This window comes from Nicotiana tabacum, chromosome 2 (genome assembly GCF_000715075.1).
Source record: "Nicotiana tabacum cultivar K326 chromosome 2, ASM71507v2, whole genome shotgun sequence".
Taxonomy (NCBI): domain Eukaryota; kingdom Viridiplantae; phylum Streptophyta; class Magnoliopsida; order Solanales; family Solanaceae; genus Nicotiana; species Nicotiana tabacum.
In genome coordinates, this window is record NC_134081.1 from 13,221,901 (window position 1) to 13,366,079 (window position 144,179).

The window sequence follows — 144,179 nt, forward strand, 5'->3', positions numbered from 1 at the left end:
CTGACAGGGAGAAGTGTCAACTTGACGGTAATTCATAAGAAACTCGGAGAAAATAGGACGACTGAGTAGTAGGCTAGACCAGTATGGTATGATCGGTTCTATGGGTACCTATGAAGTGGTGAGGATTTACGGATATTTTAGAGGAAATATTCTTGGGTTGTTGACCTACGTGGCTTGATCGAGTTAGAGGAATTCAGTTCTGATAGATTGGTTATGTGCAAATGGATTTCAAAGTGTTCTTGATGGTTTCTATCATGGTTCGAACCAGATATTTTCTACCGGTGTGGGGAACATGTTGTGTATTGTGATTTCCTCCTAGATGAGAGAAAATAGAAGGTTTCTAACTAATTGGGTATGTAATTTACTGATGATTCAGAGTTGATAATGAGATTCTCGTGCTTTTCACATGATTGCATGATAGATGCGGTGTGTTGTGCGGGATTAAAAATTTGCATGTATAAGGTGGTAGTTCCGTCTTGGAGGGAAGGTCCCGAACTTTGGACAACATGATCAGTTTCAGATATTTAGATGAAGGTTATAACTGCTCGGTAATTCCGGAGAAGGATGCACATTTCAGGAGGCGCATTGTGTTTTGATTTACAGATGTTTATTGGTATTGTGGTACTCACCTAGTTGATAGACTGCTGGTATTCAAATTTATTGCTATGTGGAACGGAAGAATTTTGGGAGTATTCCTAGTGGGACGATCGTGCATGAAGGATGTGATAGTCATTCGAGTGTTGGAGTTGTGATCAGTTACGGTGGTTCATGTGTTCTATGCATTTGGGGGACCAGGTAGTTCTCAGAAGCAAATTGTTTCAGGGTTGCGACCTGGTTGAGGTGAGTATTTTATTTAAACTCAGTGGAGGCATTAATTGCGTTAATTATTTGTGATAGTTGCACTCCATGAGTGCATACTTGGGAGGTTTGAGACACGTGCGGGCATCGGGGCAAGTATTCATACTCGGAAGAATGCTTAGGCAAAGATATCCCTAGAGTTGACTGTTAAGCGTACAGTTATAACGTTTATCATATTCGTACCATTGTCGAGAACTACCTAGGCTATACTTGAGGTTTCAAAGAGGCTAATTCCCTGAATAACCTTGGTAGTTGCCATTTCTGCGTTAACTTGTTGAATTGAGTTGTGATAGCACAGTTTGCACATGCCTACTCTGTGGCGTGTTATTTATACCAGTCCAGGAGCATGAGAATATTAATTCATTTATCATATACATATGTACTTATTTAACTTTTCCTGTATGATATGCTTGGACTGGAGGCTTGTGACCATGCCAGACGGATTATATTATTGGCACGTGAGTTGTCCGTGCAGATTCACATACTGATACTATTGGCACGTGAGTTGTCCGTGCGAGTCTAGATATTGATAATGTAGCACGTGAGTTGTCTGTGCGAGTGATGTTAATGTGAGCTCTAGAAGAGCTGGTTACTGTTATTAAATTTGTGTGCCTTGGTTCTACTATATATAATGAGCTTATAGCATTGCAGTTGTGGTGGAGATTGTTGAACTCGCACTATGGTTCTCTTCTTTGAGACATTTTCCATTTTTCGGTACACGGATTGCGTAGTTGTGGCTTGAGTTATATTGGTGTGACATGTCTGTGGGATAGTTATGTTTAAAAATATAAGGTCATTGGGCCTAGAATGTGTACTATCAGATTTGATTACGGTATATTTGGTATAATGACATCGAAAGTCGGCTTAGAAAGTGATTATGGTTCGGTTGGGGCGAGAGAGCTCCATGACTTGTTGATGTCACGACCCAAAATCTCGCCGCAGGCGTCGTGATGGTACTTAGTCTCTAAAACTAGGTAAGCCAATTATAATAATAATTCAAGCTATTTTTTTTAATATAAACCAACAGCGGAAATAATTACAAATATAACAACCTCCCAAGACTGGTAATACTGAGTCGCGAACTCTAACTGAATACATGGAATGATCTCAAGGATCGAATACTCAATACAATTTGATTAATAATTAACAGTACAACAAAATAGAAAGACTCCTAGGGAATGCGAAGACCAAGCAGCTCTACCTTGAATCCTTGCGATCACACTCTAATCCCTGTCCGAATCCAATATCTCCCATACACGGCTCTGCACAAAAATGTGCAAAAGTGTAGTATGAGTACACTACAGTCGGTACTCAGTAAGTATCATGACTAACCTCAGTGGTGTAGTGACGAGGTACAATCAAGATATTCACTAGTCAAATAACATGTGCAATATAGCATACAAAAATAATAGAATAACAAATAGCAGTGATGGCAACAATAATCAACTAGTGATTTAAACAGCAAGGCAACAAGAACACCATAAATATTGCTCAAACGAATAATAAACACAGGTACAACCAATTAATCAAGTCCTTCAAAATATACATCTTTTATCTATAAGTTTTTCAATAAAAGTCTCTAGAATATAATCCTTTCCAATAAATATGTTTCGAATATAATTCTTTCAAGTAAATATCTTTCAAATATAATTCTTTCAAGTAAATATTTTTCAAATATAATTCTTTCAAGTAAATATTTTTCAAATATAATTCTTTCAAGTAAATATCTTGCAAATATAATTATTTCAAGTAAATATCTTTCAAATAAATATCTTTCAAATATGATTTTTTCATGTAAATATCTTGCAAATATAATTTTTTTCAAATAAAAGTCACCATGTGACACCTCATTTAACTTCCCTGGTGTGAGAAATATATTCAACATATCACATCAAATGGCACGGCAATACCTTCGTGCACTTGTCTCATTCTCACCCAATATATATATGTGTAGATTAAATTAATTGGCACGGTAATACCTTTCGTGTATTTATATCTTTCTCACCGTGCATATATATAACAATACCAACTAGGTGGGAGAAATGCCAATAACAGGAAAAAAAGTCAATAACAATAAAAGAAATACAGTGGGAGGTATACAGTAAGCAACAACGACTACAAGTCACATAGAAAATGTAGGTGCACAATAACATCTCAAGATAAAGGCATGAATGTATACACAACAAAGCGATATCACAATATAATTTATGTCTCTCGTCCTCGCCTGCACGAAAATACCCTTCATGCCATGAATATATGATAATATAAAAATAATGTCACGGCATCACCCTTCGTGTTTTTACACTCTCAATGGCACGATATCATCCTTCGTGCTTTACACTCTCTCATGGCACGGCTTCACTCTTCGTGCATTACACTCTCTCTTACATGATAATATAAATGAAATGGCACTGCATCACCCTTCGTGCTTTTACACTCTCAATGGCACGGCATCACCCTTCGTGCTTTACACCCTTCCTTACCAAGCACATGTATATCATTAACAAGCAAGGTAGGAAGTATAAATAACACCAGGGAGAGTGTTTAAACCATAACACAATACAATAATTCATATCATAATTTGCCACTGACCACGACCAAATTCCAAATATGAGGCAGAATCAATATTATTTCTCGACAAATAGCCCAAGGCTCTACACAACGTATATAAAACCTCAAAATAATCAACATAGGTGAAAAATACTCAGTATAGGGTAACACATTCATTAATCCAAATTCTTGATAATTATATTAACTCCTTAATTTAAACTTATTTAATAAATATTTGCAGATAAGGATTCCATCATGAATTTAATTCCAAGAAAAATATCAAATCAACAAACACATAGAATTCACATAAAATCCAAGTGACAATAACATTAAATTATTATATAAAATACAAACTCGACAAATAAGGAATGAGGCGTGATAATTCAAGGATTTACCAAATGCCAACAGTTATCCAATTTAATACATAAAGATGCATAAAACTTTAAACCAATAAAATTTGCACATATAAGCCCGAATACATACTCGTCACCTCGCGTACACGGCTTACAATCACACAATTTCCACATAAGACTCAATGCCTAAGGAGTAATTCCCCCACTCAAGGTTAGGCAAGATACTTACTTTTTTGAAGTTATGTCGATATTCCAAAATAGCCTTCTTGCTTGAATTGACCTCCGGACAGCTCAAATCTATCCAAATTAATTGTAAAACTTCATTAAAATTCATCAGAAATAATTTCGGATAAAAAAATGTCGACTTAAAATTTCACATTAAAAAGCCACCCAAAAGTCAACGCGGGACCCACCTCTCGGAACCCGATATAATTTTCACGAAATCTGAACACCCATTCCGATACGAGTTCAACCATACCAATTTTACCAAATTCCGATAACAACTCGACCTCTAAATCTTAAATTTTTATTCTTGAAAAGTTTTGCAAAAAACTTGATTTCTTCCATTTAAATCCGAAATAAATGATGAATATAACCATAGAATCATGAAGTATAATCACTTTCGGATATAGAACACTTACCCCAATCCATATGGTGAATATCACCTCAAAAATCGCTTCAATCCGAGCTCCAAAGCTCCAAATATGTTAAAAATAGCTGAAAACTCGAAATATAGCTACTGCCCAGGTATTTACTCTTCGTGTTCGCGAAGCACAACTTTTCTCAGCCCAAAATTTGCTTTTCGCGATCGCGAAGAACAAGTGCCCAGTTCTTCGAGACAAACTCTAGTGTAATAGTCAAAACCTTTTGTACAAAACTCCAAATTGTAAATGGTTTAACTTTCTGAAAACTAGACACCAAGGGCTACAACTTTTATGTTTTGCTCATCTCCTAGTTCCTTATAGATTGCTAAATATAAGCTGCCAAAATTAGCCCTCTGCAACACAAATTTCTTCTTAGCGATTTCCAAACTCTTCCCAGATAGCCTGCAGTATATCAACCATATCTTTTTGTACACAACTCCAAATGCCAAATGGTTTGATTTTCTAAATACTAGACACAAAGAGCTACAACTTTTATTTTTGGATCATCTCCAAATACATTATAGATTGCGAGATATAAGCTTCCAAGATCGGGTCAGTGCAGCAGGATTTTCCACTACGCGATCGTGAATAGGCTTCCGCGATCGCGATTCACAGTGTCCAAACAGCAAAATTGCTCTTCGCGATCACGATGCATACCTTTGTGGCCAAAAACCAGCAACTAAAAATAGCCTAGAAATGGTCCGAAACCACCCCGAAACTCATCTGAGCCACTCGGGACCCAGTCCGAATATATCAACAAGTCTCAAAACATATTACGGACTTAGTCGAAACCTCAAATCACATCAAACAATGCTAAAATCACGAATCATACCCCAATTCAAGCTTAATGAAAATAAAAAATTTCAACTTCTACATTCGACGCTGAAACCTATCAAATCAAGTCCGATTGACCTCAAATTTTGCACACAAGTCATAAATGACATAACGGACCTATGAAAATTTTCAGAACTGGATTCCTACCTCGATATCAAAAAGTCAACTCCCCGGTCAAACTTCCAATTTAAACATCATATTTTTGCTATTTCAAGCCTAATTTAACTACGGACTTCCAAATAATTTTCTAGACACACTTCTATGTCCAAAATCACCATACGAAACTATTGGAATAATCAAAACTTTATTCCGGGGTCATTTACTCAAAACTCCAACTCTGGTCAACTCTTTTCATTTAAACTTCAAAAATGAGAATTGTTCTTTCAATTTAATCCTGAATCATCCGAAAACCAAACTCGACCACACCCGCGGGTCATAATACATATTACGAAACTGCTCGAGACCTTAAGTCACTGAACGGGACGTTAATTCTTAAAACGACAAGTCGGGTCGTTACATTCTCCACCTCTTAAACACACATTCGTACTCGAACGTGCCAAGAATCTTTTTGAGGACACTAAATTACTGAGTGTATTCTTACACACATACTCGCGGGTGATTTTATTTTTCGCAATTTAACATGGGTCCAACAACACCATCTCAGTTGAGATTATTTCTTGTATCCATACTTATAAACTTTAAAACCAATTTATTACACTCCAAATATTTTCAAAAGGCTTGATTTTTACATCAACGAACGGTATTAGTCTCAACTGGTTATAGCAACTCGTGCCTATGCACACATCAACTTTCTTGATAGTGTTGAAGTACTTCAAAATATTTTCGGGGTGTTATATTCTCCCCCACTTAGGATCATTCGCCCTTGAATGAGAAGTAGAGTCCGCCCTCAAACACATAACATAACTTATCTCTTCTTTCGCACGTCTCAATCCCCCAAATTTTACGAACTCCCATATTTTTCAAACATTTCGGCAGAGTCTCCCCTGTAAATGGGGCCTATCCACCTGCCAAAATAACACCAAAATAACTCCTAACAACACATCCTCAACCCAACAAAGTGCCACAATGTATATATCAATAACACTAATCTCAGCATTACAAGCACTGCATTATCATAATGATATCAAGACATGAAGCACATCATATGTATGCCCATCACCACATCTCTAGTCTTAATAGTTGTTCATAATCGATTACAACATCGCCAATTAACCTCATATTAACCAAAATCTTGTTTCGAATTTTTACAACACTGACAGCAAAATGTGAGGCATGAAGACCTCATAACTATTTACCCGACTTAACGAGTCACATTTAACGTCGCCTGGGCACTCACCTCGTGGGCTAAAACTCAATATTTTTCTCACAATTATGGATAAATATGCACAGAAACACATAAAAGAATTATCAAATAAGCCTAACAGGCATGACTCCTTATTAATACTATAGTACAAATTTTAATTTCACAAAAGGAGAATTTAAACTCATAAGTTTTTCACCACAAGGACCTCGTCCTTATATAATTTCCACCGCGGATTATAGCCTAGTTTAATTATTTCACACCATATAAAAAAAATGCGAGGATCTCGTCCTCAACTCCGAATCACAAGTATTTTTGCACATTGTGCCAACTGAAATTTTCAATTTTCTTTCTTTCTTCTTTTCAATAAATTTTGTAAATAATTTCCACAACACATAATGAAACCGGTAGGACATATAATTTATAAAATTATAATCAATTATCTCAAAATCGCGTCAAAACCCACTGTAGTGATTAACATAAAGTCACATTTGGACTTATAGCCCTCAATAGTGTGCAAAACAACATGATAGACATGGGCTAACACTATCAAATCTCCCAACAGGGATAAACACGTGAGTGGTGTACAAATCACAAACTCACCCTATATGGAGCACAATAGGAGGTCTCACCTCGATAATCAAAACTGAATCAAAATAAGAATAATGCTCCTTTTATTATAAATTAAATCATGTATGTACGACACCATATGGTGTATTGGCCTCAGCCAAGTCATAGCAATTATATCAACGGGTTGGGCCTCCCCCTTTAGGGCGCCCTCTACCCGCATGTCCTCCAGCCGTAACTGACTGTGCATGTGGGGTAGTAACTGGAATAGAGCCTGCAGCCTAAGTATTCTGATGAAATCCGCCTCTCTCATGTCTGGGACAATCTCTCATGATGTGCCTAGTATCATCACACTGATAACAACCCCTCTGCTGGTTCGGCTTCTCATACTAAGTTAGTGCCGGATAACTGGAATAACCATTATAGGAACCACGTGCCGGTGGTGCATTAAAAGAACTTACTGTAGCACCCCGAATATTCTGAAATTATTTCTGTGACCCCGTTGGTACTGAAATGTAGAATTATTAAGGATGCGGGAATACCGCAAGCCCCAGCATCATCTCATACAAATCTCACCTCTTAGTCATATACAGGTTTTGGAGAACCTTTCAATACAACATAAATACATCTCAGGCCAAAACTGATATAACACATGACCCCGCAATCTGATCGTTGATAGTGGACTCCCCTCACTTGGCATGAAGCCATAGGACACATTCCGATGATCCACAATACTAACCTTCATCGCTCATAGGACATCGGTCATAAGACACCTCAAGCCATTTATTTGGTGCATGTCATCCTCGTTACAATTATACTCGCTTTCTTCAGTACCTTGGCCGCTAGTATGTACCCTTCGCTAAATAGAAATCCTATACGAACTACATAGTCTCTAATACTACCAACTATCTTCATATCTACATCCACCTCATGACACTACCACGGTTGTGATGATTAGGTAATTAATTAAACCTTCTTAAGATCATACTTATCAACCAGATGTCAGAACCTGTTGCACCCCCATGTGTACAGCTGAATGATCTCTAAATACTTCCGCATCCTCGATCAGGACGACACGTTGTAACAATGGTTGAGCAACCCTGGCACCCTTATAACCCCTCTATAGTATCACAAACCATTGGCGCATAGTTGATACCGAGTGTGCAATTTCATACACGAGTGGATGCAAATGAACATAAGATATATGTTTCAACCTGAATAAATGCATCACGATAAGGAATGAAAGAAGTGAATTTTTACTACTAGCTATGTAGCCTCTCGAAGATAAGTACAAACGTCTCTGTACCGATTCGCAAGACTCCACTAAACTCGTTCGTGACTCGTAGAACCTATGAACCTACTTCTCTGATACCAACTTGTCACGACTCAAAATTTCGCCATAGGCGTCGTGATGGCACTTAGTCTCTAAGTGGAACACTGGATGAACACTTGATAGACTAGGTGGCAAAGCAAGTTCATAAGCCACCTCTCCAATCTTCTTAAGTATTTCAAAAGGCCCAATATACTGAGGGCTCTACTTTCCCTTTCTCCCGAACCTCAATACACCCTTCATGGGTGAAATCTTGAGCAGAACCTTCTCCCCAACCATGTGAACAACATCATGAACCTTCCTGTCGCATAACCCTTCTGTCTAGACCATGCCGAGCGAAGTCATTCCTGAATCACTTTGACCTTCTCTAAAGCATCCTGAACCAAGTCGGTACCCAATAGCCTAGCCTCACCCAGCTTAAACCAACCAACCGGAGATCGATACCGTCTCCCATATAATGCCTTATATGAAGCCATCTGTATACTTGACTGGTAGCTGTTATTGTAAGCAAACTCCGCATGTGGCAGAAATTTATCCCAAGAATCTCCAAAATCAATGACACAAGCGCGTAGCATATCCTCCAATATCTGAATAGTGCGCTCGGACTGCCCGACTATCTGAGGTGAAATGTTGTACTCAATTGAATTTGTGTGCCCAATTCTCGTTGCACTGCTCTCCAAAACGGTGATGTAAATTGCATGCCCTGATCTGAAATGATGGACACCGGCACACCGTGTAGGCGAACAATCTCGCAGATATAAATCTCAGCCAACCACTCCGAAGAATAATTAGTACCAACTAGAATAAAATGCACGAATTTGGTCAACTGATCTACAATCACCCAAACCGCATCAAGCTTCCTCAATGTCCGTGGAAGCCCAACTACGAAGTTCATGGTAATATGCTCCCATTTCCACTCCGGAATTTCAAGTCTCTATAGTAATCCGCCTGGTCTCTGATGCTCGTACTTTACCTGTTAACAATTTAGACACCTACAAGCAGGTATGGATCATCATACTGGCGCTCTCTGATGCGATCATATAAAAAAGACCGAGAAACCACACAAGCCAAAACTCGATTCGGCTCGAAAACATCCAATCTAACAAAATGGTTGGCCAAGGCCTGAACATATAAGGCTAAATGCCTCTCTGCCACCGGTAAGTATGCTAAGCTACCCAAACTCTCCGCCTTACGACTCAAGGCATCGGCCACCATATTGGCCTTTCCGGGATGATAGAGAATGGTAATGTCATCATCCTTAAGCAACTCTAACCACCTCCGTTGCTGTAAATTAAGATCCTTCTGTTTAAACAAATATTGTAGACTCTGATGGTAGGTATATACCTCACATTGGACACCGTACAAGTAATGCCACAAAATTTTTAGGGCATGAACAATAGCGGATAACTCAAGATCGTGGACTGGATAATTCTTCTCATGTACCTTTAACTGTTTGGATGCATAGGCAATCACCCTACCGTCTTGCATCAGCACTGTGCCGAGACCAATACGCGGCGTGTCACAATACATAATATAAGACTTTGAACCTGTAGGCAACACCAAAACCGGAGTTGTAGTCAAAGCTGTTTTGAGCTTCTGAAAGCTCTCTTGACACTCATCTGACCACCTGAATGGAGCACCTTTCTGGGTCAATTTAGTCATAGGTGATGTAATAGACGAGAAACCCTCCACGAAGCAACGATAATAACTGGCCAAGCTGAGAAAACTCTGAATCTCAGTAATTGAAGATGGCCTGGGCCAACTCTGAACTGCCTCTATTTTCTTCGGATCCACCTTAATTCCTTCACTAGACACTATATGTCCCAAGAATGCCACTGAATTAAGCCAGAACTCACACTTAGAGAATTTGGCATAAAGTCTCTCCTCTCTCAGCCTCTGTAATATAATACCCAAGTGTTGTGCATGCTCCTCCTGGCTACGTGAGTACACCAGAATATCATCAATAAATACTACAACAAATAAATCAAGATATGGCTGGAATACACTATTCATCAAATGTATAAATATTGATGGGGCATTGGTTAGCCCAAGTGACATCACAAGAAATTCATAGTGGCCATAACGAGTTCTTAATGCCGTCTTTAGAATATCTGAATCCCGAATTTTCAACTAGTGATACCCCGATCTCAAATCAATTTTGGAGAACACCCTCGCTCCCTGAAGCTGGTATAATAAGTCATCAATACGCGGCAAAGGATATTTTTTCTTGATTGTAACCTTGTTCAACTGCCTATAATCAATACACATCTGCATAGTACCATCTTTCTTCTTCACAAAGAGAACCGGTGCACCCCAAAGTGACACACTAGGCCTAATAAACCCCTTTTCGAGGAGTTCCTGAAGTTGCTCTTTCAATTCTTTTAACTCAGCTGGTGCCATACAATACGGAGGAATAGAAATGGGCTGAGTGCCTTGCACCAAGTCAATACCGAAATCAATATCCATGTTCGGTGGCATACCCGGTAGGTCTGCAGAAAATACATCCGGAAAGTCTCGCATGACCGGTACTGAATCAATAATAGGAGTATCTGCATCAACATCTCTCACAAAGATGAAATATGACCAACATCCCTTTCCAACCATACGTTGGGCCTTCAAATAAGAAATTACCCTGTTAGGAACAAACTCTAGAGAACCCCTCCATTCAACCTTCGGCAACCTCAGTATCATCAACATCACGGTTTTTGCGTGAAAGTCCAGAATAGCATGACATGGAGACAACCAATCCATACCCAGGATTACATCGAAATCAACCATACCGAGTAATAAGAGATCAACCCTAGTCTCCAGTTCCCCAATAGATACCACACACGACCGATACACACGGTCCACAGTAATAATATCGCCCACCGGTATAGATACTCAAACAGGTGAAACTAAGGACTCACATGGCATATCCAGATAATGAGAAAAATGCAATGATACATATGAATAAGTGGAACCAGGGTCAAATAATATAGAAGCCTCCCTTTGGCACACTGAAACAATACTTGTGATCATTGCATCTGAAGCAACAGCATCTGGCCTGGCAGGAAAAGCATAGAATCGGGCCTGACCGCCACCAGATCGGCCTCCCCCTCTTGGGCGACCCCTAGCTGCCTGACCCCCACCCTGAGCTGGTTGGGCGGGTGGTGGAACTGCTGGTGCTGGTGCTATCAGTCGAGGACTCTACTATGGAGCCCCACTCAACAGCCTAGGACACTCTCTCTTGAGATGAACAAATTCCTCGCACTCGAAACAACCCCTCCTCTGACGGAACTACTGCTCCTGATATCTCAAGGAATTACCTATAGAAGCCTGAGCGGATGAGGCATGATGAGAACTCTGCACTGGTAGTGCACTGAAGCTGGCCTAAGTGAGCACTGTAAGAACTGTGGCTAGCTGATGCACCACGATGAGCTGGACAACCCGTCTGGGCATGTCTGTAAGAACAACCCCCCACTGCGGTTAAACTGACCCCCTGAAGGAACACCGTTGTAATCACCTGGACCACGAGGCCTCTGAGCCTCCCTCTCTCCACGTTCCTGGATACGAACCATCTCTCTTTGCTGAGCAATGTCAACTACCTCATCAAAAGTAGCACCAGACACCCTCTCCCTAGTTATAAGTAACCGTAGCTGATCTGTGAGGCCATCAATGAACCTCTTAATCCTCTCCCTATCAGTGGGAACCAACCAAAATGTGTGAAGAGACAACTCAGAAAATCTCATCTCATACTGCGTCACAGACATGCCATCCTGACATAACTGCTCAAACTATCTGCGCAGCTCCTCTCTGCGAGACTGCGGCATGAACTTCTCCAAAAAGAGAATGGAGAATTCCTGCCATGTAAGTGGTACTGTGCCAACTGGTATGCGCCTCTCAAAAGACTCCCACCATCTGAAGGCAGCCCCAGAAAACTGAAAAGTAGTGAACGAGACCCCACTGGTCTCCAAAATACCTGCTGTCTGAAGCATCCGTTGACACCTATCAAGAAAACCCTGAGCATCCTCTAACTTCGCACCGCTAAAAGATGGAGGCCGAAGCCTCTCAAATCTCTCAAGTCTCCTCTGCTCATCATCTGCCATAACAGGAACTACCGGGGCCTAAGCAGTTATAGCCGTCTGGGCTAATAGTGCCCCCGGTATCTGAAGTCCCTATACAACTTGGTCTGGAGTACGGGAAATAGGGGTATGAGTACCTCCCCCGGCCTGAGAAGTGGCAGGTGTGGCCTGAGCCGAAACCACCTGAGCCAGACTAGTGCAAGCTGCCAAAATCTGGGCCAAAGTCTCCTGAAGGCCTGGAATCTCGATGGGCACAACTGGTGCTTGAGTCGATCCTGTCGGCTTGGTTATATCTGGAATCTGCTCCTAATCTGGAGTAACTGGTGGTACTACAGGTGCTGGTCCAACTGTGGTACGAGCTATACCTCGACCTCTACCTCGGCACATGCCTCTACCACGGCCCCGATCTCTCGCAACCCTAATTGGTGGCACTGGTGGCTGACCGTCCGATCCGGTAGTACGTGTCCTCACCATCTGTGAGAGAATAGAATAACAGAAATTTAGTTTTAGGAATCAACAAATTCACACGATAGAATACAAGAAAGTGAAATTTTCCTAAGGGTTCTGCATCCTTTCGAAGATAAATACAGACGTCTCCATACCGATCCGCAAGACTCTACAAAACCTTATCATGACTCGTGAGACCTATGTAACCTAGGCTTTGATACCAACTTGTCATGACCCAAAATCCCAACCTGTCGTGATGGCGCCTATCTCAATACTAGGCAAGCCGATAATCTCCATAAACCACAATTTCTCTTTAAGTTTCAAAATGCAATATTACAAAATCCCGCAAATATTGATACGAACACTTCCCAAAACTTGGTGTCACTGAGTACATGAGCATCTAATATGAATACAAGTCTGGAAAATATGGTCTATGATAATCTGAGGCCAAATACAGTAACAATGAGATAGGGAAAGAGAGACAAGGTCTACGAAACATGGCAACTACCTCGGAATCTCTGAAAAATCAACTGTGCGAGAGAATCAACACTCGCTATGTCCGGGAACACCTGGATCTGCACACGAAGAGCAGGGTGTAGTATGTGTACAACCAACTCAGCAAGTAACAATAATAAATAAGGAACTGAAGATAATGACGAGCTACACAATTACAGTTCATTTATAGTAATTCCAACAAAGAATAGACATGCTTTCAAATCCGGCAGTTTAAGTCAAATCAATTTTATACAGTTCAAGTTCATGTAATCCGGATATAAAATCTTTCAGAGAATTTAACAACAATGACAGATAGCAACTAAGTGCAACAACAAATGAAAAGCAAGTACAGCCTCTCAGGCAACACATACTAAACTTGTCACAACAACTCAATCACTCAGCTCTCAACCCTCAACACTCACACCTAATGGGTATCCGCGCTCACTGGGGGTGTACAGACTCCGGAGGGGCTCCTACAGCCCAAGCGCTATAATCAGCAAGGCTAACTCACGTGTTGCACGGATAACTCACGTGCCATAGTATCAATATCTGGATCTGCACGGCCAACTCACGTGCTGCACGGACAACTCAGTACTATAGTATCAATATCTGGATCCGCACGACCAACTCACATGCTGAACGGACAACTCAAGTGCTATAGTATCAATATCTCATAATTAGGCCCTCGGCCTCACTCATTCATAAATCTCTCCATCTCTCGGGCTCTCAATAATCATGAAATCAGCCCAAACAATAATGATATGATGCATCAATAATGAACAATATAGACTAAGATAAAATAAATAAGTAAACTGTGACTGAGTACCAAATAATAATTTAGCAGATAATTCAACATGTATACGACCTTTGTGGGTCCCAGTAGTACCAACATATAGCCTAAACATTGTTTCTAACATGTCTTACAGTCAAATTTCCACAGCACATAAAGAGCATATAGCTAACAACAAATTATTCAACTTTACAGTTTCACGGGACGGACCAAGTCATAATCCCCTAGGTGCACGCCCATATGCCTGTCACCTAGCATGTGCGTCACCTCCAAAGTAATCACATGATACAAAAATCTGAGGTTTCATACCCTCAGGACCAGATTTAAAACTGTTACTTACCTCAAACCGCGTAATTCTTTATTTCGCTATGCCCTTGCCACGAGAATTGGTCTCCGAAAGCCTCGAATCTAGTCACAAAAAATTTGTTTCAGTAAATAAAATTTATTGGAATTAATTCCATAAGAAGATATCATTTTTCCATAAATATCTGAAATTTAGCTCAAAAATCGCCCGTGGGGCCCACGTCTCAGAACCCGACAAAAATTACAAAATCCGAAAGCCGATTTAACCACGAGTCTACCCATACCAATTTTACCAAAATTCGATCTCAACTCGACCCTCAAATGTACAAATCTTATTTTCAAATTTCTAAGTTCAAATCTCCGATTTACACCTCAAAAACATGTAATCTAGTCAGATTATTTGATGATAATTCAATATTATGGAGTAGAAATGATCACAAGGGACTTACCTCAAGTTTTCCTTGAAAAACTATCAAAAATTGCCTCTCCTCAAGATCCAATTTGCCAAAAGTGGCGAATGGGACGAAGTCCCCTGCTTTATAATTCTTCCCAGACAGCCTCGGTCCTGCCTCGATCTTGGACTTCGATCGTGGTCCTCGATCCTAGGCCTCGATTCTAGGCCTCGATTCTGACCCTCGATCATGGCCCTCGACCCTGGCCCTCGACCCTGGCCTTCGATCATGGGTTCGATCCTGGTCCTCGACCCTACCTTCGATCGTGCCCTCGACCCTGGGCTCGATCATGGCTTGATTTTGGGCTCGATATTTGGGCTCGATTTTGGGCTCGATTTCTGGCAGAAGGAATTTCCATCAGAAGGAAATTGCAGCAACTGTTGTAGTTCAATTTTTGATCCGTTAACCATCCGAAACTCACCCAGGGCCCTCGTGACCTCAACCAAATACACCAACAAGTCCTAAAACATCATACGAATTTAGTCGAGTCTTCAAATCACATCCAACAACACTAAAAACAAGAATCACACATAGATTCAAGCCTAATGAACTTTGAAACTTTCCATTTCTACAAACAACGCTGAAACCTATCAAATCACGTCCGATTGACCTCAAATTTTGCACACAAGTCATAAATGACATAACAGACCTATTTTAATTTTCAGAATCAGATTTCGACCCCGATATCAAAAAGTCAACCTCCCTTGTCAAACTTTTCAAAAATTTAACTTTTGGCATTTCAAGCCTAATTCCTCTACGGACCTCTAAAAAAAATTCCGGACATGCTCATAAGCCCAAAATCACCATACGGAGCTATTCGGATCATAAAATTTTAGATCCAAGGTCTTTTACACATAGGTTCACATTCGGTCAACTTTTCTAACTTAAAATTTTAATTATGAGACTAACTGTCTCAATTCATTCCGAATTCCTTCTGGACCCGAACCAACTAACCCGGTAAATCATAAAATAACTATAAAGTATAAATTGAGAAGTAAATGGGGGAACGGGGTTATAATACTCAAACGACCGGCTGGGTCATTACAGAATCCCTTATTATACTCTTCATGGCCCAGGATGTCATAGTTTAAGGACATCTTCCTTATCATCCAAAGACAACTCTCATGGTCCAAAGGAAATTTGCATCATGTTTAAATTTTTGCAATAATACTATATATTCACGTGCATCGTGTTTTAAGTTTTGCAGGTAACTCGGGAGGTAACCGTTCTACAAACGGGAGCAATTCTCGCTCTAGTTTCCGTTCACAATGTTCACATACTTTGATTATCTCAAACGTAACCAATGACCGACAATTGATTACTCTTTGTTCTGTAACTTCCCAAACATTTATCGCGAATATCCGTAACATCCAAATTCGCATTCATAGCTCCACCTGAAATTATCTGTTACTCACGACAATGTCATACCCAAGAGATCCTTTTTCGAAACACATGACCACTCTAATAGCAACTCCGTCTGTTTCGTTCGCTGTTGGATCCAGAACTACACGCGGCCTGATTCTAGTAATGCTATGGATATGTAGGCAACTCAAGAACCAGGGTCCGGCCCCCATTTTTTCAAATACACATCATCCTCGCTCATTTCAGACAAAATTGGTCATCATTTTCTTTACCCGACAACTCTTTCATCATTCCCGTGTAAATAGGGGCAGTTGTTGATACCTAATTTTGCCCTCATATTTTATAAAATATTTTATATGCTTTCATAATATTATTTTGCATTATTACTCAATTTACAAGAGTCATATAAGTATTTTCTATCATTTTAAAGCTTTAAAATTGATTTTCTTGCATTTAAATTATTCAAATATTTATTAATTATCCCTTCAAATTACTTTGGGATGATTTAATCATCCAAATTTATTATTTACGCCCACATATATATTTTATAATATTTACTTCATTACATATAATTACATTTGTATTTTTGAACTATTTACATAATTTTTGCAATAATAGCCTACATTCTATACATAATTATATTTATTACATTATTTATGCTAAAATAGCATTTTTTTTAAATATATTTTTACAATTTTAAGCTATTATTTTTAAGTATTTTACTGCATAAATAATATTTTTATTATTTATTAATCACTTTTTATAAATTATGTTTAACAAATTTCGTGTATTTATACTATGGCCCAATTTCTAAGTTAATTTCGAACCCAATACACCAACCCAGACCCCAAAACCTTAGCCCAATAACCCCAAAGCCCAAATCAGACGACCCACTACTCCATACCAATCCGCTAACCCGATCTGCCTCTCATTAAATCCTGGTCGTTGATCTCTCAAGATCAACGGCCCACAAGCTATCTCCTATCTTTAACTACCCAAATCCGAAAACCCTACCTCATTTCCCACGTAACAACTGCCCCCAAACCTTCTCGAATGTTCTCTCTTCTCTGAAATAAACCCTAACTGCCTACATTCAAACCCCTGGCCCTAATCGATATCGCATGGAAATCTTCCATGTTCCCTTCTCATTTTCCGCACACACGATGGTTCTTACCATTTCCTCAACGTTACAATGTTTGGTACTCAATTATTTATGGAAGTTGAGCCAGTGGGTGTTCGTTCAACTCTGATTTTGTATTATCTTCATGTTCTTGACCTGATACATTCACTACCATGATATATAGGTCTGATTCAGTGAGATTTTTGACTATTTATGTTCTCCTTCTTGAACAATGGTTTACCCAATTTTTCTCCTAAATTGATTTTGTATGCTTTTCTTTCCTTATTTGTGTTTGATTAACTATGTTTCCTTGTTTGTTCGTTCAATTATTACTATTATATAACCTCTCTCCCCCCCTCCCCCCCTCCTTCGCGTTCCCCTCCTAAGATTTAACAACTATTACTTAACTATTGTTACCATTATTGTTCTCTCAACTCTCATTCTCCTATACTTTCTGCACTTTTGGCTCTTGGCCAGCTGAAATCCAAGGCCACCGGAATCCTCTATATCGACCTCCCTAGTGCGAGCACTGCTGGGGGCTCATTTGAAGCTCCGGTGAACTCTAACACACTAGGATTTGGGTCTTTTGGTTGTTCTCTTCGTTGCTGATATTCAAGCTATTACTGGCACTTAGTCTTCTCTTCTATTTTGTTTGTTAAATCTGCAAAATGGTGAGTATATTAACTTGTGTAATTCTATCTTTTTTTGCTTGTGTTCAGTGCTCTGCATATCCATGTTGTTTGAATTTGGTGAACCAACATGACTTCAGTACTGTTTTGTTTTCATTGGCAATTTTACTTGCTTCAAAACTATTCTGCAGTTCTAATTCTCCTAGTGTCACAACATGGCTGGACTTTAAACTTCAATGTATGCTCAGTATGTTTAGCTTGAGTGATTCTGTATGTCTTTAAGTCTGCTCTACTATTCTGATCACTTATTGTTTATTGTGAGTTTTTCTTATACCCTATCTTGGATTCTCGCATTGAAATTCTCAGGGAATTATCTCCTACCCAGAATTTGCGTTAATGAACTTCTCCTGATAGTTGCCTTATGTGGACTCTACTTTTACCTGATTACATGAACCTTATTATTGTCGTAATGTTTTAACAAACCTGTTGCTTTGTTGTTGAGAGTTGTACTGTGATGTTTGTTCAATCCTGCATTCTTTGGTATTGCTTATTATTCTAATTGAATCGCAATACATTTAGTTACCATGATCATGCATAGTCGACTGGCTTAAGTTCTGAGTCTGCCTGTTCTATTTAACCATAAGATAATATGTCTTCCTGCTATGACACCTTTGGACTTGGGGATCTTTGTGTTATACTCAGCATGATTAGGCTTCTTATTGATTGATTGATTGCCTGTTTGTTATGTGCAATTGACATTCCCTAACCACCACTATGTCTGACCTTCATGACTTAGACTCCTAGGTTTGAAATCCTTTTTAGGCTAATTATGGATCATGCTCTATTTTGAACTCACTTAGAATGTGTATCTTATATGTGTCTAATATTTTTACCCTGTTAATCCCAAAGGGCATCTCTCCCTAACTCTCCTAGTGTTATGTCTATATTTAGCATGTTGTCACCTGCTTAATGATTTGACCTATGTTGCATTTACCATGTTGGAAATAAGTCTATTAACTCTCATAGTTTCCCGTTCTTTGCTTAATCAATCTTGCTTCTGAAATGCCAATGTGTTTATGAATCCTGCTAAATGTCACCCAATCATGTCTCTATGAAGTATTGCTTTAGGGTTGTTTAGTTGATTTACATATATGGTCCATTAACTTATTTGGTTAAGTGGTCAATATTGTAATTGTTGGCTTGATATGAGTCTATCTGTGGCTTTGGGTTGTGCAAATGGACATACTCTCCTGTTTTGAGATGCGTTTGGATCTGGGCCTGCTATTCGAGTGAAAGAGTCTGTTGAAGGCCCAGTCATTACTGGGTTACTTTCGTTTGGGCCTGTTCTTGGGCATGCAGTGGTTCCTTGTGTAATATTTGTACTTGTATGTGTTATATGGACCTGTAATAATTTGTAAACAAACGATTGGGGAGTTAGTGAAATTAGGGAAGCTGGTATACTTTAATTTTCACCTAAATGGGTAGAAAATCTGTCCATAAAATTTATTTGCTTCGCCTACTATTTGTTTGACGTGCTTCAACTTTTTGAACACATAGAAACCATTCTTATAGGAAATCATGCACTTCACTTAACTTGTCTAATACTTGTACACTATTCAAAGCATGTTGGTTTGAGTAATTGTTGTACTTGTTTCCATGTCTACTACTGCGCGCTATTAGACAGCTTGTCTGTAGGAATCAAACACCAATAATTACTTGTTTAGTTATTAGACAATATGCATATACGATGCTATTACATGCCTTCACTAATTCTCATCTAGATACCATGACTATAGGGCTTTAACTAATTGACTAATCGACCACTTATGTTGTTTTATTATACTGCACGCCTAGATGACATGCCTATAGGAACAAGCATGATAAAATCGAGTTCAAACACCAACTATTAGAAATTTTACCTATAGGATACTGTTACTCGCCTAGGAAACATGTCTATAAAATCAAACGCTAGTAATTCAAGTTTTACTGCTTCATTGCGCAAACAATTTAGAGATCATGCCTATAGGGTTTGTAATACCTGTAATCTGCAAATTTGTTGGTCTAAAACAGCAGCACTGCATGTACGACACTTGAAATCAGAATCACATAGAAGCCATGTCTATAGGACTTAATGACTCTAATACATCTTAATTCTGAAACTGTCTACTGCCTAATATAAGAATCTGCCCGTGTGCATTTGTTGTTTATGTGTGGAGGCTAACTTGAGCCATCTTTGTCTTTATGTGTAGTCCTGTGTGTTTTGAATGTGCGCCTAATTTTATCTTTTGAGAACCTTAAGTAAAGTCTAGAACCACCTAAATAGTAGGTCTAAAGCCTCCTGGGCCATAGGCATGGGACGGGTAGTGCACGCATAGGACACAGGTTAGAATTGAATTAGAGCGTTTTAGGTAAACAACTTTAACATAGTAATTGGATAGCAGGAGATGATAGTCTGTGCCTACTGAATAATATTAGCAACCCCTACCCTAAGAGAGTTGTGAAGTATTATTTATGTTGCACGGGGTGATCCTTTAGGCTAAAAAACTTAGGACCCCCTTCCTTTATATGTTTATTATTCGCACTGTCTCTTGAACTTAGAACAATTAAGTTGTATCTTGTAACCTCTAAAGACTTGTATACATAGTTTAATTCTTGTGAGATTTTCTTTACACTTATTTATATCATAGTAGAACTTTTAAAATTCCATGCCTTCCCTCACTTACGCGATCACATAGGATAATTATAATCCAATAATCCCACATAGCATAAATTTTGGCCGGGACCCACAGTTGTGAATCTCGAAGAGTACCTAACACCTTCTCATTGAGATAATTTGAGCCCTTACCCGATCTTTGGTGACGTAGACTAATTAAACAGAGTTATTTGCAAATAGGTGTCCTAACGCACCTCAAAATCGTTAGGTGGCGACTCTTCTCTTTTAATACCCATTTAAAAGAGTTGTCACATGTTGAAACCCACTTTCGAGAGAAAACGGGACGCGATATCCCCAAGAGATAGTTTCAAATATCTTGGGTCTATAAGACAGAGTAACATGGAGATTGACGAGGTTGTCGCACATCGTATAGGTACGGGGTGGTTAAAATAGAGGCTCGCATCTGGTGTTTTGTGTAACAAAAATATGCCACCTAGACTTAAGGACAAGTTCTACAAAGCAGTAATTAGACCGGCCATGTTATATGGAGCCGAGTGTTAGCCCATCAATAGATCTCATGCCCAGAAGATGAAAGTAGCAGAAATGAGGATGTTGAGATGGTTGTTTAGGCATACCAAGCAAGTTTAGGAATAAATACATTAGGGATAAAGTGGGTGTGGCTCCTATGAAAGATAAGTTGTGGGAATCGAGGTTGAGATGGTTCGGTAATGTGAAGAGAAGAGACTCTAATGCCCCCGTTAGAAGGTGTGAGCGGTTGCCCATGGCGAGTCAGATGAGGGGTAGAGGGAGGCCTAAGAAGAACTGGGGTGAGGTGATTAGGCAGGACATGACTCTGCTCCATCTTACCGAGGACATGACCCTCGATAGAAAGGTGTGGAGGTCGAGAATTAGGGTGGTGGGTTGATAGATAGTCTAGAGTTTCGCCTTGTGTTATTACTAGTAGTAGTAGTACTAGTCGGGTGTTTTCCTATTCCTAGTCCCTTGTTTTTAAATGGTTTGTCATTATTAGCAGTAGGATTGGCTCTATTCTTGTAGTTTAGTATCCCTAGATTTCTGTCATTACTCGTTGTTTTATTTGTTTCCATTGTCTCATTACCTAGTTGTTGCTATTGTTTCCTTATTGCTACATTTTTAATGTTTTTGAGCCAAGAGTCTTTCGGAAACAACCTCTCTACCTTCATAAGGTAGGGGTAAGGTCTGCGTATACACTACCCTCCCAGATTCTACTTTTGAGATTTCACTGTGTTTGTTGTTGTTGTATCAATTTCTTTTACAAGAAAACATGTTCGTGACTTTTTTTTTCTATTTGGTGAAATCTTTTAGCCAATGCACAATATTGTTCTTCAAAGAATTTAAAACCTCCATGGCAAATTAAGTTTGCATATAGTGTTGAATTAATTTTGTAATTGAAAAAACATTTGTTAGAGAATTATTACTGGGCAAAAGATTAGTGGGAAAAAAAAAAAAGAAATCATCGTAAAGTAAAAGTTTTATAAATTAAGATTAATTTAGCCTCGTTCGTACTAAATGTATAGTTTTGCATTCCTGCTATAACATTTCTTGTGTAGTTTAAATTGCAAATGTTGAAATAAATTCTCTAATCTCTAGTTAATTTAACAATTAACCAAAATTACAGTAGCCAATTCATGCTCAAAATTTCAAATTCACAAACGCTTCTAGAATGACATGAAATAACACTACAACAGAATAATCGGAATTACTTACTAACTAAAGAGAGAAGGCGTGGTCTCTCCAAAAGAGAACTCGGAAGTGACTCTCCTTGTCGCTTAAAAGATTGTATAAGTAAGAGATTTTGTGAGTTGAATAATTAATAACATACCTATTTCTTATCACAATTATATTTTATTGGAGTTATGTCGGATTTATTCTGTACGACCGCAACCAATTTTCTAGTAATTTATAAAATATTTTTTTAATCTTTTATGTCAGTTACCAAATGTTATAATATTTTTAATTCTTATTGTTGGGTCTTGAATTTAGATACCGGGTCGTTCTATATGGGTTGACCCAACTCATTTGGGAAGAGATAGAGTTTGTGAATAAAATAACTTCTTTGGAGAAGTTACTACACGTTTGGGTGTAATTGAGAGCAGTTTTTCCCATTGCAGTTAATTATTTCTCTATAATAACTCATTTGGTATTCCTATTAAGGAGGGCATGATCGAACAAAAAGAGGGGATTTGCTCTATACCTTTCTTATCAATATTCTTCTTCCTTAACAGAGAAGATTTCTCTTCTTCTTGCAAAACACACATAAAGAAAGATATTTAGCTTGTGAAACTAAACTTTATTTTTCAAGAGAATCAAAGTTCAACTTAGGGGCAATTTTTCTGGGTTGTGATTTTACTCCATTGCGCAATAAGTATATGATTCTAATTCATATTCCTACTGAATTTTTACTAACAATGATATCAGAGCCTACGTTGTTTACTCCTAATCGTTGCGTAACAGGCGCTGATATTTTTTTTTTGTGCGCCGCAAACTGGATAACCTAATCAAGTTTTACTTTAGAAAACAAACAAATTGATGTTAAATGCTTTCTTGAGATTGTCGACTAAAAAGGAAAACAAGAGAAGTATAGTTGTTTTGAGATGTATAGTTGTTCTATAGAAAATAGATTTGTCAGAATGATATCCTTTTATAAACAAAGTATGTCATGTAGTAGAAATTTTCTACATATCAATTTAATGATGACTGTGTCATGAGCATATTAAAAGACATACGTAGGTTCCATGAATTCACTAAACTGTCTCTTTGTTATAATATACGACACAATACTACTTTTACATTCTTTTTTTTTTTTTGAGGCGTTTGGATATGACCTATAGAATTTTGACCATAATTAATTTGGTCAGAGAAGTGTGATTGGATATAAACAATTCTTTTTTCAAATGGCCATACTTTATTTAAAGTGCTATGGAGTTCAATTACATAAGGAACTAAGGTTAACTTGAATAAGTTTCCTTAATGACCTTTTGTCACGATCCAAATTCCGGCCACAAACATTGTGATGGCACTTAGTCTTAAGACTAGATAAGCCGATTTTATAATAATTCAAGCCATTTTTTTTTTGAATTCAATACCAAAAACCAACAGCGGAAACAATTATGAAAACCTCCCAAGACTGGTAATATTGAGTCACGAACTCTAACTGAATACATGAAATGATCTCAAGGATCGAATACTCAATATTGTTTGATTAATAATTAACATTACAATAAAATAAAAAGACTTCAAGGGACTGCGACGACTAAACAGCTCTACCTTGAATCCTTGCGATCACACTTTAACTATGTCCGAGTCCGATAGCTCCAATACCTGGCTCTGCACAAAAATGTACAGAAGTGTAGTATGAGTATACCACGGTCGGTACTGTTGCGACCAAACACACTCACGCAAGTATACGCGGTCGTCAAGTAATAAAGTGACTAAAAGTCGGATGTCGAACCCACGAGGACTTATGATTAACTATTAACTAAATTAGACTATCCCAATTATCTAAACAAGAATTAAATCTAAAAATATTTTATTCTAAACTAATTAAATAAAAAATTATAAATAATAAACTTTGAACAGAGAAAGAGCAGATTTTTATGATATCAATGTAATGAAAACGATCTAGGGTTATGGGCTATCTAATAATCCTATTGTATTCTTCAATTGAATTGACCGACTAATTCATCTAGCTTATTGGTTGACAGGGTTAATGCTCATAAGAATCTGTCGAGTTCTTACTCGCCTATTCAAGCTAACCTAACGCCTATATGTCTATGGAGTTAGAATCAACAAGAACGCATTTATAATTCCTGTAAATCAACCAAGCAAGGCAATTAGGTATATGTCTATCCTAACTACGAATCCGTTCCCCGATGCCCGAGTTCAAGAACTTGCCCTACTCAATCCTATATGCAATATAGAATTCTCACTTTCGAGTTCAATTCTAGATTCGTAGATAATATTCAATTGGTGATCAAGCAATTAAATAATTAAGTGCAAGATTGAATAAATAAACTAATATGATAAATCAAGAAGTCAAAATCAATATCCGAATAACAATAGTCATGAAAGAACCACAACCCTAGAACGTGAAGTTTAGCTCCACATAGACATGGTAGCCAAACAACAAATCATATACGGAAACATAAAAATTACTAAGTTTGGTGGGAGAAAGATGGAACTTGATGAATTCCGGCCTCCACAGCTTTGTCGTGGCTTTTTCCCTCTTCTCAATATGTTAGATGACCTAAAAGAGGCATTTTTGGCTTATATATTGCGTACCAAAGTCGTGGACCAAAGTTCTCCTATTTCTAATCCAAATCAGCTTCAGGGATTGATGCTAAGGTGGATGCGACGCATCCACCTCGTCCTCCATTTCAATTTTGCCTGCGAAGGTGGATGCGACGCATCCACCTTGTCCTCTATTTCTCAGCTTTGCATGCGAGGGTGGATGCGACGCATCCACCCCTAGTTCCTCCATCTCAGCTTTGCCCAGGTGCGGATGCTATGGCGGATGCTATGGGCTGACTTCACTGCTAAGGGTGCGCGAAATCTGATCTTTTTCTAGATTGGATGCGACGCATCCAACCCCTCTTCCTCTAGCTAGAGCACCTTTTCTTCATATTCTTGCACTCCAAACACCCTAATTCACCACACACAACTCAATTAGTCATAAAACCAATAATTAAACTATATTGGGCATTTTAAAGATCAAATAGCATCAAGAAGTGGTTAAAACATGGGTAAAGTAACATCAACACATATCGAAATATGTCAAACATCACTACCCCACACTTAAACCTTTGTTCGTCCTCGAACAAACCATCCTATAGTAGACGAAACAAAATTAAGCTCTTATCATTCAAAGCACACTGCACCTATGACCATGGTTATTTGCAACAATTAGGCTCTAGGCTATGCATCACATACCCTTCCCTTTACTTATGCCATTCTTTAAAAATATTCGAACAAAGACAACATGCTCACAACAATCCTAACCTCAAAAACCGACTCAATGTCACAATGCACTCATGGCTTGAACACCCAACATCATAGAGAAGTCTAATAACGTTACCTATCCCTCGTAAAACCATGTGCCCTCACAACAAGAACAAGAGAGCGAGTTCAATCCACACATTCGAATCTCATGATCAAATATATTTTAATGACTCACATATATCAAAGAAAATCGCTCACTCTCACAAAGAAGTCACATGCATGAAATTAGTACCATAGGCTTGCCCTTAATGTAAATCTCTACTAATGTAAGCTCGCTCGATCTAAAATCAATTAGGACTTTTTCATGGTTGTAATGTGGGCTAAGGGACGGGTAGGATATATTTAAGGAATAGTGACTCACCCTCCTAAGCACTTTAATACATCACAAAATTACTTTAAGCATTTTTTTTTCTTCAACCCCACTTCAATTTCACAAACAATATCACCCCCAAAACAGTCCCTTTTTCTTTAAGCACTACTTTAGTTCATACCCACTAGCAAGAACAAGATAACAATTTATTCATTTATATTTTTCTTTCTTTTTTTTTTCCAGATTTTTCTCTTTTTTTTTCTTTCAATTTTCGCTAGTGGTGTATTATTTTACAAAATAAGTGCACCCTTCTTTCTTTCATTGGTTCCACTCAAAAGTCACCCCACACTTAGTCCCTTCTTACTTCTTTTAGCGCTCATCTAACAATTAAAGTGCTTTAAGAGGTAAAAGGATCAAAACAATGTCAATTAAGAATAAAAAGGGTATAGTCTTGTAATGTGGGTACCAAATAAAAGGTCTACAGGCTCAAAAGGGTTAACTAGGGATAGATTTTATTTGTGATAAGCAATAAGCTCAAAAAGATCAAAGAAAGCCTAAAATCATTTTTCAAACCGAGCATCACCTAAAATTTCACTTCAACTCACATACTGGGCAAGTTCTAGACACAAGTACACTACATGGACTACACAAAAACCTTACCACACATGGCACATGACTCACTAAGGACGATCACATTCCGACTCTTAAGCAATGCAAGTATTCACGGAGCCACGAGATATTAAGTATTAAACACAAGGTGAACATAAGTCATGTAAACGAGACATAGGCGCCACAAAACATGCTATCCAATTTAACAAGGCATCATCAATAAATTCAAATTATACAGAAGATACTACACATGTGAAAGTATAAATATGTTACTATCAAACAAGTCAAGGGCGCCTAAGTTCATCATTCTTGCTCCTTTTATTCCCTAAATTCCTAATCTACTCGGAAAGAAAAAAAACTACCTGGTTCAAACTACATCCCATGGAAAAGAACCGAGGCACAAAGAAAAACCACAGGGGATTATTACTACCTAAGGAAAGCTAAAAGACATATTTTTGGATTTTTGTTTAGACTTTAATCCCTCAAGAAAACTGTCTAGGAGATCAATCGTCGGGAAAAGTCCAATTTTTCTACTTTTTCGTTTTTTTTTCCTTCACAAAAGCTACTACACTTAAGAATGAGTACTACAACTAAGCTAAAATAGCACAGAAACTTATCCAAACGATCTCCTCACCCCACACTTAAAATTTTGCAATGTCCTCAATGCACATTATAAATAATAAGAGGGTAAACGAGACTCCCTGGTAGGCCAAAGGCCGAAGCAATAGCGGCTCACGAGGTACTCAGACTTCCCCCAGACATCGTCCTTTGTGTGGGCACCCCACACTTAGTCCTCACCATCTAGCTCGCTTTTGCACTCTTCTAATGGCTTTGCTTCCTATGCTCATAATCCTACAAAACAAAAATAAATACTACAAAATAATAAAAATAAAATAAAATAAAAAGTGAACAAAAATAGAAGAAAGCAGTAACGCTGGGTTGCCTCCCAACAAGCGCCTGATTTAACGTAGCGGCACGACGTGAATCACTTTTTGCCTCCACCTCGAACTTATGAATTGAGCCCCTAACATGGCATCCAGTTTGCGGCTATGCTCCAGTAGTGGGGCTACAAAGATAACCAGGCCAAGTAATAAATTTTTCACTCTACACTTCTCGGCCTTTAGATGAGGAATGTATTTTTTGCTTTTTGGCATGACAAATTCAAAAATATAGGCATCATGTTCCTCTTCCATTGACTCCTCCAAAGGCTTAGATGACTCGATTTCCATGTCATCATCCAAATACAATGTCGAAAAATGTTTAGAATGAGGACCAACACGCCCCAACTTTAGAATTGTATTACTATTTATATCCTCATATGTGCACACATTAGAGTCTTCAAATATAACATTATCTGCTACCTCGCATGGCTCTAGTGTACTTTTCTCAACATGGGCATCATCAACAGAAATATGCTCGAATGATTGGCTCTCCACTTTTAGCTCCTCAATTTGGCGTATAAGCTCCTTTTCAGCTTCTGACAACTCATTACTATTTTGTTGGGCGATAGACGCAACAACCTTTGCATTTAATTTATCTTGCAAGTCGTGAATAGTAGTGACAAATTTATAGATCCCTTGTCCCAGTTTAGATCTTCCCTCTATAAAGTGTCTCATCCCATCAGTAAGTTCCTCATGTTGAGCTTCATATATTTCTAACTTTTCAGCCTGTTCTGCCAGCCAAGTTTGGCTCAAAATCTCCTCTTTTTCAAAAATTTTCTCTTGCTGGTACTCGCTCTCTTCATTCAATTCTTCCATATTGGCCTTCATTCTTGTGATTGCTGCCCTCATTCTTTTCATATCTTTTTTGAGTTCATCCTGTTGCTCTGCTACTTGCCTCAGAATATCCCTAATATATGCATCAGGCTCCATATCCTGCACTTCATTGCCCCTATCAAACTCAGAAATATCATTAGAAAGATCATAATAAGGGCTCAGAGAAGGATGAACAAAATTAGGACAACCATCCCAATGGCCATCTTGACCACCACACATATTACAAATATTCCACTCAAAGGATTGAGATTGTGCGCACAACTCGCTCCTGGGAACATTCTGACAATTTTTCCACCAGTGGGGTCCTCCACAATATGGACAAGGATCATCAAAATAAGAATAACCATTATTCGAACAATTTTTATTCCAAGATGCCTTGCTAAAATAAATAAAAAATACTAACTAAAATAAAATAATTAAAAAAACATGAATAGATAAAAAAAAATGTCTAATCTAGAAAAATAGCAAATTTCTAAGTCCCCGGCAACGGCGCCAAAAACTTGTTGCAAATTTCGAAGTCCCCGGCAACGGCGCCAAAAACTTGTTGCGACCAAACACACTCACGCAAGTATACGCGGTCGTCAAGTAATAAAGTGACTAAAAGTCGGATGTCGAACCCACGAGGACTTATGATTAACTATTAACTAAATTAGACTATCCCAATTATCTAAACAAGAATTAAATCTAAAAATATTTTATTCTAAACTAATTAAATAAAAAATTATAAATAATAAACTTTGAACAGAGAAAGAGCAGATTTTTATGATATCAATGTAATGAAAACGATCTAGGGTTATGGGCTATCTAATAATCCTATTGTATTCTTCAATTGAATTGACCGACTAATTCATCTAGCTTATTGGTTGACAGGGTTAATGCTCATAAGAATCTGTCGAGTTCTTACTCGCCTATTCAAGCTAAACTAACGCCTATATGTCTATGGAGTTAGAATCAACAAGAACGCATTTATAATTCCTGTAAATCAACCAAGCAAGGCAATTAGGTATATGTCTATCCTAACTACGAATCCGTTCCCCGATGCCCGAGTTCAAGAACTTGCCCTACTCAATCCTATATGCAATATAGAATTCCCACTTTCGAGTTCAATTCTAGATTCGTAGATAATATTCAATTGGTGATCAAGCAATTAAATAATTAAGTGCAAGATTGAATAAATAAACTAATATGATAAATCAAGAAGTCAAAATCAATATCCGAATAACAATAGTCATGAAAGAACCACAACCCTAGAACGTGAAGTTTAGCTCCACATAGACATGGTAGCCAAACAACAAATCATATACGGAAACATAAAAATTACTAAGTTTGGTGGGAGAAAGATGGAACTTGATGAATTCCGGCCTCCACAGCTTTGTCGTGGCTTTTTCCCTCTTCTCAATATGTTAGATGACCTAAAAGAGGCGTTTTTGGCTTATATATTGCGTACCAAAGTCGTGGGCCAAAGTTCTCCTATTTCTAATCCAAATCAGCTTCAGGGATTGATGCTAAGGTGGATGCGACGCATCCACCTCGTCCTCCATTTCAATTTTGCCTGCGAAGGTGGATGCGACGCATCCACCTTGTCCTCTATTTCTCAGCTTTGCATGCGAGGGTGGATGCGACGCATCCACCCCTAGTTCCTCCATCTCAGCTCGGATGCTATGGCGGACGCTATGGGCCGACTTCACTGCTAAGGGTGCACGAAATTTGATTTTTTTCTAGATTGGATGTGACGCATCCAACCCCTCTTCCTCTAGCTAGAGCACCTTTTCTTCATATTCTTGCACTCCAAACACCCTAATTCACCACACACAACTCAATTAGTCATAAAACCAATAATTAAACCATATTGGGCATTTTAAAGATCAAATAGCATCAAGAAGTGGTTAAAACATGGGTAAAGTAACATCAACACATATCGAAATATGCCAAACATCAGGTACCCAGTAAGTATCAAGACTAACCTCAGTGGAGTAGTGATGAGGTACAGTCGAGACACTCACTAGTCTAATAACACGTGCAATATAGTATACAAAAATAATAGAAAATAAATAATAATGATGTCAATAATAATCATCCAGTGATATACACAGCAGGGCGACAAAAATACCATAAATATTACGCAATAAAAAATGAATACACAAGTACACCCAATTAATTATGTCCTCCCAATATAAATCTTTCGCCTATATATTTTTCAAATAGAAATCTTCAGGATATAATACTTTCAAATAAATCTCTTTCAAATAAATCTCTTTCAAATATAATTCCTTCAAATAAATACCTTTCAAATAAAATTCTTTCAAATAAATCTCTTTCGAATAAAAGTCACCCTGTGACACAATATTTCAAAATCATAAAATACGGGTCTCAGCCCACTTTCATATTTCTACGACACCTCATGCCAATTTCTCTATCAAAATCGCACGGACAACTCACGAGCCAAATATCATCATCATTTAACCACGGCACCTCGTGCCCACATTTCATATCATAACTGCACGGACAGTTCACGTGTCAATATCATCATTATTTACTCACGACACCTCGTCCCCACATTTTATATCACAGTTGCACGAACAATTCACGTGCCAATATCATCATTATTTACTCACGGCACCTCGTGCCCACATTTCATATCACAACTGCACGGACAATTCACGTGTCAATATCATCATTATTTACTCACGGCACCTCGTGCCCACATTTTATTTCATAATCCGCCTGGCAATAACCACAGACTCCCAATTTCAACATAGATCAGACTATTATCAATTTACCAATAGTAAGGCAAATTGCACAAGGTATAAAAATAAACACAAGGATAATCACAACATCACATAAAAATTACCAACGCAATAATCACACATCATCACATATCATCCCTGACAATAGCCAGCTTTATCTCTCCTATAGCCACCCTTATCACTCCTATAAAGCCTCTCTTATCCCTCTGCCCTGACAATATCAATAGCCACCCTTATCGCTCTTATAGCCACTCTTATCACTCCTATAATAGCCTCTTTTATCCCTCCGCCCTGACAATATCAATATCTGCCCTGACAATATCAATAGCCACCCTTATCTCTCCTATAGCCACCCTTATCGCTCCGCCCAGACAATATCCCAACACACATAACAACAGTGAAATGCCACCCTTATACCCACATAATATCAACAATGAAATGCCACCCTTATATACTAAAAATAATAACTCAAATAACACAACAATTTACACGGAATATTATCACGGCAACATAACAAAATCAATTCATATCACAATTTGCCCAATGGCCACAACCAATTCCAAAGATATAACAAAATCAATTAATTTCACAACAAATAGCCCAAGGCTCCACACAATGTGTATAAAACCTAAAAACAACAACAGAGATGGAAAGTACGCAGTATAGGGCAACGCCTTCATTAATCCAAATTCTTGATAATTATATAATGCCTCGGTTTAAACTTATTTCATTAATTATTTGCAGATGAAAAGTCCATAATATAATTATTTCCAGGAAATATCAAATCACCAAACTCACGTAATTTACATAAATATTCAAGTAACAATCACATCAAATTGTCATATAAAAACAAATTCAACAAACAAGGATTGAGGCATGGCAAATAGATGATTTAATAAATGCCAACAATTATCCAATTTACTACACAATAATGCCTAAAACTTTAACCCAATAAAATTTGCACATATAAGCCCGAGTACGTACTCGTCACCTCACGTACACAGTTTTTCATATTTCACAAATGGCATACAAGACTCGATGCCTAAGGGGTAATTCCCCCACTCAAAGTTAGGCAAGATACTTACTTTTTTTTAAGTTAGGCCGATATTCTAAAATTTTCATCTTGCTTGAATTGACCTCCGGACAGCTCAAATCCAAGTTGAAGTCTTGAAGAAATCCTCAAAATCACCCAAGAACCGTGCTCCAAAAATCTAAAATGAAATGAAGGAAATGACCATTTTTGTCCTTAAGTTTCTAGCAAACTAGTTACAAAGATCTACAAGTTTCAAGTTTTACTCATCGCCCAACTCCTTATAGATTGCGAGATATAATCTCCCTAAGTCAGCCCTGTGCAGCAGAAATTTCTGGCAATGCACACTGCTGTAGCCAAAATCTGCAGTACCAGCTTTAGTCAATCGACCATAACTTATTATACAAATGTCCAAATGATGAATGGTTTATCATTATGGAAAATAAAATCAAAGGAATACAACTTTCATGTTTTGATAATTTCCAGATTTCTTATAGATTTCGAGATATAAGCTTCCAAAGTCAGCTCTGTGCATCAAACATTTCGCACATTGCTGTAAAAAACATCAGCAGTTAAAATTGATCTGAAACCACTCCGAAACTCACCCGAGGCCCTCGGGATCTCAAACAATATACCAATAAGTCCTAAAACATTATACGAACTTAGTTTAAACCTCAAATCACATAAGCAATGCTAAAACCACGAATCATACCCCAATTCAAGCTTAAGGAACTTAAGAATTTCCAACTTCTACATTCGATGCTGAAACCTATCAATTCAATTCCGATTGACCTCAAATTTTGCACACAAGTCATAAATGACATAACAGATCTATGAAAATTTTCAGAACTGAATTCTGACTTCGATATCAAAAAAGTCAACTCCACAGGTCAAACTTCCCAAAAATTCAACTTTCGCCATTTCAAGCAAAATTTCACTACGGACTTCCAAATAAATTTTTCGGACACGCTCCTAAGTCCAAAATCACCATACGGAGCTATTGAAATCATCAAAACTCCATTTTGGGATCGTTTATATATAATTCACTATCCGGTCAATTATTTCAACTTAAGCTTCCAAAACAAGAACCATTCTTTCAATGAAATCCCGAATCATCTGAAAACCAAACTTGACCACCCTCGCAAGTTATAATACACATTTCAAAGCTGCTCGAGACCTTAAGCCACCTAACGGAACGTAAATTCTTAAAACGATAAGTCGGGCAGTTATATCTTTTCTTTGTGTGGACCATGAGCTAATATACATTGGCCTTAATATAACTTAATATAAAAAATTAGTTTAGCCCTAATCCCTTGCATTGATATACTTCTACAAGTTTGTCATGACCCAAAATCCGCTAAAGGTCATGATGGCACCTAATACCGCCGCCAGGCAAGCCAACGGTGATCTAGCAACTCATTTGCTTATTTTTTTGTAATTGAAATCAAAATTTTCCTTAATTAAATCGTACGTAATAGATTCTTCAAAGTAAGTGAAAATATTTACACAACTACATCAACGAACAACCCGTAGGAATCCCCCAAAATTCGGTGTCACAAGTACATGTGCATTGTTTATAAGGTATACATTAATAATACAACAGTTGTCCACAGTGTAATAAGACATAATAAAATAATTAGTACAGTGGAGACTTGGTGGACTGCGATGCGTAGCCTGGAATGAAGCTCATATGAAGTCTCCTCAACAGGTGCACCTATGCGCCAAGGTGATCATCAATTAACTTGTCAGATCCTGCACATTTAGTGCAGAAGTGCAACATAAGTACGTAAATCAACGCGTACCCAGTAAGTATCTAGACTAACCATGGAGAAGTAGTGACGAGGGGTCGACATCGACACTTACTAGAGGTCCAAATAAATAAAATGATAGTTCATAACATACATGAAGTGTACAGCTATAGCGAAGTAAATCTAAAATCTCATAATTTTCCAATATATTCCCTTTAAAGCATAAATTTTTCCAATCTTGTATTCTTCCTTAATATCTCCGAACATGCCAAGTGTCAATACTAAATAAATAAGAAATATCATAAAATGTTGGGCATCAGTGGAAAGACTAGCTCGTGAATATTCGGGCTACTAGCGATATAACGCACGATACTGTCGAGGTCGTTCGGCCCAATTCATAATAACGTGTATACTACCGAGGGATGTGCGGCACGATCCATAGATGCATCTATATACTGCCGAGGAGTTCGGCCCGCTCCACAAGAAAGGGAAAGGAAATCACTGAATTATGAGACAAGTGTTTACAATATAGCACATGAGCATCAATTGAATATAATTTTTACCATTTCTCAAATTACTCGACCACATCTCAAAGTGTTAAGGCTTAGCCTAGTGTGCATATAATTACTTCCAAATCAATTTCAATTATAACTTCAATTAATTAAGCCAGCAGAATGGGTTCAAATAATTCAAATATTACATGATAAGATCCTAAGTTTACCCGGACATAACATGTTGTAGCTATGTACGGACTCTCGTCACCTCGTGCGTACGTAGCACCCACAATTAGTTGCACATAACAATAAATATCACCTAGGGGTAGCTTCTCCCTCATAAGGTTAGACATGAGACTTACCTCACTCTGAAATTCCACAACCGGCTCCAAAGCCTCTCTAACACCTCAAACCAAAGCATGTCGATCCAAAACTATTCAAACAATGTGCAACCCAATCAAAATATATTCTAATACCCATAATTAATCAATTTAAACAATTTCCAACTCCGCTCGAAAAGTCGATAAAGCTAACCCTCAGGCTCACGTGCCCGGATTCCAAATATTTCCGAAGATAAACTTTACCCATGATACCACGAACTCAAATATATGATTTATTCCTAATTCCATGTCCAAAATCGTGTCCAAAATCCAAAATTATAAATTCTAGGTCTTCTACCAAAATCCCAATATTTCCCTAAATTTTCCTCTTTAAATCCACATATAAACCTTACATTAAGCTCACAACAAGTGAAAAATTACTTACCTTGTGTTACATGATGAAAACTCCTCAAAATCGCCCAAGAACCGAGCTCCAAATATCCCAAATGAAAATGACAAAATGACTAAGTTCTATCCCTTTATGTTCTGCCCAGTTTTCGCTTCTGCGGATATATTTGCGCATCTGTGGCCTCGCATTGCGAGCCAAAATGCGCATCTACAGAGTACACTGCCCGGTTGAGACCTCGTATCTGCGGAATCATTGTCGCTTCTGCGCAGGCGCTTCTGCGATGGCCAACACGCATATGCGGACCAGCCGCTTCTGTGTCTTTATTCTTGCTTCTGCGATTCTGTAGGTGCGGGAATTTCTTCGCACTTACGACCACTGCCCTGCCCCTTCCATTCTGCTTATGCGATCTTGAGCTCCCTTCTGCGATGTCGCTTCTGCGACCAAGACATCGTAGAAGCGATCACACCAGCTGCTGCCTAGCTTCAGCATTTCTTAAGTCCAAAAATCAATCTGTTAACCATCCGGAATTCACCCGAGGCACTCGGGACTTTAGCCAAATATACCAACACGTCCCAAAATACAATACAAACTTAGTTGAGCCTTCAAATCACATCAAACAACGCTAAAACCATGAATCGCACCCCAATTCAAGCTTAATGAACTTTAGAACTTCAAACTTCTACATACGCCGAATCCTATCAAATCAAGTCCGATTGACCTCAAATTTTGCACACATGTCAATAAATGACATAACAAAGCTATTTCGAGGCTCGAAACCCCAAACGGACATTTATAACATTAAAATCCACTTCAAGTCAAGCTTAAGATTTTCTTAAACTTTTAAAATACCAACCTCTCATAATAGGCGCCGAAATACATCCGGGTGATCTGATACTCAACCTGAACATACATCCGGGTGATCCGATACTCAACCTGAACATACGCCCAAGTCCGAAATCATCATACGAACCTATTGGAACCTTCAAATCCTAATTCCGATGTCGTTTACTCAACAGTCTAATCTTAGTCAACTCTTCCAACTTAAAGCTTCCAATATTAGAATTTTCTTTCCAAATAAACTTCGAACTTCCCAAGATTTGATTCCGATCACACGTACAAGTCATAATATCTGAGGTGAAGCTACTCAAGGCCTCAATACGCTGAACAACATGCTAGAACTCAAAACGACCGGTCGGGTCGTTACAGAATTATTGTGACATATGTTGTCATATTTAATAGTTGTAGCCATTCTTATTGTTTCCTTGGTCCTATTTCAGATATGGCTGAACAGGAACAAGTTTAAATTACTCCAAGTGGTATTTCTCAAAGTTGAGGAAGGGGACAATGTAGAAGGATACGTCATCTCAGGACTTATTTCTATAATGATTCAGACTCGGAGACTGAAGTTGTCAGGAATGTCCCAGGGGCGAGACAAAATGAGCTAAGGGATCAGAGGGCTGAACGAAAGGAAGGAGAAAAGAAATTTAGGGAGCTTAAGGAATTTAAAATGGGCCTTGATGCTTCTATTCCTGAACATGTACGCCTTTTTAGGTTAAAAAGAGTTGAATTGGCTAATTACATAGAAATTACCGATTGGAAAGCATTAGCTATTTTAGCAGACTCTCTTCGAAAGCCTTGGGGTAAAATTTTAAGTGAGATTTATCATGATATTTGGCCTAGTGAACCTTTTAGCGTATATGTGCAAGAGTTAGCATTCGATTGGTATATGTATGTCCTAGCAAATATGTAAATTATTATTATGTGTTTTATCTTAATAAAATTTAAATTATGTTATTTGTCTCGCCAGTTACATATATTATTTATTGTTTTATTTTGTAATGGGATTGAGACTTGTAATGAAGTACACACTAAGAAGTGATTTTAATAATTAATTAAAATATTTAGATATAGATGATGAATGAAAACGTAGTGACCTTTCGATTCTATACTAAATGTAAAATTAATATTATAATTAATTTACTTGAGTGTGTAATCACATGCATAAATTGACTGAAGTATATATTGATGAGTTAAACTTGTAATATTGTCTCTAATAACAGACATGGAATCGAAAAGTATCATTGCTGACTTGAACAAAGGTGACAAACTGAATGGTAAAAATTACGACATCTGGAGTCGTAAAATGCGGTATGTACTCGAAGAACAAGATGCTCTTGAAAGTATTAACCATGTTATGAGTCATCTAGGGGAGGTTAACACTACCCAACATAGGAGGGATCTCGAAACTTACAATATTTGGAAAAAGAAAGATTCACTGCATGTGAAATTATTGTAAGTTCAGTTGTTGATGATCTAATCCACGAATGTAAGCAATATCCTACTGCTCAAGCCATGTGGGCACATTTAAGAGAGGCATATGGGGGTACAACTGTAACTTTCCTTTGACATCTGACAATCAAGTTTGACACGTACAAAAAACGTCATGATCACAGTGTCAAGCAACATCTAAGGGTGATGTCAAACATGATTGCTCAGCTCAAAAGTGTTGGTTGTGTTCTCTCTGATGTGCAGCAGGTTCAGGTAGTGATTCGGTCTCTTCCCAACAATTGGGAACATCTGAAGGTTAACTTGACCCATAATGATAGCATCAAAAATTTTACTGATTGCTGCCCGTCATGTGGAGCTTGAAGACGAGCGGCTTGGTGCTGCTAAAGTTGTACCTAATACCTTTGTAGCAAAATCAAGTGGTACAAAGAGATCAAGCTTCAAGCGCAAGAGAAATTGGAAAAATAATGAAAAGGGTAAGGAGACCGGAGAAGGATCCTCCAAGAAAAGAAACAAGCCAAATTTCAAGAAAGGAGAACGGTTCTACAAGAAGAAAGACAAGAGTAAGATGGAGTGCTACAATTGGCACGTTCCAAGGCATTTTGCTCGTGAGTGCACTGAGCCGAAAAAGGTAGCATTTCAAAATGCATCTCTTAGTGCTATACTAACTGAATCTTATCCTTTGTGGATTGTAGACTCAGGTGCCACCGACCATGTGACCCGTGATAGAGAAGCATTTATAGAGTTTCGTCGAGTTCCACCTGGATCAAAGCATGTATATATGGGAAATAATGCAAAGCTCGAAGTCAAAGGGATAGGCACGTGCATAATGGACATGCATGTTGGCTGATCATTGATGTTGTATGACGTCCTATATGTTCCAGAGATTCGACGAAACTTAGTCTCTATGTCTGTTATTTTAGATTTAGATTTCAATTTGAATTTTAGTCGCAATGGTCTTAGAATTACTCAAGACAATGTTTTTTTATAGTTTTGGACATCATTATAATGGTTTTATTGTGTTAGATTGTAATCCTTCTACGTATAACTATTATGTTGATCGTTGTGTTATGGCATGTTATTCTAGTAATAATGGTGTTGATGTTATTACATGGCATGTAAGATTAGGTAACATAGGGCAGGATCGAAGAATAGATTGGCTAAGGAAGGACATTTAGATTCTTTCTCTAAAATTGAAATGCCAACTTGTGAAAATTGTCTTGCCGGAAAGATTATATGTAAACCATTTGGAAAGGCTAAGAGAGCTGATTTTCCATTGTAACTAATCCATTCTAATATATGTGGTCCAATGAATATTAGGGCTAGATCTGGTGCTTTATATTTTATTACATTTATTAACGATTTCACGCGCTTTGGTTATGTTTATTTGATTTCTCATAAATCTGAAGCACTAAAATGCTTTAAGAAATATTTGAATGAAGTTGAGAATCAATTAGATAAAAGGATTAAGACCTTAAGAACCGATAGAGGGAGTGAATATCTATCAAATCCGTTTGAAGAATTGTGTAATAAAAAAGGCATCACCAGACAGTTAACTATTCCTTACACGCCTCAACAAAATGGTGTAGTAGAAAGAAGGAATAGAACATTGTTGGATATGATAAGGTCCATGATAAGCAAATTTACCTATCTCCTTTTGGGGAGATGCGTTATTGACTGCAGCCTACATATTGAACAAAGTGCCTTCTAAATCAGTTTTTTCCACTCATTACAATGAAATATGGACTGGTCATAATCCAAACTTAAATAATTTATGACCTTAGGGTTGTGCTGCGTATGTAAAAGATTCTTTTAGCAAGTTTGGAAAATTAGGTCCAAAAGGAAGAAATATATCTTCATAAGATATTCAGAACACTCCAAAGGGTATGTATTCATTGATGAATTAGAGGATGGGAGTGTTACTGAGATTGAATCACGAGATAACACATTTTTGGAAAATAATTTTCCAAAGAAAGGCGAGGTAAGGAATTGAGAGCCTCTTTATGAAATGTTGAACTCAGATAGTCACCAAGTGTCTTCTGACACAGTTGATAATCAAATTGATCAGGATCTTGTTCTTGATCCGAGTGGGAGTGGGAGTTCTCAATCCCAAAACCCTTCTGATGAATCTGATTTTCAATTACGAAAGAGTACAGGGAAAAATATACCCAAACGTACTTATGAGATTGAAGATTACATTTTCTTAGTGTCTCCCATAGAAATTGATAAGCCAAAGTCTGTGACTAAGGCTTTATCGAGTCCTGGAAAAGATGAGTGGATGAAAGCAATGAAAGAAAAATTTGAGTCCATGAAAACCAACAAAGTTTGGGATCTAGTTGACCTTCCGCCTGGACGAAGAGCCATTGGGAACAAATGGGTTCTTAAAGTTAAATGCAAAGCGTATGGGTCAATAGAAAGATACAAGGCACGACTTTACTCAAGAAGTTGGAATAGATTATGAGGAAACATCTTCACCAGTTGTGAAATTTACCCCAATTCGCTTACTTTTGGCTATTGTTTCATGCTTCTTCATTGTGTGAGATCCCAAAGAAGTTCTATTAACTTTTATTAGAATACCCTTTGACCTTTTACTGTCTCTTGAAGCGTCAATCAGTGTTGCTACTTTAGTATGTCACTAATAACCATGAGTGATTCGGCAATGCAGTGTATGTCTAGGAAAGCAGTTGATTTGGAATGAAAAGATTCAAGTAGAAAGGGAAGACAACTAAAAATTTAGTAATTTAACTTGTATTCATAGGTCGACCATTACACTTACCATGGGGATATCAAATGTAATTATGAATACAGTAGCAGGTGATGTCTGGGGTATAGCGAGTAATAAGATCCTCATATTAGTAGTGAATCCTTTTCGAATATGATCGGATTTCTGCATAGAGCTTTAAAATAATCTTAATAGATTTGAAATATATTATAGCTCTTGATGCTCGCAGGTCGCATGAACTACTTGTCTGTATGAATTAAGTGTGTTATTTATTCATGATACTAGTTTGAGTTCCAACCCATCATGAGCGAAATGGGAGATGTTGGGTCTTGAATTTAGATACCGGGTCGCTCTATACGGGCTGACCCAACCCATTTGGGAAGAGATAGAGTTTGGGAACAAAATAACTTCTTTGGAGAAGTTACTACACGTTTGGGTGTAGTTGAGAGCAGTTTTTCCCATAGCAGTTAATTCTTTCTCTATAATAACTTATTTGGTATTCCTATCAAGGAGGGCATGAACGAACAGAAAGAGAGGATTTTCTCTACCTTTCTCATCAATTTTCTCCTTCCTTAACAGAGAATATTTCTCTTCTTCATTTTGCAAAACACACATAAAGAAAGACATTTAGCTCGTGAAACTAAACTTTGTATTCCAAGAGAATCAAAGTTCGACTTAGGGGTAATATTTCTGGGTTGTAATTTTACTCCGTTGCGTAACAGGTACGTGATTCTAATTCATGTTCTTACTGAATTTTTATTAACACTTGTGAACAAGTAGATCAAATGCAATTTAGGTATGCACAACGCCTGATGCGGTTTCAGATCTTCCTCAGGATAATTCGATTTTATTTTTGTTTTTAAATAATGGACTAGATGAATTATCAAGAGGAAAAAAAAAAAGAAACCAAACAAATACTTGTCATTGAAAATTTCAAAAGATAGTAAGCAGACCATTTGTACAGCATCCCCATATAACAACACTTCACTATAAAAGTTAAGTTTTTACGGAATCAATTTTTATGTTATGTTATAATATATGCTCTTTATAACAACACTTCGCTATAACATTCAAAAATATTCGGAACAAACGAGGCTGTTATAGAGAGGTTTAACTGTAGCTTGAAATGTGATTGTATAATTGACGATACGAAAAATTTAATATGTAGTTTGGATTTCACATAACACGTGTCTTCACATATACCATCACTAAATTATAATCAATTAATACACATTCTTAACATATTTTATCACTTAACATGATAAATTAATATAATTTGATATTAAAGGCAAATCTAGAATTTCTAGAGTATGGGTACACCGCAAAAAAAAAGGAGAGAAAAAAGTATGAAGTAAGAATTAATCCATATTCTTTTGGATAAATAACTTAGTATTCAACTAAGTGCACCATTTAGTCTTTTTGGATCATAAGAGCAATATATAATATTAGACTAATTCTAGAAAATACGTACATAAAATACCTAATTTGTCAGAAAAAATATGGATTCACGTGTCCCATAATCTGAGCTATAAATCTGCCCCTGGTTAATTTAAACACCAAATGCTGGTAGTTTTTTTCATATTAAGTAAAACACCTGGAGGTTTTGGGAAAGCTTTTGAGTTTAAAAATGATCAATAATCTCAATAATGCTAGACATTATAGCTGGAGAAATGATATATTGGTGCACTCTAAAATATATTCACATAATGGTGCCACTTTAACAACACTCAATGTGAACGAGTTAGAACCTTTTGGAAGATGTATAATGGATCACCCTATTGGCCTTTACTAATGATTACATACTACCATGGTTAAATGATAAATTAGAGTGCGAATATATATTATTTAACTATAGTTTAGTAATAACAATATATATGAAAACATGTATATATCTTATATTCGTTAAATTGATGTAAACATTGAGTACATATAAAGTTTTTATTCGCAAGATATTGACTAACAATATGGGTGCTATTTATTCCAAAGTAGTACGGTATATAGCGCTAATATGGAGTTGAAACGTTATAGTTTTGATCTTGTTTTATCATTTCGTTTTCGCCTTATTTAATCGTCAACAAATTTTGAGGGTTATTCATATACACTAAATCATAAAAGTATTAATTTCATAATTTATATTATACTAATACCCTTTCAAAAAAAAAAAAGTAAAAAATGAACCAGGGAGGCATGATAAATTACTTCTGCCCCATTAAAAAGAGAAGAGTACTATTCTTGCCATTTTGATTTTACTCATTTCTATTCATTGTGTATATGACGATATTTATCTAAAGTAGAGCTGTCAATATAGGCTTGGCCCGTTGGGTCAGTTCAGTTCAGCCCGTGATTTAATAGGATTTAAAAACGAGGCTTTTAAGCCCGACCCAAGTAAGCATATAGCCCGTAAGGTTTAACTGAGACTGGACTAGGCTGGCCCATGTGCCTAAATAAAATATTTATTTAAAATATATAAAATATAAAAAGTATACGGTCTCTAGCGATGAAAAGTCATAATTGGATTTTTATTTAGTGAAAAATTTAAGGAAATTTGATCTATTTGCCAAAAGTATGGGTGTTCATAAAAACCCGAAAAATCGAACCAAACCGACCAAAAAAATCGATACTTTTTAGGTTTGGTTTGGTTTTGGTTTTAAATTTTAAAAATCGATCAAATTTGGTTTGGTTTTGGTTTTAATAAAAAAATAACCGAAAAAACCGAACCAAACTGACTATAAAAGTAGCTATTTAAATTTATTATTACACTTATATATATGTATATTTTTATATAAAGTTTCTGAAATTTTATTGTACATATTAGTCATTTTTATATATATATATATATATATATATATATATATATATATATATATATATATATATATATATAATTTAAAATAAAGTTTCTAAAATTTTATGGTACATATTAGTTATTTGTATTTTTAGTCTAGTTATTTGCTATTATATTAATCTAATTCTTTCCATTTACATTCTAGTTTGATTGATAGTTTCTTTTGCATGTTAAAAATAATCGATTTTTAATTGAGTATTTAAATTATTCATCACTATTTGATTCAATTATCATCAATATATCTTGGTAAATGATAGATTTCTCAAAAAGCAATTGATTTTATAGTGTTTACGTTAAAAATGTGATCACCGAAATATGCGTTTGGTAGTGTGTCTCATATTTAAGAAAAAATCCGATAAATAATCGAAAAAATCGACAAAAACCGAATCGATAAAAAACCGACTTACTTGGTTCGGTTTCTTTTTAGGGAAAAATCGACTCAAACCGAACCATAAACACCCATAGTTGTCATGTATTGGAAGGACCATTCTAGAATATATCCCGATCTTTCAGTGACGACGCGTGATGTACTTAGTATTTCTATTACCACTATAGCATCAGAATCAACATTTAGCATTGGTGAGCGTGTTCTAACAAAGTACAAAAGTTGCATCCATCATGAAAATATTCAAACACTTGTTACTGCTCGAAATTAGCTGCACGGTTTTTCCCAAACTCAAACTGGTAATATTTTTTTATGTGAATTTCAATATTATTAGTTTTTAAAATTTAATTATTCTTAATATTTAACTAATTAATATTGCATGTGGATTGTAGATGTAGATGGAAGTGAAAATGTTAAGACAATCTTGTCACAAGCGTATTCAATTGTCTTTGATGAAGATGATGTGTTGGATATCACATAAGCATCATGAACGTTCTCTTGAATAGTCTTTCAGTGAGTAAAATATAGTCTTGTCTTTTACTTTTTTTAGTGTTTATTGTGATATATTGGAACAATATAAAAAGTAATTAAGTTTTGCGAAATTTTTTCAATAAGATATTTTTTAACTTTTAAATATTTATCTTTTTTTAGGTTAGAACATAAAAAAAAAATATAAAATTATATTTTAAAAATAATGAACCGTTCCTTGAGGGCCCACGATCCACATAGGGTTGGGATGGGGTGAACATTATAAGGCCCATTTTGTGGGCTAGCCCAGTCCGACCTGCCCCGTCAATTGCTAAAGCCCATATAATCTAAACAAAATCCAAGTTTAAATTATTAATTTGATTCGATATTTTATAATAGAAGTAATGATTAAAAGATTAATTGGATAGAGAAATATTATATCAAAATCTCTATAATTAAATAATTTAATGAACTTGAATGTATAGTAAATTTTATGATTGTTTTATAGAAATAAAAGCATCAGACAATTTAAAACGTTACTAATTTATAGGTCCGGCAATAATAAGAGTCAAAGCTCGGAAGGGGAAAGACAACATAGGAAAATAGAGAAGAGAGCAAACTGCAAAGCAAAACAGCGATTCAAATCTCCATTTTAATTTCCGGCCGTTTTACTCTGCCGGTTCCCAATATTCCGTCACCGTTTCCGGTCACCGGAAAAATCTGGAAATAAAAAACTTCTCGAGAAAATTTGATTGTATTGGACTGCTGTGGAAATCGATAGCATTTGATTTACAATACAAACTGATTCGTTTCTTCAGGTTTCTTTCGTTACCCTTTTAAATCTCATTTTAATTACTATATCTTTCTAGGTTTTCTTGATCAGATTGTATTGTGCTTGTTATATGCATATTTTTACTATATCTGTTTTTGGACAATTGATCAGATTCTGAAAGTTTTACTTTTTGGGAGTGAAATCACAAATTGCCTTTTCGGGAGTGAAATCACAAGTTGTCTTTTTGGGAATGAAATGGATATGGAGAATTCATATACTCCCTCCATCCCAATTTATGTGATGTTGTTTGGCGGGGCACAACTACAAATCATTGGAAGTTTAAAGTTAAGCTGTTTCGAAATATTGAAATGTATGTTCTATGGGACAGAAGGACAAGGAAAGAGTATCACATAAATTGGGACGGAGGGAGTAGCTAACTGCAACTATTTCTAAATATGGAAATGTATGTTATTTAGGACAGACGGACAAGGAAAGAGTATCACATAAATTGGGACGGAGGGAGTAGCCAACTCCAATCCAAAAAATGGGCTTGAATGGAGTGGAATACAAATAGATGATTTCAAATAACGGACCTCAACTAGTTTGCGATCGAGCATAGTTGATTGACACTAGCGAGATCTTCTTGAATTCATCAGCTCGCTGCTACTAAATTGTTTGTATTAGCTTTGTTTCTTGTCTGATAATTGTGGCAATTAATAATTTCAGAGTTGGTTATTGAGTAAAGTACTGGCCTTTGCTCTAGGAAAGTAAAATGGAGAGACTGAGAGCTCGAGAGCTCAAATTTGTCAAGAGTTGGGGTGACAAAACACGATTAAGGAAATCTCATAAACATTTGGTTTATTGGTTATATTGTTAGTTATCCAAAACTAGTCCATATATCTAATGACGGATTATAATGTAAAACAGTCTTTTTTCTTATGTTGGACTCAAATGCTCGAGCTTTTATGAGCATCCAGGGCACTTATTTGAGAGCACTTTATTGGTAAAGAAGTCAAAAGATTTTGTGATATTACATGTCAGATTATGGCTTTGGTTTTCAACTGTCATTTTGGTGAAATTTTGAAATATCGGAGACATTTATGCTAATCACGTTCTAAGAAATGTTAGTTAGTGAATCTAGTTGCATTATAATGCTAAAAAGTAAGATTTTCACATGCACTAAATCAGTAAGGTCCTTACGCATGAAAAAGGTCAGTTGGATACACTTTATGGCCACAATTATGTTTCTTCTTTTCAATTAATCACTTTGTCTTAATTTGCAGTCCATTACCGCATTCCTTTTATTTTCGTTGTTGAATTTGTTTCAACTTAATGCTATATTTCTTTTCAGCCTAAAAGAGGGCAGGATCTCAAGTTTGTTAGACAGGAAATCAGCTTGTAGGTTGTGATTACTGGTTGAAGTGGTCATTTTACTGTCAGTTTAAAGGCTGATCATGTGCAGAGCATTATAGGTTTCAGTAAATTGGGATCTGTAGATCTCCATCGAAGCAAACAATTTTGATTCGGCACAATTGCTACTCGAAAGGAGGATTTTGATTGTTTTTAAGTACAGGGGAAAAATCTTTAAACGTCCCCTCTGTGCTTTGATGAGGGATATTTCATTCTTGTAACATGCCCCAAACTCCTCAAAGATCTGTATTCACATTCTCTCTTATCTCCCTCCTTATCTCATATACTCTCCTCCGCTTGTATCCATCTATTTCCTTTCACCTCTTGAATAACCCTCAAAACCAAACCCTTGCATTGCCTACACCAACAGCATCTGAGCTATATACTAACAGTGGCCCTCATGACTACCAACACCTCTGGAGGCAAGAATCCTGTAGCAGAAACTATATTGTCCGATTCTATCATTATAAGGAAGCTGAAGATCTTCGTAATTATCTGCAGAACTATGTGAAATTGAAGGGGTGGGAATGGATTGAGAGAAAAAATCCTGCTGCAAGGTTTCCTACAGACTTTGGATTGGTGGCAATTGAGGAGTCAGTGAAAGAACTTCTGTTAGAAAATTTCAGAAAGTTAGATCTTGTAAAGGATGTTTCTTTGGATTTGAGCTATCAAAGGGTAGTTCTTGAAGAGAAGAATGAAAAGATTGGGGCTTTTATTGATGGGAATAAGAGGGCGGGAAAGATTTTTACAGCTATGTCCTTCAGCGAAGATCAAAACTATGCAGTGGCCAACACAAGTAACATGAAGATTAGTTGGAAAAGAGAGCTATTGATGCAGGTAAGACTTCGATGATTATGTATTTTGTTACGTGTGAATTTACTGCTAGCTTTGGCTGTTGCAATACATTAAAGGGCTTAGCCATGCACGAAGTGCTCCCTAACTAATGCAGGGTAGAGGGAGAGGGGTGTATATGTACGCAGCTTTCCCCTTGCAATTCAGCAAATAGGCTATTTTTATACCTCGAAGTTGTGACCTAAAGGTTCACCAATAGAGCAGCTATGCCGTTTGCGTCAAGGCTAGCCCTCAGTATTGGAATACATTCTGCAATAATTTTTCTCATCATTGACATATGGTAGGATCAACCATGTTGCATTGTATACGTGCAGAGGAAATCAATCTCCTCGTTCTTAATTTTTTTAATGTTATCTTTATCTTTTTTTTGGGTCTTATCATGGATCTGTTCTTCTATAATTGGCATTACGTTTGAAGTTGAAAGCATCATAAAATTTACAGAAGAGAACTTTTTGCTGCTCAAGTTCCTTATTCTAATGGTGCTTTGGGTTATCCTATTGCATTACGTAAAGTGTATTTGTGACAGTGTTTCAGAGTTCTGTTGAAGGATAGTTCCCTTATGCATAATTGCATATCACTGTCCCCTGATATATGTCTTGTGCGTTGGTGAAAGTTGTTTTTTGCTAAGATATACGTGTAGGTTCATGTTTAAAAGAAGAAGACTTTCTCCTTTCATTTTGGCGCATGTTTTTGCATACCTATTTTATTGACAGTCACCACCCTGCTGTCTTTTCTCCAGTTATGCTCTTTGAAAGACCTTTGGTTGCAGAAACTAAGGTTGTAAATGCAAGTGGATATCTTATTAGGAAAACATGCATAAAGCTGTATAAGAGATGAATAGTTTCCCTGTGCATTGTATTCCGTCAGGGGCTATATGTTGGTGTTGGTGTTGCTTGGGTTGTGTACTGCTTTGTGCCTGGTCCTTCTTGCTATAAGGAAACTTTTTTAACTTGGGGTGGTTGCTAGGGAAAGTTAATTATTAGGTCAGTTAGGTACTTCCATAAGGAAGAAGTTGAAAATTAAAATTTGGCTGCACTATTCATAAAAGTAATGCGCATACACTTGCCAAGAAAATAATGGATTGGCATGGGCTGCATATACTTGGTCCATAGAAACATTTATGTCAAACTCGGATTGTTTAACAGAGATGGGTGAGATTGTTGTGCTCCTATGGGTACTTTTGGTGGGAGAAGTAAGCCATTTGATACTTTCCTTCTCCCTTTTTTTTAGTTTTTTTTGTGGGGGTACAATGGTAAAGAATTAGTTGTTAAATGCATATTTTCTCTTGATATTTATTTGAGGTTAAGCTGTTGTTATTGCTTGTGTCTTGATAAACTTTATTTTGTCTCCTTTGCATTTTCATTTTGCAGAAATCTCAAGTCACATCCCTTTTTGGGGCAGAGTCACTCTGGTCGAGAGGGTACACTGGTGCCAAAGTTAAAATGGCTATTTTTGACACAGGTATACGGTCAGATCATCCTCATTTCCGCAATATTAAGGTATGTACCGTTTGTTTTCTTTTTACTTGTTTATTTGTTTATATCAAAGAAATGCTTTATTTTAATTCAGTGTTGTTTGAGCGAAATCGTTTACATTTATATAATCCTGCTGTTTCATTTTATATGGTAGTGACATGGAGTTTAAGAAAGCGTTGAAGACATTATTAAGTAAAGACAAAATATCCTGGCATACATACACCTCTACTTGTTCGGTTTTGACATCCGGGTCTCCTACTCTATGGAGTTTCAACCAACTCCTCAACTCAATCAAAACATGAATTTTAAACACTTCCGGAACTGTGTGTTCCTCGCTCACTCTGACATCAATGACACGTCGTATCCACCTAGAAAAATTAATGCCCCATCGTAATTATCTCATTAATTTAATAACAACAATGAGTTTCTATGTATTTTAATAAATAATAAATACCTTAAAAAAGAGAGAATGAATTTCACCTTATTCCTCCACCTTCCTAAATGTTCTAAACTCCATAACTACAAACGGAGATCACTTTCCTCCATCTCCACACTTCCCCATCCCCACACTCCACTAACCTTATCTTTCACTGTACTTTCAACAAATTCAACGAAGAAAATCTACAAACAAAACCAAAACCATAAAAGATTCTGTTAGAAGAACAATAAAGTAGAGGAAAGAAAAATTATCAAATGGGTTTATGTGAAATCCTCTGATTCTCAAGAAAAAAAATTGAGAATAAACACCGAGTGTGAAAGCAGCACCCACAATTCCGATCAAGAACGAGCTCAAGTTCTGATTCATTTTCTAATGTAGTTCTCTATTTCTTTGCAATTTCTGCTTCTGAAATGATGGTTAAGTTAAAAGAGACGATCACTAGCAGCAATAATCCTTCACTTCTTAATTATTTCTTTTTGATTTCACATAAGTCCTTTTCTGATCTGAGCTTTCAATTTAGGAGAGAGTAAGTTTTTTTCTTTCGATTCTGATAATTTTTGTTGTCCGATTCTTGATGGATGGGTGATTCTCTTTGAAAGATGAGCGCGAGTGAGATTAAAAGGAAACTGAATTGATATTGGAAGTGGTGGTGGTCATGGTGGAGGAGCCTTGACGGGTGGCGGTGGGGGGTGGCGTGATTTGTTCAAGAAGGGTGAGTGGGTTGGGTCTTGAAGAAGGAAGGAGGGTTTTTTCCTTTTTTGTGTTGTTGGAAGGTTCCCTTTTTTTTTTGCCTTTTTATTTTTATTTTATTATGGTATTTAAATTGATTCACGCCCATTGTGTGCATATATATCAGTTATCACATATTTTGTCCAACTTAGGCACATCAATGCCACATAAACTCAGTCAACGGTCAAAGGAGTTTAATTCTCATGTTTTGATCAAGTTGAGATGTCCGGTTGAAACTTCATAAAGTAGGGGGTGCCGGGATAACCGAACAAGTAGAGGTGTGTATCAATCAATTTTGCTTTAAATAAATAAAATTGTGCTATCCAACGGCCTAAGCTTTTGGATGAGATGATCACACACTTCAACATGGTATCAGAAGCAAGCAGAGGTCATGAGTTCGAGTCTCACCACCACCCATTATTCATAAGAATTTCCATGTACTAGGCTCGTAAAAAAGAAGAAAGAATCAAGCTTGCACATGAGGGGGTGCTTTGAAGACATTATTAATTAAATAAAAAGTGTGCTCTTTCTAACAACTTAATCTTTTAGATGAAATGGTCATACACTTCAATAGAAAGAAGGAAAAGACTTTTGACACATAGCAGAAGTACTCTTAGAACTTGTGGTCTTAAACATGCCGTGATATTTCTTTGGCTAGAAGACCATGCCAATAAGGGTAATATGGGAAGTTTAAAGTTAAAGAGTTCCCGAAATTAGAAGGGTGTCATTATTTTTGGAACAAACTAAAAAGGAAAAGAATGTGCATAAAATGAAACAGAGGGAGTACATTTTAATGTACATCTTTGGGTGCCATCTTTCCCATATCACCAGCATACACAGGGGTTGATTTTGATACCCTATTTACTAGCATGAGTTGGGATTGATACCTGATAAATTTCAGGAACGCACGAATTGGACCAACGAAGAGACACTGAACGACAATCTAGGCCATGGGACATTTGTAGCTGGTGTCATTGCTGGTCAGGATGAAGAATGTCTTGGTTTTGCTCCTGACACAGAGATATATGCTTTCCGTGTTTTCACAGATGCTCAGGTAATGGATATTTATCTTTTAAACATCCAAATTCTGTATCAGAGTCCTTTTATATACTCTTACCATGTATATAGATAGAGAGATAGCTTTTCCCTCAAAGCACCTCAAATTCCTTTCGCTGGAGGATGTGGAAAAAGAAAAACAGATGGTCCTCGGTATGTGTTTCAACTTCTTGGTTCCTCTGAAGAACATCCAGCTGTGAAGGAATTGTTTCATGGTTGCTGGGATGACACATTTGATTCCAAAAATGTTTAGAAAGAGCTGCCATAGATGACCAGCAAACTGACAGCGCAAAAACAAGTGCCATGGTACACAACATATCCTCAATTCCTTTCCCGCAAAGAAAGCATCTGCTGCATAGTTGCAGATCTCTCTTCTGCACATTTGTTTGTGTCTGGCACCCATCATGAGCCAATATCCAACAAGCAACTTCACAAGGCACTTTGGATCCCCATCTTTCAAGGCTGTGAGAAAGCACGGGAAAATATATTATTCATGTGTCTTAACTATAATACAAGTACCCCTATTTATAACAATACACAATACCTACACTACCCTATTTCATGTAGGACTATGCTTATTTACATAAAAGCTAGCTAACTAACACTCCCCCTCAAGCCGGTGCATACAAATCATATGTACCGAGCTTGTTACATTTATAACTAATACGAGGACCAGTGAGGGACTTGGTGAGAATATTTGCAAGCTTATCATTCGACTTAACTTTGTAGCAATATCTCCTGAGAGTATCGTTTCTCTGACAAAGTGACAGTCAATCTAAATGTGTTTAGTTCTTTCATGGAACATCGGATTTGATGCGATATGAAGGGCAACTTGATTATCGCACACAAGTTCCATCTGGCTGATTTCACCAAATTTCAACTCCTTGAGCAAATGTTTGATCCAAACTAGCTCACATGTTGCCATAGCCATTGCTCGATATTCTGCTTCTGCACTAGACCGAGCAACTACATTCTGTTTCTTGCTCTTCCAAGATACAAAATTGCCTCCTACTAAAACACAATATCCAGACGTAGAACGTCTATCAGAAGGTGATCCTGCCCAGCCAACATCTGAGTATCCAACGATTTGCTCATGACCTCGATCCTCAAACAATAACCCTTTACCCGGAGCCGATTTTATATACCGAAAAATGCGGACAACTGCATCCCAATGAGTATTACAAGGAGAATCCATAAACTGACTTACAACACTCACAGGAAAAGAAATGTCGGGTCTAGTCATTGTGAGATAATTTAATTTACCAACCAACCGCCTATATCTTGCAGGATCGCTAAGCGGCTCCCCTGTCCTGACAGAAGTTTAGAATTCGAATCCATCGGAGTGTCAACAGGTCTGCAACCCATCATTCCTGTCTCCTCAAGAATGTCTAAAACATATTTTCTTTGGGAAATAACAATATCTGAGCTAGACTAAGCAAACTCAATATCTAGAAAGTACTTCAATCTGCCTAGATCCTTATTCAGGAAGTGCTGAAAGAGAAGCTTCTTCAGATTTGTAATACCATCTTGATCATTGCTAGTAATAACAATATCGTCAACATAGACCACCAGATAAATACAGAGACTTGAAGCAGAATGCCGATAAAACACAGAGTGATCAGCTTCACTACGAGTCATGCCAAATTCCTGGATAACTGTGCTGAACTTACCAAACCATGCTCGAGGAGATTGCTATAGACCATAAAGTGACCAGCGCAAGCGACATACAAGGCCACGAGACTCCCCTTAAGTAACAAAACCAGGTGGTTGCTCCATATAAACTTCATCCTCAAGGTCACCGTGAAGAAAATCGTTCTTAATGTCCAGCGGATAGAGAGGCCAATGGCGAACATCAACCATGGATAGAAAAAGGCGGTCTGATGCTATTTTAGCCACGGGAGAGAAAGTATCACTGTAATCGAGCCCAAATATCTGAGTATATCCTTTGGCAACGAGACGAGCCTTAAGTCGATCAACCTGGCCATCCGGACCAACTTTGACTGCATAAACCCAACGACAACCAACAATAGATTTACCTGAAGGAAGAGGAACAAGCTCCCAAGTACCACTCGTATGTAAAGCAGACATCTCGTCAATCATAGCATGTCGCCATCCTGGATGAGACAACGATTCACCTGTAGACTTAGGGATGGAAACAGAGGACAAAGAAGATATAAAAGCATAACGGAGGCGATGATAACTTAAACCGACCGACATAATGGGGATTAGGATTAAGTGTGGCCCGTATACCTTTCCGAAGTGCAATCGGTGTATTGGGAAGAGACAAGTCCGCAGTAGGAGCATGGTTAGGTGAAGGACAAGAATCAGATGGGCCTGATGCTGGGCGCGGACGACGATGATAAGGCAAGAGTGGTGTTCCTGTGGCTGGGGATCTAGGGGAGCAACACTAGACTCCTCAACGATTGGTATAGGTAAGACTTCTGTGGTTGAAGGTGGAGGAGGAGCTATGTAAACTCCTCAAAGGTCGGTATAGGTAAGACCTTAGATATATCATGGTGGTCAGAAGAGGTAAAGAAAGTTTAGACTCAAAAAATGTGAAGTCAGCTGACATAAGGTACCTACGAGATCAGGTGAGTAACAATGATATCCCTTCTGAACACGAGAATAACCAAGGAAGACACACTTGAGAGCACGAGGAGCTAACTTATCTTTCCCAGGGGCTAAGTTATGAACAAAACATGTGCTCCCAAAAAACGAGGGGGAAGAGAGTATACGGGTGACTGGGGAAACAATACTGAATACAGAATCTGATTCTGGATGGGAGATGAAGGCATTCGACTAATCAAATAACATGCTATGAGAACTGCATCGCCCCAAAAACGCAACGGAACACGAGATTCGATGAGAAGTGTGCGAGCAGTCTCAATAAGGTGCCTATTCTTTCTCTTTGCAACCCCATTTTGCTGAGGGGTATAAGGACAAGATGTCCGATGAATAATTCCTTGAGAAGTCATAAATTGCTGAAACTTAGAGGATAAATATTCTAAGGCATTATCATTGCGAAAAGTGCGAATAGAAACACCAAATTGATTTTTGATTTCAGCACAAAAATTCTGGAATATAGAAAACAACTCAGAACGATCTTTCATTAAGAATAGTCAAGTACATCTTGAATAATCATCAATAAAACTAACAAAATAATGAAATCCCAAGGTTGAACTGACTCTACTAGGACCCCATATATCAGAATGAACTAAAGAGAAAACAGACTCTGCATGACTCTCAACACTACGCGGAAAGGAGGCTCGAGTATGTTTCTCAAGCCGACACGACTCACAATCTAATGTAGACATACTAGACAAACTAGGCACCATCTTCTGAAGCTTGGATAAACTCGGATGTCCTAAACTTCTTTGAATTATGTCTGGAGGATCTGTAACTAGACATGCTGTGGAGGGATTGAGTGAGTTAAGGTAGTAAAGGCCTTCTGATTGATTCACTCCCTATGTCAATCGTCTGTCCCGTACTGCGGTCCTGCATAATAAAAGAATCATCAATAAAATATATACCACAATGGAGGGCACAAGTCAAATGACTAATAGATGCAAGACTAAAAGGACAACCAGGGACATACAGAACGGAATCTAGAGTGATAGAAGATAGGGGATTAGCTTGTCCAACTCCTTTTGCTTTAGTTTGACACCCATTGGCTAAAGTAACAATGGGAAGAGAGCGTGAATATATAATATTCGACAAAAGTGATTTATTACCAGAGATATGATCATATGATCAAAAGTGCTCTAGTCTATGACCCATGGTCCAAGAGTACTAGATTGGGAAACACAAGCAAAAGAATTACCAGCAACAGGAGTATCAGTCTGAGCAACCGAGGCTACTTGTGGAGATGTCTGCTTACTTGCTCAATATTTAAGGAACTTATTATATTCCCCTCCAGATAAAGAAAATCCCTGGTTACCTGTAGTCTCGGTCTGGGCAACATAAGCATTTTGGGTGGACGACCATGTAAAGAATAGCACACTTCACGAGTGTGTCCAAGTTTATGACAATTAGAACACTTGGGTCTAGATCTTCCAAAACGACCTCCTCCTCGTCTATTCTCCATAGTTTGAGATGCTCAGGCATTTTCTACTGTTTGGGATGCGAGAACATATGAGTCAAGTGTTTGTGATGAGATCACTAGGTGACTTGTTGCTGCAGCGAGGCGAAGTAATCGAGAGAATAATTCATCAACTGTGGGGACAATCGGACTAGCCAAAATCTGGTCGCGTACTAAATCAAGATCATTAGGAAGTCCAACGAGGGTAAGAACTAGAAACATCTTATGTCGCTGCTCTTGTTGCTTTTCAACACTAGCAGAATCTGGCATCAACTTCTCAAATTCCTCCGTGACTGTCTGTACTTGGCCCAAGTAAGTAGACATATCTAATTCCTGTTTCTTTAAATTTGTCATCCGCGATATCACATTTTAGAAACGAGATATGTCATAAGTGTATAAAGTGCAAGCCTTTTCCTAAACCAAATAACATGTCTGGAATGGACGAAACAAGAGCATCAACTTGGAATTAATAGATCGCCACAGAATACCACATAACTGAGCATCGATCTTCTCCCAAAGTGCTTTGACGTTTTCATCTCCTTCGCTAGACTTTTTGATTAAATGATCTTGAACACCTTGACCTTTACACCACAACTCGATAGACGAAGCCCAAGCAAAGTAGTTTGAACTTCCCATTAAAGGTTCTGAGGTAATCATAACACCGGAACTGCCAGCGCCCGTGTTTTTAGACCCAAAAACATCAACTCCTAAAGACATCGTTGGATTGAAAAGAGGTCTATAAAATTATCACCAAATAACAGAGAGAATCAATTGAAACTCGCTGAAACAGACGAAGGAGACACTGTATTTGCGAGACACTGTATTTGCTGGAAAAATTACTGTACCTGCCGGAAAATCAGTGTAGTCACCGGAGAAATCTCAAACTGCTCGGATTAAAAAGAAAACAGTATGGGCCTGGTCGGAATTACTAGGCGATAAGACTGTCCTGAAGAAACCTTTCAAAAAAGTTGTCGATACAATGGTCACGCGCCATCGCGTGGGTCTGACGCGCCGCCGGCGTCAGAAGTTGTGGAGGCGCGTGAGAGCGCGTGGCTGGTGTTCTGTCAGTGTGGTTTTTTGAGGTTTGGTCGCCTAAGAATTCTGCACCTGCTGGTGTTATTTTTCGTAAAAAACCTACCGGAGAAGGGATGACGCAAAAAACTGCTTGAAATTCACCGGAAAAAAGGCACGGTGACTGTCCCGGACTCGCTGGTTACTACACAACGGGGATTTCTCACTAGTTGCTCTGATACCATGTGAGAAAGCACGGGAAAATATATTATTCATGTGTCTTAACTATAATACAAGTACCCCTATTTATAACAATACACAATACCTACACTACTCCTATTCCATGTAGGACTATGCTTATTTACATAACAGCTAACTAACTAACAAAGGCCAAATGGTAACTATCCAGTAATACCAGAAATTTATAGCAAGATGGACAGAGAACATACCATTCAAAGATCAAAATTATCAGCATCCAGTGAAACCAGAATTAGTAGTAAAGTAGCGAACCTTCAACTTCCCAATCAAAACACCCCTTTCTAAAATTCAAAGATCAATCATTACCTCTTCTTAGCTGTGAAACTGTAGCTTCTTTGTCCACACCAAAACTGATTAAAAGCAGGAGATCTCAACTTTAGAGGAGAGTTCCAATCCATACATCATGCCAAATATTGGTTCTACTTCAATGCCTTGTATCCTGGTGATGTTATGCAGGAAACCCCATGTCTTCTGATTGTTTTTCAAATCCCGATCCCTTTGGGCCCATTAACTTCTTTGGCTGTTTCAGAGGATATATTTTGCCAATGGAAAATGAAATAATTTGTTATCTTTTGGTATTGTGAGTATGCACAGCAGAAAAATCTAGTACTGATAATGATATAATGAGCCCTATATATAATACATATTCTACTCCTACTACATATGGGATTAGGACATATTCTACTCCTACTACATATGGAATTAGGACATATTCTACTCCTATAAAACTAATACTCCCCTCAAGCTGGTGCATACAAATCATATGTACCGAGCTTGTTACATATGTAACTAATACGAGGACCAGTGAGAGACTTGGTGAAAATATCTGCAAGCTGATCATTCGACATACAAGGCCACTAGACACACCATGAGCAACAAAACCATGTGGTTGCTGATAAACAGAAATTGGCCGAAAAGTTACCGGAAAATTTTGAAAATAGCGAGACTAAGCCGAATTCCACACTACAAAATAGGTTCTAAAGCACCACCAAAACACGTAAATTTTTCTGGAAATTACTATTCACACTGGGAAATCACTGTTCACGTCGGAAAAAAAAAGTTGTCAGAATTTGATGTACTTTATATGGGTAGGCTCGGAATCACTAGACGAGTAAGTTGTCCTGAAGAAGTTTTGTTAAAAAGTGGCTGGAATGGCTTACACGCATCGGAAAAGTTACTGTAGCTCGCCGAAACCCTAGTTTTGGCGGCGCGTGGAGGCGCATGACTTTCTGCCGGAGCGATTGACTGGGGTTTTGTCACATGATTTTTTCAAACAAGATGGTAGTGTTGGTTTTCGCACAATACTTACCGATAAGGAGATAAGGCAAATCAATCTTGAGTCGTCTACCGGAAAGACGCACAGTGGCTGACTTTTCTGTTCAGATGGGACTGGAATTTCTAGGGTTTGGTCGCACAAAGGTTTCAGATCTAATGGTGGTACTGGTATATGCTCAGTACCACTGTAGCAGTGATGAACCCGGGGAACAAGACGAAGTTGCCGGAAAATTGCACGGCGATGAGATCTTTCTTCCCAGATGTCGCTAGAATGACGCACAACGATAATTTTCTCGCTGAAGCTCTGATACCATATGAGAATGCACGGGAGAAAAATCTATTTTTTTAATAATGATACAATGAGCCCTATAATAATGCATATTCTACTCATACTATATATGAGATTAGGATATATTCTACTCCTACTACATATGGAACTAGGACATATTCTACTCTACTCCTACTATACAACAACAACAACAACCCAATATAAATTCACTAGTGGGGTCTGGGGAGGGTAGTGTGTGCGCAGATCTTACCCCTACCCTGGGGTAGAGAGTCTGTTTCCGATAGACCCTCGGCTCCCTCCCTCCCTCCAAGAACTCCCCACCTTGTTCTTGGGGTGACTCGAACTCACAACCTCTTGGTTGGAAGTGGAGGGTGCTCACCACTAGAGCAACCCACTCTTGTCACTCTACTCCTACTATATAACTAACAATTAGAATACCTCCACATGCACTTAGTGAGTAGCTAGAATTATGAAGCTTTAAGGTCCTTACCCCCATACTACCATCCTCCTTTCTTAACATTATTGTATGCTCTTTTTCTTTATTTCCTTCCATAGAAAGTTTCTTCTAATTTTGTCTAAGGTCGTGTGTCCATAGCTGGGATAGGAAACAAAGACATCCAAAACAGTGTTAATTAGAACCTCTCGACCACCCAAAGATAGATATTGTTTCTTCCAGTTAGCAAGTTTTTTCTCCGTCTTTTCAATGATTTTTTGCCTAATTGAAAGAGCTTTCTTTGCAGCACCAAGAAGTAAACCCAAATAACTAGTTGGAAAATTTTCCCACATGACATCCCAGATTACCAAGAAGACTGTCCAAACCTTCAACCTTATTAACAGGAAAGATAAAGCTCTTATCCAGGTTTATAACCATGTATGCAGGTAGAGACTTAACACTTTTATGTATCTAATAGCTTGGATTTATGTTCGTGGGAGATTGATGCTGCTAATGGTTTCCCATGACTATGAAGCAAGCCCTCTCAGTATTCAGTTGCTAGAATATAGCAGACTTAGCCGTCTTAAGATCTCCCAGTAGTTTTCTGAGAGTATAAGGTGTCAAAAAAAATAAGGTTTCACATAAGGACATGGATGACAAATCTTATACTGCAAATCCTTGCACTCGTGTTGCTATTTGAAAGATCAACTTCAGTCACCAAAATCTCATTGAAACTTCTATGAGATGAGATTTGAATTGTGACAGACGTATAAATGAGAGCTTGGTTTTTTGCAAGTTCTTACTTGTCATCATTCGATTTGAAAACCCTGGAAGTTATCTGGCTCGTTATTTGTCCTTCTCTTCCAATGAAGATAACTCACTGTTTTGATGCCTAAGGCGAACTTCATAGCATTTTGACTCCTGAAATTTGGAAAGGCTTAGATATGTTCGCATGCGTTGTATCCTTTTCTGAGGCCATAAGAAGCTTTTTGTTAATGTCATAAACCCAAAATAGCTCACTGCTTAGTTTGGTAATTTCATAGGAATTGGGCGTGCCTTGAGATACCTTCCAACTAATTTTTAACAGAAGCTGAAAGAAAAGAGTAATCTATTTTTTGGTAAAAATTAGAATTTTCAAAAATAGTTGTGTTCAAAAGCTGAATTTCAGGGCACCATTGGCTTGCTTAGTGGGATAATATTATATCTTCTAGGATGTTATGATGACTTCCAGCTCCTTGGGGGGATATTTTCTTATTTTACGGCTACAAAAGCTAGGAACTCGCCTGGTAATCCCTGCGCAAGCTTTTGATTTAACAACAACAAACAATAACATACCAGTGTAATCCCACAAGTGGGGTTTGGGGAGGGTAGTATGTATGCAAACTTTACCCCTACCTTGTGCTGGTAGAGAGACTGTTTCCGATTGACCCTCGGCTCTAGGGGAACAAATACATAGCAGTTTAAAAGAAATACGATAGCGAAGAAGACATGAGCAAAGAAGCGTTAACAACGACAGGCTAATAACAAAACTGAAGCAGAGGAAGCATCATATAATAATAGAAGTCTAAGAATAAGGAAATACAAGAATAATACTAGAACAACCGATAAAGAAAGGAAAAATACGGTACTATCCACTAACCTTCCACTCTAGTTCTCGACCTCTCCAACTTTCTAACAAAAGTTATGTCAAGTTGGAATAACATCTTCTCGAGGGCCATGGTACACGACATATCCTTCAGATAGTAACACAAGAACATTGAACAATTCGAAAGTCTCTTGTGAAGGACGACAAAGAGCCATCATCACAGTTCCTTCCATTATATGAACAAAATTTTGTCTGCACTCGACTATTTCGGAAGTTGTATTACTGTCAAGTCCAGTAGAAATCTCATCCATGAACAGTGTTTTCCTGGGACCAACAATCATTTCTCCTGCAAGTTGGAAATATTAGCGTGCAAAAGCTGGAGCTTAAATTTCATGAGGCCATTGCCCTTCTCCGATCATATTAACTTCCAAAAATAAGATATTTCTTTTTCTAGGATAATCCCCAAACGATCAACTCGAGTAGAATATATATATATATATATATATATATATATATATATATATATATATATATATATTTCAACGAGAGAGAGAGAGAGAGAAACCTGTTGTAACTCTCTTCCTTTGTCCACCTGAAACTCCTCTTATCGTGTCATTACCAACTACTGTGTCTGAACATATACCAAGTCCAAGAACATTCAAGACATAGTCTGTCCACACATTGTGCTTTGTTCCACCAACGGAAGATGCCTGAATGGTTAGATTGGTTTCCTGATCAAAAGTCAAACATGAAAACAACCAGAAATAAAAAGGTCATGAAAGATCATAATGAAACCTTCATATATGCATCTATCTCAGACTCCTGACGTATATCTTCTTCCTTCTCTACATGGTCAAGCTCTTTCATATAGTCTGCAGCAAAAATAACAGGGCAAGTTCAGGAAAGCAAACATTCTCATGGGATAAATTAGAATGTCCTCCTTATCTCTAAACTATATACTCTCTTTATAGATCTTGAATTCCTCCCCTTGTCCATTATTGTAGGCCTAATTGGTCGTACATACCTAGGTCCGTATTATTATTATTATTATTATTATCATCTTTCTTTGGGGTATATATCGCCCTGTTTCAATCAGAAGTACGGACTGATTCTATCAACGGTGCAACAACTCTCGAAAGCACAAAAAGAGAGAAGTTCCAAAAGAGCCTAATTCCAATACTAGTTTAATTAGTCTACTTATATCTGCAAAAGTCTAGTTATTCCTGCTTCTAGCTCATTATCAAATGAAAATGCAGAAATGATAGTGGCTTAACTTCCAAAGATTGACAAATTAGCTACTTCAACTTCAACATTTTTTAAGCGTGTTAATGTAATGAATTCATTTATGATATAGAAACATAGAGTACAAGGTTAATAAAGTAACACTAATAAAGATCCTAGGGCTCTGATCAAGTGGTAAGAGGGGAACGCGTGATGTGTGGGTTAGGCGCACGTCACGGGTTCGCACTCTTGCGGCAAAAAAATTAAAAGCCTGGTCATTACCATCGGGTTTCATTAGTGTGGATTTCTAGCTTATCAAAAAGAAGAAGAAAAAAAGGAAATTGCTCTCACCCACAATACATGACTAGCTCTACTCAGCGTCTCAGCCAGCTTATTTCTATGGCATTAGGAAATCAGAGGTTTTTGAAAACAAGTATTACATCATTGATGATAAGCAGTTTAAAAGACGAAACCATTTTATGTAAAACATAAATATCGATTAAGGATCAGAAGAAAAAGTGAAGAGCAAATTACCTTTAAAATTGTGTTTGCACGTTGGCATCTAGCTGCGAAATCTACTATTTCTCTTACAGTAAGCTCTGGGATATGATTATCCATCTGACTAATGTAAGCTGAAGTCCCCTACACACAAAGCTCGTCCAGCCTATGACCATTATAGGTGATATTCCCAGTTCGCTGTAACCAAGAAGAATTATGTTAGTCTTATACTATATACTATTAAGTACTGGTACTTGCTAGTATTCTTTTTCTATCTAAACAAAGTTCCAATGGAAGGTAAAAGCTTCTTCAAACAAATGAATTAAATTAAAAAGCACAGAGTAGAGATTATTAAAACAAAAACAAATTAAGAAAGGTAGTGAAGGCTATAATTGTAATTAACACAAAGGGCATACGAAAAAGTCAACACAATTCTTAAAAAGGCAATTTCACTTTCTCCTAGAAAGTAGGACTAGAGCCTCCCTTTTTGCCATTTTAAAGCTCACAATTCAAAAAATTTAATTAAATATTTGAGCAAACTATCAAACAAAACAAATACTATAAGATTGACTAGACTAAAAATTTAAAGTAACTATCAACAAAACAACTTAAGAATAAATATGGTTGGCTAAACTAAAAATTAGAGTGACTATCAACAAAACAACTTAAGAATAAAATAGTGATAAAAGAAGATTTTTCGAAGGACTAATTAACGTACCTTGAGTTCATTATTAAGCTTCCCAGCAAGAGCCAAAAGCAATGTGGATTTTCCAGAACCAGATGGTCCCAGAAGCAGTGTCATCCTAGTGTGTGTGTGTGAGAGAGAAAGAGGGAGAGACTGAGAGAAATACAAACAAATTAAAAATCAATATAATATTCACTTGTCATAAAATCCACAAGTGTAACTTGCTACTAGATATACTACTATCTCAAACATCACTTCATTCCACAATATGTATAGGCCTGTCCTTATTAATCTTGAAAGAATTACAAGAAAATACACGTGACTTCACACCATAACAAAAAATGGCCCATGTTTTTAAGTTTCCCGACCTAGCCCATATTGTACACATTTTGAAAGCACTAGCAAATTCAAAATCTGTGTTCTTACAACCATTGCTTCTAAAAGCTATGGAGTTAAATCTGTGTTCTCACAATCATTGTTTTCACTCTCTCTTCTTCTCACATCTTCTACATATGCTTCAAGGGGCCGTCCGCCATTACTGCTCTCCCCTGTGTCACTTGGTTGCAATATAAGAAAATTGAAGAGTAGAAGTCCATCATTGAAGGCCATTCAAAGCTTTGCTTTCGAAAATAGGATTTTTTTTGAGTTTGTTAGTTGTTTGGATTGGGTGTTGTTTCAATTGATTGAAAATATCAAAAGGAGTTCAAAATTTAAATTTGAAGTGATTTGGAGTAGATTTGAGCAAGATTTGAGTTAAATTTCAGAAAAGACGCAAGGAAGAAGTCAGTTTTTTGTATAATTATGTATAATCTTGTATAATAGTGTATAAACACATCTTATACACTTTTATACACCTTTATACAAACGTCTGTAGACGAACTTCTTCCACGATTTTCAGTTGCAATTCTTGTTCAAAACCAGTTCAAATCTCCATTAAATGACTTCAAATTTTCTATACAACCTCCTTATGCTATTTCTAATAAGTCTAAATAACACCTACTCCAAATTTCTCATAAAATCAAATTCGAAATTTAAACCCACATAATTAAACTTGTTAAAAATCTAATTTTCACCACCCAAATGTATTTGGTTTGTTGAACTAATATTTGAGTCACAGTTACTGATTCGAAAATTAACTTAAAAGCTTGAGCAATCTTTTTTAAAAATTAAATAGTAATTTCGAGAACCTATTAGAGTTGAATGTTGAATCTTAGCCTATGATTTTTGGGCTAGTTGGTTGTAAATTGAAATATGAGCTATAAAATTGAAAAGTAGGGAGCCCAGTAGTTCTTATGTGAAAATTTCCCATTAATCTTAGTCTTTTGATTAGCAATTCTCATCATCATTCCCTAGGCGCTATTGTGTGTTCTAAACCTCAACAAAATGCCGAAATCCATAATGTAATCCCTTTTACATCTGACAATTACTTTTGGACAGTCTCAGTTGGAAGAGTGATCAATCTCATAATAAACGTACATATGTTGTGTCTTTAAGAAATAAATCATTGCAGGAAAAGAAAACTAGTTAAAAAAAAACTGAAGATTTTTTACACCCAATAACTATTAATATTAATTATATAAGTAATTTCCTTCTCCATTTTCATTCGTACTAGCAAATTAAAGTATAGCAAACAATACACGAACATGCATAAATTCATTGACATCATGTTCACTCATTTTGAATACCACTAACATGTTCCAAAATTAAACCAACCCGTATATACAGGTGAAAATTCTATACATAGAAGGAGAAGGCAAAAAAAAAAGAATTATTATTACCTTCCAGGTTTAAGAATACCACTGACATCTTGCAAAATTATATGACCTACTCTTGAGATTGTTACATTTTCGTACCGCACTTCCACTGTTGGTTTCTCCAATTGAACCCTTAAGGAAAAAAAATTCCGAAATTAGCAAAAGCATAAAATTACTTAGTTATAGATACATTTATACAAATTTTATTTCTCTCCATATTTTGGCGCAGAATAATTGCTTGTATTATTATAAACACAAGAAATTTGACTAAACAGACAATTAGTTCATATATATATACAAACGTTACGTTGTTGCTAAATTTATAAACGTGGCGCCAACTTTCAGATCTGATCTTAGAGTTAACTTGACAATATACAAATTTTAGTTTCTCGTCTTTTGGCACAGAATTACTTACTTCTACTACAGAAGAAATTTAACTAAACAAGTTTTTTACCATATATAGAGAAGATTCACGCATGCACAGACACGTTGTTGCTAAATTTATAATAAATATTATAAACTCCAAATTTTCAGATCTAATAGTAGTAGGGTTAATTTGACAATTAATATATACATATTTTAGTTTCTCCTATTTTGGCGCAGAAATCTGACTAAACGAAAGAAAAAAAATCATCCAGTACTCATGAACACGTTATCCAGACATAATAAACAAATAGATACTACTCAATATATATAGAGAGAATTCAGAAACCTATGGAGGCGCGTGGCCATGGCATTTTCGTTCTCAGTATTGACCACCTTCTGATTAGCCGGTACCTCCTGAATCTCATTTTGAGTTGCGGCTGCCTCAGAGTTGTTCTACCCATGCATGGCCCCCGGATATTTGGCAGTGAGGTAAGCAACCCAGGTTTACCCATGCCGTTCAAGCTCTTCTGTATCACTAGAATTACGATACGTGGGGGAAATATTTACCACCGAATGATTATTACCGCGAATATTTATCACCGTCTGATTATTACCAGGAATATGTACCACCGGCTGATTTACTATATTCTCCTCAACCGGTACCTCCTCATTATCATTTACCATCTCCTCATCCGGTATCTCATCGTGATTCTCATTTTCCAAGTTAATCAAAAATAAAGAGCCATCATTGTCACTTTCCCCCACCAACTGATTGTAGAAATCAATCTTTGCACATTCCCAGCCGCATTAGGGTCACCCTCATCCACCATTGAAGGAAGTCTTGTTTGAAATAGAAAAGCTAGTAGTATAACATTGTGAAGTAGTAGGTATTTTTAAGCCAGTAATGGGAGTAGTAGTAGTACTGGGCAAAGGTGAACATATAGGAAGACTTGAGGATAATATCTGATGAAATGTCTAGCTACAATATATGTGTGTCCCTTTTATATATCTGTCTTGCTATCCAAGCCAACACCCTAGCTAGGTATACAACAAGTAATGAGAGGTACAATATTGGTGGATGGCTAGGGTTGGGCGGGTGGTGTTCGAGGAGTGAGTGGGTTACCTTTGAAGAGAAGTGGAGTGTGTGGGACTGGGAGTAGTAGTGCGTACTGTATTTGTAAAGTAGTTTTCGTTAGTGGTATAGCGTACATGTGCCAAAATGCTTTCTATTGTGTTTGTTTGATTTTCATCTAAATGACTAATTTAAGAGTTACCAAACTAAAAACGAAAGAATAAAGCATATATACTCCATTATATCTATAGGCCTTGTATTGTATGCATGTCGTACATCCTTTAGTTCTAAGACCGTCTGACCATACGTGTTTGTGTAAATAATACTCCATAAATAAACTGCATGTCTATTATAGTACTTCATTAATTATCAGAATTTGGTGTCAAAAACTTTGTGACGTCTCTTGATGAGATTAAATAGAAAAACTAGGTAGCATGACGGAAATATTAATTAGTAAATCATTTAGTTATAAAGCAACACCTAAAAGCCCTAAATATTTATAGTTGATCTATAACTAAATGATTTACTAATTAATATTTCCGTCATGCCACCTAATTTTTCTATTTAATCTCATCAAGAGACGTCACAAAGTTTTTGACACCAAATTCTGATAATTAATGAAGTACTATAATAGACATGCAATTTATTTATGGAGTATTATTTACACAAACACGTATGGTCAGACGGTCTTAGAACTAAAGGATGTACGACATGCATACAATACAAGGCCTATAGATATAATGGAGTATATATGCTTTATTCTTTACGACATGCATACAATACAAGGCCTATAGATATAATGGAGTATATATGCTTTATTCTTTCGTTTTTAGTTTGGTAACTCTTAAATTAGTCATTTAGATGAAAATCAAACAAACACAATAGAAAGCATTTTGGCACATGTACGCTATACCACTAACGAAAACTACTTTACAAATCCAGTACGTACTACTACTCCCAGTCCCACACACTCCACTTCTCTTCAAAGGTAACCCACTCACCCCTCGAACACCACCCGCCCAACCCTAGCCATCCACCAATATTGTACCTCTCATTACTTGTTGTATACCTAGCTAGGGTGTTGGCTTGGATAGCAAGACAGATATATAAAAGGGACACACATATATTGTAGCTAGACATTTCATCAGATATTATCCTCAAGTCTTCCTATATGTTCACCTTTGCCCAGTACTACTACTACTCCCATTACTGGCTTAAAAATACCTACTACTTCACAATGTTATACTACTAGTTTTTCTATTTCAAACAAGACTTCCTTCAATTGTGGATGAGGGTGACCCTAATGCGGTTGGGAATGTGCAAAGATTGATTTCTACAATAAGTTGGCGGGGGAAAGTGACAGTGATGGCTCTTTATTTTCGATTAACTTGGAAAATGAGAATCATGATGAGATACCGAATGAGGAGATGGTAAATGATAATGAGGAGGTACCGGTTGAGGAAAATATAGTAAATCAGCCGGTGGTACATATTCCTGGTAATAATCAGACGGTGATAAATATTCGCGGTAATAATCCTTCGGTGGTAAATATTTCCCCCCACGTATCGTAATTCTAGTGATGCAGAAGAGCTTGAACGGCATGGGTAAACCTGGGTTGCTTACCTCACTGCCAAATATCCGGGGGCCATGCATGGGTAGAACAACTCTGAGGCGGCCGCAACTCAAAATGAGATTCAGGAGGTACCGGCTAATCAGAAGGTGGTCAATACTGAGAACGAAAATGCCATGGCCACGCGCCTCCATAGGTTTCTGAATTCTCTCTATATATATTGAGTAGTATCTATTTGTTTATTATGTCTGGATAACGTGTTCATGAGTACTGGATGATTTTTTTTCTTTCGTTTAGTCAGATTTCTGCGCCAAAATAGGAGAAACTAAAATATGTATATATTAATTGTCAAATTAACCCTACTACTATTAGATCTGAAAATTTGGAGTTTATAATATTTATTATAAATTTAGCAACAACGTGTCTGTGCATGCGTGAATCTTCTCTATATATGGTAAAAAACTTGTTTAGTCAAATTTCTTCTGTAGTAGGAGTAAGTAATTCTGCGCCAAAAGACGAGAAAGTAAAATTTGTATATTGTCAAGTTAACTCTAAGATCAGATCTGAAAGTTGGCGCCACGTTTATAAATTTAGCAACAACGTAACGTTTGTATATATATATGAACTAATTGTCTGTTTAGTCAAATTTCTTGTGTTTATAATAATACAAGCAATTATTCTGCCAAAAAAAATGGAGAGAAATAAAATTTGTATAAATGTATCTATAACTAAGTAATTTTATGCTTTTGCTAATTTCGGAATTTTTTTCTCCTTAAGGGTTCAATTGGAGAAACCAACAGTGGAAGTCCGGTACGAGAATGTAACAATCTCAAGAGGAGGTCATACAATTTTGCAAGATGCCAATGGTATTCTTAAACCTGGAAAGTAATAATAATTTTTTTTTGCCTTCTCCTTTTATGTATAGAATTTTCACTTGTATATACGTGTCGGTTTAATTTTGGAAGATGTTAGTGGTATTCAAAATGATGTCGCCTTTGTTCTTGTACAACGAAATCATTGTAGTCCACCTCCATTCTTCGGAAGCTTTTGATTTTATGAGTACAAATGGCGATTGGAGAAAGTCTATTTCTTCAATTGAGGACATTCAAGGTAGAGTAGACGACTTGCTTTTTAAATGGAAAAATCTATTTCCTCAATAATAATATATACTTCTCCGAAACTCTTTACCATAACTAATTTAAAAGGATTCAAGAAACTGTTTCTAAGCATGGATGAGCTGGCGGTTGGTGTGTTGAGGCAAGCAACTCTTTTTCCGAAACGGGTGCCTGTCTGAGCTATCTTAAAGTGAAGCTTTGTAGGTTGACTATTGGTAAAGTTTCTCCCTGAGCCAGAGACACAAGCTGCCACTCCTTCAGAAACTGAGAATATGCAAGGAAGGATAAAAAGCAGAATGAAGATTATAAAAGGACAGAAGTCTATAATCACTCAACCATGGGTTCTTTTAAAAATTTAGGGCTACAGAGGGTTCCTATAAAGTATCTTACCTACTTCAGTGAAGAAATCTAAGAAGTTGACAGCATCATACTATTGGAATATTTAAACTTCTGTACATATAAAAATATGCCGGTGCTAAAATCCTTTTCTCAAGATATCTTCCAAACTGATGGGAGTCATTGCTTCGTTCTTGTTCTTCCAGTGTGAAAGCAGTTGGCTCCACTGGACTGAGTAAAAGTTGGTTCAGGTTCAACTATCGGGGTTTGATTAATCTTGTGATAAAGTCTCTTCAAAACCGAACCTATACATAAAGAAATTCTGAGAATGAATCATTGGACCTTACAGCCAATTTTTATGATCCATTAGTTAGAGTTGCATGCTGAATGGAAGCTTATAATTTAGAGGTAGCACATAATTAGAGAAACTAAATGAAGCAATTAGCCAAGTCCAAACATATGCAAAATGAGAAAGACTTCATTTTCACTTTCTTGACTAGATACTTCTTAAATCTGTCGAAAAGATAGATTTTATTATGTTATCACTTATCAATTAGGAAAAAGAAAAAGATAGATCTTCTAGTTCTAATATTTGAAAGTTCACTTGCAAGGTTATGATAATTGTGTCTTCAGCTCATTGCAGGTATCTTACACATCATGGTTTCTTGATGCATTCAATTACGCAATTGCAACCAACATGGATGTGCTGAATTTGAGTATCGGTGGACCTGATTATTTAGATCTCCCTTTTGTGGAAAAGGTGGGGTCACTGATCGTTTGGCTTGTTTTAGCAATTAGCACCCTCTCTGTCATAATACATACTGCACATTACATTTCGGAGCACCTCAAAATGTTTGACACGCTTTTACCATAATATTTGTGCACTTTCACTTAGATCAAGACTTCAAAATCAGTTATAGGACATACTTCAGAGTCATCTTTTGATGACGAATAACTCAAAATCATCTAACCATTCAAATTTAAATTTTGCTGCAATGTTCCCTATCATATGTTTTTAACAAGACAACAACAATAACATTTCTTCTATTACCAATATGATAACTGATATACATGTAAAATTAAACTTTAATTTTGCCCCCACTTAAACTACCTCTTATGAAATGCAAATGGAGCTAGTACTTGTAAATGTGTATGATGCTCGGGGTGTGTATCCTCTCCTTAGGCAATCAATGCATTTTTCTTCTGTTGCATTAATCAATATAATATTCTGCTTTAAGATTTTATGTCATTCGTAGTCTCATTATTAAGAAGTTTGGTTTCAACTGTCAGCATGTGAATGATATGTGTCCATTGTTGCTTGACATAGTGCATGTAAGACTGAAGTGAATAGCCATTACTGTAAAGGATAATCGGGATCCAAAAATAACTTGTGTGTAAATTCTGGTCTTGTTTAGTTACCTTCAATGCAGGTGCAAATTGCATATGTGATATGCTCCTTTATGTATTTACATATTTGGCCCTTCACTAGCTAGAGTAGCACTCTTCCTGAGTTGATTCTGTGCACATGTCTATTAGTTCAGCAAACTGCATCTGTTCACGGAGGTCTCAAGCATGACGGTTGCATTTTTACTTTAGCATGCAATTTAGTTGTAGAGATTTTGAGTTGTTAAGCTTGTCATATTGTCGAATTTACCAATATTCTCAGCAGGATACTGATTAAGGATTAGCGGTGGAAGCTTTAGTTTTATATTAATGACATTTGAAATATCTCTAGGTTTGGGAGCTTACAGCAAACAATATTATCATGGTTTCAGCTATTGGGAATGATGGACCACTGTATGGTACTCTAAACAATCCAGCAGATCAAAGTGATGTTATTGGTGTTGGTGGCATTGATTACAGTGATCACATAGCTTCTTTTTCCTCTCGTGGCATGAGTACCTGGGAGATTCCTCATGGGTATCAGTTCCTCCTTTGTTTTTCTGTACTTTTATTTTCTCTGGAGTACAGGTTTCCTTATTATTAGCCTCCCTGCACCTCTTGGAATTATTTTCACCATTCTATGCGTGAGCACGAATATATTTAGAAGTCTGATTGGATGTGCAAGTGTCATTTATAGGGAAAAGGAAATAAAAGAAATACATATGCCTTGAAGATCAGCTCTTCTAAAGCATATATGTAGTCTATGAGCTTTGTGTCCATGGTTTTGATGTTTTTAGTCAAGTTCAGAAACGGAAAACTGTTTGATGATAAATGCTGTGGTATAAAACAATTAGCGCAGAATGCCAATTTTATGCAATTCTTTCCTCTGCTAAGGGGAAAAAATGAAGAGAAAGATGATATGTAAATATGAAAGAAAAAAACTAGTCCTTTTTTTTTTGGGTTATAGTGATAATTTATGCTTTTCCAGCCTTCTCATAGACTTGTAACCATGTAAGTTTTCTTTAACAGTTATGGTCGTGTAAAGCCTGACATTGTTGCGTATGGACGTGAGATAATGGGATCCAAAATTAGTACAGGTTGTAAAAGTTTATCCGGCACAAGCGTGGCGAGTCCTGTGGTTGCTGGTATAGTATGCCTTCTTGTTAGCATAATACCTGAAAACAAGCGAAAGGACATTCTAAATCCAGCTAGTGTCAAACAAGCACTGGTTGAGGGGGCTGCAAAGCTTCCTGGTCCCAACATATACGAGCAGGGTGCAGGCAGGGTTAATTTGTGAGTTCCTTATATCCTTATAGTTTGAACATTAAATCAACATGCATCATGTTCTACTCAATATTTAACTTGAATGACAGGTTGGAGTCCTTTGAAATTTTGAAGAGCTATGAACCTCGAGCAAGTATTTTTCCAGGTGTTCTTGATTTCACCGACTGCCCATACTCTTGGCCTTTTTGCCGTCAACCGCTTTATGCTGGTGCCATGCCAGTCATATTTAATGCCACTATTTTAAATGGAATGGGTGTAATTGGTTATGTCGAAAGCCCACCTACATGGCACCCCTTTGATGAGGAAGGCAACCTTCTTAGCATCCATTTTACCTATTCAGATGTCATTTGGCCCTGGACTGGTTATCTTGCACTGCACATGCAAATCAAAGAAGAAGGAGCTCAGTTTTCAGGGGTAATTGAAGGTAATGTGACTGTCAAGATCCACAGCCCACCTGCTCTAGGTGAAAAGAGTCGTCGAAGTAGTACCTGTGTCCTTCAATTGAAATTAAAAGTGGTTCCTACTCCACCAAGATCTGTGCGGATATTGTGGGATCAATTTCACAGTATCAAATATCCTCCTGGTTATATTCCAAGGGACTCCTTAGATGTTCGGAATGACATTCTTGACTGGCATGGGGATCATCTGCACACAAATTTTCACATAATGTTTGACACACTAAGAGATGCTGGATACTATATTGAGACTCTTGGCTCTCCTCTTACATGCTTTGATGCTCGCCAGTATGGTACACTTCTTCTGGTGGATCTTGAGGATGAATACTTCCCTGAAGAGATCAAGAAACTGAGAGATGATGTCATTAATTCAGGTCTCTGTGTAGTTGTATTTGCTGACTGGTACAATGTAGAGACAATGGTAAAAATGAGGTTCTTTGATGACAATACACGTAGCTGGTGGACTCCAGTCACTGGAGGTGCCAATATTCCCGCCTTAAATGATCTTTTGGCATCCTTTGGGATTGCATTTGGGAATAAAATTCTGAATGGCGATTTTGTTCTCAACGGTGAACAGAGTCGGTATGCATCTGGGACTGATATTCTAAAGTTCCCAAGAGGTGGATACTTGCACAGCTTCCCCTTCATGGATAGCTCAGAGAGTGGGGCCACACAGAATCTCCTTTTATCTGGCATGACCAAGGTTAGTTGGAAGGCTATCATAATATAGTTTTGTTTCCACCTACTGAACTTCTTTAAGTTCATAAAAACAAGATCTTTACTAAAAGCAGAAAGTCGACTTTTGAGCTTTTCTCTTTTCGCTTATTCCTGAATGCTGAGTATCTCTGATGCCTAGAACTTAAAGAATAGGAGAGATATGGTAGTCTAATATAGCACAAAGTGTAATCTCTTTAATGAAACATGAGGAAGAGTATACTCTATACTGCAATATCAAAGCTCTTCTAATCGTCTACTTATTATGATAATGAACATTTCACTTAAAAACTAAAGAGAGATACGTGGAAAATACAAATGAGTGTAGATATACTGCTACTTTAGGGGATTGTGGGAGAGGAGACTGGTGATCCTATGGTAAAGGAATGTTTTTTACTTGTCAATATATTTGTAGAATAAATTTTTGGTATCACTTTAAGTTTCCCAAGTTACTACTGGAAGAAATGTTCATTTCACTCCAATAAGAACTCTTAGGCTAATGACAGTTTCTTCAATATTTTAGGTGGTGTTTGAGCTGCTGGTCTAACTTGCAATTTATTTTGATGAATGCAGACAGATACACCTATTCTTGGTCTTTTGGAGGTTGGTGGGAGTCGAATTGCAGTATACGGCGACTCTAATTGCTTGGACAGCAGCCATATGGTTACCAATTGTTATGGGCTTCTGAAGAAAATGCTAGATTTTACAAGCAGGAATATAAAAGATCCTGTGCTTTTCTCAGATTCACTTAGACAGGAGAAATCATTATATGCTGATAAGAACCAGCTACCAACCCGTAGAACAGATGTGAATTTCTCTACTTATTCTAGAGTTGTTGGAAAGGAGTTGATCTGCGGGCGTGATTCTAGATTTGAAGTATGGGAAACTAAGGGTTACAATTTACAGGTCAGAGGAAGGAACCGTAGACTACCTGGCTATCCTGTTATTGACTTGGGTAGAGGTTTAAATTCTACAGTTGACACACCTGTTTCAGTATTAACTAACACAACACAGAACATGGACGACTCTCCTGGAAAGTACTGGGGCTTCTTTTACAGAGATGATGTAAGAAACTCTTGCTAGTCATTTGTTTATGAAACTTCATTTAATAACACGAGTTTAACTTCTGTACACTGCATTGAAAAAGACTAAAATATTACTACCTGCGAACACCATCAGGTCACCTAGATGATAGACTACAGGTAACCATCCATAAAGTGAGATTTGTAACCTGAAAGATAAGACAGGTTACGTGCTACAATGTAAAATTTTTTAGAACTGTCAGTGTATACATCCTAACAACACATCTTATTTTACTTGACTGCAGATTGACATGCCCGTGCTTGTAGCTACTCACTGGTTAGTTCCAGCAATTGTTGCCATCACAGGTGAGTGTGAACATTTATGCATCCTATTGATGGAAGAATTCAGAAGTTTTTTCTCATCATTCTTACAAACTTATCACCATTACTGTCAGGTCTATTGATACTATTCTGGCGCATGCAAAAGCATCGGAGGAGGAGGAGAGGTTCCGGTTCTGGTCGGTTTACTAATTTATAGTCCTAATCATGAATTGGTGTGTTCTTTAAGTTTATTATACTCGTGTAGGTTATTTTGTGTAATATCGTACAGAAATGCCTAAATCATCGAAAAGGTGAGTTTTGTATTAGTAGTGTAGCTCTTTAAGATGTTTTTTCTTCATTAGATTGATTTGTAGACAGTAAATCACAAAAACTCTCTTAGAGAAAAGATGCAACGAACTGTAGTTAGTTCTCTTGGTGGGAGTTTTGGCTTACTAGTTTGCCTGATAATTTTTCATCTATCTAAATACAGAGAGCATAATCATGTGATTACAGCAGTAGATTATCAGAAAGAAAAATTTCCCGAACTCAATGTTACTCCTGTCCTCCCTCAAGGGCGAGGATTGACGTACAAAGTTGAAAATTCAAATATTAGTTTTTCTTTTAATATTTTGTTGAATTTAAAATTGATAAGAGTGGTTGTTCTGATGGTAAGCCACTTCCACTTCCAACCAAGAGGTTGTGAGTTCGAGTCACCCCAAGAGCAAGGTGGAGAGTTTTTGGAGGGAAGGATGCCGAGGGTCTATTGGAAACAGCCTCTCTATCCCAGGGTAGGGGTAAGGTCTGCATACACACTACCCTCCCCAGATTATACTGGGTTATTGTAAAACTTTATAGTTTAAAGTATCCAGAGACCAGAAACTGTACTAGAAAATCGCAGTTAAAGAAATGATTCACTTCTCTTCAGTGGCAGAGCCAGAATTTTTATTAAGGGAATGTCAAAATATATAAAAGTAAACATACCCAAAAATTTTTACCTACCTACACTGTATTTTTCCCGCGAATGAAGAATCAACAAAACATTGCAAAGCCAACCTCTCTTACTGGAAAAAAGAAGTCTATAAAATGTTTTGAGACTAGTAATAATATAGTGGACCACTGCATTTCTTCCATGACCAAAGGGACAAAACATGTTAAGTGATATCATAACATGCATGTGTGTATGCGCGGACGAGTATCATAATCCTATCTCTCGCATAAGGTTAAAATACCAATAGAGTAAATTTAAAAAAAAAAAAAAAGGCATATTTGTTTTCTTCAGAAAGAAAAGAAAGAGAATAAGAAAGGGCAAATTTTAATTTCATCCAAAGAGAAACAATATCCTAAAATACTAGGTAATGGTTCTTGTTATTACTACAAACAATCAGGTCTTTACTTGAACATCTCCTAAATTTACAAACTTAAATAGCATATGGCCCTGACTTGAGAGCCCTAAAATAAATCAACCATGATACAGAGCTTACTGCAGAGGATCTATATATAGAACATGTTTTAAGTCCAAAAGCAGAGTGAAGAACTGATTCTACTCTGTTCCTTGCATCGGGACCATCATGTGCTGTCCCTGCAAAAAGCAATTTCAAGAGAGACAATAAGCATCAGGTTGACATACAATATTTTGGGTGGAATCTCGACAATCAATGTGTCAACTAACAGTCTAACATTGCCAAGCGGTAAAAGTAGGAGCACTCCATGCCAAGTGGTAAAAGTGGCCAACATTACAAAACCAGCAGGCGAATTAACAAGCAACTGTCCCTCCCAGTGCAGATAACCATTATATATGGATTGATCAAGTAGTTCAGGTAAGAAACAAATTACTCAACACCCAGAAACCTTTACTGCTTTTCATATTTTTGACTGATAAGTTTTGCAGATAACCATTATATTTGGATTGATTCTTTTGCTGTCATCACAACTAAATATGAGAACCATTATATTGCACCATTGCGAAATAATTCCTTCAAGAAACCTACCACTTGCCAATCTATATATTTTAAGTCTGATAAACACCAACATAATTTATTGGTTTAAAATAAAAGAATAGCAATCTGATGAGCCTTCCATAGCAACATAACAACTATGCCTCAATCCCAAACAAGTTGAGGTCGGCTATCTGAATCCTCACTTCCAATTTAAGCTCAATTCATGTTATCATCATAACAAATAAAATAAAGATGAAACATAAGTTTTATGAATGTGTGTGTATATAAAAAAGTTCTATAACAAATCCAAAAACCTATTCCCAACTAGTAGATATCATCTTTATGGATCTGTTTCTTCCTTTGATTTTGAGAATGGTAACAATATTATATATGTGCAGCACAAAGACTGACTGTGCTAAAGCCATCTGTAAAATTCCAAGGAAACTAGCAACATGCCTATCTTCTGCCACCTACTACAGGGATTCTATGATACCTAGCAATGAATCAACATCATGTGCTTACTCTTCCTTACACCAAAAGTGAGACCCAAAAAAAAAGGACAGTTCATCGTGATCTTCTGTAAGGAATTGTTGTTTTCTTCAAATCACCTACTGTTTTTCTTTCCAAATGGTCCACCATATGCATCCTGGAAGTCCAATCTTTAGCTAAGTCTGTGTTGTTTCCAAGGATTTATAGGTCATTCCAGACAACTTCCTTCCATGTGATTTTAGGTCTACCCCGTCCCTTTTTAACACCATCACTCACCATTTCACAGTTATTGCACTTATTAACCGGTACATCTGTAGGCCTACAGAGGACAATGACCAAACCATCTCAAAACGATACATTGTATCTATTTACATATAGAAAAATACTCAAAAAGCAAATGATTTGAGGGTCAAGCTAGTTAGTTTATGTACTTTGATCAACGTTGACGAGCTTAGTGCACATCCGACATAATGTTCAATTAGGACCATACTTGCTTCCAATGGTATCACCCACCTTCATACCTTTGGAAGGATTGATTTCATACTTAAAGTCTCAAATATTACCACCGATTAATTGTCAAGAAATATATGAGCAATGTATTCCATCTATCAATTATCAGATAATCAACAATACAAGTGTAGCAAAGCAACATCTTCAAATCATCACATATATCTAGGATAACTATTCAATAAGCGTTGTACTTTCCCACTTATGCCCACAATGCACTTGACACTCATATGACAGTTACACATGTCCAACCCTCCAGCTATTCAGCAAATTCTGACATTAAAAAAACTACATAACAGTCCCAAACAAGTAGGAGCGGGCTTTATGAGTCCTCAAAGAACATTATTCTCCATCTAAAATCACCTCAGACCAACATTACTGTGAGGATTCATCGTGATTTAGCTAGTTTACACTGGTTACCAGCCTACCACAACCCTCATCCTTTATCCATCAGAGCAACATGATCACCATTAAAGCCGGAAGAAATAATGAGCGCAACTCTGAACTATTTACTTGCAATGGTTTTAATAAGACAAATACAGATACCTAAGTTTCATTCTCAACAAAAAAGGGCAAGTGCAAAAAGGCTATATCATATCACCCTTGTTTTACATCATCTAAGGATTTGCCTTCTCTTTTTTGTTGGAGAAGATAAGGTAATTTTCATTAGTTGAGTACCATGAGATACTATAAATCATCTATGGATTTGCCTCCTATTTTTCTCCTTTTACTCTTTACTCTTCAAGAAGAATATTTTCAATTCAGCCCCTTAATGAATAAATTATGATAATACCTTTTGCAGTTCGGCCAAATTCCGGCATCTTCTAAAGTAATCCCTCCATTTCAATTTAAATGATGTAGTTTGACTTAGCACGGAGTCCACTGTTGTCAAAAGCGAAAAGCTCTAAAAAGCCCTAAGGTTTTCGTTAACAACTAATACACTTATTTGCCGATAATATTTGTCGTTTTAGTACCGATCAATTCAAGATAGAATTCATGTGCAATGAGGCGCACACCTTAGTGCCTTGCCGACACTGAAGCACAGCTTAAGCAAGGCGAAGCGCCATCCCTGAGCTTTTCTGAGCTTCAGGGCTTAAGCGGGCCTTAAATGAGCTTTTGACAACATTGACGGAGTTTAAGAAAAATAGAATACTTTTGAAACTTGTTTTCTTAAATACATAAGGGGTAAAAGCTTTGTGGGGCCATGACGTTTGCATGGTTATAAAAGCTTCTCATTAAGGGTAAAATGGGTAAAATGAAGAGTTTAAAGTTGAATTATTTTCAATTGTAGAAACATATCATTCTTTTTGGAACAGACTAATAAGAAAAGTGTGTCATCTAATTTGAAACAGAGGGAGTAGTAAATTACATCAAGGCCCCAAGTCTTGAAAGAATATATACACACCTCCCCAGCAGAATCTTTCAAAGGCCTTACATAACTTTACCAATCATTGGATGATTATAATAAAGGCACAAAATACTTGGATTTAAAGTAGGAAATCACACTCTCCGCTTTATTTATTTCTTTAGGTTGAACTTATCAAATTACCAATAGCATTTCTCACTAATGGTCATCCACAAAAGTTTCTAAAGGGTCTATTTTCTTAAGATTAGAAAGAACTTGATAAATTGCAAAATCTTCAAAATACTCTTCTCATGTTCAACTTTTATATGATATTTTATAATGGTGGTGTTTGGAACAACTTGCATACATGTTACCTCCCAACTAGCACACATACAAGAAACACCATCAACCAAGCCTTAGGCAGGGAGGAAAGATAACCCGGTATTTTTGTCTCGCCGGTAGTTTGGTCTCTGAGGGCCTTTCTCACTTCATTGACCGCTATGTCAAATCCTTGGGTGCACTTTTACATGTTTTCTCCTAATGTGGCTATAGTCCATCCCAGTTCCACAAGTTGTGGTACTGTAACTCTATCCAAACACACTGATGTACCGAAAATTCTAGTTCTTTCTCCTCTAACGACATTTGCAACCAAACCTTAACAACCCCTCCCCCCATGATTCTCTCAATTTACAAAATATAACGTAAGTCACATCTCAGAATAGTAATAAAAACAATCTTATACATTCAAATAGATCATCAAAGAGCAACATTTTTTTTTTTTAAATCAGCAATAAGGAGATATTATAAAAGCAAGAAAATCACTAAGCTAGCAAAATGATCAAAGAGCAACAATTGATGAATAAAAGATCTAGCTACAAGTTGAATAATATCTGTGTCGATCCCATGAGAAGAAATGGTTTGTTCTGTCAAGCAAAACCTCTGACTAATTCCTGAAAGCTATAGTTGCATATTCATGAGGCTAATAACCAACTTGATGCATCAAAGCAACCCCTTTTGTGGTTAAGACTGAAACATCTTTCCCCCATATAACAGGTGAAGATTGAAACTTTGAGGCATTGTAGCGTGTTTTGGAAGATGACATACAACAGTTAAATTCCATGTATACACACAGAGAAAAAGGTACCTGAGAGTTTCCATAATTCATTCCTTGCGAGAATGAACCTTGATGTGCAAGCTGTAACAAGATGCACAAGCAAATTAATGGAATTTTACTCAACAATTTCCTTTTGTAATTTGAGACACCAATCAGATAAAAAAACAAAAAGCTAAGAACACAAAAGAGTACCTGTGAACTAGGACTAGGTTGCATCCCATCTCTTTTAGCAGACCCATCAGCAGTCTTGGCAGATCCCTTTGTGTCACCCTACCAAATGAATCAGTTGCTCCCAAAGCAAAACACAAAAAAAAGGAAGAAAATGGAAATGACTATAAAGCCGCTGTATTAGACATCCACTTACCTCCATCTGCAACAACCCATTCATCGAGCAGGTACACCACAAAAAGACAAATCCATCAATTTATACTCTGTTTGGAAAGGGTCACAGGGGAAAGCTGACATAAAGAATGTAGTAATCATTACCTCTCTGTACCGAGCAAGGTACACCTTGAGTGGCTCAATATAATCTTCAAAACCTAGAGTTGCCATTGCCCATAGCAAATCGTCACCATTAATAGTCTTTCTTTTCTCTCTCTGGCACTTGTCACTTGCCCTAGACAATTCCAACAGGAAAATAACAATGTTGTTAAGGAAATCAACTATTTTACAATAAAAATGCATCCTATTAACCAGAAATATTTTCTCCAAAAAATACAAAACAGAAAAGAAATAGTTAATATCCATGACATATAGCATATAGCATATCCAGACACAACACATAACATACACTAAAGGAAGATGGAAAATTTGTGTATAACGCAGTAATACTAACTCACAAAGTTAAAAATAAGATGCATTTTTTAATAAAGTAGGTAATAGTTCAAACTGAGATGTTTTTTTTTATGATGGTGGTGGAAGAGCCAGCTTGTGCACCTCGACTAAATCCACCGGATAACTGCTACCCCAGCAGCAGATGTACTAGGCCCACCAAGGCTTAGGTAGGTAGAAAGAAATCACCTAATATTTTTTGTCTCCGCTGAGACTTGAACCTAAGACATCATATTTCTCCACTCACTTCATTAACCACTCGGCCATACCCTTCAAAATGAGAGGTTTTCTTAAAAAGGAGAACAAGACCAATTTCTACCATTTAAAGTCAATCTCTAGAAGCCACGAAAGAAAATTGATCATAATCAATTAAATGAATCGCACCGTTTACAGTCTAAGCAAAGTAAAAGACTACAGTTTAACACAGCAAGTAGCATATATGAATATATCAATAAAACAACATCTCAATTCAAATCAGTTACGATCATATCAATTCGTAATTAGGGAATTAAGGAAATTGAAAAACATACTCGCTGGTAATGAAGCTAATGAACTCGGAAACACATTCCTGAACAGTCTCCTTAGCATCTTTAGCAATTTTTCCATTAGCAGGAAGCGCCTTTTTCATGATTCGACTAATATTAGCGATAGGAAGAAACCTGTCCTGTTCACGTACATTAGACCTAGGGCTTTGGTCTCCACCGCTCTCGTGACTTCCTCCTCCGTTTGGACTCGCTGGTGACCTTGACGATCCTTGACCATCCGCCATACCTTTAAAAACAAAACAAAATTAAAATAAAAAATAAAAACACAGTAAGTCAGCTGAAGATGAAGAACAGGAAAAAGAAAGAGAAGAAAAAACCCTAATTCTGCCATTGAAATGTAGAGAGAGAAAAAGAGAGGGGGAATTTTTGAAAATAAAATTAAAACCTGGGGATTTGTAATTTGGGCGCGAGGAGAGGGGAATGAAAGATTGAAGGAGAAAAGGGAAGATCGGACGCTGGAGAAAGTGGGAAAAAGGGAGACGACTGAGATGAAGGCAGAGTTTTGGAGTTTGCCCTATCAACACCGTTGGTTTGGTTCTAACTTCTAACTCTTTCCCTTTTGGTTTTTTTGCTTATTAATAAAAGGGAAAGTAGACACGTCTTCGACTCTTCCACGTACATTCTGTGTTCTGGTTGGTCGGTCCCATTCGGGTCACATGGTTGGAAAAAGAATTAGGATCTTTACACAATAGTCAATCGATTCATATATACCACTTATTTTTAGTTAAGCGGTTGGATGAGGCGGTTTAAACGTGTCGATGCGAATTTAAATTAAATACTATTAGATACTGAGTGAAATTTAAAAAAAATACTTAACATATATAGTATTTGTATATTCACCATCGTACTTAGTGTTTGCACTAAACAAATATTAGAACTTTTATCATATAATCGTAGTTGATAGTTATACATTTTTGCCTTATTTTATCACCTAACCATAGGGGTGTTCGTCGATCGGTACGGTTCGGTAATTCGATATTTCAGTTCAGTATTTTCGATATTCGATTTGTTAAAGTGATATACCAATACCGTACCTAATTCAATTCGGTATGGTTCTGCTTTTCTCCTTTCGGTTTCGGTTTATTCGGTACAGTAACTTCGGTTTGTTCGACTTGAATATTAACGTTGACAAAATCTTTGTCCAAAATTAGCAAGTATTAATCCATAGCGAGAAAAAAGGTACATAAAGGAATAAATTTAATCATTGAAAATGTCTTATTACTTGCTTAGAGATAATTGTTGAACTTAGAGAATACAACAAGGACTAATCTAATAAATGCAACATCAATACACTAGTAAGAAACACCCTAAAATCATAAAAACATTATGTTAACCTGCTTGGCAACCTGAATAATAAGAGTCAGAATCTGCAGACTAACTTGTTCCTTTATTTTTCTGAAGAAGTTTATGGTTTTTAGTGTCAACCTCATCATGAATGCCAAAGAAAAATATTATGTAACTTAATACGTTATACTCAATAATACTCACTCTGTTTTAATCTACGTGAACTTATTTCCTTTTTGGCATGTGCCAAAAAGAATGACTTATTTCCTTATTTTGAAACAATTTACCTTTATGCAATGATTTATAGTCGCACAGCATATATGTGCCTCATTTTACACCACAAGTTCAAAAGTTTTATCTCTTTTCTTAAACTTTGTGTCCAATCAAATGGGTTCACGTAAATTGAAACGGAGGGAGTATGTGTTTATGTAACTTAGTATATATTTTGGTACGGTATCGGTATTTCGACATTATTTTTAAAATACCAAATACCATTTTTTAAAAAAATTTAAACCAAATATCGAATACCAAATACTAAAATTTTCGATTTCGGCGCGATAATTCGGTATTTACCAAATTATGCAGAGGCTTACCTAAGCATGGTATTTCCAGTCTCATTGAGGTTGCATGGTTGAAAAATCATAGTTGATAGTTATATAGTTTTGCCTTATTTTGTCACCTAACCATGGTATTGTTAGTCTCAATGAGGTTGCGTGGTTGAAAATAATTATTTGTACTCAATATTTGCATTAGGCGAATAAATGCATGACATATGTTTGCATATTCGATTATATTACTAACCATAGTTAAATGCGGAGCGGACTTAGGTTTTAAAGTGGGGCACCATTATAGAATAAAAAATTGAGCAAATGTTGGAGCGAGAATAGAACCCTGGCAATGCACTAAAAGTCAAGTTGTGCCCCCTCCCCCTCCCAAATCAACTAATATAACTGCTTAACCTTTGAGTCTTAAAAACAACCATATATATATATATATATATATATATATATATATATATATTTATTATATAAGATATATTTACATATATTTTCTCCGAAATTAACGCAGCCCGGCGACCCCCTACATAAAGGATAGGTCCACCTCTGGTTAATTGATTTGGATTTTCATGTTATTTTACCACCTAACTTACTGAATATACATAACGCAATTAAATATATTTTCCGCATAATAGAGAGTAGAGAGTGGGGATTTACTTTCTATTAGTTGTGAAGCAAGGAAAAATTATAGTTAGATTACTGAAATTCAAACTGAGATTTCGACTGCCATTGAAATTTGGTCAAAGGAATTCGATTATTGTATATTCAGGCCTTTCTTGTAGTTGTTGCTTGTTAGCTAATCGGACACATTGACTTTGTTATTTCTTGCTATTACATTATATAGGAGTAACAAATTAGAAGTTTCTACAGGTTTTGAACATGTAAATGTGAGTGTTTGTGACGTTTGGGGTGAAACTGCAGGATAACGTGTCTTAGCAGTTTCTATAGGACAATGACTATTTTTCAAAGATAAAGTCTAAAAGTTATAGTGGCCGCTATTTCTACCTTGTTACACCAATTTACAATGAGATAAATACCAGGCTATTAGCACATGACCAGGGAATATCACTAGATCATATCCTTTAGGGTTGTTTGGAACAAGTTATCACGAGATTATAATGATGGGATTATAATATGGGTATTTAATAATGACAGAATTATTTAGTAAATATATTTTTATTGAAAGATGTTTGATTCATCGGACTAAAAATGAGATATACAGGATATAATATAAGCATGTATTTGGTGTATACTAGATAAGTTGAGATAAACTTTTATTTTCAATTTTAACCTTGGATTGTTTAAAAAACTTTGGAGAAAAAGCCTTAGAAAATGACTTCTTTGTCATTTTAGTATTTATTCCGGGATTAATTAATTCCAGGATTATTATCCCACCCTCAATATGGGATAGAATAATATCCAATTGTGGAATTAATTAATCATAGGATTGGTAATCCCATAATTCAAGAATTCAAGCAAACACGGGAAAAAATAATCTTGCATCTAATTCAGGAATTATTATCCTTATCCCATAAACTAAACGACCACTTACTCTAGTAGCTACATGTCTTTTTTTTTTTAAGTTTATGTTAGCAACAAAAGGATTGTACATTGACTAGTCTTCTCCATTGTAGTGCTGAACTATTCTAGTAGCAGAAATTGCAGGTAGGGTAATCAGCTATAGTACAACACTGCAGCAATTATCAACAGTAGGACATGGGGTCAATCACGGATCAATAATACTAGGAGTAGTGACTATCTACTATAACAATTGTCCGACTGAGTTTGGACTGTTTCATTCTAACTGCATATTCCCATCACATGGCTCTCCTGTTTAACCAATTTGTGCGCACCTTAACTGTTTCACCGTATATCTGCTACGTTCCACTTGTACAAGTTACGAATAACATTGTCAACATGACTACCCCTTTCAATAGCTTCTCCCACCCCTATTTCTGTTCCCCATGCTCAGTGTTGTCAATCAGATTGTTTTTTCACTCTTCCCAGATGATAAAAGTTCTGGCTCTGAGGGAGGTTTGTCTTCCCTTTCTCAATTATGACGTACGTGGTTAGGTTGCCGTAATAGTTCTCATTACTTATGGCTTCCTTGTTCATAGAGAAAGTTAACTTTCTTCTTTCATTGAAGGCCAAATACATATCTAGTCCTTTAAACTTGGCACTAATTTTCATTTAAATACCTAAACTGAGACTTGTTCCCGTCAAATACTTAAACTATGCTTAAATTGTAGTACCTATTAGACACATTTGACTTATGTGGCAAAGTGCGTGCTCCACACTTTCTCTAAGAGCGTGAAAAGGTAAGATTTTTGTATTTTAAGTGTTTTCTCTCTCCTTCGTCCCTCTCTCTCCCCCCTCAAGCAATCTCTCCACCTTCACCATTTTTACAGTCATCACCTTCATTAAAACCACATGAACCCTTTTTTCCCTTCGATCCTTCAAAGCACAGGTGCCCATGGTTTCTCTCTTATTAATCAAGCGTCTTTCTCCGTGGATGTGAGAGATAAACCAACCACACCACCACCATTGAAGTCGTCGGCGCCAATTCCAGTGACCCTACTTTTAAAGTTCTGGCTGCCAGGGAAATTCGGCGTCTCATCAAGACTTTCAAACGTTACCATTGTTATTCCTCCAACGCCGTGAAACCCTTCATTGATATGTTCCATTTTAACTCCACCACTGCCCCACCATTTTTGCCATTGACCTCACCTACCTCCATTACTGCCTCGCTAACACTACCGTCCCTCTCACCTACCTCTTCTCGTCCACCATCGTTCACAGATCCAACGCACAAAATTTCTAAAACCATTCTTGATAACATAACAACCAGGTCCCCATTTATTTCAGGATGTATATAATTGATAAATTTGAGTCCTTAAAAACTAAAGAGATATTCAATGGGATTGACTTATCTTTATTGATAATGCTCTTTTTGGTTGATATGGCGACCGGAGACACCAACTTTATTAGACCAAATTATTTTTCCTTCAATCTCAACAAATATTTCTAGGGGTTTCCGCAGCTTTTCTCTGTTTATCATAGATTGATTTGATCGCCTTCTCTGTAATGACAAAGATATTGTTTTGAGCAAGAAAACTGTAAGAATTTGCCGGAATAGTGAGGTGGGGGCGGGGGGTGGGAGCACAGCTCCAACATTTTTTTGAACTCAAATCTACGTGACATATTTTCATTCGTTATTTTTGCCATTTCAGCGCGTGTGAACTTCACGCATATTTTTCTTGCACTGGCTAGTCTCTGAGATATTTAATAGGTACAGATTGATTGAAGTTAGAGTGTCTAATGGAGACAAACCTCAATTGAGGTGTCTAAATGAAAATTGATGCCAAGTTTAAGGGGCCATTTATGTATTTGACCTTCATTGAACTATTCCTATATCATACATGTGGGTGTAAACAGGTACACACATATTAGGGAAACACAGATTCATGTGATTTGGTTCTTGAACTAGTTATCCCCTATAAGGTATTGTAAAAAATCATTAATTCCTAATGAAATGGATGTATCAGTAATTTGAAGGAAACCAGAGGTGCAGGCCCTTAGTCAAGTCTGCAGCCACTCAAATGGAATGGAGAATCTTTTTGTTTGATCTTGATTTGATGTATATGTTATGATGCCTTCGTATGAAGGAGGATTGGGGGTATGGCAGATAAGAAGAGCGACCCCAAAAACAGAAAGAAGAGGAATTTCTACCAGAAGGGCAGATAGAAGCAGGCATTTTCTTGTACAATTGCTTACACTTTTTTCTCTTGGTTCACTAGTCAAAAATGTAACATTAACAAAGGCCTAAAAAAGCTTGCCTTTACACAGCATAAGAAAAACTTGCCTATCATCGAGCTGTTGGTCTCGTGATAGACTCATCAATGGACAAGTAATGGTCACTTGCACCTAGGTCCATTGAGCCCGCGTGAAGGGACGAATGCATCGAATGCCTGGATATATCATCTGAACTACCTTCCCTTACTGCTTCTGCGCCTTTTTCGATTGCAATTGCATCCTGGATTTCCTTAATAACTTCTGAGATCGACGGTCTCATGCTCCCATGGGGTTGGACACACATCAAAGCTTTCTCAGCTATCTTCCAAATTGATTGGATATCATAGTCGTTGTGTAGAGCGGGGTCGATAATACCCTGAATATCCCCACTTTCTATGTGTAGTTTTGCCTAGACGATTAGAAGCAGAAAATATTAGAATCAGTCCAGTAAATGCAGGAGTACCAACTATATAGCATGGTTCAATGTATAAATTATTTCCCATAATACATCGAGTATTAATGCAAATTATTCCGATATTCTAACTAAATCATTAAAAACCTAGAGGAGAGAAACAGAAGAAATCATTAATGATAAGGTAATATAGGACTGATTTAAAAAGCAGAAGCTAGAAGGGGAGCCTTGGAGTAACACTAAAGTTGTCTCTGTGACCTATAGGTAATGGGTTCAAGTCATGGAAGCAGCCAAGAATTCTTGCATTAAGGTAGGCTATCTACTCCCTGGACGATGCGTGAATGTGGGATGCTTTTGTGCATCGGGCTCCCCTCCCCCCCCTTTTTTAAGAAGTAGAAGATAGCAGCAACTTATCTTAAAGGGAGAAAGTATTAAGGTGATGATTCACTAGCATATTGTAATAAAAGATAGTGCATATAAGTCAATAAATGATCTTACCCATTGGACTATATTGCGGCAATTCAAACCAAATTTTTCATTAGAAATTGCTTCTTGACCAGATATTAGCTCCAAGAGAATGACGCCAAAACTGTAAACGTCACTTTTGTCCGTCAACTGCTGCGAAATGTAATATCTGTGTAGAAGTTGGATTAAAAGAGTCAATATACAAGTCATTAAGAGCATATGACTTATTAGGGGAAGACAATTTGTGAGAGGCATTAGCCACCTAACTGCAGGTAGAATTCATAAGCATTCAAAATAGTTTTGGTAGAAAGAGCATAGCAGCAAGTTTTAACAATTCTACATTTTCTTATCAGGATTTATTTCTTTTTCTTTTATTTAAATCATTGAATTCCACATGAAATTATTGAGAAGGAAACCAAAACTTTCACAAAGAGAAGGTGGTGCATCAATTGTCGATACTCCTGGAAAGGAGATTGTGCACAAAGTCATTTTCTGTAATTATCATTAGATTTACTACAAACGAATTTTATTACTATTGAGGAAACGGACGAACATAATGGAAGAAAAATCTGGTTAGAGTTGTATGACAATGTAGGAATTGAGAACCAAATAAATAAAGCATACTACAACCAAGGCCCTTTCCATAGGATGTCGCAGTTCTGGAACATGTCCTTTATATTCGGCCTTTTTAGAGGGTGAAGATAAAACTGCTAGAAGATTGGCTTGTGCTATGGGGAAACTTCTCATATAGTCCAGTGATTTGCTTTTCCCCACAGCTTTGCAACTTGTGTATAACTCAAGTTGGGAAAGGTTAATGTTAGCACTAGCTTTATTCGCATTATTTGATATTCATAAAATAACATGCGGTTGATGATTGGCCTTGTACAGTAAATAAAAAGTTCAATATTCCAGAGAAGAATGCATACTCTGGATCGAGATATCCTACAGTTCCGCGGACTATGCTCGACACATGAGAGGCTCCATCTACTGCAAGTTTGGACAGACCAAAATCTGAAACTTTTGCTCTCATATTCTTGTCAAGCAGAATGTTGCTAGTTTTCACATCTCTGTGGATGATGGACGGAACACATCCCGTGTGAAGATATTCAATTCCTGAAACAAAACATAGTAACACAAATTAGAAAGACGATGCTTCTCTTCTAATCCCCCCCCAAAAAAAACACTCTTCCTTTCTCACCAACCTTTTGCAGCATCTTCAGCAATCTCAAGGCGCCTGATCCAATTAATACTCCGATCAGGTAATTGAGGACCTGCCGGTGTTTATACACATTGAGCATGATCCAGTTTTTAGAACTTACTGTAATTAAAGTGACAGATAAAATTACCATAGAGATGTTCTTTAAGAGTTCCATTATGCATGAATTCATACACAAGGATACTCTTCCCATCTTCCTGGCAAAATCCCAAAAACTGTACGAGGTTTCTGTGATGTATTCTTGAAAGCAGAGCTACCTGTGTCAAATATCATGCATTCACATTTTAAGTAACCAGTGACACTGTACTCATTCTTCCATGAAGTAAAACCCTCAATAAGAATGGAAACTCTAATTTTGCATGTTTCTGTGATGTATTCTTGAAAGCAGAGCTACCTGTGTCAAATATCATGCATTCACATTTTAAGTAACCAGTGACACTGTACTCATTCTTCCATGAAGTAAAACCCTCAATAAGAATGGAAACTCTAATTTTGCCACATATAAACTGGAAATGGTTGTTCTAATTTGCATCAGATCCAAAATTGCACCATGTAAAGGAAAAGAAAGAAATTGCAGCAGTGCGCAAAAAAATTAATCAGGTTCTAGTCCATTGCTGGTCATGAAAGCAGGTTCAGATGGCCTGCAAGCTTTTATCGAATTTACATTTGAGATGTGTTTGGCATGAAGGAAAATATTTTCTGGAAAATAATTTTCAATTTTCCCATATTTTGTTGGCTTAAATGTTTTGGAAGATATTTTCCTTATGAACTCATTTTCCTTATGCACATGGTGTTTATTGACCTAGAGAAGGCGTATGACAAGGTCCCTAGGGACGTTCTTTGGAGATGCCTGGAGGTGAAAGGTGTGCCGGTAGCGTACATTAGAGCGATAAAGGATATGTATGATGGAGCTAAGACTCGGGTTAGGACTGCGGGAGGCCGAGGCGACTCAGAGCTTTTTCCGGTGGTTATGGGGTTACACCAAGGATCTCCGCTCAACCCGTTCTTATTTGCCCTGGTGATGGACGCCCTAACACACCATTTTCAAGGAGAGGTGCATATTGTTTGTTGATGATATAGTTCTGATTAATGAGACGCGAGGCGGCGTTAATGAGAGACCGGAGGTATGGAGGCAAACTCTTGAGTCCAAAGGTTTCAAGTTGAGTAGGACTAAAACGGAATATCCGGAGTGTAAGTTCAGCGGGGTGACGGGGGAAGCGGACGTGAAAGTGAGGCTCGACTCACAAGTCATCCCCAAGAGAGAGTTTCAAGTACCTAGGGTCAATTATCTAGAGAAATGGGGAGATCGACAAGGATGTCACGCACCGTATTGGGGTGAGGTGGATGAAATGGCGGTTAGCGTCTGAAGTCCTGTGTGACAAGAATGTGCTACTGAAACTTAAAGGTAAGTTCTACAGAGCGGTGGTTAGATCGACCATGTTGTATGGGGTTGAGTGTTGGCCAGTCAAGAATTCACATATCCAGAAGATGAAAGTAGCTGAAATGAGTATGTTGAGATGGATATGCGGGCATACTAGACTGGATAAGATTTAGGAAAGAAGACATTCGGGAGAGGGTAGGCGTTGCTCCCATGGACGACAAGATGCGGGAAGCGAGGCTTAGATGGTTCGGACACGTGCGAAGGAGAAGCCTAGATGCCCCAGTTAGGAGGTGTGAGCGATTGGCTTTGGCAGGTACGAGGAGGTAGAGGGCGGCCTAAGAAGTATTGGGACGAGGTGATCAGGCAGGGCATGGCGCGGCTTCAGATTTCTGAGGGCATGGCTCTTGATAGAAACGTGTAGAGGTCGAGCATTACAGTTGTGGGCTAGGGGGCAGTCGAGCTTTTTTCCTCTTTGTACCAAATAGACTGATAAGTTTTGTCTAGAACTGCTAGCGGTTTATGTTGTGTTCACACTATTTTTTGTTTTGTTTTGCATAGTATCTATGTTGCTCGGACTCTCCAAAAGTGTTGCCGCACCCGTGTCGGATCCTTCAAAAATGCACTAAATTTGGAGGATCCGACACACACCCAACAACATTTTTGAAGAGTCCGAATAACATAGCATAGTATTGTGTTATTGTCCTTCCACTTATTTGTTGTCTCTTACGATGCTGATATTATTTTTCTAGTTTCTTTTGTTGTTACGGATCTATTCCTTTATTCTTTTCTGATATTATTGCCTTTTCTGTTGAGCCGGGGGTCTCCCGAAAACAGCCTCTCTACCCTTCCAGGGTAGAATAAAGGTCTGCGTACACTCTACCCTCCCCAGACCCCACTAGTGAGATTTTACTGGGTTGTGTTGTTGTTGAACTCATTTTCTTTCAAATGGAGGAAAATGATTTCCCACCAAGAGGAAGGAAAACATTTTCCAAAACTTTCTTTCAACCTTCCCCGCCCCAACCCTCAACCCCCAATCCACACCCCTCCTCCGCCGGCTCTCAGACTCCCACTGCCCCGCTCATCCCCCTGCCCTCGCCTCTTTCATCTCCTGTAATATTTGCCTAGATTATATGTTTTCCAAAAAATATTCTTTGCCAAGCAACCAATCACCAGAAAATAAGAAAATCATTTATTTTCCAAGAAAATATTTCCCATGGAAATTTTTTTCCTTCATACCAAACACACCCTTGATGAGTGTGAAAACGCACTGCTGAGAAAGTATCCTCTGGCGTTGAATTAATCCGTTAGAAATTATGCAACTTTTACTGTTTATAAGTAAAAAATGAAAAAAATTCCTCTAACCAACAAAGCCTCCTTTTGCAGGCATCCAATTATTTTTAGCCCCGCTCACTTTAGCAGCTCAAGCAATTCATTTCGATTTAAGTAGAATATTCTCTTTCTTCGTCCGTTCATACATATTTCATATATTGCTAATATGGAGTTGGGTTTTATGTGATTTGCCAAATAACACTGAGATGCTATGCAGACTTGAAAAACAAAAATAAACACAAGTTTCATGGTAGCCCCAGGGCTTCAGTTCAACGGCAAAGGTAGTACAACAGAGGAGCAAGGGAGAAGCAAAGTTAGGTATTTAAGTGAAAACAGGTAGAGGAGTGGGCCCATTATCCCCGAGTTTCAAAACTAAAACAATGGATTCATCGGTTATAAAAAGTAGAAAAGAATTAGTGTCATGGTAAAGACACTTACATTTTCCTCACAAAGATTATACAAATAATAATGGGTTTTTAGCCTCGAAGTAAGTATTCAACATTTAAGACCATGCTTATGCCGATTCACCAAGCAAACAGGCAAACTTGATAATAGCTTAGATTGGTATCAGTAACGAATATAAACAATTTCGTTTCTTCAAGACTTACTAATTTAACGTCAAATGACTCCTTCAAGTCGTTTCCCTCACTATTTAAAATAGCTAGACTTCAAATTGAGGACTAAAACTGCAGTTCCATCTTTATTCTTATTCCTTTAAATGTCACAAAGTGTAAACAAGCTTCTAGAATATAGTAAGAACATCCACCTACTTACCTCATTTGAGAACTCTCGCTTCCCTTGAAAGGAATTATTTGTAAGAACTTTGACAGCAATTTCCTTCCCATCCTTCAATTTCCCATAGTATACAACTCCAAATCCCCCTGATCCAACCTTTCTTTCAAAGTTCCTGGTTGCTTCTTCAAGTTCAGCTAATGTAAAGCAGTGTGCTGCTTCTGTTGCAGCATCCCCAAAGGAAGAGACAAACCTTTGAGGAGGTAAATTCTGTTCGAGACGGCCTAAAATAGAAACAGATATATAATGTGAGTCCCACCAATATTTTTTATGCATTAGGAATATGACATAATTAAGTATTGCATCACACCTTGCTTAGGAGAGCTTTTTTTTCCTTTTTGCAATAGTATGCAAGAGGCAACAGTAGCAAGAAGAAGAGCGGAAGCCCCAACTGTTGATCCGATGATGATTTTCTTACGGCTGTGATTGCTGTCCTCTTTGCGAAGATTAGTGTTTCCAGTGTAGCTGAGGAGAATGCAGAAATTTCAGCAGATTTAGTAAAGAAACAGAAAACATTTTCTTTCAAAAAAAAAAAAAAAAATTTAAAGGCAGCATGATTATCAGTGGAACTAAAGACTTGTGATTTCGACATGGAAATTATAGAGCAGTGAGCAGAGCCTAGTAACTAAAACTTTTAGTTGCTGAAGACACTTTGTATGCACGGCCAATAGAGTCACTCAAATAAGAACCACGAGCTAGATTCATTCTGTGAAATAGTTAGGATTTTTCTCATTTGCACCTCACTGTAAGATATTGCATAAGACTGGCAAGTGGCAACATATAACAACAACTACGCCTCAATCCCGAACTAGTCGGAGTTAGCTATATGAATCCTGTTATCCATGTAGCTCCATTTAGACTCACCTCAATCCAATATTTGAAGTTTTAGCTTTTTAGGTCTATAGTACGATAAAAAATAAACTCAACCTCAAATCTACTATGGTACACGGCCTATGCATCATCATAAGATACAAGAAGTAACCTCAGAAACAAAACACTTGGCACAGAAATGATACCCACTTCAAAATGACACCATTATTGAGAAGACCAGATGGCACGCTTCCAGTTAACCTGTTGTTCTGAACATACCTGCAATCATAATTTTCATTAAGAGAAGAAAACTTTCCTTAGAGGTAATACTTTTGACTGCAAAACTAAAATAAGAGAAAGAAAATGCAAGCGGAGCAAAATCTTTTTAACATTTATCCACGAAGATGATTCTGCAGCTTACAGTTCTTTCAAACTTGTTAGGCCTTCTAAGGAGGAAGGAAGCTCTCCACTTAACTGATTGTTCTCAAGATGTCTGCAAGAAGCATTATGATGAGATTCACAACTCAATCTGCTTAAAAAGGATAGCAAAAGAAGGAATTGAAAGAAGAATTTTGATTCACATTATCTGCAAGTTTGGACATCCACTTAAATCAGGTATTGGACCAGTCAGTGAATTCCCATCCAGCCAACTGCAGTAGGAACATTGGTGCATAATGATTACAATGCAGCAGAAAACGAAGCAAGGAGCCTCTGCAGATGGTGTAAGGAACATTTGAAAGAATTATCTTTGGACTTACAGCTCAACTAAGCCGCTCAACTTTGTCAACTCCGGCGGAATATTTCCAGTCAAAATTTTTCCAGACAATTTACTGCCAAAGGTGACAGTGATGAAGCATTAGCTCACAGGTTCAGGTTGAAAGGGTGATGCCAAGTAGAAAGTAGAAATTTAATTACAAGACTTCTTCCATAAGAAAGGTGCAGAAAGTTGAATGTGTGAAACTTAGCATAAAGAAGATAAAATTAATGAACTCTACATTGATGTTATTCTTGGTAAGATATCTGAGTCACAACGGATCCAGGACCATGGGACTGGTAAGCATGGGTCACCACCTTCGTTTGTCCAATTGGCAGAAGAGTAACGCGAAATTAAACTGGAAATAACTGGTCCTGCAACTCATGGAAAAGAGTAATGGACATACCAAATTAGATCTTGAAACATACGAAACAAAGGTGCTCAAAGAAAGACATTGTTTTACCATCTAAAGAGCCGCCAGTTCTCTTCACATATCTGTTTATTTCCATAGCATTCAAGAGGGGCCCCATGGTGGAGTCACCTGTCTTTCCAAAACGAAAAGATAACACAAAGGGTAAGGACAAGTTGAAATAGCCTGGCTCATATAAACGATATTTCCCATGTGCATTCTCTTGGATATTAACAACAAGCTTGCTGATATCAGGATCTCCAGGGAGGACCAACCGAAATTTCCTAGTATCACTGGGATCCAAATCCTCAATTTCGGCAAAATAGACAAACGCCCATCCAAAACCAGGGAAACCATCGAGATTCAGACGATAAGTTAACGAGCCATTTCTTCCTACTACAGCAGTCTGCATTGCTTTCTGAGGAGGCATTTCACCATTTACAGTATTGACATCAATTGGCATTTTGGTTGAAACTCTTTCGGTGCCAGCAGCAACATCAACAAGGTAATTGGCTTTTTTTATGGTGTCAGACGCCCATATTCTATCGAATGGGTCATCAGGGTACCTACAAGAACAAGGACATTAAGGGCAGATTACGATAAGCCATAAGAAAAGATCATGCTACGGACAGAGCCTAAGCACACGTTTATTTCAATTCAAAGAAGTCAATAGCTGTCATATTCTAAGTGTATATTTAAGAACATGAAAAAACAACGATTTGGAAGCTGTAACAGTAACTGAAACATACCTTACAGGATCATCACTCTCTGCACCAAAATTTATCCTTGCGGAGACACTCATGAAAAAATCATTTTCAAATTCATTCATATATATTGAACCATTAAAACGTCGGAGCTCAAGTGTAGAGATGAAGGGCTGCCCAGTAGTTGCATTGGATAAACAGACACTTATTGAAGGGTCTGTGGCTAGAAATATTAACTCTTGGTACTCCATTGTATTAGCATCAGAAATAACTATTGTAGCCCAACGAGTTGCGCCAAGTGAGATGTCAAACTTTGGGTAGAAATTGTTGTTATCAAAGTTTCCATATAGAAAAGTTGCTCTTACAAGGTACCTGTTCCTGGGAATCACATCAAGTGTATAGCAATACTTTCTGTTATCGGCTGGAAAGTATCTCAAGGTCATATACTGTGTCCTCGTCTCATTTAATACAGATATATTAGCTATATCTCCACTTATCATTTGAGTATCAGGAATCCATTCGAGACCAAGTTCATCTGTGAAGTTGTCTTTACCTCCGCAATCTAAACTTATAAAACCTGTTTCACAGTTTGAAATCTATCAGCAGTGCATGAATATATTTCCACCAACTTTCACACCCATACGTAAAGCTTTATTAAAGAATGAGAACTGCTTAGTCTTTTACATGTAACAATCTAAATATAGGGATCAGGAATATTTCTTGCATTTGTAGCAAGTTAAGTTCAATTTCTGTCAATGGCAATGCTATTCAACATAGTCTTAAAATCTATCCTCCAAAAAATAGAATTTTTTGCTCTAAGTCAGTTTTTCAATTAGAGTTCCTTTTATGGAGATATCATAGAGAGTGGAAGCGCTCCACTTCTCCTACTCTTCAATTTGTTTTCCCCATTTTCCTTTTCAAATTTAATTAACGACCTTAACAAATAGTACTGATTTTTTAAAAAGCACCACCATAAACAGCAATAGATACCCCCCCCCCCCACTCTCTCTCTTTCTCACGCACACACACATATGTATACATATATATGTTTCTTTTTTCTTCAAGCATCCAGTGTCTAGAACCTACTGGCATACTAATCTGGAATCGTGCCATAGAAAGCCCACTGTGGGGGGTTTCAGCGCTCCCTACCGAAGAGGACTTCATCCCCAGACCTCTTATTAAGGGTGAACAAAATTCTACTATTCCGACACACCTTTTCTGTGGTCAATTATGTATGTATGTATCGATGGCATAGCCACATAGAGTGAAGGGTATTTAATTGGACACGCTTGATCGAAAAATTACACTGAGTAATAAAAAAGATTATACTATGTATACTATATATATATATATATATATATATATATATATATATATATATATATATATATATATATATATATATATATATATATATATATATATATATATATATATATATATATATATATATATATATATATATATATATATATATATATATATATATATATGTATGTATATGCATTGTGTATCATAAAAAAAAACAATAGGATTAAATGCTTCTAAAATCACATCTTGCAGCAGATATACTACATCAGAGTACAAGATGAACATAAAGAACAGACCTTTTAAATAAAATAAAACAAAAAAAAAATCAGAACAAATTTTTTTAACAAAAGTACAACCCAAAGCAGCAAAAACATAACAAGAACTATGTAACTGTAAAGAACAAGTAAATCTAGAAACCCAGAACACATATTAAGTTAATATTTCTAAAAAAAAGCAGACAGATTTAAGCAGAAGAGTACCTGGTTGTGCTTGGCTACCATTTATGAGAAGAAAAAGAAACCAAAAAAAGAAGATAAAAAATCTACTCTCCATTTACTCTAATCTTGTTCTTTGATGAAAAGGGGAACAAAACTATGAAAATGGGAACATCAAAAAAGACTGAGCTAAAAAGTTGAGAGCATATACTATCAAAGAAATGAAAATGAAAAATGGGAAAAACTAAGTTTCACTGACACATAATAAGATTTAATAAATGAACCACATAATTAAATGATTGCCATATGTTTCTGGAGTGGAAGAGAGAGAAAAGGAATGTTTTTACTACTTAAACAAATTGAGTAAATGTTGAAAGAGAAAGTGCAAAAATATTTGATGAAATGTTAAAAATGGAGTTTTTTGAGTGTGGGAAGGAGTCTAACACTGCTAAGTTAAGTTTGTTGGAAGCATTATCACTTGTCAGGGCACTACTTTCTATCTTTCTTTCTTTTTCCTGCTTATGTTTATCTACTTTCTATCACTTATGTTTTTCTTTTAAGGAGAATCTTAGAGCCTGTTTGGATTGGCTTAAGAAAAAAGTGATTTTTCGGGAGAAATAATTTTTAAGCCAAAAAATAATAAGTTGTGGTTGCCCTGCTTATTGCTTTTGGATTGTTTTAAGCAGTTTTTAACTTATTTTAAGCACTTTTTAACTTTGCCAAACACTGAAAAAAACTAAAAAAAAAGCTTAAAAGCCAATCCAAACACCCTCTTAGAGTAATGGCAACGGCATCGTGTGACATATAGGTTACGAGTTAGGTTACAGGTTCGAGTCGTGAAGTTATTCACTAATATTATATTAGGATAAATTATCTACGTTACTTTCCTCGGATTCTTGTCCAGAACTTATGTGAATGCAGAATACTTGGTGATAGACCGATCTGCTTTTTAATATAGTAATTTTTTTTTTCATAAAGCTTATTTCTAACGTGTCATCTTGAGTTGTTACTTGAATTCCTAATCATAAATAATTCTTTCCTATTTAATATTTAATATAAAGATTCGAATTAATTTCGCATCATATAAGATCCTTTAAAATGAGAAATGTTTACCATATAATTTTCTTATTCCAATGCTCGAACTCAAACTCTAATTTTCGTTTCTTTTTTCTCTCTCAAACTCTACTTAAAATGAAGAGATTTGACTGTTACCATATGTAATGACTTATGTGCTGAAAAGTCCACAGCTTTCATTCATATATATAATGACCCTGAAAGGCTGAAACATTTACTTGATTTTTTTGTTGACCAGTCGATTGCAACATTAATTAAAAATATAAAATGACATAAAAAATATATGTGTTTTAATTAACTGCAAAATTTGATTTTCAACATTTTATTTTATTTTTCCCGTACTTAGCCTAACAGCCAAAATAAAAATGAAACTTTTTTATAATATTAATAAAATCAACTTGTGCGTATCTCGATTATTTCACCGAATTCATGTGATAAATGGTCCAACTTATCCATCAAATTTTAAATAAGTGAGAAAAAATCACTAAAAGTTTTTTTTGTAATAGTGATCACAATTAATTTTCATCTATTTCATTAATCGTTGGCCACAATTTTGAGTGCAAAAATATATTATTAACTTTTTAATTATAAGGTGTTATACTTCTTTTCGCTTTTGAAGTTGAAGAATTTATTTTTTTCTATTTTTTGAATGAAGTCGAAGAATAAAGAGTTAAGTTTTTTGCTTTTTTTTTTCTCTTAATATTTTGACAGGAAAATGTGAAGACAAGCTGTAGGAGTAATTGCTTCTGAGCCTACTGAAAGAGAAGAAAAAGGTCAAATGGGACCCTACATATTGGCAGGTTTAAGTTGGACTATTCATAACTATGTAAAAAAGAGATATTCCTTACCCAATATAATAATTTATTATTATTATTATTAATCTAATAATAATAATAATATAGGGTCCTACAAGTTGCATACATACACATGGCCATTTGTTTCCTCTCATTATTCTTTTTTCATCTCTTTTTAGATCTTTCTTTGTTGATCTGCATAAAGTAGTGTGATTGCAGGTTGTTATTTGCATTAAATTATAGTACACCCAATTTTAATATCTTTAATTATTAGGATAAGCTCCACAACTTAATTTTTTCAAAATATGAAATTTCTTAGTAAATAAGGCTGTGAAAATTTATTTTTTTCTTGTCTTTAATTAGGTGATAGGTTGGAGTGACTCTTGTGTTCTCCCTTAGGTCTCTATCCCTTAGGAATTAAGGACTAATTCAATTTCTTAGTTACAAGAAAATCAAAATAAGGAAAGTAGGCGTAATATTGCAAACTAAAAGAGAGGTTAGTATTATAAAGTCAAAGCGAGGGAAAGTCTTTGAAATTGTCATTTTTGGTTATAACCAGGAAAAAAAATAAGTACGCAAAATATTATTACACGGATAGTAGTAGCAAGTTCTGCAAATGTTATTCAACCATAAAATGGCTATAAAAAGTCTTTAATCCAAGTGGTCAAACTGCTGGATGAACAGGGGCGGAGCTAGAACAGTACAGACTATGAGTTCGGCCGAATCCAGTAGCTTTAATCAAAATTTTATTTTTGTCTTAAGAAAACTATTAAATATATATAAATTATTAATTTAAAATTAAGTAACTTAAACGAACTAAGAATCCGAACTCATAAATTTTAAGTTCTAATTCTGCTTCCGTAGTTGGTAGCAATTTCAGGCTCGCAGACGCAGCCAATATAGATTTCAGCGTAAGGTGAACTTAATTTTAGAAAGGTCAACGTAATATACATTACACACACATATTATATATGGGCAAGTTGTAATATGGATTAACTGCATGTTGAATTATTTCGACCAAATTCGTTTTACTCTTCAATCCCAATTAATTGTGGTTTTCATAATTATGCAAGTTGAGGAACTTGTAAATATTTCAACATTACACTAATCAAAAAAAGGAAAATAAGTTATTAATGTGGTTTAAAGAATCTATCCTCATCACTCATTATCCATTATCAAATATAATAATTAGGTTTGAAAAATATTACCAATGCCTTTTGAATACTTAATAGCTAAGAGATTTTTATCTGGTCAAAACCTGATAATGATTGCGAAAACAATCCAATTAAGTATTTATTATTTTATACTTAAATATAAATGCAAATCAAATCTATGTGCAAAGGTCAATAAAATCCTCTATAATCGTAATTAGCTTCTATCAACAAAGCTTATCATTAGGAGAAAAGGGAGCGCAGATGGTGCTTATACGAGGCTATATTATTTGACAGAAATATAAGATTTTTGAGATCAAGTAAATAAGGTCACCACCTCAAAATTAGAGTAAGAATATTTTTGTCGAATTTCAAATAATTTTTATCGTATTCAATTCTAGTATATTTTTTGAATCGTCCGTTCATAAATTCAAGTAATTTCTATCGTATTGATTCTTAATTTCTATGCTCTCCCTCGGACTATCGAAAGAAAAGCAAGGTAGGAAAAAATAATTTAGACAAAACAAATTCAATCTTGACAATAATTATCCTTAGTATGTATCATCATTCAAGAAAAAGTATTAATTGTGGAGTTATCCTCCCTGCACTTAACCTTTTATCTAATTTATAAATCTTAATCGCGATTAAATTGTGCAATTTTACTATTTTTTCATTTCTTATCTCTTTCTCATATGCAAAAAAATTCTTTTAAAAAATTACCCCATTTACTGAAACTTCTAAGCAAGAACGTAATAACAACTAATGCTTTGAAAATGAAGTGATAAGAACGGTTAATAACGCTGCATTATTAAGCACTTTTCCACTAAGATGGACTTAACTTTATTGCTACCTTTTAGTATCAAAGTGTGTGATTGAAAACTTTTTGCCTATGACTTTACAGAAATTAAATTTCTCTTTGTTTTTCTTTAATTTGCCTTTTGCTTTACCAGCTTATCAACTTTCAAACGGAACGCCAATTTGCATTGTGTTTGGAACCGCATTTTTTCTACGTATGTATTGCTTAATGTCGAAGTATATGTATAAACACAATATTCTAAAGTCCAAATAATACTAGCAATTTTGAAACTCATACAAAAAAACGTTTATCTTTTTCTTCCATCACACTAAACTTGATTGGTTTTATGGACTCGATCGAGTATGACGATAAGTTTTTCTAGTTATATGATCATTTATACGGAAGATCAATAATAAAAAATATGTGAGATTGATTATAAATAAAATATATAAGATCTTTGTAAGATTATTTTTTTATTTAAATCGCGGCAACCGTTCATATAAGATCATTTTCTTTGGATGTTTAGTTAACCAAAACTTGGTTAGTATTTTGTCAAATCCAAACTAATAAGTTTTCACTTTAACCCTTGTCCCAAAAAGTAAGAAAAATGAAATCCTAGAGGGTACCGTTTACCATTTGTAAGTAATGGCATTAGGCTATTTGAAATTGGACTTCAACTAAATTTTGCCTAGAATTGTATTAACAATAGAATAATGTAAACCTAAACTTGAAGTTTAAACCTGAAGACACCTAAAAGAGGAAAAAGAAACCAGAAAGCATTTTTATTTATATGCGAGTACTATCTAAACATAAGAAAAGATACATTTTATTCATTATATTTATATACTAGTATTACTTTTCACCAAAATTATCACTACTAAGAGGTGAGAATAGGAAAATGCAGAATTGGACAAGTCGTATCAAACTATAATAAACAGACTATACCAACATCAACATATCAATACAAAAATTGTATCACGTGTGATTACAAGACTCAGAGCCCAACCATTTTCTTCAATCCATATAATATAGGAAAAGTTGGGTCTTTGACCTTAATATATAAAGTTTTGATACATACTCCATACAAATGAAAAATTGGAAGAACCGATATTGATCTCCAGAGATCATTGATCATCTTTCTCACACACCTTATGTAGAATCTGCAAACCTGAAATTTGGTGCACATAAAAGAAAGCTTTCTCACAAACTTCCATCATAATTCATGAAAAATATACTAGCTACCAAGCAGTGGTAGAGCCAGAATTTTTATTAAGGGGTGTCAAAATATATAAAAGTAAACATACCAGAAAATTAAGGGAAGTCAACACATAGTATATATACATATAAATATTTTTTTTACCTACATATACAGTGTATTTTTTCCGCGAATGTGTCATTTGACACCCCTTTCTATAAGGTGGCTCCGCCATTGCTACCAAGAGCGGAGCTAGGGTGACGCAAGGGGTTCATCCGAACTGCCTTCGCCCGAAAATTACATTGTATATACAAGGTCAAAATTAATTTTTATGTATATAAAATAGACATTGAATCTCCTTGACTCTTTCGTGTGTTTATTTATTTATATTTTGAATCTCCTTAGTCAAAATTTTGACTTCTGCTAGTTAGTTAGGGGGGCAGAAGAAAGAAACTTACCCGAGCTCCGAGATCCGAGAGCTTTAAATGAGCTTCAGCATAGTCAGAAAAGAAGGCATCTTCATCCTAGAGCAAAGCCATAATGTTATCAAATTAGACGAGAAGATCATCATATAAATGTTCATACCAAGAAAAAAGAGAGGTTAATTTCATGGACGACCATCCAACTTTATACTTATGGAACCAAAGTTATAAAACTAATTTTTAATAAAAATATGACTCAACTATGGTTATATATTAGGGAAGAACACCAGAAAATGCTAAATACGGCCCTGAAAACACAATTAGGATTCAGTCAACATACTGCAGCGTATTTCTCGACGAGAGGGCGGAAGACTGGATCTTCTAGAAGTGCTTTGTCTGATGGTAGCTGGAGAAGACCTTCTTTCTCTCCACTCAGGAGTTCCCTGGCATTCAAAGAAGTTAGCGTTCGAGTTATACAACTAATCCTGGCAACTTTTTCTTGTGCTTAAAATAACTAGCAAATTCATAAATAGCATGAAAACGGAATATGTGGATTCAGGAGCCAAAGTTAAGTAGGCATTTCTAGAGAGGCAAAAACTTACTTGAAATATGAATTATCAAATATGAGAGGGTTGTTAGTCCATGCTCCCTCAAATCCTGACCGTTCTTTGTGGCACCTTCCCTGATCAAAGAACCAAGAAACCACAATACTATGGACCAAAGACAATGGAAATGCATCTTCTAAAGGCTTAACTTCAAGGAGTGATTGCAATATATATCAATTCTTTCCGTGCTTACCAGAGTGTGACCACCAGATAAAGCAACAATGTCTTTATCACTCAGCCCCATGTGCCCGAAAACCTCTCTCAGATGGTCTGAGCCTGAAGAAAACAAAAAAGTTGCACGATTTTTCAGGGACACTGCGCAGGTTGAATAGCTTTAGATACTGAAAGAGTAAAAGAAGCAAGCAGTGACCTTTTGTGGCATCAGGCAAGCGGCCTTCTGGAGGTGGTTCTGTCTTGTCCTGGAACCGAAACAATGATTTTATCAATTTAATTGGCCGATGAGATTAATTACTACAGGAAGTTCTAAGTTACCAATAACTGAAAACCTCAGCGCACTATTTGCCTGATAGTTCACAAGCAATTCTTGCATTCTAATAGTATAATTTTCTTCTACACAGCAACTACTGAAATTAACTTCACAAAAGTCTGGAACTAGATAAGCAATTATGCACACTACTGGTTTTCCTAAGGACATGATTTCAACTCCCCCCCCCCCCCCGGCACACACACATCTCTCAATTGGCCTTTTAACAAGTTGAGAGCAAATTTCTGCAGTCTGTACAATCTATTTTATCAGTTCCCCCTTTAAATTCTTCTTTACTATTTCAAGAATTTTGTGTTTCGATATCTTGTTTTCACTACATAGAAATGCTAAGTAAATAGTTACCAAGTCCTACATAATGAGGTGCTAATCCTAGTCAAGTTCCCATAGCTCAGGTTCAACATTCAGAAATGACTTCAAAAGGTTCACCTATTATACCATTACCACAAAGTTTTCTCGAAAGTCACAATTTCAGTAAATCATTTCTTGGCAGGATTGAAGATTACATACACAACCCTAAAAGACGATTTTCACGTCTATATATGGAGAAGACAGTGAAGCATTTAAAGGGAGAAATAACTTTTATCCAAAGAAGGTGAGTACTAGCCTAGCTGAAGCGAATCTGAGGTTCCGTTCACCCTTTTCTCAAATAAATGGGAACAAACTAAGATTAGTCTACAATAAATGGCACATATGCATGGTCTACAGACTAATAGATATCTGATCACACTCCATTTACACCGATATCGAAAATAACCTTAGTTAATAGTAAGCTACCAACACAAGGAGAACGATGGAACCATGTATTGCATCTTCAAATTGGCTACCAAGCAAGAGACTGATTGATCCTTTAACACACTTTTATTATATAGCCAAACTTTCTGGAAAAGTAAGAAAAGAGAATCAAGTTACTGACCTGTCTCCCTGGGTGAAAAGGAATATCAGGGCCTCCCGTAACTTTAACCGCCACTACGCCAGCCAACTTCAGTTTAGGACGGAAAAAAAGACGACCAGTTAGATGCATTCACACAAAAAGAAGTGTCTTACTCCAGAGGTTGGCATTGTCCAAGAACTTTAATACCTGATAAAAGTCGGCATAGGATAAGACTGGAAATTGCTCCTTAATTGGCTCCAAAAGTCGAACAGCAATGTCAAGACCATTGTTGGCTCCATGTTTAAGTTCATCAGGGTGCCTGATTGTCCCAAATGGACCTCCAGTTTTGGTTTTGACATCATATGTCCCTGCTGAATGCCATCTGAAAGTCGAGTAATAGTACACTTCAGGCCACCACTATGGATAAGGTGCTCAAATTTAGTGGACAATATTATAAGTTCTCTTACCTTTCAGTTTTACAAATGACAATCAAATTACACGTTAAGGCAAGTTATTACAATATCAACAATTGAATTTCTAATATTCCTCTTAAGATAATCTAAGGTGAGGCTAGTACTAAGATTGTCTTATAGAACCATTTAGAGTTTAGTTAGCCAATTACACTGTAATTTACAACAACAACAACAACAAACACAATGTAATCCCACAAGTGGAATCTGGAAAGGGTAGTGTGTACGCAGAGGTTGTTTCCGATAAACTCTTGGTTCAGTAAAAGCATAGTCACAACATTATTAAAAAAAATACAGTAATGGATACAGTAATAGTAACGAAGCAATAACAAAGAGTGTTAACAACGTCAAGATAATAAGGTAACCGAAGCAAAAGAAATAACTGGGAGTACTAGAAATCTAAGTATCAGAAAGTACGAGAACCAATTACACTGTAATTTGCAGTCTACAAATGGAGGCAATCCAATATTATGATTGCACACATGATTCCGTATATAAACACTTCTAATCATCAAAAACAGAGAGAGATATGCACACTTATAATTTTTACAAAAGAAAAATAAACTTATCAACACCACAACATATCCTCTCTTTCGATATTTACAGTCAAATATGTTGAATTCAACTCAATAATATTCGATGTTGATCTCAATTCTTCTTAGCAATAAGCAATTAAAAAGGCGAGAGAGAGAGAGAGAGAGAGAGTGCTTACGCCAATCGGAGGATAATAGGAGCACAATTTTTCTCAGCAATGAGTCCTCTAAGCTTTCTCTTACATTTCTCTACTGCTTTTACATACTCTTCGCTCACTCTCGGATAGCATTTCCCCATTATTCCCGATCACAGAAGATTTCCCAACTACAAATACCAAAATTAGTAACATTAAATCAGCTTAAGCTCAATCAAATTCAAATATATTACTGTACAAAAACCAATCATTATTGAAAGAAGAAAAAAGGAGGAAGAGTCAGACCTTTGAAGCAAAATGGACCACTGTAGAGTGATTGAGTCTAGAATTATGTAGATGAGCTCTGAATTTAGACAGTGAAACAAATATATAGGCTTATAGCATACACTAGAAGAATCTAGCAAGTGCTATGAGTCACCTTAACTGTAGTGTTCTATTTACGTGAAAAAAAATGTTAAACTGCGGTCTAAAATTCTATAAGTTATTGCAAGCATTAGATTACAGTTTAATATTTTGTGAATAAATAAAAAATAACAAAAATCAATATTAGACCGAAGATAGCTTGTTTGGCCAATCTTTTAAAATTAGCTTATTTTAAAAAATATTTTTTCTTAAAAGTGCTTTAAAAAAAATATTTTTAGTAAGAAAGAATTTATATTTGTAATTAATTTGAAAAGTACTATTGAATAGTAATTATTGTTTGGCCAACTTTTTCAAAAGTGATTTCAAATGTATTTTTCTCAAAAGCGTACTTTTGGAAAGAAATTATTTTTTTTCTCAAAAACTTTTTCTACTTTCAAAAGCACTTTTTTCTACTAAAAATTTGGTCAAATACTTTAAATTTAGGAAAAAATATTTTTGGCAAAAAAAATTAAAAAATGTTCAAACCGTTATAAAATAAAGAATGTAAAGTAAAGACAAGTATAGAGAGAAACTGATATATTATTCAAACTTCAAACTTATGTACATAATGAACTGAATTCTCCTCTATTTATAGAAGAAAGGAAGTTGCTGCTGCAAGCTGCTGTGTAAGCTGCTTGTAAACTGCTGCTCTAAACTGTTGTGCCAGATATAGATAATCTTCTATCATGGGTAATATTTATCCATAATGGAGTACCGAAAGGATAAGCTTCTTCAGGAGGCTTATTTCCAATAGAGTACTAAATAGATAAACATATTTATGGCGAAGTCTCATATCGATAAACTTCTTCAGGAAGCTTATTTACAATGGAGTACTAAATGAACATCCATAATATAATATATTCATAACACTCCCCCTTAGATGTTCATTAAAAGATAATGTGCCTCGTTAAAATCTTACTAGAAAAAATCCCGTGGGAAAAAATCCTAGTGAAGGAAAAAGAATACACATATTTAGTAATACGCATTGCTAACTGCCTCATTAAAAACCTTATAAGGAAAACCCTGTGGGAAAAAAACTTTAATAAGGAAAAAAGAGTACATTCCGTATTTTACTCCCCCTGATGAAAACCTTGTTTCAAATATTTAAGTCTCTGCATTCCAATCTTGTATACCATCTTCTCAAAAGTTGAAGTTGGTAAAGATTTGGTGAATAAATCTGCCGGATTGTCACTTGAACGGATTTGTTGCACATCAATGTCACCATTTTTCTAAAGATCGTGTGTGTAGAATAATTTTGGTGAAATGTGCTTCTTTCTATCTCCTTTTATAAATCCTCCCTTCAATTGGGCTATGCATGCAGCATTGTCTTCGTATAAAATTGTGGGTCTTTTCTCACATTCCAAACTATATTTTTCTCGAATAAAATGAATTATTGATCTTAACCATACGCATTCCCTACTTGCTTCATGAATAGCTATTATTTCAGCATGATTTGAAGAAGTAGCAACAATAGATTATTTTGTGGAGCGCTATGATATGATAGTACCTCCACATGTAAACACGTACCCGGTTTGAGATCTAGCTTTATGGGGATCAGATAAATAACATGCATCTGCATAACCAACAAGATCTGCACTATCTTTGTTAGCATAAAACAAACCCATATCAAGAGTTCCCTTCAAATATCGCAATATATGCTTAATCCCGTTCCAATATCTCCGTGTAGGAGAAGAGCTATATCTTGCTAGTAAATTAACAGAAAATGCTATGTCAGGCCTTGTAGCATTAGCAAGATACATAAGTGCACCAATTGCACTGAGATAAGGTGTTTCAGGACCTAGGAGTTCCTCATCCTCTTCTGGAGGTCGGAACGGGTCCTTATTCACTTCAAGTGATCGAACAACCATTGGTGTACTCAATGGGTGCGCTTTGTCCATGTAAAAGCATTTTAAGACCCTTTCCGTATGGGCAGATTGATGGATAAAAATCTCGTCTGCTAAATGTTCAATTTGCAGACCAAGACAAAGTTTTGTCTTCCCAAGATCTTTCATCTCAAATTCTTTCTTAAGATATTCAATTGCCTTTTGGAGCTCTTCTCAAATGTTCCAACAAGATTTATGTCATCAACATAAACAGCAAGTATAACAAATTCTGAAGCCATTTTCTTTATAAAAATACATGGACAAATAACATCATTTATGTAACTGTTATAAAATAAAGACTGTAAAGTAAAGACAAATATAGAGAGAAACTGATATATTATTCAAACTTCAAACTTATGTATATAATGAACTGAATTCTCCTCTATTTATAGAAGAAAGGAAGCTGCTGCAAGCTGCTACTGCAAGCTGCTGCTGCAAGCTACTGTGTAAGCTGCTTGTAAGCTGTTGCTCTAAACTGTTATGCCAGATATAGATAATCTTCTATCATGGGTAATATTTATCCATAATGGAGTACCGAAAGGATAAGCTTCTTCAGGAAGCTTATTTCCAATAGAGTACTAAATAGATAAACATATTTATGGCGAAGTCTCATATCGATAAACTTCTTCAGGAAGCTTCTTTACAACGGAGTACTAAATGAACATCCATAATATAATATATTCATAACACTCCCCCTTGGATGTTCATTAAAAGATAATGTGCCTCGTTAAAACCTTACTAGGAAAAACCCCGTAGGAAAAAATCCTAGTGAAGGAAAAAGAATACACATATTTAGTAATACGCATTGCTAACTGCCTCATTAAAAATCTTATAAGGAAAACCCTGTGGGAAAAAAAAACTTTAATAAGGAAAAAAGAGTACATCGCATATTTTACTCCCCCTGATGAAAACCTTGTTTCAAATATTTAAGTCTCTGCATTCCAATCTTGTATACCATCTTCTCAAAAGTTGAAGTTGGTAAAGATTTGGTGAATAAATTTGCCGGATTGTCACTTGAACGGATTTGTTGTACATCAATGTCACCATTTTTCTGAAGATCGTGTGTGTAGAATAATTTTGGTGAAATGTGCTTCGTTCTATCTCCTTTTATAAATCCTCCCTTCAATTGGGCTATGCATGCATCATTGTCTTCGTATAAAATTGTGGGTCTTTTCTCACATTCCAAACCATATTTTTCTCGAATAAAATGAATTATTGATCTTAACCATACGCATTCCCTACTTGCTTCATGAATAGCTATTATTTCAGCATGATTTGAAGAAGTAGCAACAATAGATTGTTTTGTGGAGCGCCATGATATGATAGTACCTCCACATGTAAACACGTACCCGGTTTGAGATCTAGCTTTATGGGGATCAGATAAATAACCTGCATCTGCATAACCAACAAGATCTGCACTATCTTTGTTAGCATAAAACAAACCCATATCAAGAGTTCCCTTTAAATATCGCAATATATGCTTAATCCTGTTCCAATGTCTCCGTGTAGGAGAAGAGCTATATCTTGCTAGTAAATTAACAGAAAATGCTATGTCAGGCCTTGTAGCATTAGCAAGATACATAAGTGCACCAATTGCACTGAGATAGGGTGTTTCAGGACCCAGGAGTTCCTCATCCTCTTCTGGAGGTCGGAACGGGTCCTTATTCACTTCAAGTGATCGAACAACCATTGGTGTACTCAATGAGTGCGCTTTGTCCATGTAAAAGCGTTTTAAGACCCTTTCTGTATAGGCAGATTGATGGATAAAGATCCCGTCTGCTAAATGTTCAATTTGCAGACCAAGACAAAGTTTTGTCTTCCCAAGATCTTTCATCTCAAATTCTTTCTTAAGATATTCAATTGCCTTTTGGAGCTCTTCTGAAGTTCCAACAAGATTTATGTCATCAACATAAACAGCAAGTATAACAAATTCTGAAGCCATTTTCTTTATAAAAATACATGGACAAATAACATCATTTATGTAACCCTCTTTCAGCAAATATTCGCTGAGGCGATTATACCACATGCGCCCAGATTGCTTTAAACCGTATAAAGATCTTTGTAATCTGATTGAGTACATTTCCCGAGGTTTTGAATATGCTTCAGGCATTTTAAATCCTTCAGGGATTTTCATGTAAATTTCATTATCAAGTGACCCGTACAGATAAGCTGTAACCACATCCATTAGATGTATTTCAAGCCTTTCACGTAAGGCTAAACTGATGAGATATCGAAATGTTATGGCATCCATAACGGGTGAATATATTTCTTCATAATCGACTCCAGGTCGTTGTGAGAATCCTTGTGCGACAAGGCGAGCCTTGTATCTTTCAACTTCATTTTGCTCATTCCTTTTTCGCACAAAAACCCATTTATGACCAACTGGTTTTATACCAGCAGGTGTTTGGACTACTGGTCCAAAGACCTCTCTTTTAGCAAGTGCTTTCAATTCTGATTGAATTGCCCCTTGCCATTTTGGCCAATCAGATCTTTGTTGACATTCTTCGACAGATCGGGGTTCAAAATCTTCACTATCTTGCATAATGTTAAGTGCAACATTACATGCAAAAATATTATCCACCACTATTTCAGATCGATTTAAATTAATCCTATCACCAGTAGAACTTATTAAAAGTTCCTCGCTCACTTGAGTCTCGGGTTTATTGATTTCTTCAGGAATCTCATAACTAATCAGATCTTGGGTCTCTTCAGGAGATCCCTTCATAATATCATTTTGATCATTTGTCGATTTTCTTTTCTAGGATTTCGATCCTTAGAACCCATAGGCCTACCACGCTTCAGGCGTGCTTTAGGTTCACTAGCTCTCATGCTAATAAATGGTCCTGCTGGGACATAAATTCGGATAGGCACATTCTCTGCAGGGATATGTGACTTAGTTATCTTTTTCAAATCAGTAAATGCGTCTAGCATTTGATTTGCTATATTCTGCAAATGGATGATCTTCTGGACCTCCTGATTACATATAAGGGTACGTGGATCAAAGTGAGATAATGATGAAACTTTCCACACAATTTCACTTTTGATTTCCTTTTTCTCTCCCCCTAATTGTGGGAAATTTGTTTCATCAAATCGACAATCTGCAAATCGAGCAGTAAATAAATCTCCCGTCAATGGTTCAAGATAGCGAATAATAGAGGGTGATTCAAACCCAATATATATTCCTAACCTTCTTTGGGGGCCCATCTTACTGCGCTGTGGTGGTGCTACTGGCATATATACAACACATCCAAAAATTCTTAGATGGGCAATATTTGGTTCATGACCAAAAACTAATTGTGACGGAGAATATTTATTATAATGCGTTGGTCTGAGACGGATAAGTGGTGCTGCGTGCAAGATAGCATGGCCCCAAACAGTAGTGGGCAATTTTGTTTTCATAAGTAGTGGTCTTGCTATCAATTGCAGCCGTTTAATGAATGACTCTGCAAGACCATTTTGAGTATGAACATAAGCTACAGGATGTTCAACTTTTATCCCAACTGATAGGCAGTAATCATCAAAAGCTTGAGATGAGAATTCTCCAGCATTATCAAGGCGAATAGCCTTTATAGGATAATCTGGGAATTGTGCCCTTAATCGAATTATTTGGGCTAATAACTTTGCAAATGCCAGGTTGCGAGATGATAATAGGCACACATGAGACCATCTTGAAGATGCATCTATTAGGACCATAAAATATCTAAACGACCCACTTGATGGGTGAATAGGTCCACATATATCCCCATGTATACGTTCTAAAAAGGTAGGGGACTCAATGCCAACCTTCATTGGTGATGGTCTAGTGATCATTTTGCTTTGATAACAAGCATCACAAGAAAATTTATTATTTGTAAGAATCTTCAGGTTCTTTAATGGATGCCCACTCGAATTTTCAGTAATTCGTCTCATCATTATTGATCCAGGATGGCCCAAACGGCCATGCCAAAGCACAAAAGTATTTGAATCAGTAAACTTCTGGTTTACGATAGAGTGTGCTTCAACTGTACTAATCTTTGAATAGTATAAGCAAGAAGATAAAGTTGGTAACTTTTCTACAATGCATTTCTGGCTAGAAATATTCTTTGTAATAGAAAGATATTCCACATTCATTTCATCTATTGTCTCAACATGATACCCATTTCGGCGGATATCTATAAAACTCAACAAGTTTCTTCGGGACTTGGAGGAGTACAATGCATTGTCGATAATAAGTTTTATTCCCTTAGACAGAAATACAATAGCTCTTCCGGAGCCTTCAATCAAACTTATATTACCAGAAATTGTAGAAACATTTGCTTTTTTCTTATGCAAATAAGAAAAGTATTTCTGATCTTTGAATATGGCATGAGTTGTTCCACTATCAACTACACAAATATCTTCATGATTGGTCTTTGATCCAAATATAATTTGAGGATTATCCATATTTTTCAAAATGACATAAACAAAATAAATATGATAGTAAACATTATTATCAAAGCATAACTTTTATTTATGTACAACAATTACATAACCATACTATCTACTACAAATAACAAAAATTAAAATATTTACATCTCTACAAATTCACTACCGATCGCATGACTTGTTTCTCCTTCTGGGAGTGCAAAGTTATCAGCTACATCCAAATGCATGAAGTCTAAATTATCTTCAGAAATAAAATTTGCTTCAGCCTTTTTCTCTATCTTCTTCAAGGAAGCTTGATATAGCTCAACCAGGTGCTTTGGCGTACGGCATGTACGTGACTAGTGCCCTTTTCCTCCACATCTATAACATGCATTTTCTGGCTTTGCTGCTTGCATCGCTTCATGCTTTTGCTCCTTCCTTTTCCACTGCTGGTGGTGAGGAGGGTTCTTTGGTGCATTATTATTACCACGATTAGAGTTTCCTCTCCGACCACGGCCATGACCACGACTGGGGCCACGTCCTCTTCCACGCTTAGCTTGGTAGAAGTTCGTCTCATTCACTTCAGGGAATGGACAAGAACCAGTAGGTCAGCTTTCATGATTTTTCATTAATAGCCCATTATGTTGCTCGGCTACAAGAAGATGTGAGATAAGTTCAGAATACTTTTTAAATCCCATCTCTCGATATTGCTGCTGCAGGAGCATATTCGAGGCATGAAAAGTGGTGAAAGTTTTCTCCAACATATCATGATCAGTAATATTATCACCACATAGTTTCAATTGGGAAATAATTTTGAACATAATAGAATTATACTCACTGATAGATTTAAAATCTTGTAGCCTTAGATGAGTCCAATCATAACGTGCCTGTGTAAGAACGACTATCTTCAGGTGGTCATATCTATCTTTTAAATTACTCCACAGTATGACTGGATCTTTAACAGTAAGATATTCCATTTTCAGGCCCTCATCAAGGTGATGGCGTAGGAATATCATTGCTTTGGCACGGTCTTGGTTTGATGCCTAATTTTTATCTTTGATGGTGTCTGCCAGACCCATCGCATCAAGATGAATTTCGGCATCAAGCACCCAAGACATGTAGCTTTTGCCCGATATATCCAGGGCTACAAACTCAAGTTTAGAAAGATTTGACATTATTTAGAAAAAGAAAGTTCGTACCTCTGATACTTTCAAAGTATTTTCTCGAGATGGCAGAGTCTCGTGCTGATAACGTGTTATAAAATAAAGACTGTAAAGTAAAGACAAGTATAGAGAGAAACTGATATATTATTCAAACTTCAAACTTATGTACATAATGAACTGAATTCTCCTCTATTTATAGATGTGTAAGCTGCTTGTAAGCTGCTGTGTAAGCTGCTTGTAAGCTGCTGCTCTAAACTGTTGTGCCAGATATAGATAATCTTCTATCATGGGTAATATTTATCCATAACGGAGTACCGAAAGGATAAGCTTCTTCAGGAGGCTTATTTCCAATAGAGTACTAAATAGATAAACATATTTATGGCGAAGTCTCATATGGATAAACTTCTTCAGGAAGCTTATTTACAACGGAGTACTAAATGAACATCCATAATATAATATATTCATAACACAAACAGGCTACAAATTAATGTTTGCTTGAACAAATATTAGACCCGAGTCTTAATGTTATCCGGAAGAGGTAATTTTTTAAGTGTTATATTTGCACACTATTTTAAAATAGAGTATATGAGCCATTGCAGTTAAAATTCTGATTTTGTGCCTGTTCGTCACGTTTGGGTTGGTGGAGGTATTTGGGCCGATAATGGAGTGGCCCATTTAAACTCAACACGGTAAATGACATCAGGTAGGCACTCTAAAGGGTTGTTATTTAAAAATTAGCCAGTATATTTTGAATTTTCTGTTTTTCAGTTTAATTTTTCAGGACATAAATGTCCTGAAGTTGAGATTTTTAATTTAAAATTTTATGACAAAATAAATATTGACTAATCCCTAAATAGCATCCCTGAGAATGACTATCTGTGTACTTGTTCGTGTAGTAAGATTTGTGGGCTTCTTCGTTGACTCAAAATGAAGAGGAGCCTTGGCGAAATTGGTAAAGTTGCTGTCATGTGATCAGAAGGTCACAAGTTCAAGACGTTGAAACAATCTTTTGCAAAAATATAGGTTAAGGCTGCTTATAATAAACCCTTGTGGTCCGCCCCTTCTTCGGACTCCGCACATAATAAGAGCTTAATGCAGTGGCGGCCCTTTTATGTTGACTCAAAATGTATACTGATGCGGCATGCTACTTTTCCGTTCTTCTGGAGACTTTCGAGTCAGTTGTCCTAAACAAGTCTGTTTGGCCATCGAATGGGGCGAATTTACATGTCATCATTATTAGGGCAAGTTACATATTTATTAGGCGGTCAAAAATAATTTCATTGCCAACCAAGTATATACAAAGAAATATATATTTTATCATTTTTTATTTTGGGGAAGTGCATAGCTAGCCACTAATTAGAGATATCTTTACTCTTTATCCATTTTTTAAAATGTATTTACTCTTTAGCCAGTGCTTAATAAATTTTTACCTGCCCGAACGAAAATACCCCTGTGCTAGACATGGGTGATGTGTAAATATTAAGGACATAGTGTCGTTAACTTCATGAATATTGTGTAACTATTAAGGACAAAGTGTCCTATATTTGCACCTTCCGTTGTTAAACTTTAGGACATCGTGTCCTTAACTTCGTATGTGTAGTGTAAATGTTAAGGACATAGTGTCCTTAACTTCATGTGTGCAGTGTAAATGTTAAGGACATAACGTCTTTAACTTGTATTTGCACCTTCTGTTATTAAACTTTAGGACCCCATGTCCTTAACTTCATATGTGCAGTATAAATGTTAAGGTCATGGTGTCCTTAACTTCATATGTGCAGTGTAAATGTTAAGGACATAGTGTTCTTAACTTTATGAGTGTTGTGTAAATATTAAGGACATGGTGTCCTTAACTTCATGAATGCTGTGTAAATATTAATGACAAAGTGTCCTGTATTTACACCTTCCGTTGTTAAACTTTAGGATATCATGTCCTTAACTTCATATATGCACTGTAAATATTAAGGACATGGCGTCCTTAACTTCATTAGTGCAGCATAAATGTTAAGGACACCATGTCCTTAATATTTACACATCACTCATGAATAAAGGGTAAAAACGTTTTTTCATATTAATTTTAATAGAGTAATGGCTATTTTTACTTAGCATTAAAAATACTGGATAAAAACTAAATACCATATTAAAAAGTGGCTATATGTCACGACCCAAAATCCCACCACAGGCATCGTGATGACACTTAGTCTCTAAGACTAAGTAAGCCGATTATAATTATAATTCAAGCCAATTTTTTTAAACATATAATTAAATACTAGTGTCAAAACCAACAACGGAAAATAATTCTATCAACCTCCCAAGATTGGTAATACTGAGTCACGAACTCTAACTGAATACATGAAATGATCTCAATGATCGAATACTCAATACTGTTTGATTAATAATTAACAATACAATAAAATGGAAAGACTCCAAGATACTGCGACGACCAAACAACTCTACCTTGAATCCTTGTGATCACACTCTAACTCTGTCTGAGTCCGATACCTCCAATACCTGGCTCTGCACAAAAATGTGCAGAAGTGTAGTATGAGTACACCACGGTCGGTACCCAGTAAGTATCAAGACTAACCTCAGTGGAGTAGAGACGAGGTACAGTCAAGACACTCACTAGTCTAATAACCTGTGCAATATAATATACAAAATAATAGGAAACAAATAACAATAAGGGCAACACAAATCAAACAATGATATGCACAACAGGGCAACAAGAACACCATTAATATTGATCAACAAATAATAAATACAAATACATCCAATTAAATCAAGTCCTTCAAATATAAATCTTTCGCCTATATGCTTCTCAAATAATACTCTTCAGAATAAAATTCTTTCAAATAAATCTCTTTCTAATATAATTCCTTCAAATAGATATCTTTCGAATATAATTCTTTTCAATAATACTTTGAATATAATCCTTTCAAATAAAAGTTACCTTGTGATACCTCATCTCATATTCATAAAAATACGGGTCTCAGCCCACTTTCATATTTACATGATACCTCGTGCCCGTATCTCTATCACAATCGCACGGATAACTCTCGTGCCAAATATGTCTATACATAAAATCCACACGATTAATTTATTTTCAATAAAGTAAGGTTATCATTTTTAAACCGAGTAAGAATTCAACAAAGAAATGAGTTTATTTTAGAAATAGTTGGAGTGAAGAAAAATGATATTTCAATTTAAATAAAACATCATATAATCTATTGCTTCAGATGTAAAACTTATTAATTCAAAACATAATAGTAACTTCTTTTATTTAAAATAACTCAGTCATCAAAAATCGATAAAACCTGGAATATAAATCTTCAGAGTCTCGTACTAAAAAGCCCAAGCCAAGATAATACAACAGGGAAAACAAACACATAGTAAAATCAAATAATACATCACGGCAGATCACAAGGATTTTCCTATCACGGAAATACAAAATAACCAAAGGCAAGTGCAACCATAGAGAGATGTCAACAAAAGGGCACTCTTGAGATACCGTCTCGTTGTCCCAAAAGTAAATGCTCAACATGGGATCTCCCGAGGTACCGCCTCGTAGTCCCAAAAGTAAATATGCAAGACAGGGGGATCTCCCGAGATACCGCCTCGTAGTCCCAAAGTAAATATGCAACAACAACAATGGCCCCAGGCTATCATAAGTCATCTCAATTCAATTCTTGACATAGCCCACCTTGTCTCGCCACGTGCGCAATAATAATGTAAATGCCCGTCTTGTCTCGCCGCACGCGCATAATAATAATAGTAACAATAGCACAAAATATATATATATATATATATATATATATATATATATATATATATATATATATATATATATATATATATATATATATATATATATATATATATATATATATATATATATATATATATATATATATATATATATATATATAGAGAGAGAAATCAATAGTAATAATAGCATGGCAGAAATCTCGTGCAAACACCCGAACAAAACTTCCCAACAATATAACGTGCCAATATCACATCTCATAAATTGCACCTCAAGTGCTCAAATATTACAACATATCAAAGATTTGCATATCAAGTGCTCAAATATTACAATTTATCATAGATTGTACATCAAGTGCTCAAATATTATAATTTATCACAGATTGCACATCAAGTGCTCAAATACTACAATTTATCACATATTACACATCAAGTGCTCAAATATTACAACTCGCCATCAAATTCAACAATACATTATTTTTCACAATAAAGAGCCCATGGCTCGACCATAATGTGCACAAAATCTTAACAAATATATCCGGGAGTGAACAACTCAACAAAATAATATTTCATATAAAAATCAAGGTGGCAATCACACCAAATCATCATATAAAAACAAATCCAACAAAATAAGGATTTAGGTAAGACAATTAAAGGATTTAATAAGTGCCAATAATTTTCAATTTAATACATAAGGACGTCTAAGGATTTTAACCAATGTAATTTGCATATATAAACCAAGTACGTACTCGTCACCTCACGTACATGATTTTTAATTACATAAATTGCACATAAGACTCAATGCCTAAGGGGAATTTCCCCTACTCAAGGTTAGGCAAGATACTTACCTTTTTGAAGTTAGGTCAATATTCCAAAATCGCCTTCTTGCTTGAATTGACCTCCGGACATCTCAAATCTAACCAAATTAATTCAATTCAGTGAATACTAATTATAGGAATTAATTCCATACAAAAATACTAATTTTCCAACAAAATCCAAAATTTAACTCAAAAATCGCCCGTGAGGCCCATGTCTCAGAATCCGACAAAACTCACAAAATTTGATAACCCATTCAATTACAAGTCCACACATACCAATTTTATCAAATTCTGATAACAACTCGACCTCCAAATCTAGTTTTTTTTGTCACGACCCAAAATCTCACCTGTCGTGATGGCGCCTATCTCAATACTAAGCAAGCCGAAAATCTCAATAATCCACCATATCTTTCAAATTTAAAAACAATTAATTAAATTCAGCGGAAGAAATCTCACAATTTCAAATATAACACTCCCAAAACCCGGTGTCACTGAGTGCATAAGCATCTAATATGAGTACAATGTTTGACTGATAAAAACCATTGTCTAAAAATATAGAACAATACAATAACTAAAGGAAAGAGAGAAAAGGTCAGCGGACGCCAAACAGCTACCTTGATAGTCTCCAACTGATAGTACTCTGAAATCTAACAATCTCTGTGTCCGAAAGCACCTGGATATGCACACGAGGTGCAGAGTGTAGTATGAGTACAACTAACTCAATAAGTAACAAGACTAACCTCTGGGCTGAAAGAAATGATGAGCTCCGCAGGTACAGTCCAGTAAATATAATGGTACAGAAATGTAGGCATGCTTTCAAGTTCAACAGTTAAACTCAATACAAGTGAAATAGATCAATACTGCATGATATGAGGCATATGACATCTCAGTAAAAAGACCTCATGTAAATACTTGGTCACAAATTATCCGGTCACTTGGTACTGTTTATGGCCAATCCAGCCCAGGGGTGTTCCAACCCGTATATAAATACACATCGACTGACAGTGAGTCACTCAGTATCGTATAAGGCCAATCCAGCCCTGGGATAATTTATCCCCCAAATATAAATAATTAAATCAAGATCCATGTCCAGGTACACTCATTACAATACAAATAAGTAAGGCAAGTTCATGCCCTGGGAAACTTCATCCCAAATATATATATAAGCAGTAAGTAAGGCAAGTCCATGCCCTGGGAAGTCCATCCCGAATATCGATGATTATCTACGCTCACTAGGGGTTTGTACAGACTCCGGAGGGTCTCCTTCAGCCCAAGCGTAATACAATGCCAATATGGCCTACTGCAGGCGGGGAGTCCAGATCCGTATAATTACAAAGCCTATAAGGCCTGCTATACGCGGGCATTCCCGATCCATAAAATAGTAAAGCCAATAAGGCCTGCTGCAGGCGGGCAGCCCCGATCCAGAACAATAATAATATATAAGCCATTCTGTCCTGCTGCAGGTGGGCAGCCCCGGTCTATTTAATAATAACATATATAAAGCCAAATGGCCTGCTGCATTGCGCAGCTCAATCCGATAAATATTCTCACAATGGACAATTATTACCGAGTGTGAAATATACATTTTTGAACAATTAATTCAACATCAACACAACCTCATGGGTCCCAAAATATTGGCACGTAGCCTAAACATGATCTTTAATAGGACCCTCAGCTCAATTCCTCTAACACGTGGAGAATGTTCAGATAATAACATGATTCATTAATCTTACAACTGTACAAGATTTATTCAAGACATAATTTATATGGTGCACGTCCACATGCTCATCACCTATCGTGTATGTCACCTCCAAACAATTTATATCATACCAAATTTGGGGATTCATACCCTCAGAACCAAGTTTAGAAGTGTTACTTACCTCAACTCGTGTAATTCTTTATTCCGCTATGCCCTTGCCACGAGAATTGGTCTCCGAAAGCCTCGTATCTAGGCACAATTAATTCAATTCAATCAATACCAATTATTGTAATTAATCCCATAAGGAAATACTAATGTTTCCAATAAAATCCGAAATTAACTCAAAAATCGCCCGTGGGTCCCATGTCTCGTAACCCGACAAAAGTTACAAAATATGAACGCCCATCCAACCACGAGTCCAACCATACAAATTTCACCAAATTCCGACATCAACTCGACCCTCAAATCTTCAATTAAAATCTTTGAAGATTTCTACCATTTTCAACCCAATCTATACCTATTTGAACTCAATAATCTTTTCATAAACCTTATTGATATGTATAAATTATAATATTACACCCAAGAATCATACTCTTAATCACCCATCTTTACCCAAACTCGAAATTGAAGACTAGGGGTTAGAACCTTACCTCTTGGGTGAAGATTTTATGGTATTTCCTTGTTGGATTTCAAAGCTTGAACAAGATCTTGATGAACAAAGCACTTGAGCTTCTTCCTCTCTCTAGAACACTCTCCCTTCTCTCTAAAAAATATCAGAGTTTTGCTCCACAATGAGTCCCAAAGCCTATTTATCAAAATGGGTTCGGGTTATGAAAATAGAAAAATTAACCCTCCGAAAGTAGGTCTGCGGTCGCATAATGGACTGCAGAATGGGTATGCGGGTCGCAAAATGCACCACAAAATCGATGCCCAGAAATGGGTTTCACTGGACAGGTTTGCGACCATTTTGCGGCCGCATAACTACTTTTGCGATCGCATAATGGTTCTGCGATCGCAGAATTGGTCGCATAATTGCATTTTTCCAGACTTTGGTAATTTAGTCATAACTTCTTGTAGGAATGTCCAAATGACAAACGGTTTGAAGCGTTAGAAACTAGACTCGAAGATATTTCATTTGATAGGTAGATCATCACATAACTCCATATATATGTATATATGTAGATATTCTTTTTCAAAGTTGGGTCTTGTGCGAACTCACTTGAAACTTTAGTCTTATGAAATTTTTAACTTCTACATTCGATGCCGAAACCTATCGAATCAAGTCCGATTGACCTAAAATTTTGCACACAAGACATAAATGACATAATGAAGCTATTCCAATTTTCAGAATCGGATTCCGACCTCAATATCAAAAAGTCGTCAAACTTCCCAAAAATTCAACTTTCGGCATTTCAAGCCTAATTCCACTACGGACCTCCAAATAATTTTTAGGACACGCTCCTAAGTTCAAAATCACCATACGGAGCTAGTGAAATCATAAAAATTTAAATCCGAGGTCGTTTACACATAAGTCAATATCCGATCAACTATTTCAACTTAAGCTTCCAACATGAAAGTTCATTCTTCCAAGCTAACTCTGAAATATCTTAAAACTAAAATCGATAATTTACACAAGTCATAATACCTCGTAGGAAGTTATTCAATACTTCAAATAGTTGAAAGGAGCGTAAATTCTCAAAACGACCGGTCAGGTCGTTACAATCTCCCCCATGTAAACATACATTCGTCCTCGAACGTACAGGTTGTTTCCAAGCCACCACATCACTATTCCATATTACCATGCACGTAGCCGGGGGTGATGTCACGTCACCCTATTCTATATAGGCCTGACCACACAACATAACTGAAAATCATTAATTTAACCTTAGCCCAAAAATCATGGAGCCAAATTTCTAACATCTAGAATTCTTTTCAATACCCGAATCTCACATCTATACACTATATAATTATGAACAAGCTGTATCCAGCCATAACCGTAGTCCCAGATAAAATCACTTTCTATACCGACCTTCAATATTATCCTCCCAATATACCGAAATCCAACCTGATAGTATCCGTTCGAGGTCCAATGACCTTATATTATTAAGCACAACTATCCTATTGACATGCCACACCAATATAACTCAATCCACAACTGCGCAACTTTGTACCCTAAAATGGAAAATGTCTCAAAGTAGAGAACCGTATTGTAAGTTCAACAAGCACCACCACAACTGTAATGCTATAATCTCATTATATATTGTACAACCGATACACAAGTTTAATAACAATAACCATATCTTTTAGAGTTCACATTAACATCACTCGCACGGACAACTCACGTGCTATCGTATCAATATCTGAACCCACACGGACAACTCACGTGCTAAAAACATCAGTATATGGATCCACACGGACAACTCACGTGCCAATAACGTAATTCGACAGGGATGGTCACAGGCCTCCAGTCCAAGCATATCATAGAGGAGCAATCAAATAAGTACACATGTATGTGATAAATGAAATAAGATTCACATGCTCCTCGACTGGTATATATAACACGCCATAGCGTAAGCATGTGCAAAGTCTGGTGTCACACTTCAAATTGGCAAGTTAACGCAAAAATAGTAACTACCCTATTTATTCAGGGGAATTAACCTCTTTGAAACCCCAAATGTAGCCCAGATAGTTCTCAACAAAGGTACGAACACGAGAAACGTTATAACTTTACACTTAACATTCAACTCTAGGCATATCATAACCTAAGCATTCTTTCGAGTATGAGTACTTGCCCTGATGCCCGCACATTAGCTCAAACCTCATATATATGCACAGTTATAGCGCGTAGCTATCGCAAATAATTAACGCAACTAGTGCCTCCACTGAGTAAAAATAAAATACTCACCTCAAACAGGCCGCAACCTGAAATAATATACTTCTGAGAACTCCCAGTCTCCAAATTCATCAAACACATGAATCACCGTAACTGATCCCAACTCCAGCACTAGAATGACTAACATGTCTTCCTTTCATGATCTTCCCATGAGGAATACTTTCATAATTCTTTCGTGCCACATAGAAATAATTTGAATATTAGCAGTCTATAATCCAGGTGGGTACTGCAATATTGATGAACATCCGTAAGTCAAAACACAATGCGCCTTCTGAAATGCGCACCCTTCTCAGGGATCCTCGGGCAGTTATAACATTCCTCTAAATATCTGAAACTGACCATTCTGTTTAAAATTCGTGATCTTTCTTTCAAGAATGAACTGCCACCTTATGCGTGTGAATCTAAATCCCGCACAACACACCACATCTACCATGTGAAAGGCACAATAATCTCATTATCAACTCTGAGTTACTGGCAAATTACATACCCGATTAGTTATAAACCTTTCTATCGCTTCCTTCCAGGAGGAAATCACAATATACAACATGTTTCCCACACCAGTAGAAAATATCCGGTTCAAACCGTCAAGAATACTTTGAAATCCATCGACACATAAGTAAGCTATTAGAACTAAATTCCTCTAACTCGACCAAACTACGTAGGTCACCAAAACCTAAGAATATTGCCACCAAAACATCTATAGATCTCACCACATCATAATTACCCCTATAAATACCACAATCGAAACACCCACTCTGAAAATACCTTATTTGAGTCTAAGGCCGTTTCATTCACCTTCCCGATACCGAAATATAAAACCCATAATGATATACAAAAATGCCATAAGTCTCGACACCATCCAACTTAAATCTCAGATTCTTACCATAAACAAATCCGCCAAAAATTCTCAATTGTTACATATTAATCTCGAATCCATTAGAACTTTCTCGAGAGTCACCCCCTTTGTTCAAATCCACATTACACCGCCCAAATGAGCCAAAAGACACATGCCCCATTAGCACAACAACACCCAAAGAAGTACCCCAGTCTTAACACCACCAATCAAATTCATACTCTGGGCGCACTACGTCCTTCACAAATAACAACTCACTCATTCCATGATTTTCATATATTCATAAGTTCAATATAACTCGTATCCATGAATTTCCTTATTCGAGTCACCCTCGATCTCAACCTCTGCAAGTCATAACTAACCCACAAGTATACCTCAGACCAAAACTAAATTTTAAACATATAACCATGAATTGAATTGTCAATAACAGACTCCCCCACTTGGCTCAAAGCCATAGAACAAAACACTCGATAATTCATAATACCCATACTTTATTACTGCCATAATACTGTAGTCAGTTCAACGAAAATTCTTCTCAAGCTTATGCAACACCCACCATAAACTACCTCAATCATCCGCTAAGTTCACATTTATTCTCGCGACAATCAAGTGATCTTTCTCAACCAGATTCAAATTCAAGTCTCAACATATACCTCCCGCTGGCAGAAAAGAAACTTTCTATTCACATCGTAAGGAACACACCTACATAGATTACTCCGCATGAGATAACCCACCTGCTTAGTCTCAAATTGGCATCTTGTTATACCCTTTCTCAACCATAATTACCACGCAATCACTTAATCTTTCTGAGTCCAAACTCATTAACAAGACATGAGAATTTAATGTGTCCCACAATTTAACTGAAAGATCCTTCAGAACATTCATACTCGAGACTGTACGTTATATCAAAACGAAAATCAAGCACCTAATGGCCCTTTTTACATTTCAAGAGAATACTTCTCGTCATATTCAAATCATTTTAACATATTCTGAAGTAACATCATTCTCATCACAAAGCCATTCCACCGCTCATCGAGTCACAAATTCCACTCGTAAGGACATTACCGGACATATGAGTCCAAATGTACATGTTACAACTGAAGCTATCGAGCCTAAGCTGCGGTCTAAACCTGGCCTCAAGTTCTCCAGACTGGCCCATCACCAAAACACAACATACACATCTTGAACCTCGTTCATAGAATCACAAGCCGACGATGCACAACTTATACCGAGCGGTCATATGCGCATACAAAATGCGTGGAAGGAATTCAAAGAGTTATGTTTCAAGCCGAATCAATTCCGCACGATAGAATACAAGAAAGTGAAATTTCCTAAGGTTTTGGCAGCCTCTCGAAGATAAGTACAGACATCTTCGTATCGATCCGCAAGACTCTACTAAACCTTCTCATGACTCGTGAAACCTATGTAACCTAGGTTTTGATACCAACTTGTCACGACCCAAAATCTCACATGTCGTGATGACGCCTATCTCAATACTAGGAAAGCCAAAAATCTCAATAATCCACCATATCTTTTAAATTTGAAAACAATTATTTAAATTCAGCGGAAGAAATCTCACAATTTCAAATATAACACTCCCAAAACCCGGTGTCACTGAGTGCATAAGCATCTAATATGAGTACAATGTTTGACTGATAAAAACCATTGTCTAAAAATATAGAACAATACAATAACTGAAGGAAAGAGAGAAAAGGTCAGCGGACGCCAAACAGCTACCTTGATAGTCTCCAACTGATAGTACTCTGAAATCTAACAATCTCTGTGTCCGAAAGCACCTGGATATGCACACGAGGTGCAGAGTGTAGTATGAGTACAACTAACTCAATAAGTAACAAGACTAACCTCTGGGCTGAAAGAAATGATGAGCTCCGCAGGTACAGTCCAGTAAATATAATGGTACAGAAATGTAGGCATGCTTTCAAGTTCAACAGTTAAACTCAATACAAGTGAAATAGATCAATACTGCATGATATGAGGCATATGACATCTCAGTAAAAAGACCTCATGTAAATACTGGTCACAAATTATCCGGTCACTTGGTACTGTTTATGGCCAATCCAGCCCAGGGGTGTTCCAACCCGTATATAAATACACATCGACTGACAGTGAGTCACTCAGTATCGTATAAGGCCAATCCAGCCCTGGGATAATTTATCCCCCAAATATAAATAATTCGATCAAGATCCATGTTCAGGTAAACTCATTATAATACAAATAAGTAAGGCAAGTCCATGCCCTGGGAAAATCCACCCCAAATATATATATAAGCAGTAAGTAAGGCAAGCCCATGCCCTGGGAAGTCCATCCCGAATATCGATGATCATCTACGCTCACTGGGGGTGTGTACAGACTCCGGAGGGGCTCCTTCAGCCCAAGCGTAATACAAAGCCAATATTGCCTACTGCAGGCGGGGAGTCCCGATCTGTATAATAACAAAGCCTATAAGGCCTGCTGCAGGCGGGCAACCCGATCCATAAAATAGTAAAGCCAATAAGGCCTGCTGCAGGTGGGCAACCCCGATCCAGAATAATAATAATGTATAAGCCATTCTGGCCTGCTGCAGGCGGGCATCCCCGATCCATTTAATAATAAAATATATAAAGCCAAATGGCCTGCTGCATTGCGCGGCTCAATCCCATAAATATTCTCACAATGGACAATTATTACTGAGTGTGAAATATATATTTTTGAATAATTAATTCAACAACACGACCCCATGGGTCCCAAAATATTGGCACATAGCCTAAACATGATCTTTAATAGGAGCCTCAGCTCAATTCCTCTAACACGTGGAGAATGTTAAGATAATAACATGATTCATTAATCTTACAACTGTACAGGATTTATTCAAGACACAATTTATATGGTGCACGTCCACATGCTCGTCACCTATCGTGTATGTCACCTCCAAACAATTTATATCATACCAAGTTCGGGGATTCATACCCTCAGAACCAAGTTTAGAAGTGTTACTTATCTCAACCCGTGTAATTCTTTATTCCGCTATTCCCTTTCCACGAGAATTGGTCTCCGAAAGCCTCGTATCTAGGCATAATTAATTCGATTCAATCAATACCAATTATTGTAATTAATCCCATAAGAAAATACTAATTTTCCAATAAAATCCAAAATTAACTCAAAAATCGCCCGTGGGTCCCACGTTTCGTAACCCGACAAAAGTTTCAAAATATGAACGCCCATCCAACCACGAGTCCAACCATACAAATTTCACCAAATTCCGACATCAACTCGACCCTCAAATCTTCAATTAAAGTCTTTGAAGATTTCTACCATTTTCAACCCAATCTATACCTATTTGAACTCAATAATCTTTTCATAAACCTTATTGATATGTATAAATTATACTATTATACCCAAGAATCATACTCTTAATCACCCATCTTTGTCCAAACTCGAAATTGAAGACTAGGGGTTAGAACCTTACCTCTTTGGTGAAGATTTTGTGATATTTCCTTGTTGGATTTCAAAACTTGAGCAAGATCTTGATGAACAAAGCACTTGAGCTTCTTCCTCTCTCTAGAACACTCTCCCTTCTCTCTAAAAAAATGCCAGATTTTTGCTCCAAAATGAGTCCCAAAGCATATTTATCAAAATGGGTTTGGGTTATGAAAATAGAAAAATAACCCTCTGAAAGCAGATCTGCGGTCACATAATGGACCGCAGAATGGGTATGCGGGTCGCAAAATGCATCGTATAATCGATGCCCAGAAATGGGCTTCACTGGATAGGTTTGCGACCATTTTGCGGTCGCTTAGCTACTTCTGCGATCGTAGAATTGGTCGCAGAATCGCATTTTTCCAGACTTTGGTAATTTAGTCATAACTTCTTGTAGGAATGTCCAAATGACAAATGGTTTGAAGCGTTAGAAACTAGACTCGAAGATATTTCATTTGATAGGTAGATCATCACGTAACTCTCTCTCTCTCTCTCTCTCTCTCTCTCTCTCTATATATATATATATATATATATATATATATATATATATATATATATATATATATATATATATATATACATAGATATTCTTGTTCAAAGTTGGGTCTTGTGCGAACTCACTTGAAACTTTAGTCTAATGAAATTTCCAACTTCTACATTCGATGTCGAAACCTACCGAATCAAGTCCGATTGACCTCAAATTTTGCATACAAGTCATAAATGACATAATGAAGCTATTCCAATTTCCAGAATCGTATTCTGACCTCGATATCAAAAAGTCAACCCCCGAGTCAATCTTCCCAAAAATTCAACTTTCGGCATTTCAAGCCTAATTCCACTACGGACCTCCAAATAATTTTTCGGACACGCTGCTAAGTCCAAAATCACCATACGAAGCTATTGAAATCATAAAATTCAAATCCGAGGTCGTTTACACATAAGTCAATATCCGGTCAACTATTTCAACTTAAGCTTCCAACATGAAAGTTCATTCTTCCAAGCTAACTCCGAAATACCTTAAAACCAAAACCGATAATTTACACAAGTCATAATACCTCATAGAAAGTTATTCAATACTTCAAATAGTTGAAAGGAGTGTAAATGCTCAAAACGACCGGTCGGGTCGTTACATTTTCGTTCTTGAAAAGTTTTACAAAAATCTTGATTTCTTCCATTTAAATCCGAAATAAATGATGAATATGACCATGGATTTATGAAATATAATCACTTTTGGATATAGGACACTTACCCAAGTTGAAGTCTTGAAGAAATTCTCAAAATCGCCCAAGAACCATGCTCCCAAAACGAAATGAAGGAAATGACCATTTTTGGTCCTTCAGTTTCTGTCCAAAAAACACTATTCTGGTTGCTAAAAGTGTCAAATCTGGTCGCTAAAGGTGCGCTCCAGAACTGTTTACACCAGCAGTTTTATTTTCACTAAAAAGGCTCCAACTCCATTATACGAACTCGGAATTCGACGATTCTTGTTCCTATGAGTCACAAATAATAATACAAACCTACTTATTCGATCGAAACTCAATTCGAAGCTCATTTTCTCAATACGATACCAATTTCGCTCGTTAAACAATTAACTCATGTTTCGCGCTAAAAACTCAATCACGGCTTGATGAAATTAGACCAAACTTTCCAAATCACTCCTATAATTAATTATCAAAATCTCGAAAGTCTCGAAATCGAATTTCGATCTCTAGAACTAAAAATGAACTTTTGGATTATTACATGCTTATGTTAAAAATATCAAACTCTTCCTCGACAGCCTGATAGCCTGTAGTGTATCAATCATAACTTCTTGTACTCAACTCCAACTGCCAAACGGTTTATATTTCTGCAAACTAGATACAAAGGGCTACAACTTTCATGTTTTGCTCATCGTCCAGCTCCTTATATATTGCGAGATATAAGCTCCCAAAGTCAGCCTTGTGCAGCAGAAATTTCCGGCGATGCACACTGATGTAGCCAAAATCTGTAGTACCAGCTTTAGTCAATCAATCATAACTTTTTGTAAAAATGTTTGAATGATGAATGGTTTATCATTCTAGAAACTAGAATAAAAGGGATACAACTTTCATGTTTTGATAATTTCCAGATTCCTTATAGATTTTGATATATAAGCTTCCAAAGTGAGCTATGCGCATCAAAAATTTCGCACATTGTTGTCAAAAAACAAAAAAACCAGCAAGCTGCCAGCTTCACTTCTGCGTGTTCAAGCCAACCTCTATCCAACTCCCTTTCCAGTCGCTTCTGCGATGATTTCCTCGCTTTTGCGAGGTCGCTTCTGCGATGAAACTTCCGCAGAAGCAAAAGCATCAGCTGCTGCCCAGAAATTCCAGCAGCTTTTCTTCAAGTCCGAATTGATTCGTTAACCTTCCGAAATCCACCCGAGGTCCTCGGGACCTTAACCAAATATACCAACATGTCCCAAAATATAATACGAACTTAGTTGAGGCTTCAAACTATGCCAGACGATGCCGAAATTACGAATCGCGCATCGAATCGAATTATGAGTTTTCAAATCTTCCAACTTCTATATTTTGCGCCGAAATGTGTCAAATCAATTTCGATTGACCTCAAATTTTGCACATAAGTCATAAATGACATAACAGATCTATTAAAATTTTCAGAACTGAATTCCGACTCCGATATCAAAAAGTCAATTCCCCGGTCAAACTTTCCCAAAATTCAATTTTCGCCATTTCAAGCAAAATTTCACTACGGACTTCCAAAAAATTTTCGGACACGCTCCTACGTCCGAAATTATCATACGGAGCTATTGGAATCATCAAAATTCTATTCCGGGGTTGTTTTCTCAAAAGTCAACTCTCCGGTCAACTCTTTCCATTTAAGCTTCAAAAATTCTAATCTTCCGAAAACCAAACTCGACAACACACGCAGGTCATAATACATATTACGAAGCTTCTCGAGACCTTAAGTCACTAAACGAGGCGTAAATTCTTAAAACGACAAGTCGGGTCGTTACATTCTCCTCCTCTTAAAACATACGTTCGTCTTCGAACGTGCCAAGGATTATTCTGAAGACATTAAATTACTGAGTGTATCTTTACACACATACTCGCGGGTGATTATATGTCCCCGCAATTAATATGGGTCCGACAACACCATCTCAACTGAGATTATTCCTTTTACCCTCATTTATAAACTTTAAAGCCAATTTCTTACACTCCAATTAATTTCAAAAGGCCTGATTTTCCATATTAACACACTGTGTTAGTCTCAACTGGTGGTAGAAATTTCGTGCCTACACACACATTATACGTATGCCCATAAACACACCTCTGGTCATAATAGCTATTTATAATTAATTCCAGCATCCTCAATTAATCTCATATTAACTAAAATCTCATTTCAAATTTTCGTAACACTGACAGCAACACGCGAGGCATGAAGACCTCATAAATATTTATCCGAATCAACGAGTCGCATTTAACATCACCTGGGCACTCACCTTATAGGCTAAAATGCAATGTTTATAACACGAATATGTCTAAATATGCACAGAATTATATAAAAGAATTATCAAATAAACCTAACAGGCATGACACCCCATTAATACTATAGTTCAAATTTAATTTCACAAAGGGAGAATTTAAACTCATAAATGTTTCACCACAAGGACCTCGTCCTTATATAACTTCCACCCGCGGCTTGTAGCCCAGTTTAAATATTTCACATCATAAAAAATTGTGAGGATCTCGTACTCAACTCTAAATCACAAGTATTGCACATTGTACCAACTGATTTTTTTTCCATTTCCTTTCTTTCTTCTTTTTAATCAATTCCGTAAATAATTTTCACAACACACAATAAACCCCTATACCAAATAGGGCATGTAATTCATAAAATTAAACTCAATTATTCCAAAATCACATCAAAACCCACTGTAGAGAGCAATAGAAAGTCACTTTTGTACTTATAGTCCTCAATGGTGTACAAAATAAAAATGATAGACACGGGCTAACCTCATCGAATCTCCCAACAGGGATAACATATAAGTGATTCACAAAATTACGAAGCTCACCCATAAGTGGAGTATAGTAGGAGGACTCACCTCAATATTCAGAACCGAATCAAATTAAGGAAAAATATTCTTTTATAATAGATCAGGATCATACCTGTAACGACACCATCTGGTGTAGTGGCTTCAGCCACACCATAGAAAATATATCAACGGGCTGGGCCTCCCCCTCTAGGGCGCCCTTTACCCGCATGTCCTCCACCTCTAACTGGTTGTGCACGTGGGGTGGTAACTGCATTGGGGCCCATAGCCTGAGTGTTCTGATAAAATCCACCCCTCCCAAGTCTGGGACAATCTCTCATGATGTGCCTATTATCACTACACTGATAATAACCCCTCTGCAGGTTCGGCTGCTCATACTGGGTCTGTGCCAGATAACTGGAATAACCATTATAGGAACCCTGTGTTGGTGGTGCATTTAAAGAACTTACTGGAGCACTCCGAGTATTCTGAAATTGTTTCCATGACCTCGCTGATACTGAAATGTATAATTATTAAGGAGGCGGGAATACCACAAGTCCCAGCATCATCCCATACAAATCTCAACTCTTAATCATATACAAGTTTCGAAAAACCTTTCAATACCACATAAATACATCTCAGACCAAAACTGATATAACACATGACCCCGTAATCTGATCATTGATAGTGGACTTCCTTCACTTGGCGCAAAGCCATAGGACACAGTCCGATGATCCACAATACTAACCTTCATCGCTCGTACGACACCAGTCATAAGACACCTCAAGCCATTTATTTGGCGCATGTCATCCTCGTGACAGTTAAACTCGCTTCCTCTAGTGCCTTGACTGCTAGTATGTACCCTTCACTAAATGGAAATCCCATACGAACTACATAGTCTCTAATACCACCAACTATCTTCAGAACTACATCCACCTCGTGACCCTACCACGATTGTGATGATTAGGCAACTAATTAAACCTTCTTAAGATCGTACTTATCAACCAGATGTCAGAACCTGCTGCACCCTCTTGTGCCCAACTGAATGATCTCTCAATACTTCCGCATCCTCGATCTGGATGACACGTGATAACAATGGTTGAACAACCCTGGCTCCCTTATAACCCCTCCGTAGTATCATGAACCATTGGCGCATAGTTGATACCGAGTGAGCAATTTCATACACGAGTGGATGCAAAACAACATATGATATATGCTTCAAGCTTAATAAATGCCGCACGATAAGAAATGAAAGAAGTGGAAATTTTCCTACTAGCTCTGTAGCCTCTCAAAGATAAGTACAGATGTCTCCGTACTGATCCGCAAGACTCTACTAAACTCATTCGTGACTCATAGAACCTATGAACCTAAAGCTCTGATACCAACTTGTCACGACCCAAAATCCCAACACAAGCGTCGTGATGGCACTTAGTCTCCAAGACTAAATAAGCTGATTATAATTATAATTCAAGCTAATTTTTTTAAACATATAATTAAATACTAGTGTCAAAACCAACAACAGAAATAATTCTATCAACCACCCAAGACTGGTAATACTGGGTCACGAACTCTAACTGAATACATGAAATAATCTCAATGATCAAATACTCAATACTGTTTGATTAATAATTAACAGTACAATAAAATGGAATGACTCCAAGGTACTGCGACGACCAAGCAACTCTACCTTGAATCCTTGCGATCACACTCTAAATCTATCTGAGTCCGATATCTCCAGTACCTGGATCTGCACAAAAATGTGCAGAAGTATAGTATGAGTACAACACAGTCGGTACCCAGTAAGTATCAATACTAACCTCAGTGGAGTAGAGACGAGGTACAGTTAAGACACTCACTAGTCTAATAACCTGTGCAATATAATATACAAAATAATAGGAAACAAATAACAATAAGGGTAACACAAATCAACCAGTTATATGCACAACATGGCAACAAGAACACCATTAATATTGCTCAACAAATAATAAATACAAGTACATCCAATTAAATCAAGTCCTTCAAATATAAATCTTTCGCCTATATGCTTCTCAAATAATACTCTTCAGAATAAAATTCTTTCAAATAAATCTCTTTCTAATATAATTCCTTTAAATAAATATCTTTCGAATATAATTCTTTCCAATAATATTTTGAATATAATCCTTTCAAATAAAAGTCACCTTGTGACACCTCATCACATAATTATAAAAATACGGGTCTCAGCCCACTTTCATATTTTCACGGCACCTCGTGCCCATATCTCTATCACAACCGCACGGATAACTCTCGTGCCAAATATGTCTATACATAAAATCCGCATGATTAATTTATTTTCAATACAGTAAGGTTATTATATTTAAACCGAGTAAGAATTCAACAAAGAAATGAGTTTATTTTAGAAATAGTTGGAGTGAAGAAAAATGACATTTCAATTTAAATAAAACATCAGATAATCTGTTGCTTCGGATGTAAAAATTATTAATTCAAAGCATAATAGTAACTTCTTTTATTTAAAATAACTCAGTCATTAAAAATCGATAAAAACCAGGAATATATATCTTCAGAGTCTCTGTAACAACCCAGCCAGTCGTTTTGAGAATTTAAGTCCCGTTCGACGGTATAAGGCCCTGAGCAGCTTCGTATTATGTGCCTTGACTTGCATGCGTGGTTGAATTCAATTATCGGGTGATTAGAAGTGATTTGGGATACTTAGTCCCTAAATGAGAGCTTAAGTCTTAGAATTTGGACCGTAGTCGGAACTGTGTGAAGACGTATCTGGAATAAAATTCTGTCGACCCTATTAGCTCCGTTGAGTGATTTTGAGCTTAGGAGTGCATCCAGAATGTATTTTGGAGGTCTGTAGTAGATTTTGGCTTGAATTGGAGAAAGTTAGATTTTCGACGATTTTTGCCGATAGTGAAAATTTTGATATCGAGCTCGGAATGGATTTCCAAAAGTGGATGTGGGTTCGTAGTGTCATTTGTGACCTATGTGCAAAATTTGAGGTCATTCGTACGTTGTTTGATAGGTTTCGGCATCGGTTGTAGGAATTTAAAGTTTCAAGTTCTTTAAGTTTGAATTGGAAGGTGATTCGTGATTTTAGCATTAGTTGATGTGATTTGAGGGCTCGACTAAGGTCGTATGGTGTTTTAGGATTGGTTGGTATGTTTGGTTGAGGTCCCGGGGGGCTCGGGTGAGGTTCGAGTGCTTAACGGATCAAAAGTTGGATTTGTGTTGCTGCTAAAGTCTTCAGGCATCTGTCATTTTCGCACATGCGGTGGAGAGACTGCAGGTGCGTGATCGCACATGTGGGGAGGAAAACGCAGAAGCGAAAAAATGGAAGAGTGACAGGGGTCGCAGGTGCGAGGTGAATTCCGCATCTACGATGCCCGCAAATGCGTTAGGGTCACGCAGGCGCAGAGGAGATCACAGAAGCGGACAATAGTCCGCAGGCGCGCACTCGCAGGTGCGGCCCTTTTTCCGCAGAAGTGGACCCAGCCCTCTTAAGTTGTTTCTGCACCTGCGGAGGAAATTCCGCAGGTGCAGCGTCGCAGGTGCGACCCAAGGTTCGCAGATGCGGAATAACTGGGCAGAAAAGGGGCATATTCGAGGGTTTGAAGTTCACTTCACAAATTTGATTGAGAGCTCGGTAGAAGGCAGAATTTGGAGAGATTTTCGGAGGAAGTTTTTGGGTAATGATTCTTAAATCTCTTATGGTTATATTCTACTAATCTATGGTAGAATTCATCGTTTAAATTCTGATTTGGGGTGAAAAATTGAGAAAAGTTCTTAAGCCGAATTTTGGGGTTTTGATCGAGATTTTGGTGTCAGATTTTAGTAAATTCGATATGGTTAGACTCGTGAGTGAATGAGCTTTCGTATTTTATGAATTTTACCCGATTCCAAGATGTGGGCCCGTGTCGACTTTTTAGGGCGAATTTCGGAATTTTTGTTAAAGTATTGATTTAATTAATTAGATGAGTCTATTATGATTGTAAATATGATATGTAATTGCTTTTGGCTAGATTTGGGCCATTCAAAGCCGGATATTCATGGAAAGGGCATTCTTACAGATTGATTGAGCTTGACTCGAGGTAAGTATCTTGCCTAACCTTGTGTGGGGGAACTACCCCTTAGGATTGGAGTCATCTATATTGATTATAGTCTGTGTACGCGAGGTGACGAGTGCGTGCTCAGACTTATTTGTTGAAAGTTGGCCTTTTAGGGTCCTTTTGTCCTTATATTCACTCTTTATGATGTTATTTTTGATACGTTTGAATTCCTATTTGCTAGTTTTACCTCTACATGCTTTGATTAGAGATAATTGCTTTAGGATTCACTCTTACTGTCTATTTGACCCTTATTCGACTTAACCAAAGATTTTACCTCTTCTATCGTCGTGCTATATTTTTCATAACTGCTTATCTTTAATTGAAATCATTATTTTCTCATCCTATAATTGTTTATTCTTAATTGGAGTTATGATTATTTTCCGCTGCTTATCCTTACCTGAATTGCTGAATTTTTCTCGTAATTGCTCAACCTCAAAAGGAGTTTAAATAACCTATATCCTTCAAATAAATATCTTTCTAACATAGTTCTTTCAAGATAAAACCTTTCAAATATAAACTTTTCAAATAATTAGCCTTCAAACATAGTTCTTTCAAGATAAATACTTTTCAAGTATAACCCTTTCAAATAAATATCTTCAAACATAGTTCCTTCAAGATAAATACTTTTCAAATATAAACTCTTCAAGTAATATCCTTCGAGTATAAGTCACCCTGTGACACCTAAGCATGGAAGATTAGCAGCTCCGAATACAGATATAACCATAGGGTAAATCTACCGGGATACCGTTTCGTAGTCCCAAATTAATTATGCAAGACAGGGGGATCTCTCGGAATACGTCCGTAGTCCCAATTTAAATATGCAGTGCTGGGGGATCTCCCGGAATATGTCTGTAGTCCCAATTTAAATATGCAGTGTTGGGAGATCTCCCGGAATACGTCTGTAGTCCCAATTTAAATATGCAGCGCAAACAACGGAGATAATAACTATAACATGACAGAAACCTCGTACATCACCACAACGAGTACAAAAGCAACAATGACAGAAATGCAAGGTACGACGAGCAAATCAACTCAAGAATTTAAATCACAAGAACGGTAGAACTCATTCACAAGGAATAACCACCGTAAAGAATGCTAGGCACAAGGAGAACAACTTAACAAGGGAAAACAAAACAAAAATGCAGCAACAATTCCACAATATTCAAGTCAACAATAAGAAGCCAACACGAGTCAAATAGTTCCAAATAATGGCAAGTCAACTTATATTTCAAAAATAATTTCTTATTGGAAAGGATTATATTCTAAAGACCTCAATTTAAAAACTTACGGGTGAAAGTTTCCACTTGAAGGATTTGACTAATTTATTGGGGTTGTTGGCTGAGACCTAATGTGAAAACTATTGCAGCTGCTGAGTTACTACTTGCCTTTACTGTATTGTGATTTCTAGATTTGGATTGTATTTTCGTTCATTCTTCTGTGTCTTATTCTGGTGTTCCGCTGTTACTTCCTATTTTTCCTTCCTTCCTTGTTCAGTTTATTAGACCAGTGGGTGTCTTGACTAGTCCTCATCACTACTTTACCGAGGTTAGTCTTGATACTTACTGGGCACCACTGTGGTGTGCTCATGCTACTCTTCTGCACATTGTTTTGTGCAGATCCAGGTAATTGTTCATTAGCTAGTTGTGTGGACTGTTGTTGCGGTGACTCAAGGTAAACTTGCCGCTGTGTTTGCAGGCTTCAGAGTCACCTTCAACTTTTCGTTTTGCACTGTTTATTCTTATTTCTGGACAGTTGTATTTAGAAGTTTTCTAGCAAACACTCTATAGAGCTTATGACTTGTACTACCGATTTCGGGAACTATAAGAGATTCTATTTAAATAATGCAGTTGTTTTAATTATTGTTAGGATTACCTAGTCCTTAAGACTAGGTGCCATCACGATACCCAAACGAAGGGGAAATTGGGTCGTGACAAGTTGGTATCAGAGCCCTAGGTTCATAGGTGCTACGAGTCATAAGCGAGTTTAGTAGAGTCTTGCGGATCGGTACAGAGACATCTGTACTTATCTTCAAGAGGCTACAGAACTATTAGGACAATTTCACTTCCTTCATTCCTATTGTGCGAGTTCATTGATCTTGAAGTTTGAAATTTACCATTCCATTCTCTCACAAATGGTGAGGACACGAGCTGCGGTTCCTGATGATGTTACCCCCAGAGTAGATGCCGCTATTGTCAGAGGTAGAGGCCGATGAGGAGCACGTGCCGTAGCTAGGGCACCTACCAGAGGAGCAGTTGGGGAGCCGTCAGTAGTTCCAGTTTGGGGCAAGAATCGGAGGTGCCTGCTATTACCCCCAGACTTCAGGAGGCTTTAGCAAAGTTCCTGAGCATGTTTGGTATATTGGCTCAGGCGGGGATATTCCGGTTGCACCAGTTACTTCACAGACCGGGGGAGGAGCCCAGACTCCCGCTGCCCACACTCCAGAGCAGCGAGTTCACGTTGGTCAGGTTCCAGGTGTCATGGTAACACATGCCGTGGTTCCAGTTTAACGTATGGTCAGAGCATCAACATCCGAGGAAGGGCAGCTTAGATTTGCAAGGTTCTAGAGGTATAACCCTCATACATTCAGCGGTTTGGCTTCAGAGAGTGCACAAGGTTTTCTGGAGGAGTGCCATAACATCCTCCGCACTGTTGATATTGTTGAGAGGAGTAGGGTTACTTTCACTACGTTCCAGCTTAAGGGAGCGGCTTATCAGTGGTGGCGAGCATATGAGATGGGTAGCCCAGCCAAGTTAGCTTCACTTACATGGGTTCAGTTTTCATAGATGTTCCTGAGAGAGTTTGTACCTCAGTCCCGTCGAGATGCATGGTGCACGGAGTTTGAGCAGCTGCACCAGGGCACTCTGTCAGTGTAGAGTATGTCGTGAGATTCAGTGATTTGGCCAGACATGCACCTGTTTTGGTCGCCACAGTTAGAGAGTGTGTCCGTAGATTCATTGAGGGACTCAGGCATGATATTCGGTTCAGTATGGCTCGGGAGTTAGATTCAGATGTTTCGTTTCAGTAGGTGGTAGGGATCACTCGCCATATAGAGGACATGTGGGGCCATGAGAGACAGTACATGTGAGATCAGGAGAGAGAGGACAGGGAGGTGAGGAGGCCTCGTAGACCGGAGAGATCTGCTGGTCCTTATTTTGGAGGCAGGGTACGACATGGTAGAGGTTTTGTGGGTCAGCCAGTTCGGTTTGCACTTCAGGCTTCGCATAGTGAGTCAGGTGCTCATAGGTCTCAGAGTACCCGTACCGCACAATTCCCACAGCCACGTCAGCAGAGAGGTTGGTTCGAGTGTGGAGATACCAGCCACAGGGTGAGAGATTGTCCTAGATTCTGGACAGGTGTGTCACAACGAAGTATTCAGGCGCGTAGAGGGCACCCAAGAGGGGAAGGCCCGACCCGTTGATGTGTTTCATATAATAGGCTTGAGGCCACTATGCCAGATGATGTCATACAAGTATGCTTTTGATTTTTTACAGAGGGGCACCATTCGTATTTTGATTCGGTTCTGCTTATCGGGGCGAGTTCCCCTATTTGTTGTCCCACCTATGGGTGAGTTCATGACTTAGTATTATCTTTAGGCGTTTACCCCTGTTGGGAGACTCTATGAGTGGTAGCCTGTGTCTATTGTTTGTTTCTATTTATTATCGAAAGTTTCGAGACTAGAAGTGAATTCATGTTGTCCATTATGCAGGTTTGAGGTGATTCCTGATTAAATTGGTTACGATTTGTAATTTGATACTCTACCGGGGTGAGGGTTTAGTAAGTGTTGTGATTTTATTGGCAGAATTGAATTAGTGAAAGATTTCCATTGGTATGATGTGTATTCGACTTGTGATTCAGAGTTGAGGGTGAGACCCTCGTGATTCCAGGTGATTTGATATGTTTGAGCCGGGCTGCGTGCCGCGGTGGAGGTTATATCAAGATGAGATTCTTGTGATTTGTTCATATACTTTGATTTTTCCTATTTAAAATTGATTCGTAGTATGGTACTGTTAGAGAGTTGTGCCTGTCAGGCTTGTTTAATATTTCTCTTATGTGTTTCTCTTTACGTATTCAGTCATTCTCGTTATGTGCTTCTTGAGTTTTTGCTTGTGGGGTGTGTTCCCGATGGTGTTAGTTGTCACTTGTTGATTCAGGTGTATAGTTAAGAGGTCTTCATGTTGTTTTGCATCGTTGTCAGTGTTGTGGAGGTTGAAACATGGTTCTAACGGATATGAGGCTAATTGCCGGTGATGGTTTTGATTTCGGGCAGCTATTGTGATCAGAAATGTTATTATGGGCCTATGTGTGGTGTGTCTTGTTGTGTGGTCATACCTTGTGGGTGTAGGCATGAGTTGTTATAGCTGGTTGAGACTGATATCGGTTATGGATTTAGAATCGGGTCTTTTGAAGACAAATAGAAGGTGATAATTTTTGACTCTAAGGCTTATCGGTGTTGATAGAAAGGATAAATTACAGTTGGGATGGTGTCGTTAGTCTTATGTAGATTGGGGTGACGTGGGTCCCCCGCTGGTTTATGTTGAATATGTGCTTTCGATGATTGAAGACTTCGAGGCGATTTTTAGCACGTTCGAGGATGAACGTTTGTTTAAGAGGGGAAGGATGTAACGACCCGGCCGGTCGTTTTGAGAATTTAAGTCCCGTCCGGCGGCATAAGGCCCTGAGCAGCTTCGTATTATGTGCCTTGACTTGCGTGCATGGTTGAATTCAATTATCGGGTGATTCGAAGTGATTTGGGACACTTAGTCCCTAAATGAGAGCTTAAGTCTTAGAATTTGGACCGTATTTGGAACTGTGTGAAAACGGATTCGAAATGGAATTCTGTCAACTCCGTTAGCTCTGTTGAGTGATTTTGAGCTTAGGAACGCGTCCAGAATGTGTTTTGGAGGTCTGTAGTAGATTTAGGCTTGAATTGGCGAAAGTTAGATTTTCGGCGATTTCGGCCGATAGTGGAAATTTCGATATCAAGCTTGGAATGGATTTCTAAAAGTGGCTGTGGGTTCGAGTATCATTTGTGACCTGTGTGCAAAATTTGAGGTCATTCGGACGTGATTTGATAGGTTTCGGCATCGGTTGTAAGAATTTAAAGTTTCAAGTTCTTTAAGTTTGAATTGGAAGGTGATTCGTCATTTTAGCATTAGTTGATGTGATTTGAGGGCTCGACTAAATTCTTATGGTGTTTTAGGATTGGTTGGTATGTTTGGTTGAGGTGGTTGAGGTCCCGGGGGGGCTCGGGTGAGTTTCGAGTGCTTAACGGATCAAAAGTTGGATTTGTGTTGCTGCTGAAGTCTTCAGGCATCTGTCATTTTCGCACATGCGGTGGAGAGACCGCAGGTGCATGATCGCACATGCGGGGAGGCAAGTGCAAAAGCGAAAAAATGTAAGAGTGCCAGTGGTCGCAGGTGCGAGGTGAATTCCGCATCTGCAATGCCCACAGATGCATTAGGGTTACGCAGGCGCGGAGGAGATCATAGAAGCGGACAATAGTCCGCAGGCGCGCACTCGCAGGTGCGGCCCTTTTTTCCGTAGAAGCGGACCCAGCCCTCTTAAGTCGTTTCCGCACCTGCGAAGGAAATTCCGCAGGTGCGGCGTCGCTGGTGCGACCCAAGGTCCGCAGATGCGGAATAACTGGGCAGAAAAGGGGCATATTCGAGGGTTTGAAATTCACTTCACAAATTTGATTGAGAGCTCGGTAGAAGGCGGAATTTGGAGAGATTTTCGGAGGAAGTTTTTGGGTAATGATTCTTAAATCCCTTATGGTTATATTCCACTAATCTATGCTAGAATTCATCGTTTAAATTCGGATTTGGGGTGAAAAATTGAGAAAAGTTCTTTGGCCAAATTTTGGGGTTTTGATCGAGATTTTGGTGTCGGATTTTAGTAAATTCGATATGGTTAGACTCGTGAGTGAATGAGCTTTCATATTTTATGACTTTTACCCGATTTCGAGACGTGGGCCCGTGTCGACTTTTTAGGTCGAATTTCGAAATTTTTGTTAAAGTATTGATTTAATTAATTAGATGAGTCTATTATGATTGTAAATATGATATGTAATTGCTTTTGGCTAGATTTGGGACATTCAGAGCCGGATATTCATGGAAAGGGCATTCTTACGGATTGATTGAGCTTGACTCGAGGTAAGTATCTTGCCTAACCTTGTGTGGGTGAACTACCCCTTAGAATTTGAGTCATCTATGTTGATTGTAGTCTGTATACGCGAGGTGACGAGTGCGTGCTCGGACTTATTTGTGGAAAGTTGGCCTTTTAGGGTCCTTTTGTCCTTATATTCATTGTGTATGATGTTGTTTTTGATACGTTTGAATTCCTATTTGCTAGTTTCACCTCTACATACTTTGATTAGAGATAATTGCTTTAGGATTCACTCTTACTGTCTATTTGACCCTTATTCGATTTAACCAAAGATTTTAACTCTTCTATCGTCGTGCTATATTTTTCATAACTTCTTATCTTTAATTGAAATCATTATTTTCTCATCCTATAATTGTTTAGTCTTAATTGGAGTTATGATTATCTTCCGCTGCTTATCCTTACTTGAATTGTTGAATTTTTCTCGTAATTGCTCAACCTCAAAAGGAGTTTAGATAACCTATATCTTAGTTGACTTACCATTATTTGGAACTATTTGACTCGTGTTGGCTTCTTATTGTTGACTTGAATATTGTGGAATTGTTGCTATATTTTTGTTTTGTTTTCCCTTGTTAAGCTGTTCTCTTTGTGCCTAGCATTCCTTACTGTTGTTATTCCTTGTGAATGAGTTCTACCGTTCTTGTGATTTAAATTCTTTATTTGATTTGCTCGTCGTACCTTGCATTTCTGTCATTGTTGCTTTTGTACTCGTTGTGGTGATGTACGAGGTTTCTGTCGTGTTATAGTTATTATCTCTGTTGTTTGCGATGCATAGTTAAATTGGGACTACAGACGTATTCCGGGAGATCCCCCAGCACTGCATATTTAAATTGGGACTACGAACGTATTCCGGGAGATCCCCCAGCACTGCATATTTAAATTGGGACTACAGACGTATTCCAGGAGATCTCCCTGTCTTGCATAATTAATTCGGGACTACGGGACGGTATCCCGATAGATTTTCTCTGTGGTTATATCTATATTCGGAGTTGATAATATTCCATGCTTAGGTGTCACAGGGTGACTTATACTCGAAGGATATTACTTGATGAGTTTATATTTGAAAAGTATTTATCTTGAAGGAACTATGTTTGAAGATATTTATTTGAAAGGGTTATACTTGAAAAGTATTTATCTTGAAAGAACTATGTTTGAAGGCTAATTATTTGAAAAGTTTATATTTGAAAGCTTTTATCTTGAAAGAACTATGTTTGAAAGATATTTATTTGAAGGAAGTATATTTCAAAAATAATTTCTTATTGGAAAGCATTATATTCTAAAGACCTCAATTTAAAAACTTACGGGTGAAAGTTTCCACTTGAAGGATTTGACTAATTAATTGGGGTTATTGGCTGAGACCTGATGTGAAAACTATTGCAGCTGCTGAGTTACTACTTGCCTTTACTGTATTGTGATTTCTGGATTTGGGTTGTGTTTTCGTTCATTCTTCTGTGTCTTATTCTGGTGTTCCGCTGTTACTTCCCGATTTTCCTTCCTTATTGCAGTTGCTATGTCGTTAGCCATATCGCGAGGTCCTTAGATAGATGTCGTGTTCTGTCATCCCTATACTTATGCTTGTTCAGTTTATTAGATCAGTGGGTGTCTTGACTAGTCCTCGTCACTACTTCACCGAGGTTAGTGTTGATACTTACTGGGCACCGTTGTGGTGTGCTCATGCTACTCTTCTGCACATTGTTTTGTGCAGATCCAGGTAATTGTTCATTAGCTAGCTGTGTGGACTGTTGTTGCAGAGACTCAAGGTAAACCTGCCGCTGCGTTCGCAGGCTTCAGAGTCACCTTCAACTTTTCGTTTTGCACTGTTTATTCTTATTTCTGGACAGTTGTATTTAGAATTTTCTAACAAACACTCTATAGAGCTTATGACTTGTACTACTGGTTTTGGGAACTATAAGAGATTCTATTTAAATAATACAGTTATTTTAATTATTGTTAGGCTGACGTAGTCCTTAAGACTAGGTACCATCACGATACCCAAACGGTGGAAAAATTGGGTCGTGACAGTCTCGTACTAAAAAGCCCAAGCCAATACAATACAACAAGGAATACAAACACATAGTAAAATCAAATAATACATAACGGCAGATCACAAGGATTTTCTTGTCACGGAAATACGAAAATAACCAAAGGCAAGTGCAACCATAGAGAGATGTCAACAAAAGGGCACTCCTGAGATACCATCTCGTAGTCCCAAAAGTAAATGCTCAATAGGGGATCTCCCGAGGTACCACCTCGTAGACCCAAAAGTAAATATGCAAGACAGGTGGATCTCCCGAGGTACCGCCTTGTAGTCCCAAAGTAAATATGCAACAACAACAATGCCCCCATGCTATCACAAGTTGTCTCAATTCAATTCTCGACATAGCCTACCTTGTCTCGCCACGTGCGTAACAATAATGTAAATGCCCGCTTTGTCTCACCGCACGCGCATAATAATATTTCCACCTTGTCTCTCTACATGCGCAAACACACACACACACACACACACACACACACACACACACACACACACACACACACACACACACACATATATATATATATATATATATATATATATATATATATATATATATATATATATATATATATATATATACACACACATGTGTATACATCAATAGTAATAATAGCACGGCAGAAACCTCGTGTAAACACCCGAACAAAACTTCCCAACAATATAACGTGCCAATATCACATCTCATAAATTGCACCTCAAGTGCTCAAATATTATAATATATCACAGATTTGCACATCAAGTGCTCAAATATTACAATTTATCACAGATTGCACATCAAATGATCAAATATTACAATTTATCACAGATTGCACATCAAGTGCCCAAATATTACAACTTGCCATCAAATTCAACAATACATTATTTTCCACAATAAGAAGCCCATGGCTCGACCATAATGTGCACAAAATCTTAGAAAATATATCCGGGAGTGAACAACTCAACAAAATAATTTTTCATATAAAAATCAAGGTGACAATCACACCAAATCATCATATAAAAACAAATCCAACAAAATGGGGATTCAGGTAAGACAATTAAAGGATTTAATAAGTGCCAATAATTTCTAATTTAATACATAAGGACGTCTAAGGATTTTAACCAATGTAATTTGCACATATAAACCAAGTACGTACTCGTCACCTCACGTACATGATTTTTAATTACATAAATTGCACATAAGACTCAATGCCTAAGGAAAATTTCCCCCACTCAAGGTTAGGCAAGATACTTACCTTTTTGAAGTTAGGCAGATATTCTAAAATCGCCTTCTTGCTTGAATTGACCTCTGGACAACTCAAATCTAACCAAATTAATTCAATTTAGTGAATACTAATTATAGGAATTAATTCCATATGAAAATACTAATTTTCCAACAAAATCCAAAATTTAACTCAAAAATCGCCCGTGAGGCCCACGTCTCGGAATCCGACGAAACTCACAAAATCCGACAATCCATTCAATTATGAGTCCACACATACCAATTTTATCAAATTCTGATAACAACTCGACCTCCAAATCTAAAATTTTTATTCACGACCCAAAATCTCACCTATCGTGATGGCGCCTATCTCAGTACTAGGCAAGCTGAAAATCTCAATAATCCACCATATCTTTTTAATTTGAAAACAATTAATTAAATTCAGCGGAAGAAATCTCACAATTTCAAATATAACACTCCCAAAACCCGGTGTCACTGAGTGCATAAGCATCTAATATGAGTACAATGTTTGACTAATAAAAACCACTGTCTAAAAATATAGAACAATACAATAACTGAAGGAAAGAGAGACAAGGTCAGCGGGCGCCAAGCAACTACCTTGATAGTCTCCAACTGATAGTACTCTGAAATCTAACAATCTCTGCGTCCGAAAGCACCTGGATCTGCACACGAGGTGCAGAGTGTGTAGTATGAGTACAACTAACTCAATAAGTAACAAGACTAACCTCTGGGCTGAAAGAATGATGAGCTCCGCAAGTACAGTCTAGTAAAAATAATGGTACAGAAATGTAGGCATGCTTTCAAGTTCAACAGTTAAACTCAATGCAAGTGAAATAGATCAATACTGCATGATATGAGGCATATGACATCTCAGTAAAAAGACCTCATGTAAATACTAG

General features: G+C 37.0%; 4 protein-coding genes across 7 annotated transcripts; 1 reads left to right on the plus strand and 3 right to left on the minus strand.

The window, feature by feature from the left end:
- The first annotated feature begins 44,495 nt into the window (after window positions 1-44,495).
- Window positions 44,496-73,900, plus strand: LOC107774733 (subtilisin-like protease SBT6.1). Of its 2 annotated transcripts, XM_075230953.1 has the most exons (12): window positions 44,496-44,775; window positions 46,081-46,976; window positions 48,362-48,490; window positions 50,536-50,688; window positions 67,563-67,651; window positions 68,870-68,996; window positions 69,972-70,156; window positions 70,649-70,912; window positions 70,993-72,061; window positions 72,646-73,137; window positions 73,400-73,460; window positions 73,550-73,900. In XM_075230953.1, the coding sequence occupies exons 2-12, from the start codon at window positions 46,362-46,364 to the stop codon at window positions 73,630-73,632; spliced, it is 3,267 nt and encodes a 1,088-aa protein (XP_075087054.1). In that variant the 5' UTR covers window positions 44,496-44,775; window positions 46,081-46,361; the 3' UTR covers window positions 73,633-73,900. The 2 variants fall into 2 exon arrangements, with proteins under 2 accessions (XP_075087054.1, XP_075087059.1); XM_075230958.1 differs by lacking the exon at window positions 67,563-67,651 and having other exon boundaries at window positions 68,880-68,996.
- Window positions 73,901-74,708: 808 nt separating this feature from the next.
- On the minus strand, window positions 74,709-80,734 carry LOC107774732 (nuclear transcription factor Y subunit B-8). 2 transcript variants are annotated; one of them, XM_016594368.2, is made up of 7 exons: window positions 80,569-80,734; window positions 80,169-80,409; window positions 79,294-79,423; window positions 79,172-79,177; window positions 79,000-79,077; window positions 78,838-78,888; window positions 74,709-74,994 (listed from the first exon to the last, which is right to left on the minus strand). In XM_016594368.2, the coding sequence occupies exons 2-7, from the start codon at window positions 80,405-80,407 to the stop codon at window positions 74,956-74,958; spliced, it is 543 nt and encodes a 180-aa protein (XP_016449854.1). In that variant the 5' UTR covers window positions 80,408-80,409; window positions 80,569-80,734; the 3' UTR covers window positions 74,709-74,955. The 2 variants fall into 2 exon arrangements, 1 of the variants encoding a protein (XP_016449854.1); XR_012699343.1 differs by lacking the exon at window positions 74,709-74,994 and adding an exon at window positions 76,022-76,160 and having other exon boundaries at window positions 79,000-79,177.
- Window positions 80,735-85,746: 5,012 nt separating this feature from the next.
- Window positions 85,747-96,364, minus strand: LOC107774731 (putative LRR receptor-like serine/threonine-protein kinase At1g67720). 2 transcript variants are annotated; one of them, XM_016594367.2, is made up of 15 exons: window positions 95,879-96,364; window positions 94,134-94,665; window positions 93,439-93,950; window positions 93,217-93,349; window positions 92,980-93,051; window positions 92,803-92,871; window positions 92,643-92,714; window positions 92,432-92,500; window positions 91,722-91,876; window positions 91,394-91,635; window positions 88,040-88,166; window positions 87,896-87,964; window positions 87,620-87,806; window positions 86,727-86,862; window positions 85,747-86,225 (listed from the first exon to the last, which is right to left on the minus strand). In XM_016594367.2, the coding sequence occupies exons 1-15, from the start codon at window positions 95,949-95,951 to the stop codon at window positions 85,890-85,892; spliced, it is 2,784 nt and encodes a 927-aa protein (XP_016449853.2). In that variant the 5' UTR covers window positions 95,952-96,364; the 3' UTR covers window positions 85,747-85,889. The 2 variants fall into 2 exon arrangements, with proteins under 2 accessions (XP_016449853.2, XP_075087071.1); XM_075230970.1 differs by having other exon boundaries at window positions 88,040-88,162; window positions 91,390-91,635.
- Window positions 96,365-100,566: 4,202 nt separating this feature from the next.
- On the minus strand, window positions 100,567-104,828 carry LOC107774730 (L-ascorbate peroxidase 2, cytosolic). Its single transcript, XM_016594366.2, has 10 exons — window positions 104,690-104,828; window positions 104,429-104,574; window positions 103,454-103,628; window positions 103,289-103,354; window positions 102,241-102,289; window positions 102,064-102,146; window positions 101,868-101,947; window positions 101,606-101,708; window positions 101,302-101,367; window positions 100,567-100,816 (listed from the first exon to the last, which is right to left on the minus strand). The coding sequence occupies exons 2-10, from the start codon at window positions 104,545-104,547 to the stop codon at window positions 100,643-100,645; spliced, it is 915 nt and encodes a 304-aa protein (XP_016449852.1). The 5' UTR covers window positions 104,548-104,574; window positions 104,690-104,828; the 3' UTR covers window positions 100,567-100,642.
- Window positions 104,829-144,179: the final 39,351 nt, after the last annotated feature.

Bases quoted from the DNA above. Each gene is read 5' to 3' on its own strand.
- LOC107774733 (XM_075230953.1), top strand. From the start codon at position 46,362: ATGCCCCAAACTCCTCAAAGATCTGTATTCACATTCTCTCTTATCTCC. The intron at 46,977-48,361 runs GTAAGACTTCGA...TTCATTTTGCAG, and splicing joins AAAGAGAGCTATTGATGCAG to AAATCTCAAGTCACATCCCT. The intron at 72,062-72,645 runs GTTAGTTGGAAG...TGATGAATGCAG, and splicing joins TTTTATCTGGCATGACCAAG to ACAGATACACCTATTCTTGG.
- LOC107774732 (XM_016594368.2), bottom strand. From the start codon at position 80,407: ATGGCGGATGGTCAAGGATCGTCAAGGTCACCAGCGAGTCCAAACGGA. The intron at 79,424-80,168 runs GTATGTTTTTCA...GGAATTGTCTAG, and splicing joins ATTAGCTTCATTACCAGCGA to GGCAAGTGACAAGTGCCAGA. The intron at 74,995-78,837 runs GTACCTTTTTCT...TGCTTTTTGCAG, and splicing joins TGAATTATGGAAACTCTCAG to GGACAGCACATGATGGTCCC.
- LOC107774731 (XM_016594367.2), bottom strand. From the start codon at position 95,951: ATGGAGAGTAGATTTTTTATCTTCTTTTTTTGGTTTCTTTTTCTTCTC. The intron at 92,715-92,802 runs GTGAATCAAAAT...TGCTTCTTGCAG, and splicing joins TGTCCAAACTTGCAGATAAT to ACATCTTGAGAACAATCAGT. The intron at 91,636-91,721 runs GTGTGATGCAAT...TTTCTATTTTAG, and splicing joins AAAAAGCTCTCCTAAGCAAG to GCCGTCTCGAACAGAATTTA.
- LOC107774730 (XM_016594366.2), bottom strand. From the start codon at position 104,547: ATGGGGAAATGCTATCCGAGAGTGAGCGAAGAGTATGTAAAAGCAGTA. The intron at 103,355-103,453 runs GTATTAAAGTTC...CCTAAACTGAAG, and splicing joins CCTATGCCGACTTTTATCAG to TTGGCTGGCGTAGTGGCGGT. The intron at 101,368-101,605 runs GTATGTTGACTG...GCTTTGCTCTAG, and splicing joins TCGTCGAGAAATACGCTGCA to GATGAAGATGCCTTCTTTTC.